A 144,179-nucleotide genomic window follows, 5' to 3' on the forward strand; every position below is an offset into this window, starting at 1 on the left:
AAACAGTCTGTGACCATGTGCAGCAAGACTTGGACAATATTCAAGATCGTGCTGTTAAAGTCTGGTAACATTTATGTAACAGCACAGCACATTTCCACAGTAAAAGGAGGAGTTCATTCAGCACCTCAATCTTGTTTCACAAGAATGTGGGGCAGCCATTCATGCCATCAAAACTACGAGGCAAGAAGAGGGATAGCCCACTCAGTCCCTCCTGCCGGAAGCACAGGAACTCTGGGAGTCTGCTCTCTCCCACATGTAACATACATGGGAACCATTTCACACCCGGAGTCACTTATAAAGGAACAGGAAGAGGTTATTCAGCTTGTCAAGCCACTAACACAGGAACAGGAAGATGTCAGAGATGGTCCAACATCACAAACAAATGGAGCAGGGGCTGTACAGACAGACTGCTCCAAATTGATCCACATGGCTTAATTACTCATGGGACATACGTGTCATTTTAACATGGTTTTCTGGCAGTCGGAATGAAGCCAACAATTATTAGCCATTCTCCAAGTTATCTTCCATCTCCAAGAAGGCAGACCCATGGTCTCCGTGTAGGTCAGAAGCCGTTGGGGAAGAACTAACTGTTTCAGAATGATGGTATTTTCGCTGCTGACAGGGTTGTGTACAAAGTGACATTCAATGCAGTGTCACTCAGTAACTGTGCATTAAAGTGTTCAGAGTTCATTTAGAGTCTGCACCTCTCTGTCAATCGACATGGGGCTCTGCAGATGCATGTAAACTGTCGTGAATCAAACATCCAATGAAAAGTATGACGTTTTCACCCTATTCAGCTGTTTGGGACATAATGTGTTTCTGTCCATACCCATCAAGCTTCAACTTATTCCCTCACAGCGCTTCAGATTAAACAGATAGTTACTGCACTCTCTCCTCGTGGTAACATCATGCCAGTGTTTAGTTTGGTCAAACTCCTTTGCACTGTCTCGGTGACAAAGAGATCATTATTTATAAAGCAGACAAAGTTTTTACACAATGTACCAAATACTCTCTCAACAAAACACGATCAGTGGGAAAGATATTCTAACTTTTGACTTCAATCATTTTGCATGAAGAGCCACATATCTTTTATTTCCTGCCCCTGTATGAATTCTGTCAGTGACTTATGACCAAGGACACCCAGGTTATTTTCAACAAAAGCACTCGCCAACCTCTCGACCATTTAATAAACATAAATGTACATAATGATATTTGTTGTTCACACCTGAATCATTTTTATACCTTGTGAACAGCTATTGCCCAAACACTGATCCTGCTGCCGCCCATCAATCCTTCAGTCCAGTGAAAAACAGTATTCTTCTCGTATCTCCATTATCCAATTTTTAATCCATGTGGTATATATTCCACCCCTACCTACCTATGGATTTGAATATTCCCCATTCACCTGTATTCAAACATGTCAAGTGTCTTCCAAAAATACAAATACTCCACTCCCATTGGTTCTCAACTATCGATGTCACAACGGACAATGTCCACAAACGGGTTTATCAAAGATCATTTCCCTTTCCTGAATCTAGGCCGAATGTACCAAATTATAGCATTATTCTCCAAGTTTCCAGTTGTCACGTTTCTTATAAAACGTTCCAACATTTCTTCTCACAGCTGACATCAAGTGATTTAGTTTTCTGATTTCCCTCTCCATCCTGTTTAAATATGTAAGTTTACAATACTTGTTTTCCAGTCTGTAGCATCCATTCCAGAATATAACTAGCTTTGAAGAATAATCAGTAATTCTTTCATTAGCTCTGTTCTCATCTGAATAACTCTGGGATGTAGCTCATCAGATGCAGCAACTTATGAAACTTCAATTCAATTAGATTTTCAATAAGATACCCTTCATTAATTCTGATTTCCTGCTGTTACCCACCATCTTTGCATCATCTGCAAACGGAGCCAGAATGCCTTCTGTCCCGCCATTCAGATCATTAACCTATAAAGTGAAATGTTGTGTTCCCAACACTGACTCTTGTAGAACACTGCTAGTCACCCTCTGCCGTCCTGAGAGGGACAATTTTATCCTCACTCTGCATCCTGCCAGAGAGCCAACCTTTTATCCATGCTAGTACCTGGCCTCTGACACCATGTTTGCTTATCTTATTCTGCAGCCTCCTGTGCGGTACCATATTGGAGGCTTTATGGAAGTTCAGATAGGTCGCTCTCTCTGGTCCAACCCATCATTACCTCCTCAAAGAATTCTTATTATCTTGAGAACAATGTAGGTTATTGAAATTGGGAGCAATCAGAAAGCCAGTGTCATTCCTGAGCAGCAATAAGAGGAGACTGCATTGAAAGAGTACAAGTGAAATGCCACTTCACCTGGAAAGTGTGTTTAGAGCCTCGGGCAGTGAGGAGGGAAGAGGTAAATGGGCAAATGTTGCAGCTTCTGCATTAACGTGGGAAGGTGCCATGGGGGTGTAGGGAAGTGTTCGGTGTGATGGAGGGTGCCACAGAAGGAATGGTCCCTATGAAATACTGACAGTGGACGGGAGGGGAAGATGTGTTTGATGGTACTGTCCTGGTGGAGGTGGTGGAAGTGGCGGAGGTAGATTCTGTGAATGTGGATTCCAGTGAAGTTGGAAGAGAGGGCAAGGGGAGATCTATCATTGTTCTGGGAAGGAGGGGACGGAGTGAGGGCAGAAATGAAGGAGACGGGACAGTCGCAGTTGAAGGCTCAGTCCATCAGAGTGAGGGGATTTCTCGTTTGAGAGAAAAGGTTGACATGTAGGAAGCTTCCTTCTGGAATGTGACATATTCAAACAGAAATCACAGAGCCAGAAAAACTGGAAGAATGGAGTCACTCTCAGTTGATCACGTGTTCAACCACAAACGTAGGTTCCCCCTGAATGACTGAATAGAGCCTAGGATTTCAAATGCAGATTTATTTCATATATCTGCTCAAATACGGAGTCATAGGTGAAGGTCAGCAGATGTGTGGGGGAGACGTTGAAGCAGGTCCTGCTTAGTAATGCTCAGCAATGATTGACTCTGATCAAAAAGAAGATGATATGAAGATGTGAAGATGAAACCTCCATGATGCACAAAGGCTGCGAAGGAAACTAATCAAACACAAACTAAAGAATTCATATTGGCGAGCACTAGCGTCGGCCACAATTGGGAAGTTTACTTTTTGACCCAGAAGCAGATTGTATAAAACAAAATACAAAGAAAAACTTGTGAGAAAATTTGTAGCTCGGGTGCTCATTGTTGTGGTTCTGTTCGCCGAGCTGGGAATTTGTGTTGCCGACGTTTTGTCCCCTGTCTGGGTGACATTCTCACTGCTTGGGAGCCTCCTATGAAGCGCTTCTGTGTTCTTTCGGCATTTGTAGTGGTTTGAATCTGCCGCTTCCGTTTGTCAGTTCCAGCTATCCGTTGCAGTGGTCGGTATATTGGTCCAGGTCGATGTGCTTATTGATTGAATCTGTGGATGAGTACCATGCCTCTCGGAATTCGCTGGCTGTTCTCTGTTTGGCTTGTCCTATAATAATAGTGTTGTCCCAGTCGAACGCATGTTGCTTGTCATCTGCGTGTGTTCCAAAACTGATATCCCAAAATTGGCAAGAAAAATGGAAAAATAAAATCTGACCGCAAGAGTTTTCCCATATCAAACAAAAAACTTTCATGATGTGTGTGTGACCCTTGGAAGAAAGGCAGGAAAGTATATGTGGGACAGTGGAGATTTGGTTTCTTGCAACAGCAGATAATTTAAAACAGTATTTTACATCGTTACTCACAGGCGAAGGCATGAAGAGTTTCAATATTATAGTCAGATGAAAGATGCCCACCAAAATTGTAGTCAGATGAAAGTTTTGCACTGTCTCTAACAAAACGAGAAACGCTTTTCTCAAATAGAAAAGACCAAGGATAAACAGCTCATCAGCAATTATTAGCTTGTTTCCATCGAAGTCGTTACAGAGTGACTGGTGGCACTGTATGAAATATACATAACTCTCGGGATTGCAGGAGTGTTCCAGTGAAACTGGCGACACTCCAATGTGGCGCCTGACTTCAAGAAGAGAGTGAGTCTTCAAGTGTTTAGGTGCTCACTTTCTCTGAATATGGAGCATATTTGAGAGACTTCATGGACTCATGATGCACTTTCGTCCTGAGTGATTTGAAAAAGTAAAACTCTACTCCTTCATCTGATGCGTTACATACTGTGGGAATGATGATTTTGCCAAAGTAGAATTATTTTGAAAATTATCTGGAACATGGTACAAACGACATTATCCAGAGAATTCTAGAAACAGCACTCATATGAACATTTTATAATCATGTGGGGATATTACGTAGGTGAGAGAGAGAGAGAGAGAGAGAAGGTGCTGCATTCCAATGGTGAGAGTGATGGAGCCTTATTATAGGTAAGGCGCTAACAGATATACAGTGAATGTGAGAAAGTAGAGTGCGCAATGGGCGGCATGGTGGCACAGTGGTTACGACTACTGCCTCGCAGCCCGAGAGTCCCGGGTTCAATTCCCGACTCAGGCGACTGACTGTGTGGAGTTTGCGCATTCTCCCCGTGTCTGTGTCTGTTCCTGCCGGGTTCTCTGAAGATGTGCTTGTCAGGTGAATTGGCCATGCTAAATTGCCCAAAGCGCTAGGTGTAGTGGAATGGTTCTGGGTGGGTTGGTCTTTGGAGGGTGGTCTGGACTTGTTGGCCGAAGGGCCTGTTTCCACACTGTAAGCAATCTGATATGGTGACCCTTATTCTAACAGAGCGGGGAAGATATTGATGCGTTTCCTGTATTGCTGGACATTTCTTCAGACCGCAGATACGGTGGTGAGCTCAGACCATGTTTGGTGAAGTGACCCCTCCAGGGAAGACAATGGTACCCCTCTGTACGAGCCCATTCACCAGGACCTCCGTGCCCCTGTCGATAAACCGTGGTGGATTCGCCTTAGATAAACTTGCAGGTTGAGTCAGTAGTTCAGAAGGCAGATACAATGTTGTCATTCATCTCGAGAAGAGTAGGATATAAAGTGGAAATCACCCATAACAATAACCCTGCTACTTTTGCATTTTTCCAGAATCTGCCCGCCCATGAGATCTTCAATCTCTCTACTGCTATTAGGTGGTCTGTAGAAAACCCCCAAATGCGGTGACTGTTCCCTTGCTGTTCCTAACTTTCACCTATACGAACTCAGTAGACAAACCTTCCTCAACAACCTTCATTTCTGTAGCTGTGATGCCCTCTCTGATTAGCAATGCCACACCCCCTCCTCATTTTCCACCCGCCCTGTTCTTTTTTAGATTAGATTAGATTAGATTACTTACAGTGTGGAAACAGGCCCTTCGGGCCCACAGGTCCACACCAACCCTTCATAGAGGAGGGGCACAAATGAATGTTTTGGCGGTTTGCTCGTGTTATTCTGGCGGGTTTAAACTAGTTTGGCGGGCGGGGGATCGGAATAAGACCAAATTTGTGCCCCTACATTTACACTTTCATCTAACACTACAGGCAATTTAGCATGGCCAATTCACCTAATCTGCACATCTTTGGATTAAGGGAGGAAACCAGAGCACCCAGAGGAAACCCACGGGGAAAAAATTGCAAACTGCACAGAGACAGTTCCCTGACGTGGGAATTGAACCTGGGTCTCTGGCGCTGTGAGGTAACAGTACTAATTATTGTGCCACCGTGCCTTCCGAAACGCGTTAAAACGTTCTAAACCCTGGAACATCAATCAACCATCCCTGCCCCTGTGAAACCTACGTCTCCGTTATGGCCACGACATCGTAGCCCTAAGTACTGATCCATGCTCTAAGTTCATCACTCTTATTTCGGACATTCCTTGCATTAAAGCAGACGCACTTTAACTGATCCTTTGTTTCATCGCGTGAGAAACCTTCCTGATAGATTCAATATATCCTGTCACTGTCCTGTCTGCAACTAACCCCTTCTCAAACATGTGGTCTTTTTCCTACCCCCCGCCCGCCAAACGAGTTTCAACCCGCCAGAATAACACGAGCAAACCTCTCAAACATTCATTTGTGCCCGTCCAGTTCAGGTGCAACCCGTCCTTCATGTACAGGTCCCAACTTACCCAGAAGTTATCCCGATGCTCTGGGAATCTGAAGCCCTCACTCCTGCACCAGCCTCGCAGCCACGTGTAAACCTTCATTCGCTGACTGTTCCTCATCTCACGAGCTCGTGGCACTGGTAGCAAACCTGAGATCACTACTCTACTCATCCTGCTCTTCAGCTTCCAAACTAACTCTCTGTAGTCACTTTTCAGATCCTCCGCCCTTGTCCTGGCTATATCGTTGGTGCCAAATGATTTGGTTTTCACAGCCATCTGTGGTAAGGAATTCCACAATTTCATCACTCTCTGGCTAAAGACGTTTCATCTTATCTCCGTTCTAATGGGGTTTCCCTTTTCTCTAAGCCTGTGTCCTCCTGCTAGTGCAAACGTCCTCCCAATTTTGTCTGTATCCAGGTCATTCAGTATTCTGTAAGTTTCAATTGGATCCCCCCTCACCCTTCTCATCTCCATCGATTATAAACCCAGAGTTCTCCAACGTTCCTCATTTGTTAAGCTTTTCATTTCTGCTGATACTTCTCTTGAAACACACCAAGGCTAACATATCCTTCCCGAGGTATGAGGCATAAAATACTGGAAATGTGGTCTGACCAGAACCTTAGAAAGCCTCAGACTCCCCACCATTATATCCTACTCCTCTCAAGATGAATGACAACATTTTATCTGCCAACTTAACTACTGATTCAACCTGCAAGTTTATCTAAGGCGAATCCTGCGCTTGGAATCCCAGGTCACTTTGTTATACAGATTTCTGAACTTTTTTCCCATTTAGTAAATAGTCCATGCCTGTATTCTTCATACCAAAGTGCATGACCTCACACTCTCCCACATCGTATTCCATCTGCTACTCCTTTTCCCACTCTCCTAAACTGTCGAAATCTTTCTGCAGGCTCCCTGCCTCCTCAATATTACATGCCCCTCCACCTATCTTTGCTTCATCTGCAAACGGAGCCAGAATGCCTTCTGCCCCGCCACTCAGATCATTAACCTATAAAGTGAAATGCTGTTGTCCCAACGCTGACTCTTGTGGAACACTGCTAATCACCGGCTGCCATCCTGAGAGGGACAATTTTATCCTCACTCTGCATCTTGTCAGAGAGCCAACCTTTTATCCATGGTTGTACCTGGCCTCAGACACCATGGGTCCTTATCTTTCTCGGACAAAGGGCCCTGAAGAAGGGCTCATTCCCGAAACGTCGTTTCTCCTGCTCCGTAGATGCTGCCTGACCTGCTGTGCTTTTCCAGCAACACATTTTCAGCTCCTTATCTTTCTCTGCAGCCTCCTGTGCGGTTCCATATCAGAGGCCTCCCGGAAGGTCAGATAGATAACTTTCTCTGGTCCAACCCGTCGTTACCTCCTCAAAGAATTCTCATTATCCTTGGAGCAAGGTAAGTTATTGAAATCGGGAGCAATCGGAAAGAAAGGGCCATTGCTACAGACAAAGTGGAGATGTTCCGCAAAGCAGTTTCTGTTTGGCTCACTAATGTAAAGGAGATTGCATTGTGAGCAGCAATGACAGGAGACTGGATTAAAAGAGTACAAGTGAAATGCTACTTCACCTGGAAGGTGTGTTTAGGGCCTTGGACAGTGAGGAGGGAAGAGATGAATGGACAAATGTTGAAGCATCTGCATTTACATGGGAAGGTGCCATGGGGGTGGTGGGAAGTGTTCGGGGTAACATAGGGTGCCGCAGAAGGAGTGGTCGCTGTGAAATGCTGACAGTGGATGGGAGGGGAAGATTTGTTTGATGGCGCTGTCCTGTTGGAGGTGGTTGAAGTGGCGGAGGATGATTCTGTGAATGCAGATTCTAGTGCAGGAGGAAGTGAGGACAAGGGGAAATCTATCATTGTTCTGGGAAGGAGGGGACGGAGTGAGGGCAGAGGTGAGGGAGATAGGACAGACACAGATGAAAGCTCAGTCCATCAGATTTAGGGGAATTTTCCTTTGATAGAAAAGGATGAATGAAGGAGGCTTCCCAAAGGAATGCGGAATCATCTTACAGAAATGACAGAGCCATGGAAAATGGGAGAATGGAGTCACCCTCAGCTGATCAAGTGTTCAGCCACATACGTAGGCTCTTCCTAAATTATTGAAAAGAGCCAGGCATTTCAAATGCAGATTAATGTCATATATCTGGGCAAACACGGAATGTGAAAATAGACACAGGTAAAGGTCAGCAGATGTGTTGTCGGGGAGTGGGGCTATATGTAAGCAGGTCTGCATAGTAAAGCTCAGTAAAGGCTGTGAAGGATACTAATCAATCACAAACTAAAGAATTCAGATTGGTGAGCTCTAGCGTCGGCCACATTTGGGAAGTTTACTTTTGGAACCAGAAGCAGATTGTACAAAACAAATTACAAAGGAAACTATTGCAAAACTGGCAAGAAATATGAAAAGAAACTAACGGCAAGAGTTTTTCCATATCGAATAAAAAAATTTCATAATATGTGTGTGACCCTTGGAAGAAAGGCAGGAAAGAATATGTGGGACACCTGGAGGATGTGACTGGGGAACTGGTTTCAGGGAACAGGCTGAGAATTTAAAACAGTATTTTACATTGTTCCTCAGAGGGGAAGACACAAAGAGTTTCAATATTATAAACAAAATTGTAGTCAGATGAAAGTTTTGCACTGTCTCTAACAAAACGAACAAGGCTTTTCTCAAACAGGAAAGTCTAAGGGTAAACAGCTCATCAGCAATTCATAGCTTGTTTTAATAGAAGTGGTTGCTGAGTGACTGGTGGCACTGTGTTAAGTATTCTATAACGCCCAGGATTACAGGATTGTTCCAGTGAAACTGGAGAAACGCCAATGTGGCGCCTGTCTTCAAGAAGAGAGTGAGTCTTCAAGTGTTTAGGTGCTCCCTTTGTCTGAATAGTGGAGCATATTTGAGAGGCTTAACGGCCTCATGATGCGCTTTCATCCTGAGTTATTTTCAAAAAAGTAAAACTCTGCTCCTTCCTCTGATGCGTTGCATACTGGGGGATGAACATTTTGCTAAAGTTGAAGTATATTGAAAATTATCTGGAACATTTTATAAACGACATCATCCAGAGAATTTTAGAAACTGCATTCATAAGAACATTTTATAACCATGTGGCGATATTGCGTCGGTGAGAGAGAGAGAGAAAGTGCTGCATTGCAGTGGTGAGAGTGATGGAGTCTTATTCTGGGGAAGGCGCTAACAGATATACAGTGAGCGTGAGAGAGTAGAGAGAATACAGTGACCCTTATCCTGACAGAGCGGAGAAGGTTATTGATGCTTTTCCTGCATTGCTGGACTTTTCGTCGGACCCCAGATACTGCACTGAGCTGGGGTGTGTGCTCAGACCATGCTCAGTGGGAAGAGAATGGTCCCCCTCTGTACTAGACTATTCACCAGGACCTCCGTGCCCCTGTCGACAAGCTGTGGTGTAATTTCCCCTTATCTGCCATGCTCGGGTAAACTGTGCAACACAGCTCCAAACTGAGAAAGGCTCAACCGTGTACCCGTTGGCCATTTAATGACGGCAGCAGTTCCAGGGATCACTGAATATCCAGGGGCATCCGGGAGATGGTCTGTACCTCCAGCCATGATGGGTGGGAGAATCGGGATGGTATTGAATGAGAGGGGCACCATGGGGTCGATAGTTAATGAGGTGAGTTCGATAAGATAACACCAGAAAACTAGCTCTGCCTCGTGCAGACATTCCTTCTGCCACATTCAATGAAAATGGCACTCAGACAAATTATTGTCAGATTCAGCCAATTGAATCGAAGACTCTGCTGATCCTACTCCCAGTTACAAAGCTGAGGACAAATGCTTATCCAAAACTCTCCATCATCTTAACTTACACCAATATCCTGCTCACCCATCATTCCTGGAAACAATGGCCTATATTGCAAGATGCTATCAAAATGTTTTCATTTCACAATTTTTAAACCTACCATCAGATCCTTCTTTGAAATTCTCTCTCAATCTCCCCCTCGCTTTTAAACAAACTCCTCCCATTTGTTGGTATTTAATCTGATTTCCTCGCCATCTCTCTCGGGAAGTGAGTTTCACACCCAAAGCACTCCTGTGCCATGCCACAATGGAGATATGGAGCTATTAATGGACGGGAGCTGCACATCCTGTCACTTCCAGCATGAGCTGCAAGTTTCCCCCTGCTTGGCAGTGGTCTAACACAGTGGTACACAGCAATGCAATGATTGATGTACACAGCTGTGTATGCTGGGAAGGTAACTGCTTCAGATGAATAGATAACGGGCGGCACGGTGACACATTGGACAGCACTGCTGCCTCACAGCGCCAGAGACCCGGGTTCCACTCCCGCCTCAGGCGACTCTCTGTATGGAGTTTGCATATTCTCCCCGTGGCTGCGTGGGTTTCCTCCGGATGCTCCGGTTTCCTCCCACAATCCAAAAATGTGCAGGTTAGGTGAATTGGCCGTAGTGTTCAGTGAAGGGGTAAACGTAGGCGTATGGGTCTGAGTGGTATACGCTTCGGCGGGTCGGTGTGGGCTTGTTGGGCCGAAGGGCCTGTTTCCACACTGTAAGTAATCTAATCTAATAAATTCACTGCTATTCACAGCTCCCAATGCTGCACAGATATCCAGTCCGTGTGTATAGAACAATGCCTTTGTGTGTTCTGCACAGCGCCCTGTGCTGAACAGATCATCTAGTACAAGTTTTTCGATCAGTGCACTGTTGGACACAAAAGTAGTGAACTGTTGAGCTCTAAACAGTGTTTGATCCTGGACGGATTGCTGAGCAGTACACTAGCCTGGTCTACGCAGTGATTCATGCTGAGCAGGTATCTCATCTGGGCTTATATGTGTCCGGGCTGGATCTGAGAGGTGGATTGAGTATCCGATATAATTCCTGACATGATTATCACTCCTCCAGCTCGGCCCATTCTGCTGGTAAATGTGAGGTGCTGTGTTTGAGATAGAATTTACTTGGTCAAAATATTCGACATTAAGCAAAACACAATTTCTTCGAACACTGTTGATAAAATACAACAAAAGGAAGAGGAACTTGCAATAACTTAATTCTGTTGGAAACCTTAGCAGAATAATAGTTTATTTAACTACTGCACAGTAACTGCTCCAATATGGTATCATCCAATAAGCACACACGTCAAAAAATGCAGGAAACAGATTGTTTCACATGCAGTTCTCTAATCCAGGAGGAAAGAACATCATAAGACAGTTCCGAGAGAAATCACAGAGGGAGTATGTAGAACCAGGGAGAGATTTCCTGCCTTCCAATCCTGCAGAGACTCCAGCAATAACTACCGAAATGTAAAACTAGGAATCCTGGTTCTGTGAGAGGTTGACCATCACTCCACAGGACCAGTCTGCGGCTGCAAGAACACAAGGAATGGACTGTATCTGCATAGTCTATGGCTCTGTCTGTAGGTGTCTCTCAAAAATGCCTAAACCCACCTAAGCCGTTTAATGCTGGACAGACAAAAGTCAAAGTTAAACATAAATAAATAAAACGAAAAGATGCAGCAAGCCTGGTGATCAGACACAGACGGCCTCGGGAGCCCAGCAATTCCTATACTGCCAAAACACAGCAGAATAATCGAGCTTGTGAAGAGAAATAATTATGTCTCTCCCTCACCTCTATGTTTACAATTGAAGATGTGCCATTAGCCCAATAATCAGCGAATCAAAATCCCACCCACACCAAGTATTATTGCGATATATTAGAGTTGCCGTGAAATGGGTTAACTGGAGCTATTTGTTCAGTGACTGTGATTAATATCAGTCTTCCTGGACCTAACTGGGTCACTGGAGGATTTCCTTCTTCCATAATTAGGGACATCTTTCAACTTGTTTCGCCATCGTATTCGGCGCAGAGTCAACCTCAACAAGATTGGGATCAGCAGCTCCAGAGAAAGAGAGAGAAATCAGAATCTGAGAACATTCGATTGTTCCAATAATGGATCAGAATCTGAGAACATTAGACTGGAATCTTCCAACAATGGATCAGAATCTGAGAACGTTAGACTAGAATATTCCAACAATGGACAGCAGTTTATCTGCGGGTTTTTACTGGCTTTCTCAGAATTGGGCATGGTTACAGTTGCGGATACGAGCCGTACTGATGATTATTCAAGCTGGGTACTATCCCATCCTCGCTATTATTGGTGTTTCTGGTAAGTCTATTTCTGTCAATTCTATAATTGAGGCAGCATGTTATTACTATTCTGGTTGATTATATTTAACAAATACATAAACTTTCAGTCACAAATGCCACTTCCTTCTCATGCATTTCAAAACTACTTACTCATAAACATCTGAGAATGAATAAGACTGTTCGGACCCTTGAGTCCCTTTTTACTGTGAACTGTTTTATGCCTCCATATTCTCTCTGTCATCAAACCTGCTGACACACACCTTCATAATATCCCCAATCTCCAGCTTTGCCTGAGTTCTGTTGCTGACTTCTCCATCATCTACCCCTTCATTAACGACAGATTTTATGGCTCCAGTTCTCTTCTGACCTCTCTTCCAGTTACAAATAGTTTGACCACAAACTTGTTCTTGTCTCGACAGTTACTTCACTACAGGGACCCTGAAACAGAATAATAATGTCACTGACTGTGTAATTCAGAGGCACAGATTATGACTCTAAATGCATTGTCTGAAATCCTACAATAGTCTATGACTAAATTTAAATTCCAATATCAAAAATTGGAATGAAACCTAATTTCACTCATGGCAACCACAAACCATCACGATTTCTTTCTTATTGTATTAATAAACTTTGGTAAAGAAACCTAATATTTTTGCCCTGTCTGAGCCAAGTGTCACCTCAGACCCACAACAATATGGTTGCTCCATATTGCCTTGACAAATGGCCACGTGTTCAAGGGCAGTTTGGATGGACAACAAATGCTGCTCTTGCCAGTAATGCTGGCATCCCGCGAAACAACAGCATTAAAGGTGAAATAACCAAGCAAATGTGTATGCTGTGATCTGAAATAAAATTCTCCACCGTCTGAACGAATGTTGGAGAATCTTAGCAGGTATGGCAGTCTGTCGGAAGAAACACAAATAACGTTTCGAGTTCAGTGAACCCATCAAAACTGAATGCAACTGAGAAATTATATTATTATATCAGGGATGGATGGAAGGGTGAGCGGGAGGTTTGTGTTGAGTGGATGTTGTCCAGCAAGAGAGAGAGAAATTGAGAGAGAGAGAGAGAGAGAGAGACAGACAGAGAAAGGAAAAGCAAGCAAAAGGCTTGCTAATGATGGACTGAAAGGAAAAAAGAATGGGAAGTTATTCTAACAATTCCCCTTTTCACATATTCCTGAATATCATATTTATTACGGGATGTCCCTGCTTACCGTGAGTTATGTTCCCTCTATCTCTCGTCCCTGAGTGTGGTGATCAACTCCATCAGCAATACTTATAGTCGCTGAGATATAGAGAAACGTAATGTCCCATTGTCAACTGCTTCTTTGGAGAGAAGAACTGTTACTGTGCGACTGTGTAGAGATGTAAGAGCTTTCTCAGCCAGGAAGAGAAACTGAGGAGACCGAGGTATTTTCAACACTGAATGGATGCACTATGGGTGTGGGGAATTGACTTGCTGCTGTCATCTAGAAAGTCAGTGGAGGTTCTGTGGATGGTGTTCTCAGGATTGTGATGTCATCGACTGGGTTCATTCAGGGAGCCCCGAGGGTCTGGGAACCACACTCTGAATACTGCATTTAGATGTGTCTGGGTCCATGGTAAACAAATGGAGCTGTGTAAACAGGGAGGAGCGAGGCACTGTACCTTCCTCTCTGGTATTTCCAGGAACATTTGACTCAGCTGCACCAATTCAGGTGTAAAGTGTAAAACAAGCTTGTCTCAAATTAGAGGTGGTCACTGAGCTGTACCCCCTCCTTCAGTATGACCTGTAGTCACACACCAGGGACAAAACTGTGCTGACACTCATGATGAATTAAACTGGATTGATTCCGGAACTTTGCAGTCTGCAGTGGGTAATATATCCACTATCTCTGAAGTGCAGTCCTTCAATGTATTCACGAGCTGACTGAAACCATCTGCTTGCTGAGAAGAATGCATCGGTTCCATCTCCACAGAGGAAGGTACAGAAACTAATTTCCAGAAATATTAGGGAACAGAGTGATTCGTAAAAATGGGAAACTGCAGGAAATCAGAATTAATGAAGAGTAATATATTGAAAATCTAATTGAATTGAAGTTTCATAAGGTACTGCATCTGATGGGCTACATCCCAGAGTGATTGAGATGAGAACAGAGCTAGTGAAAGAATTACTGATTATTCTTCAAAGCTAGTTAGATTCTGGAAAGGATGCTGCAGCTATTGTAAACCTAAATATTTAAAACAGGATGGAGGGGGAAAACAGAAAACTAAATAGCTTGATGTCAGCTGTGCGAAAAAATATTGGAACCTTTTATAAGGAACGTGACAACTAGATACTTGGAGAATAATGATATGATTTGGTATATTCGGCCTAGATTCAGGAAAGGGAAATGATCTTTGATAAACCTGTTTGTGAAGATGGTCCCTTGTAACATCGACAGTTGAGAACCAATGGGAGTGGAATATTTGTATTTTTCAAAGACGCTTGACACGTTTGAATACAGGTAAATGTGGAATGTTAGAGTCTATGGGTAGGTAGGGGTGGAATATATACCACATGGATTAAAATTTATTTAATGGAGATACGAGAAGACTAGTTTTTTTTCTGTGGACTGAAGGATTGATGGTGGCAGCAGGATCAGTGTTTGGGCAATAGCTGTTCACAAGGTATAAAAATGATTCAGATGTGAACAACAAATATCATCATGTACATTTATATTTATTAAATTGTAGAGAGGTTGGCGAGTGCAGTTGTTGAAAAGGACTTGGATGTCCTTGGTCATAAGTCACTGACAGAATTCCTACAGGGGGCAGGAAGTAAATGATATGTGGCTCTTCATACGAAATGATTGAAGTACAAAAGTTAGAATATCTTTCCCATTGATCGTGTTTTGTTGAGAGAGTATTTGATGCATTGTGTAAAGGTTTGGTCTGCTTTATAATCAATCATCTCTTTGTCTCTGAGAGAATGCAAAGTAGATTGACCAGACTAAGCATTGGCATGATGTTACCATGAGGAGAGAGTGCAGTAACTATGTGCTTAATCTGTATCGCTGTGAGAGAATAAGAAGTTGAAGCTTGATGGGTATGGACAGAAACTCATTATGTCCCAAACAGCTGAATGGGGTGAAAATGTCATACTTTTCATTGGATGTTTGATTCACGACATTTTACATGTATCTGCAGAGCCCCCATGTTGATTGACAGCGAGATGCAGGCTCTGAATGAACTCTGTACACTTGAATGCACAGTTACTGAGTGATACTGCATTGAATGTCACTTTGTACACAATCCTGTCAGCAGCCAAAATACCTTCATTCTGAAACAGTTATTTCCCAACGGCCTCTGACCTCCACGGAGACCATGGGACTGCGTTCTTGGAGATGGAAGATAACTTGGAGAATGGCTAAAAAATGTTGGCTTCATTCCGACTGCCAGAAACCCATGTTAAAGTAACACATATGTACCATGATTAATTAAGCCATGTGGATCAATCTGGAGCAGTCTGTCTGTGCAGCCCCTGCTCCATTTGTTTGTGATGCTGGAGCATCTCTGACATTTTCCTGTTCCTGCGTTAGTGGCTTGACAAGCTGAATAACCACTTGCTGTTCCTTTGTAAGTGACCCCGGGTGTGAAATGGTTATTTCTGATCCCATGCACGTGACATGTGGGAGAGAGCAGACTCCCAAGTTCCTGTGCGACAGGCAGGAGGGATTGAATGATCTATCCTTCTTCTTGCCCAGTAGTTTTGATGGGATGAATGGCTTCCCCACATTCTTGTGAAACCAGATTGAGGTGCTGAATGTGCTCCTCGTTTTACTGTGGAAATGTACTGTGCTGTTACATAAATGTTACCCAGACTTTAACAGCACGATCTTGAATGTTGTCCAAGTCTTGCTGCACATGGTCACAGACTGTTTCAAGATCTGAAGAGGGACAACTTGTTCTGAAAATGTTGTGAACGTCAGTGAATGTCTCCTGTTCTGCTGGCACAGTGACTCAGTAACCAACACTGCTGCCTCACAGGATCGATTCCAGCCTTGGGCAACAGTCTATGTGGAGTTTGCACATTCCCCACTTGTCTGCATGCGTTTCCTCCGAGTGCTCCGGTTTCCTCCCATAGTCTGAAGATGTGCAAGCCAGGTGAATTGGCCATGCTAAATTGTCCATTCTGTTAGGTACATTAGTCAGAGGGAAATGTGTCTTGGTGCGTTACTCTTCGGAGGGTCGGTGTGGGCTGGTTGGGCCGAAGGGCCTGTTTCCACACTGTAGGGAATCTAATCTGCTCAGTGTGGACTCAATGGGCTGAATAGCCTCCTTCCACACTGTAGGGACTCTATGATGACAAACTGGAGATGCTTGGGCTGAGGAAGCCACGCTAAGGATCTCCTGCAGATGTGTCCCACGGCTGAGATGATTGATGCCTACCAAATAATAATCATCTTCCCCTGTGTCGTGAATGACTCCAAAAAGTGTAGACGTCATAATTAATTCTACTTAATGTGATTTTGTTCAGGCTCCTTGATGTCATCCTCAGTCAAATACTGCCTTGAGTTCAGGGCCAGTCTCTCTTACCTGAGCCCCAGCGTTACCTCTTTTGTTCATATCAATAGGTCATGGTGCAGAAGCAGAGAAGGATTTCTTCAAACCGAGGGTAGTGAATATCAGGAATTCTCTTACACAGAGAGTTAGGAGAGCTATATCACTGAGAGGGACCAGTGGTGTCCCGCAGTGATCAGTCCTGGGACCTCTGCTCTTTGTCACTTTTATAAATGACTTGGATATGGGTGTTGAAGAGTGGGCTAGTAAGTCTGCCGATGACACAAAGGTGGTTGCAGTGGTACAGAACATGGAGGGCTATTGTAGGTTGCAACGGGACATTGACAGGATGCAGAGCTGGTTTGAGAATTGGCAAATGGAGTTCAAACGGAAGTGATTCACCTTGCAAGCTTGAATGTGAATGTAGAATACATGGTTAAAGGCAGGATTCTTGTCAGTGTGGACGAACAGAGGGATATTGGGATCCATGTCCAAAGATCACACAAAGTTGCTACCCAAGTTGATCGGGTTGTTAGGAAGGCGAATGGTATGTTGACTATCAGTTGCAGGGGGATTGAGTTTAAGAGCCAAGGGGTTATGCTGCAGCTCAATAGAGCCCTACTCAGACCGCACAGGGAATATTGTGTTCAGTTCTGGTCTCCTCATGATAGGAAGGATAAGGAAGATTTAGAGAGGGTAAAGAGGAGATTAACTAGGATGCTGCCGGATTGGAGGGCAGGTGCTTTCAAGAAACCGTCAGGGAGAGAGGTTTTTTTCTCACTGGAGGAAAACATAGATGTGAGTTGACTTGATAGAGGTGTAGAAGATGATGAGAGCCATAGAGAGAGTGAATAGCCAGAAACATTTTCCCATGGCAGAAATGTCTATCACGAGGTGGCATAATTTTAAGGTAATTGGAGGAAGGTTTAGGGGAGATATCAGAGGTAGGTTCTTTACACAGAGAGTGATGGGTGTGTGGAATGCACTGCCAGCGGTGGTAGTAGAGTCAAATACGTGAGGGAAACTTAAGAGACTCTTGGATAGGCACATGGAACAAAGTGAACGGAAGCATGTAGGTTAGTCTGATCTTAGAGTAGGATAAACGGCACAACGTCAAGGGCTGAAGGTCCTAACTGCGTACATTCATGTAGAACTCTGCGCTCAAAAACTGCATGAATTCATGTAAAACTCCATTATGTCACTTTTTTAGATTACAATCAATCTAAACATCATTGTATAGACAGAGAACACAGGGAACCAACACCTTCAACATATTGTCTCGCTATCACCATTATTAACAGCTAACCTGAGAATACAACTTAAAAAAAAAGTTTTGTGACTTACATGCGAAAGAAGTGAAACTATTATGATAGTCTAACAGATGAAAGGCTTAACAGACAATCAATTCTTCAATGTTTAACTTCAGTTACATTACACTGTAAATTTATGCTATAAATTCTGTGTTAGGATCGATCCCTCCACTATCACCTGATGAAGGATTGAAGCTCCGATAGCTGGTGTGTTTCCAATTAAACCTGTTGGACTATAACCTGGTGTTGTGTGATTTTTAACTTAGTACACCCCAGTCCAACACTGACATCTCCAAATCAGTCCTGTTCTTTGTTCTGTGTTCTATGGAAGTGCTCAAGAAGACTTGGACATTGAGGAAGATTTGAAACTTGGAGCAGGTCAGCCTTGATCTTAGTGAAGGGCAAGGCAGGCTTGGAATGGGAATGACCTGTCCCTGTTTCTGATGTTCTCCCATTCTGTTATTGGAAAGTTAGTGTGTTTTATTTTCCTGGAAGGTCTTTTTATGGAATGTTGCAATTAGGAAGACCCGCGGATTGTGTGAGCCTTCGCTGGGTGAGATTAGGGGGCTGTATTCACAGTGAATCTGGGTCTACAACATGATCAACAAATGAGGCACAAGATACAGAGAGGGGGAGCTCTGTAAAGAGAGACGAGCGACCTCTTTCATATCCAGCCTGGGTCTTCCAATTATATTTTCCAAATCTCCCAAACCATGTGGTACAGTCTTGAGGGACTGTTTCTGTGCACCATGCTATAACAGTAAGTGGACTCCGACTGCGCCGGTCTAGCAGGCTGGAGGGGTTGAATGGAACACAGAAACATGGTACTGAGGAGAATGCGTGGGTCATTAGAGAATTTGAGCCTTCTCCACCAGGCATTAAGATTGTGGCTGATCAGATTATGGTCTCAGCCTCACTTTCCTGTCTGTGTCCCATTATCTTTAACTCAGTTCTCGGTGAAATCTTTAATTCAGCTGTGAATACTTGTAATCAGAGAGGCACCACAAACTTCCGGGGAATAGAGTTCCCATTCGAATGGCCTTTTTAGAATTCTTCCTCAGCCTGCTGTGAGAATAAGAGAGTCATGCAGAGTGGAAACATATCCTTTTTGTCCAATTTATGCATGCCAATCAGACATCTTAATCTGATCTCGTCCCACTGGCCCAGATCCCTCTGATCCATTACTATTTATATACCTATCCAGTTCCATTTTAAACGTGTAATTGTACCCGCTTTCACCACTTCCTCTGACAGTCCACCCACCCGCCTCTGTATGAAAACGTTTCCCCTCAGGTCCCTTCTAAGTCTTTGCCCTGTGACCTTCCCCCAATGCCATCTAGCTCTGAACGCCACTACACTGGGAAAAAGATCTTGCCCATTCAGACTATCCATGCCCCTCAGGACTTTTCAAAACCTCTATCATGTCACCATTTAGCCTCTGACAGTCCAGGGGAAAAAGCCTCAACCTGTTCATCATCTCCCTGTAGCTCAAACCCTCAGGTTCCAGAAAATCTTGTAAATCTTTTCTGAAGTCTTTCAAGCTTAACAACATCCATCCTTTAGCAGAGTCAACTGACATGTTCGCAGTATTCTTAAAGTGGCCTCACCTACGTCCTGTGCAAGCGCAACACGCTATCCCAACTCTTGTACTCAATGTTATGACCGATTAAGGCAAGCATGCCAACCATGTTCCTCACCACTCTCCCGACCTAACTCCACTTTCTTGGAACTATGAACCTTCGCCCGTAAGTCTCTTTGTTCAGCAATATTTCCCAGGGCACTACCCCGCTTTAACTTACAAAAATGCAAAACCTCACAAATATATAATTAAACTCCATCTTCCAGTCATTAGCTCATTGATGGCCAAGGATCCTGTTATATTCTGAGATAATCTTCTTCACTGTCCACTGCACCAATTTGGTGATGTTATCTGTGAACTTACTAACCATGCCTCCGATAATCACATCAAAGTTGTTGATATCCGTGATAAAAAGTAGTGAGCTCAGTACTGATTCTTTCAGCACACCGCTGGCCACAGGTCTTCAGTCTGGAAAACAATCCCTTACCTTCAATCCCATTTTGTATCCAGTTGGCTAGCTTTTCCTCGATTACATATAACCAAATTTTAGTAGTCTATCTACGATAACATACCGTATTGAATGCCTTGCTGAAGTCTGTGTAAACAATGTACACCAAAGTGTCTGCTTCAATCTTCTTTTTCATCTCTTCATAATACTCAATCACATTAATTAGACATGATTTCCATCACACAAATCCATATTGACTGTCCCTAATCAGTCATTGTCTTTCTAAATAGATGTAAATCCTATCCCTCAGAATCCCCTCCAACAAACTCCTCGACACTGACGTTGGCTGATTGAGTCGATAATTCTATGTGTTTTTTTTTGGCTTACAGCTCCCTTTTCTAGCCCCACTCTCCACTGGCCACAAAAAATAATTATAACTCGGTTGGTGAAATGGCCAATGATATAGTTCTCAGAGTGTGTCAGGTTCAGTGTTTGCAACACGTCTGGCAGATTTCTTTATTCTGCTAAAAAAAACATGCCTATGACCAAAACAAAGTTGCTCAAACTGTGTTGGAAAGAGGAATGACGAGAAGATATTGCAATTATGTACATTGATATTTCTCTTTGAAAAATATTGAGAAACACACATACACACACAAACACACACGTATCGTCGATAACAAACTGAAAAGAAAAATATCTGCAAAGTTAACTTGAAAGAACATTGTCCAAATATAATTCGAACTCATGACCAAAGATAAAATGAGAGTTTGACCCAAATGCTGTTCTCTTTGTAGAGTCATCAAGTTTTAGAGCATGGAGAGAGGCAGAGAGGCCCCTTGGCCCAAACCCGAGGATGCTGACCCAATTATTCATCCACACTGACCTCATTTCCCTGCACTTGGCCCATAGCATTCTCGTCCTTTCCTGTCCATGTACCTGCCCAAATGCCGTTTAAATATCGTTAATATAAATGCTTCAACCACTTCCGTTGGCAGCTCATTTCCTTTGTGTACCGTTCCATGTGTAAAACAGTTTCCATCAGTTTCCCTTTTATTCATTCCCCTCTCACCTTAAACCGATGCCCTCCCCTCCTCCAATCCCCAACTCTAGGAACAAAAGGCTAGATCCATTCACCCTATCCATGTAAACTTCTATAAGATCCCTCTCAGTCTTCTATTCTCGAAAGAAAAAAGTCCTCGCTTGTCCAATCTCTCCAAATATATTTTTCAAGATATATTTGGAAAATACTGTTGAGTTCTGGCAACAATTTTGTAAATTCCATCTGCATACATTCCAAATTAAAAGCATCCTTCCGATCGCAATGTGATTAAAACTGAACACACCACTACAAGTGCAGCCTCACCAACTTCCTGTATAACTGCAACATACCTTCCCAACTGCTCTCCTCCATGTCCTGACCGATGCTTGCTAGTGTGGCAAAAGCCTTCTTCACTACCATGTCTAACTATGACCCCACTTTCATAGAACGGTGGACCTAAACTCCATGGTCCCTCTGCTCAACTACACTCCTTAAGGTCCTACCAATCACCATGAAACTCCTACCTTGATCTAACGTTGCCAAAATATTCCTCGGCCCACTTCGCCAGTTTGATCAAAGCCCTTCTGCAATTTTTGATATACTTCCTGTCTGTCCGCGCCACCACTATTTTAGTATCATCTTCAAGTTTCCTAATCATGCCTTGTACATTTGCAAGAATAGCATTGTTACAGATAACAAACAGCAATGTGCGCAGCACTGACCCCTGAGACACTTCATGTGTCACAGACCTCCAGTCCGAGAGCATCCTTCCACTTGTACCCGTTGCTTACTACCATGAAGCCAATTGTGTGTCCAATTCGCCAGTTCCCTCTGGATTCCGTGCGATTCTAACCTTCCAGACCAGCCTATCAATGGTAACCTTGTCAAAGGCCTTTCTGAAAACTATCCAGACAACGTCTACCGCCCTACCCTCATCAACTTTCCTGGTCATTTCTTCAATGAACTCAAGGCATGATCTCCCACTCAAGAAGCCATGCAATATTTCCAGTCTAAAAACAACTATTAATAATAATTATTAAAATTAATAATAACAAACTAATAAATAATAATAATATGACATTTTCAATGGATACTAAATTCTCCATGGTATGTGATATTGGAACGTGCATCATGGGTGAAGGGCAGAATAGATTTTGTCCCTGTGTCATTGAACTGTTTTGAAAAAAGCAAGGATGGCATGGTGGTTCAGTGGCTAGTATTGCTGCCTCATAGTGCCATGGATCCGGATTTGGTTCCAGCTTTGGGTGACTCTCTGTGTGGAGTTTGCACATTCTCACTGTGTTTGTGTGGGTTCCTCTGGGTGCTCCATTTTCCTTCTACAATCCATAGATGTATAGGTCAGGTGAATTGGCCATGCTAAGTTACCTATAGTGTTATGTGCGTTCGTCAGGGGTAAATATAGGTGTGGTCTTGTTGGGCCAAATAACCTGTTTCCATACTGAAGGGAATCTGTCAAAAAAACTATTTCTAAACAAACTTATCTTTCCAAATGCATGTATATCTCATCCCTCAGAGACCTCTCAAGTAAATTACCTACCACAGATGTTAGGTTTCCAAGTCGATAGAGCCCAGATTTTTCTTTGCTTCCCTTCTTGAATAATGGCACAACATTTGCTAATCTCCAATATTCTGGAACCTAAACTGTAGCTATCGATGTTGCAAAAATATCAACTAGGGTCCCCGTATTTCTTCTGTAGCCTCTTGCAGTGTTCTTGAATGCATCTATTTAGGACCAAGAGATTTATCCACCTTCATACATTCTAATGCATCCAACGCGGCTTCTCCTGTGATATTGACTCAACCCAAGATAACACTACGACCTTTGTTCACCTCCCAAGACTTCATGTATTTCTCGACGGTAAAGGCGGAGGAGAAATATTCATTGAGAAGCTCACACATCTCCTATGGTTCTTGTCATGAATATCCACTTTGGACCTTGTGGGGTCATATTCTCATTTAGTTATTCCTTTTACTTTTATATACTTAAATAACCTTTTTGGATTCACCATAATCTTCTCAGCCAAAGCTATCTCGTGCCCCCTTTTCGCCGTCCTGATTTCCATCTTCATTAAATTACTGTATCCCTTGTATACCTCCAGGATTCCCTCGATCCCAGCTGCCTGGACCTGAGCCACGCCTCCTCTTTGTTGGTCAAAGCCTCAATCTCTTCTGACACTCATGCTTCCCTCTTCCTGCCAACCTTGCCTTTTACCCTCACAGGAACATATAGACCATGAACTCTAGACGTTTCACCTTTAAAAGCCTCCCACTTGCAGGAGATCCCTTTGCCTGTTAACAAACTCTTCCAACCAACCCCTACAAGCTCCTGTCTAATTCCATCAAAATTCGCCTTGTCCCAATTTAGAACTTGAACATGTGGACCTGTTTTGTACTTTTTCAAAACTATTTTAAAATTAATACAACTATGGTCACTGGTCCCAGAGTGCTCCCCCATTGTCACCTCAGTCACCTGTCCTGCCCTAGTTCTGAGAGTAGGTCAAGTTTTGACCGTTCCCGAGTTGCACCCTTTACATATTGCTTGAGGAAACTTTTCTGAACACACTTAATAGATGCACCCCGTCTCAGTCCTTAATTCTATGTCATTCCCAGTCTATGTTAGAAAAATTAAAATCTCCTACTATGGCAATCCCATTGGCCCTCAAGTCTCCCCAATGCTCTACATATTTTTGTTCCGCTAATTCCTCGTTTACTATTTGGGGGCCTATGGAACACAAATACTATCACCATTCCCTTCTTATTTCTAAGCTCCGCCAACAAATCCTCACTGGGTGTTCCTTCAGTTATTTAATCTCTGATCACTGCTGTGATACTCGCCTTAATCAAAAATGAAACTCCCCCTCCCCTCCTTCCACCATCTCTGTCCCGCATAAAGCATCTGTACCCTGGTACATTAAGTTGCCAATCCTGTCCCTCCCTTAGCCATGTTTCTCTCATGGCTCTAATATCCCAGTCCCATGTGCATATCACGCCCTGGGTTCATCGGTCTTATCTGTCACCCATCTTGCATTCAAACAAATGCAATTTAATCCAACAGGCATTCCTTGCTCCCTGTCGCGTTCCAACCTGACCTGTCTCTTCACTTTACTGTTTCTGAATACTTTATCTCCTTCCAGCGTCGCACTTGCCTCCCTGCTGTTGAGGATCCCACCCCTCCCAAACCCCAGCCAATCGAGTTGAAATCCGCCCTTGCAGCACTAGCAAACCTGCCGGCCAGGATATTGGTCCACTTCCAGTTCAGGTACAACCTGCCCTTCCTGGACAGGTCACCTATGCCCCACAAAAGATCCCAGTGATCCAAAAATCTCTGCCCCCGCACCAATTCTTTAGCCACACATTCATCCGCCATATCCTCCTGTTCTTACCCTCACTAACACGGAGCCCTGAAAGTAAACCAGCTATTACCTACTGTCGTGGTCCAGTCGTCTACCCTTTTTCCTTGTTCTATGTAATCACTCTGCAGGACCTCATCACTATTTCTACATGTGTCATTTCTACTAATGTGCACAAAGACGTCTAGCTGCTCCCCCATCTGTTCTGCTGCCGCTCTGAGACATCCTGGACCCTGGCACGGAAGAGGCTATACACCATCCTGGATTCCCATTTGCAGCCACAGAATCTTTTGCCTGTTCCCCACACTATCGAGTCTGAATAATTACTTCTGAAGTTATTTTGCGAGCACAACCTTCTGACAATGGGATTTCTTCCTAAAGCAGTTGAATTTGGTTGAATTGCTTTGCTTCAGGCAGCGGGGAGATTCTAATGAATCCTCATCAGGAATCCTCCATGACTGGGAAAGACGACTAGGCTTTTAATTTCACTCCAACACATTGCTGTGTTGAGCGACAGGGAAACAGAAAGGGAGCAATAGACTGTTCGTTCACCGACAGACTACGTTTTTCCATCTGTAAGTTAAATCAGTAACATTATCAGACCCCAAACTGGACCATGTAAGCATTCCCTGAACATTGTCCGAACTCTTTGACTCCATTCTCGATTCCAGCATTATTGCTGTTGTCATACACAGAATCAATTCATTAATATTAAATGACACTACTTGTTTTGAAGATGTGCTAGTATGTGCCTGCATAATGTAAAAAATAAGCGTTTCGTTTCTTCACAATATCTGTGCTAAGATGAGTATGTTTTATTTTTAAACAAATACAGAAATTCCTGGAAAAGTTCGGACTATATATGACAGCATATATGAAGAGAAATCAGAGTTCAATTTTTCGGTCCAATGACCTTTTCTTTGAACCTGTCGAATTCTTAAATTACTTCCCCAGTTTTATTCTCCCACACAAGAAGAAATATCTATCCATATTCACCAAATACACTCTTCTCAAGATCTTATATGGTCAATAAAACATCTATCATTCTCAAGGCTGAACTGTTAATTCTTCATAACGGAATGCCTTCATCCCAAGAACGAGTAAAGACCAATATCTTTGAAACGTTTCTAAACCTTTTTCTTTCAGTTTAGGCAACTATAACTACACATATTGCATCAGATGTGATCTCACCAATGCCTTGCACTGATGCAAAAAACATGGCTTAGACAATATCCAACACCCCTTGTATGAAACAGAATCATTCCATTTCCCTTCCAAATCACTTGCAACATCTTCAGAGTAATTTGACGTGATTAATATACGAAAACACACAAATCCCTCTGTACCACTGAGTTCTGCATTCTCCCTGCATTTAGATAATTTTCTGCTGCTTTGTCTTTTCCACGAAACCAAAAGTTCCCATCACCTACTTGCACTGATTTTATTTGCTGAAGGTTTGCTCACAGCCGTCTTCTGACTGTATGCCATTGTAGATGCGCTGGTCTCCCCCTCGCTGTATCCCATTGCAGACGCGCTGCCGTTCCCCTGTCTGTATCCCATTGTAAACTCTCTGCCGCCCACTCTCTGTATCCCATTACAGATGCTCAGCCCTCCCCCTGTCTGTATCCCATTGCAAACGCTTTGCCCTCCCCTGTCTGTCTCCCATTGCAGACGCTCTGCCCTCCCCTGTCTGCATCCCATTACAGACGCTGTGCCCTCCAATGTCTGTGTTGCATTGCAGACGCTCTGCCCTCCCCTGTCTGTCTCCCATTGCAGACGGTCTGCCGACCCCCAGTCTGTATCCCATTGCAGATGCTCTGCCCTCCCCTGTCTGTCTCCCATGCAGACAGTCTGCCCTCACCTGTCTGTTTCCTATTGCAGACGCTCTGCCCTCCAATGTCTATACCCAATTGCAGACCCTCTGCCCTCCCCTGTCTGTATCAAATTGCAGACGCTCAGCCCTCCCCTGTCTGTCTCCCATTGGAGACGCTCTGCCCTCCTCTGTCTGCATCCCATTGGAGACACTCTGCCCTCTCCCTGTATGCATCCCATTGCAGACTCCCTTCCCTCTCCCTCTCTGTATTTCATTGCATGCGCTCTGCTCCTACTGTCTGTTTCCAATTTCAGATGCTCTGCCCTCCCCGTCTGTATTTCTTTGCAGACGCTCTGCCCTCCCCTGTCTGCATGTCATTTCAGATATTTTGCCTCACCCCTGTCTGTAACCCATTGCAGACACTCTGCCAGCCCCCTGTCTCTACCCCATTGCAGACGCTCTGCCCTCCCTGGGTCTGCATCCCATTGTCGATGCTCTGACCCTCCCCGTCTGTATCTCATTGCAGACGCTCTGTCCTCCCGCTGTCTGATTCGCATTTCAGACGCTCTGTCTGCATTTAACATCTTATTGAATGACTATCCTGGTGCATGAGCAAACTGAGCTCCATCCCCTTCATCCAATTTATTTGTATGGATTGTAATTTATAATGACCTCACATAGATCCATGAAGGATTCTACTAGTTACAGCTTTCCAAACACAAAATGAGTAGAGATCTCTACTCTGTATTTCCTGACAGCTACCCAGGGTGCCCCTGCTCCTGCATAACAGCCTGGGATGGTTATATGGCGTCCTCCTATGCTGTGTAATTTACTGAAATGACTTGAATACTTCATTCTATTCTTATCTAACTTCATGGATGGGCATTATGGCCTTCTCTTGCTGCGTAGTCACGATGCTAACTAGCTGAAGGGAATCATTCTTTCCCTCTGTAACAGTCTCGATGGTGAATTGACATAACAACGTGTGAGGTAGGAGCAGCAGTTGACCATTCAGACCCTCCAGCCTGTTGCTTAACTTAGAAGCATCATGGCTGGTCTGACTGTAGCTGACCACCCCCTTTCCTGTCTGCTCCCAATAAACATTCCCTCCCCTGTCCATCAAAGGACAGTCAAGGTCAGCCTTGAATATCCTCAATGACCCAGACGTCACTGTCCCCGGGGGATGAGAATGCCATATTCATTTTAAACCGTGTTAACCTCACAGCAAGTCACCTCCTCTTTTCAGAAACAAGGGCACAACAATTAGGAACAAGCATATACCATTCAGCCCCTCAAACATATCCCACATGCCCATTGACTGTTCAGCCAAGTATTTATTAAACATAGCTTCCACTGCACCCTTGGAAAATAATCATGACACCTTTAGGCCACAGAGCATAGGAAATTGGAATTAGGCCATTTGGCCCATCAGGTCTACTTTGCAGTTTGATCCTGTCTGGTGTGTTTCTCAACACAATTTCCCCGCCTTCTCACTGTAACTCTTGATCGTGTTTTTAATCAAACTTTTGTCTTAAAGACATGGTTGCATCGGTGTCTCTGTATGTGTGTGTAATTGCGTGTGTGTTTCTGTGTGTATCTGTTTAATGGCCGGAGACAGGGTGGTGGTGGATCATTGTTTTTTGAACTGGAAGCCTGTGGGCAGCGATGATCCAGAGGCAAAATTGTTGGGTCCATTTTGGTTTGTCATTTATATAAATGATTTAGATGAGAGTTATAGAAGGCATATTTCGCAAATTTGTGGATGACATCGAGTTTGGGTGTACAGTGGACAGTGTTTGTATGATGAAGAACGACGGAAGATTACAAAGAGACCTTCATTAATTAAATCAATGATTCATGGAAATGTACAACAGAAAACAGACCCTTCAACTTGTTCATGCCATCCGATTATTCTAAATTAATCCACGCCCATTTGCCAGCATTTTGGCCCATATCCCACTAATCATAAAGCCACCCAATTGCCTTTTAAATGCTGTAATTCTTCCAGCCCCGACCAGTTCCTCTGGAAGCTTATTCCACAGAAGCACCACTCTCTGCAGGAAAAAATGTTGATGTTCATTGTCTTTCAAATATTTTTCTTCCCACCTAAAAACTATGCTTTCTAGTTTTAGACTCTCCTCCCTTAGAACAGAGAACATAGAAGAATACAACGCAGTACAGGCCCTTTGGCCCTCGATGTTGCGCCGATCCAAGCCCACGTAACCGACACGAGCCCACTATCCTCCATATGCCTATCCAATGCCCGCTTAAATGCCCATAATGAGGGAGAGTCCACCACTGTTACTGGCAGGGCATTCCATGAACTCACGATTCGCTGTGTAAAGAACCTAACCCTAACATCTGTCCTATACCTACACCCACCCCCCCCCTTTATTTAAAGCTATGCCCCCTTGTAATAGCTGACTCCATACGTGGAAAAAGATTCTCACTGTCGACCCTATCTAAACCCCTAATCATCTTGTACACCTCAATCAAGTCACCCCTAAACCTTCTTTTCTCCAATGAAAACAACCCAAGTGCCTCGGCCTTTCCTCATACGATCTTCTTACCATACCAGGCAACATCCTGGTAAACCTCCTCTGCACCCGTTCCAGTGCCTCCACATCCATCCGATAGTATGGCGACCAAAACTGTACACAATACTTCAGATGTGGCCGCACCAGAGTCTTATACAACTGCAACATGACCTCAGGACTCTGGAACTCAATTCCTCTACCAAGAAAAGCCAGTACGCCATATGCCTTCTTCACCGCACTATTTAGCTGGGTGGCAACTTTCAAAGATCTGTGTACATGGACACCAAGATCCCTCTGCTCATCCACACTACCAAGTATCCAACCATTAGCCCAGTACCCCATCTTTTTGTTACTCTTACCAAAGTGAATCACCTCACACTTAGCTACATTGAACTCCATTTGCCACCTTTCTGCCCAGTTCTGCAGCTTATCTATATCCCGCTGTAATCTGCCACATCCTTCCTCATTTTCTACAACTCCTCCGACTTTCGTATCATCCGCAAACTTGCTCACCCAACCTTCTAACCCCTCCTCCAGGTCATTCATAAAAATGACAAACAGCAATGGTCCCAAAACAGATCCTTGCGTAACACCGCTAGTGACGGCACTTCAAGATGAACCTTTGCCATCAACTACTACCCTCTGTCTTCTTCCAGCCAGCCAACTCCTAATCCAAACCTCCAACTCACCCTCAATGCCATACCTCCGTATTTTTTGCAGTAGTCTACCATGGGGAACCTTATCAAACGCCTTACTAAAATCCATATACCCCACATCTACCGCTTTCCCCTCGTCCACCTCCTAAGTCACCTTCTCATGAAATTCAGTATTGTTTGTGAGGCACGAAATGCCCTTCACAAAACCATGCTGACTATCCTTGATCACATTATTCCTATCCAGATGTTCATAAATCCGATCCCTTACAATTCTCTCTCAGACTTTGCCCACAACAGAAGTGAGACTAACTGGCCTATAGTTACTAGGGTTATCCCTACTCCCCTTCTTGAACAAGGGAACCACATTTGCTAGCCTCCAATCTTCTGGCACTACTCCTGTAGACAACGAGGACATAAAAATCAAGGCCAATGGCTCTGCAATCTCCTCCCTTGCTTCCCAGAGAATCCTAGGATAAATGCCATCAGGCCCAGGGGACTTATCTATTTTCACCCTTTCCAGAATTTCCAACACCTCTTCCCTACATACCTCAAAGCCATCCATTCTACATAATTGTGACTCAGTATTCACATCGACAACAATGTCCTGTTCCTGATTGAATACTGACGAAAAGTATTCATTCAGTGTCTCCCCAATCTCTTCAGCCTCCACACGCAACTTCCCACTACTATCCTTGACTGGACCTATTTCTACCCTAGTCACTCTTTTATTCCTGACATACCTATAGAAAGCCTTAGGGTTTTGCATAATCCTACCAACTAAGGGCCTTTCATGTCCACTCCTTGCTGCTCTTAGCTCTCTCTTCAGGTCCTTCCTGGCTACCTTATAACTCTCAATCGCCCCAATTGAACCTTCACGCCTCATCTTTACATAGGCCGCCCTCTTCCATTTAACAAGGGATTCCAATTCCTTATTAAACCACGGCTCCCTCACACGACCCTTCCCTCCCTGCCTGACAGGTACATACTTATCAAGGACACTCAATAGTTGCTCCTTGAACAAGCTCCACATATCAATTTCGCCCTTGCCTTGAAGCTCACTTTTCCAAGCCACACATCCTAAGTCATGCCTCACCGCATCATAATTTCCCTGCCCCCAGCTATAACTCTTGCCCTGTAGTGCACACTGATCCCTCTCCATCACTAGAGTAAAAGTCACCGAATTGTGGTCACTGTCCCCAAAGTGCTCACCTACCTCTAATTGTAACACCTGGCCTGGTTCGTTACTCAGAACCAAATCCAGTATGGTCTCACCTCTTGTTGGCCTATCTACATATTGTGTCAGGAAACCCTCCTGCACACATTGGACAAACACTGACCCATCTAACGAACTTGAGCTATAGCTTTCCCAATCAATATCAGGAAAGTTAAAGTCCCCCATAACAACCACCCTATTACTTTCACTCTTCTCTTGAATCATCCTCGCAATCCTTTCTTCTACGTTTCTAGGACTATTAGGAAGCCTGTAAAAAAACTCCTAACAGGGTGAGCTCACCTTTCCTATTCCTAACCTCAGCCCAAACTACCTCAGATGGCGAGTCTTCATCCATTGTCCTTTCCACAGCTGTAATGCCATCTTTGACAAGCAATGCCACACCTCCCCCTCTTTTACCTCCACCACTGACCCTACTAAAACATTTAAACCCTGGGACCTGCACAGCCAATCCTGTCCCTGTTCTACCCATGTCTCCGTAATAACCACAACATCGAAGTCCCAGGTACCAACCCATGCTGCAAGTTCACCTACTTTATTTCGTATACTTCTTGCATTGAAGTATACACACTTCAAGCCACTTTCCTGTTTAAAATTGAAATTGATGCCATGTTCCTAACCTCTCAACACTCCAGGTCCTGCACCCTAAAGCTACAGTCTGGGTTCCCATGCCCCTGCCGAGTTAGTTTAATCGCCCCCCCCGCCCCCCCAAGAGCACGAGCAAACCTCCCACCAAGGATACAGGTGCCCCTCAGGTTCAGGTGCAGACCATCCTGTTTATAGAGGTCCCACCTTCCCCAGAAAGAACCCCAGTTTTCCAAATACCGGAATCCCTCCCTCCTGCACCATCCCTGTAGCCACGCATTTAACTGTTCTCTCTCCCTATTCCTCGACTCTCTATCACGTGGCACGGGTAACAAACCAGAGACAACAACTCTGTTCGTTCTAACTTTGAGCTTCCAACCTAGCTCCCTGAAAGCCTGCCTAACATCCTCAGCCCTCCTCCTACCTATGTCATTTGTGCCAATGTGGACCACGGCTTCGGGCTGCTCCCCCTCCCTCTTAAGGACCCGGAAAACACGACCAGAGACATCACGTACCCTTGCATCAGGGAGGCAACATACCAAACGTGAGTCTCTCTCGTTCCCACAAAACCGCCTATCTGTGCCCCGAACTATCGAGTCCCCAATTACTATTGCTCTGCTCTTCTCCACCCTTCCCTTCTCAGTAACGGGGACAGGCTCCATGCCAGAGGCCTGAGCCCCGTTACTTACCCCTGGTAAGTCGACTCCCCCACAAGTATCCAAAACGGTATACTTGTTCTTGAGGGGAACGGCCGCAGGGGGTCCCTGCACTGGCTGCTTCCTCCTAGTCCCCCTCACTGTCACCCATCTATCTGCCATCTTTGGAGTGACTACTTCCCTAAAGCTCCGATCTATGACCCCCTCTGCCTCCCGAATGATCCTAAGTTCATCCAACTCCAGCTCCAGTTCCCTAACACGGTCTTGGAGGAGCTGGAGTTGGGTGCACTTCCTGCAAGTGTAATCAGCAGGGACGTCCATGGCATCCCTCACCTCAAACCTTGGGGCGAAGGAACTTTGACCACTCACCCTATCCATTCCCTTCACAATTTTATAAACTGCTAGAAAGTGTAAATGTGACTCCAATCAAGACCCATTAATATGGTTCTAAATTCTCAAATTCAGCAGTCGTACCTCTTCCTTCTCTTTCGAGGCACGAATCCAAAAAAGTTTAATCAACTTGTTCAGATATATTATGAAACAGCTCTTTGGAATTTGAAATTAGAATTTATGGCACAGTGATAGGATCACTACTATCATTCAGCATTAGCCCCTAAAGCTGATACATGATGCTCCTGTGTGTTTGTTCTTCAGCTTGTTGTAACATGCTGTGATACACCTCCACAGGACATGAATACAGACCACCTTCTCCAGAGATAGGGGCACTACCACACTTTCATGGACAGGAATCGAATTCAAAGTTCCGACTCAGAAACGTGCGCACCACCCACTACACAAGGCCTAAACCATGGCCAGGTTTTGGATCTTTTTTTAAGTACATGGATTTATTAAGTTCTGGTTCAGAACACCAAATTATACAGGGGACATTTCTCATTGAAATAGAGTACAAGTTATGAGCCTCAACTATAGGATGTTGAGTGCATTCGCTGTGCCATTGAGATAAACTATGAACATATTTAATTGCTTGGCTAAGATTTCCGGTTTAAATGACTGTTATCAGTAATCTACCATATCAGGGAAAGAAATCCTGCAAACACACTCTGCACTATGAAGGCTCTCACGTAGATATCAATACTGAACACCAGAGACGAGGAAAGAGCACAATTCTGGGCCCAAAACACCGGTCACTATTTCAAATCTCTAACATGTGACTTTCCTCTACCTAAAATCATGAAGTCATACAAGATAACTGTTCACGATCCAGCGTCTCCTTACCCACTCCTCCCTTTGCCTGCGCAAGGCAAACAAAGCTCTGCATCTTATGGAAAGTCAAGGCTGTTATTTGTGGACCTAATGGTAAGGGGAGTGCGTTTTCATCCGAAGGGGGAATGTAGAGGTGGTAGTGATATCACTTACTTGGCTGATGTGTCGCAGATGGAGTTTAACTTGGATACATGCGAGAGGTATTGCATTTTGATAAAACAAACAAGGGGAGGGTTTGTACCATTAATGCTGGGCTTTGGTAGTTATGTAGAAAAGAGGGACTCGGGGCTCAGGTATAATTCTTTGAAGGTTTTGCTGCAGGGTGTTTTAGGTTACTTAATTGCTCAGAACTTTGAGATTATAAGTTAAGAAGTCATGCTGAGGTTGTGCAGGACATTGATGAATCATTTTCTGTTGTACTGTGTGCAATTCTAGTCGTTATGTTATACGAGGGATATTATGATGCTGGAGAGGGTTGGGAAGAGATTTACCAGGTTGTTACCATGAACACTTCATCTTCTGCCTCTGGAGCCTACAAACACAAGGCATTAACATTGAATTGACCAGTTTCCAAACCACCCTCACCCACCTAGATCACAAATCCAACTCCAACTCAGATCCGCTCTCTCGGCCTTCATTCTCATATCACCTATCTTTCCCCAGCCTCACCTCGCCACTCATTTTCCCTCAGCCCTCTTCCCCCTCCCCAGTCATGAAGAAGGGTCATGACTGAAAAGTTGACTCTCTTGCTCCTCGGTTGTTGGCTGACCAGCCGTGCCTTTTCCATCAGCACACCTTATCTAAACTGAATTCTCCAGCATCTGCAGCCCCACTGTCTCTTAGGTACAATTCTCTGTTAACATAATGCCGTTGTCTGTTGTAAACGCACATAGGCTACGGCGCATTTTCTTTAAGACCATGGATGATAGATGTTCTCTCAATGTTTTATTGATTTTGTAATGCCTGAGCAGCAGGTACAGGACGTATGCTTCCATTTGTAAACAGGGAAGCATATTCATGTATCGGTAAATCTCCAGTATTACTCCCATATCCAAGGCAGATTGAATTGAATTGACCTCCAAGCCCCAACATTCGTTCCCTCAGTCACCTTCACATATCCCTCTCAGAATGTGAAAAATATTAATCGTTATTTTGAATTTTAATAAAATAGTATTGAATTGAAACGGGTTAACTGGAACTATTAGCTCAGCGAATGTTATTGATGTCAGTCTCCGTGGATCCTAAATGTGTCATGGGAGGATTTGCCTCTTCTATTAATTAAGGATTCGGTTCAATGAATTGTCCCATAGTATGAGCAGGAGCTCACCGACAGCACTAACAGGAATCAGCTCCTCCAGAGAGAGGGGGAGGATAGATTATAATCTGAGAACATTAGACTGGAATGTTCCAACAATGGATCAGAATCCGAGAACATTAGACTGGAATGTTCCAACAATAGATGAGAATCTGAGGAAATTAGAGTGGAATGTTCCAACAATGGACAGGAGTTTATCCTACGGACTTTACTGGATTTCCCAGCCTGGAATATCATTAACTTGGTGGATCTATAATTTTCTGCTGGTTATTCAAGGTGGTTACTATCCCATCCTCGCTATAGTTGGTGTTCCTGGTAAGTTATTCTATCTGTTCATTAAGCCAGGTTAAACTGAATTGCTGCCGATATTATTTAAAATTCAGAAAGGTGGACGTCAACATTTTCAATTCCAATGAAATATTTCATTCCTCACAAATTGTATCGAGCAAATTACTCATGGAAAATTGCTCACTGATATGCGAGGAGAACCAGACTGTTCTCAAAATCCATAATCCTTCTCGCCCTACATAGATGTACATTTCCATACCCTCCCCACTCACGAAACCTGTCCAATACCACCATCATAATATCCCCGTCTCCTCCTCCGCTTCAGTGCATCTTCTGAATAAACCATCAATTGTGCCTTTGTTAAATCTGAACACACGTTATCAAGTCCCTTCTGACCACATGTTAATGACAGTATAATTGCGCTTGAGTATGTTGAACTTGTTCACTGCACAGAATCCGTCAAAGAGGCAGGCACTGCATGCTGCTTAAGTCATTGCACATAATCTAGAGGCACAGAATAATAATCTGTTGATATCTCATGAAGGAAATTAATGTAATTGAAATGAAACTATCAATATTTGTGAGAAAAAGCCCATCTGCGTGCATCATGTCCTTCAAAGAAATCAATGGGTTATCCTTCCCCAGTCAGGTGTGTGCAAACTCACAGCAATGTGTTTTACTCTTTACTGTCCTGTGGAACAGCTGAACCACTCACTCAGTTCAATATCCACATAACATGCTGACCTTGTCAGGGCTGCACACACCCCGTGAGAGAAGAACAAAGGTAAAGTTAGCTCCATTCCGGTTCCTTTTCGCCTTTTTCCTACACTTCATTTCCATTCAGGTAGGTGACCATTCCCTATTTCAAGTAAAATCTTTCTCACTGAGTCTATCCCCAAGAGTGATGTTCATCTCCACGGGCGCCTCTCATGCTGGCTTTGCTGATGCTGACATACAAATGTAAGAACTTTTAAATTCCACATCAGTGGCAGTGCACAGAGACGAATGGGTTTTACGTCATAATAAAGAAATGGAGACCGGAAAGTGAGGGAAAGGAATTATTATGATCATCGCTGATATTGTTGTTGAGGCAGTATTTAGGATACTATGGATAGATTTTCTCTCCTTTAAAAGGAATGATCTCATTGAAACAGAGACAGTATAAAGAGATTTCACCATAGTAATCACTGGGCTGATGGTAAAAGAGGAGTAAGTGAAGGTTAATCTGTAGCACTGTCAGAAAATAAGAGGTCATTGCATTGAAACTTGATGGTGATGGACAATCACTCGTTATGTTCTACACAGACACTGAGAAGCTGATACATTCCATGGCTTGTATTTTTTTTTAACTTTAGTCGGGATGCATGATTTTGGATATTTAAGTGCCTCTGAGGATAAAATTTTCAATCATATCCTGCCTTGATATCCAGCTCAATCCCTCAAACCTGAGCAGATCAGTTAACCCGATCTGTTAATGTTAATAGGATGGTATCTGTCTGGACAGTGTTTTCCTCGCATCGAGGGTAGTGAATGTCAGCAATTCTCAGATCCAGAAAGTTAGGGGAGTTGGATCACTGCAAGTATTTAACGAGGCGATAGATGGATGTTTGACCTGTCAGAGAGCTGAGGGGGTGTGAAGAATTGGCCATTAAAATGGAATGAATGCTAACAGTCGGCCAGACATGATCGCATACAATGGCGTGGGCATCCGAATTACCTACTCCTGTTTCTTACGTTCTCGTATTGTCTTTGGAATGTGAATGGTTGCAATTTTCATGGGAGTGCTGTTATTGAATGTTGAGGACAGTGAGATACATGCATCCTGTGAGCCATCTCCGGGAATGATATGGGCCAGATATTCACAGTGAATCTGGGTCTACAACATGACCAACAAATGAAATCCCAGTTGCAGTGAGAAGACACTCTTTAAAGAGATGGGAGGCTTCTTTCGTAACCAGCCTGGATCTGTCATCACATTTTTCAACCCACAACAAACCACGCAGTGTTAATGACTGAATGGTATCCTGTGTTACTGCGGACCAGGTATATGGAGCAAGTGGTCTCTATCTGCTCTTGTTCAGGTGGTTGGAAGGACTGAATGGAACATAGGAACAGGGACCCGAGGAGCAGGAGTGGGTCATTAGACACGTTGTCATTGCTCGGCCAGACAGTAAGATCATGGCTGATCTGAGTGTGGTCTCCGCAGCACTTTTCTGTCTGTCCACAATTTCCCTCCATTCACATGTCTATCAGATGTTGAATAAACTCAAATTTGAATAAATACTAGGAAACTGCGCAAAGTCAAAGTGCACAGGCAGCACTATTCTGGAAGGCACCAGGGATTTGTCTATCAGTCTTGTTCCTCTCCAATTAATTCTGCTGCAGTTTATCATTTTTGATTTGTTCATGGAATGTGGCTGTTGTTAATAGGCCAACATTTATGGACCATGTGTAATTACGCTGGAAGTGGTGGTGCTGAGCTGCCATCTTGGGATGAAACTTCGGGGGAAGAGAATTCCCATTTGAACAGCCCCGTGAGAATTTCTCATTCCTGCTCCGATCACTGTTGGAGGGTCACTGTTTCCTTTCCAGCCCCACTTATCCACTGGTTACAACAGGTTTGAAGTGTAATCTAGGTCATTTTCCCGAAAAATCTGAGACGCAGAGTCACACACGTTCAGACGCACACACAAATGCACATGTCTTAAAATGATAAAGAATAAGGAAAGGTTTCCAGAGTTGCATAGTAGTTGAACTCATATCAAATGGAAAAGTGATAATGTGTCCCAACTGCTATGCTGTCTCCGATATTATTCTACTCAAACCAACTGCAGATATGAGACTTCTTCCTGGAACACTTCGATTTGGCAGAATTTCCTTTTCTTCGAGCAGTGGAGCGATTTCCATTAATCCTCAACAGGAATCCTCCATATTTGGTAAAGATGACTCAGGGATTTTTTACTCTCGCACTTTGCTGTCAGTAGGGTCAAAGTGATAGAGAGGAGGCAATCGGCTGCGGCTTACGACCATAAGATCATCGGACATAGGAACAGAAATTAGGTCATTCAGCCCATCGAGTCTGATCCATCATTCAATTATGCCTGACAAGTTTCTCAACCACATTCTCCTGCTTTCTCCCTGTAACCTATCTATCTCTGTCTTAAATATACTCAATGACCTATCCTCCACTGCCCTCTGTGAAAATGTATTCCATAGATTCTCCATTCTCTGTCTGAAGACGTTTCTCCTTATCTGCATTCTAAAAGGTTTTCCCTTTACTTTAAGGCTGTGTCCTTGGGTCTTAGAGTCTCCTACCAATGGAAGTCTTCTCAACATCCACACTGTCCAGGCCATTCAGTATTCTGTACGCTTCAATTAGATCCCCCTCATCCTTCTGAACTCCATCAAGAACAGACACAGAGTTCTCAAACGTTCTCATATGTTAAGCTTTTCATTCCTGGGACTATTCTCGTGAACCTCCTCTGAACCCATTCCAAGGCCAGCACATTCTTCCTGAGATATGGGGCTCAGGACAGCGCACAATACTCCAAATGTGGTCTGACAAGAGCCTTTTTGAGCTTCAGGAGTACGTCCCTGCTTTAACATTCAAATCCTTTCAAAATAAATGCGGTCATTGCATTTCCCTTGTTAACTAATGACTAAACCTGCAAGTTTACGTTGAGAGAACCCTGGAGTAGAACTCCCAAGTGTCTTTGCACTCCAGAAATCTGAATTTACTCCCCATTTAGAAAGTAGTCCATGTTTGTATTCTTTCTACCAAAGTGCATGTTCCCACAATTTCCCACTTTGTACTGCATTTACCACTTCTTTGCCCAATATCCTAATCTGTCCAAATCCTTCTCGAGCCGACCTGTCCCTACACCTATAATTGTATCATCTTCAAATGTAGCCATAATGTCTTCAGTTCCTTCATCTGGATTGTTAATGTATCAAGTGAAAACTTGTGATCCCAACACTGAGCCATAGGGAACACCACTTGACACCTTCTGTCAACCTGAGAAGGACCCTTTCATCGACACTCTGCTTCCTGCCAGACAGCCAAACTTCTATCCATGTTAGCACCTTGCCGCGAACACAATGGGCCCTTGCCTTACACAGTAGCCTCCTGTCAACACATTGTCAAAGACTTTCTGGTTGTCCAGGTGGATGATATTCATTGGCTTTCCTTGTTCAAAGCTGCTCTTTACGTCCTCAAGATTTTCTAGCTGATTTTCCAGGCATGACATCCCCTTAATGAAAACATGCTAACTTTGTCCTACTTTACCATCCACCTCCAAGTATTAAAAAATCTCATCCTTCACAATGGACTCCAGGATCTTACACACAGCCAAGTTTAGATTAGTCAGTCTGTAAGTTTCAGTATTTTGTTTAACTCTTTTTTAAACAGGGGTATCACGTTAGCGATTTTCCAGTCCTCTGGGAATCTCCCTGATTGGCGCGACTCCTGAAAGATCACTACCAATGCCATCACTGTGTCATCAGCTATCTGCCTTATAACTCTGGATTGGAGTCCATCTGGTCCAGGTGATTTAATTACCGTCAGGCCATTCAGTTTTTCCCAGCACTTTCTCCTTGGTGATGGCCGCCAACATCTCTGTCCACTCACGTTTTTTTCAATTTTTGGGATATTACACGTGTCTTCCACCGTGAAGACTGACGCGAAGTCATTATTCAGCTCCTCGGCCATTTGCTTGTTCCACCCTACTATCTCTCTAGAGTCAGTTTCTAGTGATCAAATGCCCAGTTTTGCCTCTCGTTTGCATGTTATGTATTGAAACAAGCTCTTACAATCTTTCTTTACAAGATTGGCTTACTTACACTCATATTTAATTTTCTAACTCCTTATTTATTTTTTCGTTGCTCTCTGTTGGTCTTTGCAAGTGCTACAACATGGCGGCGAACCCCTCTATTAATTAAAGTGAACACCCAGGAAAGCTCTCCTCACCTCGTAATCTATTAGAATATGAGTGACAGAGAACTCCCACATTTCACTATTTAAAGAAAATAATGTCAATTTATTTTAACTCTAAAAGTGAACATTACACAACAAGTATTCACAAATCTAATCCCCACCACAACTGCTGATTATCTCACTCCAAGTAAATAACGTAATGCTGTTTCAATAAGACACTTATGAAGATTACATCAGCTTAATTTCAAAATCACACAGCCACAGTCATCCTCTGTGATCTCACTCGTCAGGCTGTTGAATTCCCTGGGTCATCATATTTCTGTTTACTGTGAAGATCTTTCATATGAACAGATATCTTTGATAAAGAGTATTTCCTAATGTCTTGCAGAGCAAGATGGTTGATCCATAGGCTTCTCTCTCTCCAACTTTCAAAATGTCCGCATTTTTAAATCACCTTAGTGGTTCGATGTTAGCAAAACTATAAATTCAAACTCAATTTGCTTTCAGTGACAGAGAGTGAAGGAAAAAGAGTGTTGCATGCAATAGAGAGTGGTAGAGCAAGAGCCTCGTTCGGGTGTAGGTGCTTTAACAGATATGGCAAAAGTGAGGACTGTAGATGCTGGAAACAAGATTTCCATCAGAGTGGTGCTGGAAAAGCACAGCAGGTCTGGCAGCATTCGAGGAGCAGGAAAATCGACTTTTCAGGCAAAAGGCCTTCATCAGGAATATAACAGATATACAGTGAGTGTGAGGGCGTAAACAGAATATGGAGACACTTGCCTGGCAGAGCAGGGAAGGTTATTGATGCTGATCCTGGATTGATAGGCATTTCGTCGGATCATCTCAGCATCGGGGTGAGCTTCCCCAATGTCTTGTTCACGTCTGTCACTAAAAACACCACAGACCACATCCCTCAGCTTCTTCAGAATCACTTTGTGTCGATCTTGTAAACAACAAGGAGGAACACACATTGGTGCATGTAAATTGTTGTGCAAATTTTGAGCATCCTGTGCTCTGGAAATGAGATATGCAAATATTGTCGATGTTAAAGTAATACTGGATGATCTAAAATTGCATCTAAACTGCGTTAACTAAATGATTGCTAATGCTGTGAAAAGTAAATTTCATAAATTTATATGGGGTAGGTTGAAGAGTATGTTGTAAATCAAACGAGAGAGCAGGTAATTTCCAGCGTGGTGTTGTCAAGTCACAAAGGCTAATTAATACTCTTGTTCTTAAGCAGCTTTTGAGGAATCGTTACATTAATATGTTGCATTTTACACGGCGTCTGCATGCAATATACAATTTTTGAACATTAGACTCAAATATCATGGAAGCCCAGAAACGAGAGTGTCAAGTGAATTGAAAAAATGGAATATGACAATTAGTGCGAGCTAAATAACGGTTATTATTGATAGAAATACTGCAACGTCTGAAAAATACGTACAGATCTCTACGTTACAAACATCAAAGAAAGGGAAGTTGACTCAATGATAGTTAATGTAAGAAATTAAAGATTGCATTAAATTAAAGAAAGCAGTTTCAGGAGAATTCCATCTGAGAGATGTACTTTTCCGAAAATAAGGAAGGAGAAAATGATAAGGAATTCAAAAAGAACATGAATACAAACAAACAGGAAACACACAAATTGCTTACATCTACGAGCCATATACTAAAGAAAACAAAAGCAAGGTCAAATGTGGAAATTTGTAAGGTATAGGAGAATTTATTGTGGGGGAAAAGCAAAAGGGCACAGAAACTAACCACTTACTTCACATCTGTCTTCATGGAGAAAGCTCCAGGAAACCTTCGACGTATAGCAAGTGGTCATATTGGACTTGTGGAACGAAAGACATAAAGTCAATGCATATCAGCAACAAGGTAGTACTTGGAAGTCGAGCTAGGTTGATCATTGCTAAGTCTGATGGGCCAGATGTATTTCATATCAAAATGTCAGAAATAAACAGCATATTAATTGAACTGTCGGTGACTGTGTTTTATTTTCTTGTAGATCCTGCAAAGGCTATAAGCCATTGTAGATAACTGGAAGGTAGTAAACATGACCCAACTATATATGCAGGCAAGAAGAGATAATGCAGAGGACTGCAAACCAATTAATTTGACATCTGTAGGGAAACAGTTCGAATCTACTATATAAGATGTGATATTGGGCATTTAGAAATGAACAACAACATTGCAGAGAATCACTATTTATTACTGACAGAGAAATCATACCCGACAAACTTCGAAATTGTTTGAAGTTGTTTCTTGCAGCATAGACAATGGACAACCAGTGGAAGTGGTGCATTTGGATTTTCAGAAGTCTTCCTGTAAGAACTCACATAGTGAGTTCGTAAATACAATTACCGTGAATAGTACTTGGAAGAATACATGTAATTGTAAAGTTAAAGTTAGGTTGGCTTCGTTTAAGGGAATCTGAATATTGATGTAGAGACATCAATAAGCTCTTGCAAAGAGTGTTTGGTGAGAGTACACTTGGACAATTGAGTACAGTGTTGGTGACTATTCGAAGAAAGAGTATACCTGTCACAGAGGATGTGCAATGGACATTCTTCAGATTATTCCCTCAGATGATAAAATTTTCTGATCGGGGACTTGTCTTGTGACCTCCTCAGTTTCAAAGAACGAGAGGCGATCACAAGGAAATTTAGAAAATCGACGAAACATGTGACAAGGTGGAAACAAACAGAATGCTTCTCTGGCTGTCTACTCGACATTTAAGGGAAATAATGGGAGCAAAAGGGACAGGCCATTTAAGACCCAAATAAGGAGGAAATTCTTTACTCATTTGGGATTGACGCTTGCAGGGCCATGGAAACCTGCTGAAAGGGCAAGATTAGGGAGAATCTCCAGATATTCTACAGGCATGTCATCTGAAACAGAATAACCAGGGAAAAGGTAGGACCTATTAGTCACTTGCCAAGTGGCATCCGAACTGAACTTCATGGTAGAAGGCAGTTTGTGTGCCTGGAGTCCAGTGTGCCCTGGTGTACCGCAGAGATCAGTGCTGTATCCCTTATTATTTGTGGTATTCAAAAGTGATGTGAATGTGAAGTGGGTAGTGGGAGTGTGATAAGCAAGTCTGTGTTGCAAACAAAGATTGACAGGGTGGATGGCAATAAGGAGGAAGGCCTTATATTACAGGAAGATGCAGGTGGATTGGTCAGATGAAAATGATCAATGGCAGATGGAATGTTACCCTGATAAATATGAGGTGATGCACTTTGGAAGATGGAACCAGATAAGGGAGGATTCAATGAATGGCTGCACACCAGAAAGTTCAGAGGGTATTTCTCCACACATCATAGAACATAGAACACTACAGCACAGAACAGGCCCTTCGGCCCACGAAGTTGTGCCGAACATTTGTCCTAGCTTCAGCACCAATCCGTATACCTATCCAATTGCCGCTTAAAGGTCACCAAAGATTCTGACTCTACCACTCCAACAGGCAGCGCATTCCATGCCCCCACCACTCTCTGGGTAAAGAACCCACCCCTGACATCTCCCCTATACCTTCCACCCTTCACCTTAAATTTATGTTCCCTTGTAACACTCTGTTGCACCCGGGGAAAAACTTTCTGACTGTATACTCTATCTATTCCTCTGATCTTCTTATAAACCTCTACCAAGTCACCTCTCATCCTTCGCCGTTCCAACGAGAAAAGGCCTAGCACTCTCAACCTATCCTCGTATGACCTATTCTCCATTCCAGGCAACATCCTGGTAAATCTTCTCTGCACCCTCTCCAAAGCTTCCACATCTTTCCTAAAGTGAGGCATACCAGTACTCCAAATGTGGCCTAACAAAAGTCCTGTACAGTTGCTACATCACTTCACGACTCTTGAATTCAATCCCTCTGCTAATGAACGCTAATACACAATAGGCCTTCTTACAAGCTCTATCCACCTGAGTGGCAACTTTCAAAGATCTATGAACATGGACCCCAAGATCCCTCTGTTCCTCCACCTCACTAAGAACCCTACCGTTAACCCTGTATTCCGCATTCTTATTTGTATTTGCTAAATGGACAACCTCACACTTGGCAGGCTTGAACTCCATCTGCCACTCCTCAGTCCAGCTCTGCATCATATCTAAGTCTCTTTGCAGCCGACAACAGCCCTCCTCACTATCCACAAATTCCACCAATCTTTGTATCATCTGCAAATTTACTGACCCACCCTTCGACTCCCTCATCCAAGTCATTAATAAAAATTACAAACAGCAGAGGTCCCAGAACTGATCCCTGCGGAACTCCACTTGTAATTGGCTCCAGGCTGAATATTTGCCATCTACCACCACTCTGACTTCGACCGGTTAGCCAGTTTTCTATCCAATTGGCCAAATTTCCTTCTATCCCATGCCTCCTGACTTTCCGCATAAGCCTACCATGGGGAACTTTATCAAATGCCTTACTAAAATCCATGTATACTACATCCACTGCGCTACCCTCATCCACATGCTTGGTCACCTCCTCAAAGAATTCAATAAGACTTGTAAGGCAAGACTTACCATTCACAAATCCATGCTGGCTGTCCCTGAACAAGCAGTGTCTTTCCAGATACTCATAAATCCTATCCCTCAGTACCCTTTCCATTACTTTGCCTACCACCGAAGTAAGACTAACTGGCCTGTAATTCCCGGGGTTATCCCTATTCCCTTTTTTGAACAGGGGCACAACATTCGCCACTGTCCAGTCCCCTGGTACCACCCCCGTTGACAGTGAAGACGAAAAGATCATTGCCAACGGTACTGCAATTTCATCTCTTGCTTCCCACATAATCCTCGGATATATCCCGTCAGGCCCGGGGGACTTGTCTATCCTCAAGTTGTTCAAAATGTCCAACACATCTTCCATTCTAACAAGTATCTCCTGTAGCTTACCAGTCCGTTTCACACTCTCCTCTTCAACAATACAGTCCCTCTCTTTCGTAAATACTGAAGAAAAGTACTCATTCAAGACCTCTCCTATCTCTTCTGACTCAATACACAGTCTCCCACTACTGTCCTTGATCGGACCTACCCTCGTTCTCGTCATTCTCATGTTTCTCACATACGCATAAAATGCCTTTGGGTTATCCTTGATCCTATCCGCCAAAGATTTTTCAAGAACCTCTTAGCTCTCCTAATCCCTTTCTTCAGGTCCCTTCTGGCTATCCTGTATCCCTCCCCTGCTCTGTCTCAACCCTGTTTCCTCAACCTTATGTAAGCCTCCTTCTTCATCTTTAGATTAGATTAGATTAGATTAGATTAGATTAGATTAGATTACATTACAGTGTGGAAACAGGCCCTTCGGCCCAACAAGTCCACACCGACCCGCCGAAGCGCAACTCATCCATACCCCTACATTTACCCCTTGCCTAACACTACGGGCAATTTAGCATGGCCAATTCACCTGACCTGCACATCTTTGGACTGTGGGAGTAAACCGGAGCACCCGGAGGAAACCCACGCAGACACGGGGAGAACGTGCAAACTTTTCACAGTCAGTTGCCTGAGGCGGGAATTGAACCTGGGTCTCAGGCGCTGTGAGGCAGCAGTGCTAACCATTGTGCCACCATGCCGCCCACTGTGCCACCATGCCGCCCACTGTGCCACCATGCCGCCCACAAGACATTCAACCTCCCTCCTCAACCAAGGTTCCCTCACACGTCCATTTCTTTCCTGCCTGACAGATACATACATATCAAGGACACGTCGTATCTGTTCCTTGAAAAAGTTCCACATTTCCACGACATCCTTCCCTGACAGCCTATGCTCCCAACTAATGCTCCTCAGATCCTGTCTTACCCTTCCTTCAATTGTAAAACCTACCCTGTTGCACGCACCTATCTCTCTCCATAACCAAGGTGAAAGTCACAGAATTGTGGTCACCATCACCAAAATGTTCACCCACTAACAAGCCCATCACTTGTCCCGGTTCATTACCGAGTACCAAATCCAATATGGCCTCCCCTCTGGTCGGACAATCGACATACTGAGTTAGAAAAGCTTCCTGGACACACTGCGCAAACACCACCCCATCTAACCTTCTTGATCCAAAGAGCTTCCAATCAATATTTGGGAAGTTGAAATCGCCCATGACTACTACCCTGTGGCTTCTGCTCCTTTCCAAAATCTGTTTCCCAATCTGTTTCTCCATCTCTGCTGCTATTGGGGGGTCTATAGTAAACTTGCAACAAGGTGACTGCACCTTTCCTATTTCTGACTTCAGCCCATACTACCTCCAAAGGCAGATCCCCCTCGAACTGCCTTTCTGCAGCCGTTATACCATTTCTAATTAGCAACGCCACCCCTCCTCGTTTTTTACCACTCTCCCTAATCTTATTGGAACATCTGTAACCAGGAACCTCCAACAATCATTCCTGTCCCTCTTCTATTCACGTTTCCGTGATGGCCACAACATCGTAGTCCCAGGTACCGATCCATGCCTTAAGTTCACCCACCTTATTTCTGATATTCCTTGCGTTGAAGTAGACACACTTGAACCCATCTCTGTGCCCGCAAGTATTCCCTGTCTGTCCTACCTTCTTCACAGCCTCCCTACATTCTTGGACATCCTGACAAACAGCTAGCCTACTTGCTGGACTACAAGTCCGGATCCCATCCCCCTGCCAAATTAGTTTAAACCCCCCCGAAGAGTGCTAGCAAACCGAACCCCCAGGATATTGGTGCCCTTCTGGTTCAGGTGCAACCCGTCCGGCTTGTACAGGTCCCACCTTCCCCAGAATGCAGCCCAATTGTCCAAATACCTAAAGACCTCCCTCCTACACCATCCTTGCAGCCACGTGTTCAACTGGACTCTCTCCCCATTCCTTGCCTCACTGTCACGTGGCACCGGCAACAACCCAGAGATGACGACTCTGTCTGTCCTAGCTTTTAGCTTCCAGACTAACTCCCTGAGCTATTGAATGACCTCCCCACCCCTCTTCGCCAACCTCCCCAACCTCCCCAACCTCCCCAACCTCACTTCCGCCAACGTGCACCACGACTTCTGGCTGCACACCCTCCCCCTTACGGATTCTGAAGACACGGTCCGAGACGTCTCGGACCCTGGCACCCGGGAGGCAACAAACCATCCAAGAGTCTCGCCCATGTCCACAGAACGCCTGTCCGTCCCTCGAACTAGAGAGTCTCCTATAACTAGCGCTCTCCTCCTCTCCCCCTTTCCCTTCTGAGTCTCAGAGCCAGACCTCGCGCCACAGACCCGGTCACTGCAGCTTACCCCTGCTACACCAACAGTATCCAAAGCGGTATACGTATTGTTTAGGGGAACGACCACAGGGGACACACCCACTCAAATATCAATCACTTACCTTCCCGACCAGCTCTGCGCTACAACCTCACTTCCGCCCAGCTCGCGCCGCTCTCTGCTGTGAGAAGACCGTTGGCATCGAAGTAAGTTCTTTATATATCAGTCACTTACCTTCCCGACCAGCTCTGCACTCCAACCTCACTTCCGCCCAGCTCGCGCTTCTCTCTGCTCTGAGAAGACCCCAAACGTGACTGGATATGATCATTTATGAGTTAAGCAGGACCGTCGATATAGCCTTTGTTCGTTGACCCACAGATTGTAAGAGGTACATAGCTTTGGTAAAGCCAAATTAAATACTGTGTGCAGTTCTCGTAGCCATATTACAGGAAGGATGAGATTGTATTGGATGAGGTGAAAAGGAGATTCACTGGGATGATACCTGGGATGGGACATATGAGCTGTGTAGAGGGGCTGGATAAACTCGAGTTGTTTCCCTTGGAGCAGAGAATGTTGAGTGGTAAGTAATTCAGGTTTAAGTTTACAAGAGGCATGGACAGGGTGAATAGAAAACAGATGCTCTTTCCAGTCAAAGTGTCGGTTTCCTTACAGTCTGAAACCAGGGAATGGAGAATGGAGAACAGAAAAACATGAATCAACTACTTCACTTCTGTCTTCACAGAAAAAAAACATAAACAAAGCCTTCCCAGCAATAGGAGAAAACCTGAGACTGAGGAGAAATGTATATAGTATGAAATTAGCAAATAAACTAATTTGGGAAAATTACTGGAACTGAAATATATGAGCATAAAAAAAATTCAACACACATTGATGAAATGGGAAACATATTAGAGAAACTGACTGGTAGATTAATTACGGGAAAGCAAAAGAGGAACTAAACTTGGATTATCAGAAAGATTTTTATTAGAGTACCTTTGGCCAAGATCAAGTGTCTGTTCATATCAGGACGGGTGTCGAGTTGCGAGTCATCAGAGCTCGTCGAGATCATCGCTGGATCGCTATTGGACGGTGGAGGATCGTTTGGTTGTGCTGTCCTGCTCTTGGTGGATCTTCATGCTGGCTTCGGCTTAACGCCAATTCAGGGACCAGCCAAGCCAGGAGCTATGGCCTCAGCAGCAGCCCGCAGACCAGGCCAGGGCATTCGCAACGCAGTCAAGGTGACTGTGAAGAAGGTGGAGGATCATACACATGTCGAACGGATGGCATTTGTGAAGAAGACTTTGCTCTGCTGTGGGTTTGAAGCAGCCGTGGGGGGAGGGAACGAGACTGTCACGCACCTTCTGGAATGTACCTACGTAGGAGAAGTCTCAGTGGTGTTTGTCGAGCTTCGTCCCGAGTAGCGCCGTGACACGGGAGCTCTGTGCACTATGGGCTGTTCCTCGGGGCGGACACCGAGACAAACATCAACTGTGCCTGAAGGATCATCAACTCGGTGAAGGACGCTCTCTGGGCGGTCCGAAACCTGTTGATCTTCCAGCTGAAGGAGTTGACCCCGACTGAGTGTTGCAGACTGCCACATTCCAAGGTCCAGGACTACGTGTTGAGGGATGTGCTGAAGCTTGGGGCAGCTGCCGCCAAGGCGCGGTGGGGAAAGACCACCGTGTCACATCTGCCTGCCTAAGAACAACACAGTCATTTGGGCTCTAGTGACGCCTCAGCTAAACATATGGACATATGTTTGATAAATGTACAGACCTGTGTATAAAAATGATAAAACTCTGATAACTGTATGTAAATGTTAACGCATGTATGGCATGACAAACTGTACAGACCATTAAAGTATTTTATGAATAAAGTATATTTTTGAAATTAAAAAAAGATGTGTGCTGCATGTAGGCTTTTCCTGGAGCAGGCTATTTCGATGTGACCTTGAGGAGCGTGAAGCAGTGTGAGCAGCTCCTGAAGGTCTTCAAGGTGAAGGAAGGGGAGCATCTGTTCTCCATCTCGTCAGCGGTTGTGTGTGCGTCCTGCAAAGAGCAGTCATGTTAATGCGACTCAAATGTACAGCCCCCACGTTCCACCAGTTGATGTCCTCACCTTCTTGAGTAGATACATCCAGGTTGAGGCAGAAAGCACTGATGTGGTGGACCCTTTCAGAATCTGGACCAGCAAGCGGCAGGTCAGGGTAACCCTGAGGGTCGATACCATGAGAACATCCTCTACCCCCCCTCCAGCTTTGCAATCGGAGGCTGCAGAGGGTACCTGACATACGGAGTGCAGCCAAAACTGCCAAACCTGCGGGAGGTCAGGCCACATTGTGGCTGACTGTAAGGTCACTATCTGTCAGAACTGTAAGCAGGAAGGTCAGCTTACGAAGGAATGCAAAGTGGCCAAGAACTGTAATTTGTGTAGAGAGGCAAACCACGTGTACAAGGCCCCTGCCCAAGACGAGCGTCTGCCACCTATGCATAGATGGCCAGAGATGGACGGCAAAAGATAAGCAAGGCACCAAAAACCAGCAAGGGAACGATGTCTGGTGACACCCAGAAGGAAGGACAGGCTGGAGCGGAGCAGACAGCAGCCATCAGGCAGGTACAGCAGCTGATCCAAGCTCCAACAGGACAAACGGAGGCAATGGAGGAGGACAGAACCAAGGAGGCAGAGAATCGGATTCCTATAAAAAAAACAGGAGGAGGAAAACGCGCCAGGCCACCAAAACCTCCTAGCAAAGGGGTAAACGGTAGCTGCACGTTTGGATACAGGCAGCTCTTCGCATGGTGAAGATGGGCAGCACGATGGCACAGTGGAGATGCACTGCTGCCTCACAGCGCCAGCGACCAGTGTTCAATTCCCGCCTCAGCGACTCTGTGTGGAATTTGCACATTCTCCCCGTGTCTGCGTGGGTTTCCTCCGGGTGCTCCGGTTTCCTCCCACAATCTAAAAATGTGCAGGTTAGGTGAATTGGCCATGCTAAATTGCCCATTGTGTTAGTTGAAGGGGTAACATGTAGGGGGATGGGTCTGGTTGGGTTGCGCTTCGGCGGGTCGTTGTGGACTTGTTGGGCTGAAGGGCCTGTTTCCACACTGTAAGTAATCTAAGCCAATCAAAGATGGGCTGGGGAGGGTCATCATCAGAAGAAGAGACAGAGCGCTGCAGGGAGAAAGGAGGGCAGAACCTCCCAAACAGGAAACGACGAACTCTGTGAGGTGACTGGTAAAGGCTACCCACCACCAGCTGAAAACTAGGAGGTAGCCACCACCCTACAGCTCCAGGTAACTGGGAGCAGCGACCCTCTTCTGATGTGAGCTGAGGATTAAGGAAACCATTGCCTTCTCATGTCAAAGCCAGATTTGAGGAAGATCCTTTGGTACTCTCCCTGCAATAAACAGTTTTTGCTTGAATTAATGTCCACTCCCTGCCTGTGCCCTGTCTGCCTCCAGAATCTTTGTCCCTAGCTGGGGAATCTCGCTCCTACAATAAGCAAGGAAATACACATCAGAGGGTAAACTAAAAACAGACTGACGTATACAGGCTACACCACAAATGGCATGCAATAGGCAAGATCAACGTGATTAAGATCAGCACTATTTGAAGTCAGCGATTCCATTCCTCAGTTCAATAATGGTTGGAAAGATGCTTTTGTTGAACCGCTGGATTGGGTGTTTAAGCTTCTGTACTGTCTGCCTGATGGAAGAGATTGTAGGTGATCCAGTGTGCGATGGGTCTTTGGTTGCCAGTCTTTCCGCGGCAGCGAGCCATGTAAATGGAGTCAATGGATGGGAGGTTGGCTTCCTTCATGTCATGGGCTGTGCACACAACCTTCTGTCATTTCTCCAAGTGTTCTGGACTGTGCTGTTGCCACACCAGGCCATTATGCACCCAGATGGTTTGCTCTCAGGGATGCATTTGTAGTAATTGGTCAGGATCCTTGTGGGCATGCCAAATGTTCTGAGCTGCGGGAGAACGAAGAGGCATTGTTGTACCATCTCGACTGTCACATCGAACTGGGAAGTCCAAGACAGGATGTCGGTTATCGTAACTCCGAAGAACTTCATGCTGTCCACCATTTCAACTTCAGTTCCATTGATGTAGATGGGGGCATGTTCTCCTCCTTTCTTTCTGCAGTCATTGATCAGTTGGTTAGTTCTGCCGATGTTGAAAGAGAGATTGGTCTCAGTGCAGCACATCGCAAAGTCCTCTATTTCCATTCTTTATTTTGACTTGTCATCATGACATATCTGTCCTACTACGATTGTGTCATCAGTGAACATGTAGATGGCATTCATTCAAAATTTGGCAATACAGTCGTGGGTGTACAGGGAGTATAGTAGGGGGCTGAGGACACATCCTTTGGGATTTCAGTGTTGAATGTTATCATGGAAGAGAAACACTTACCTATTTTCACTGATTGTGTACTGTGGGTCAGAAATCTAAGGATCCAACTTCAGAGGGCGGAGCCAAGACTAAGGTCAGGGAGTTTGGTGATCAGTCTGAAAGGAATAATTGTGTTGAAGGTGAACCTATAGTCAATGAGCAGGAATCTGACGTAGGTATCCTTGTTGTCCAGATGTTCCAGGGATATGGCACACACTCTGGACCCATTCCAGTGGTAGGAAAATTGTAGGGGATCGTGGCAGGCTTGGAGAATGGAACTGATGTAGGCCATGACTAGCCTTTTGAAGCATTTCATGCCGCCCCTCAGTCTCCTGCGCTCTAAAGAGAAATGTCCCAGCTTATCCATCCTCTCCCTATGACTCAGACCCTTGAGACCTGGCAACATCCTTATAAGGTTCCAGTTTAAGACCATCCTTCCCATGGCAAGGTGACCAAAATTGGACAAAATGTTGAACTTGAAATTCTTTAAAACTGTAAGTTTTGCTCTGCTGCCAATGGTTATGCTGCTGTGGTATTATTTTTTTTATTTGTGTTATTCTGAAATCTTATTATTCATTAAATCTTCTGATGGCAATCCCCTCGGGTGAACGTCCTCTTGACTGCGTGAAATTGAATCAATCTATTTTGTTTGGGCAGATATTTTGAGGCCTCTGCGTATCAGAGAACAGGAAGAGATGATGAATGACAGTGCAATGTGTATCCTTTACTGGACCAGCTTGTCTCTCCAGGCACCTAAAACTTTTATTGTGGGTCAGAGTACCTCACAATTGTTACATCACAGAAGGAAGCTATTCTGCCCAATGTAGGCCCATGAACACAGAACATTACAGCTCAGTACCTGCAACATTCTTCAGCACTACCCATATTTCCACCGACCTTACAGTGAACTGTCAATTTACTAACTCATTCTTCCATTCCCTCATTAAGGTCATTTTCAAAAGGACAAACAACAGTCGCCCCAAAGCATATCCTTGCAGTATACCACTAGCCACTGAACTCGAGGATGAACATTCCCCATCAACTACCACCCTCTGTCTTCTTTCAGCTAGCCAATTTCTGATCCAAACCGCTAAATCGCCCTCAATTCCACGTCTCCGTATTTTCTGGGAGAAATTAAGGACTACAGATGTTTGAGATCAGAGTCGAAAGTGTGGTGCTGGAAAAGCACAGCAGGTCAGGCAGCATCCGAGGAGCTCTGAGAAAGTGAAGACTGCAGATGCTGGAGACCAGAACACTGATTCCTGATGAATGGCTTCAAATGAAACATCAACTCTCCTACTCCTTGGACGCTGCCTCATCTGTTCTGCTTTTCCAACACCACACTCTCCATATTTTCTGCAATAGCCTAACACGGGAAATCCTTATATCCCACCTTACCCTCATCCACCTGTTTGGTTACCTTCTCAATGAACTCAGTAAGATTTGTGAAGCATGACATACCCTTCACAAATACTTGTTGGCTATCCCTAATCAAATGATTCCTTTCTGGATGATAATAAATCCTATCTCTTATAATCCTTTCCAGCACTTTACCCTTAACCAAAGTAAGCCTGATATGTAATTACCAGGGTTGTCTCTTCTCCATTTCTTGCACAAAGGGACAACATTTGCTATAGTAAAATCTTCTGGCACTATTCCTGTAGATAATGGCGATGTAAAGATTCGAACCAATTGTAGTGTAACCTCCTCCCTAACTACTCAGAGAATCCTCGGATTCATCCCATCTGGCCAAGGGGACTCATCTATTTTCACAAACTCTAGATTTGCTAACATCTCCACCTTACGAACCTCAATCCCATCTAGTCTAATAACACAACCCCCCGCCACGTTTAGTACCTTCCTTGTTCTTAATGAAGCATCTAAACCCCGGACCCTCCAAAGATCAGTCCTGTCCCTGCTCTATCCATTTCTCCAAAGTGGCCACAACGTTTGTGAAAATATTTTTTGCTCGGGTGCTCATTGTTGTGGTTCTGTTCGCCGAGCTGGGAATTTGTGTTGCAGACGTTTCGTACCCTGCCTAGGTGACATCCTCAATGCTTGTGTGCCTCCTGTGAAGCGCGTCTGTGTTGTTTCCTCCGGCATTTGTAGTGGTTTGTCTCTGGTGCTTCCGGTTGTCAGTTCCAGGTGTCACTGCTGTGGCCGATACCTTGGGTCCAGGTCGATGTGTTTATTGATAAAATCTGTGGATGAGTGCCATGCCTCAAGGAATTCCCTGGCTGTTCTCTGTTTGGCTTGTCTTATAATAGTTGTGTTGTCCCAGTCGAACATCAAGCTGTACAACTGCACAATTGGGAAACAGGGAGTGATTGGAGGGATGCAAAACGAGGGTGAGTTGGAAAGATTAGAAGACAGCATCAGAGGAGATAGACAGGCACAGACAGAAAATGGAAGTATTATTCAGAAATTCTCACGGTCTGCAAGGCCTTTATTTAGTGTCATACCTTGTGAGCACTGTGCAGATACTGACTGTGGTCCCAGAGAATTTATCTTCAATAATATCACAGAGCTGAGTTGCTGAGAGTTAAACAGAGTTCGAAAGGCCAAGTTATTTTCTTTTACAGTGAGAACGTGGTTAAATTTAAACAGACTGGGTGAACAGCAGCAGGAACTGAGAATCCTGCTTGATACTGAGATACTGCGCCAGAGAATCTCAATAAGGTGGATCACTGACAGGGGGGACATCATCATCTCTGTTGTGGGCGAAATAATGATTGAGAAAGATTGTACACCACTTCCGTGGTTTTGTAATACACATTTCAATTTATGTAGCTCAATATCATGAGTGTATCTTATCTCTTAGTACTTTCCACAGTTCAGTATAGACAGAAAATCATTTTGTCCTGTATTTTGTGTTTAATAAACGGATTTTACTCCTCATTCCTCACTTTAAATGTATCTTTGAATCTGTTCTTCATTTGAGTTATAAAGGGTTACATTCCAATACTGATGACTGGGGAATATTATTGCCCCTCCCTCCAGTCTGAACTGCCATGTTCCCCAATTCTCTCTGTTTTCTGTCTCCTCAACAATGCCATAATCACAATGTAATTAAAGTCCAGTAAATGACACTTCATCACAGTTCACTAATATCGATAACACCAATAGCACAGGCCTCATCTGCCTCTCTCCAAAATTGGAATAACAATCTGAATTGCATTTGTCACGTTCAATTCTCTGTGAACATGTCCATGGCATTTGTCTGTTATAACCCCATGTTTCTCAGGCACACATTCCCCACAGGTCATGAACTGTAAAAATTGCCTCAATGTGTATTGAAATTATAATGCTTGGTCAGTAGTTCCAGGATGTAAGTTTCCATTTATAAACAGTGATGCATGTTTACGTACTTACAAACGTATGGCATTTCTCCTACATCCAACGCAGATTGAATCGTTACACTCAATTGATCTACCAGCCTCAAGATTTGTTCCGTCAGTCACCCACACAAATCCCATCCAGAATGCGAAAGTTTTTTTTTATTTAATAAAACAATATTAAATTGAAAGGCGTTGGCTGGAGCTATTTGTTCAGTGACTGGGATCGATTTCAGTCTCCGTGGATCCGAGATGTGTCACTGGAAGGTTTGCCTCTTCTATGAATTAAGGACTCAGTTCAATGTGTGATCCAGTATGGGCGGCAGCATCAATGACTGGACTAACAAGGATCAGTCGTTCGAGAGACGGGGAGGAAAGATCAGAATCTGAGAACATTAGACTGGGATGTTCCATTAATGGATCAGAATCTGAGAACATTAGACTGGAATATTACAATAAAAACAGGAGTTTATCCTGGGGTCTTTACTACCTTTCTCAGCCTTGGAAATCATTAGCATCACGGGTCGAAGATATCCTTTGGATTATTCAAGGTGGTTATTATCCCATCCTCGCTACAGTTGGTGTTCCTGGTAAGTCATTCCATCTGACCATTAAGCTGAGTTGAACTAATTTGCTGTTCACGTTCAAATTTTAGAATTTGGAAGTCATCATTTTCAGACACAGTCAAAATTTTTATTCCTTCCAAATTATAACTAGGAAATTACTATTCACAACTTACTCAACAATATGCGGGGAGAAACCACACTGTTTTTAAACTCAATGATCTTTTTACTCCATTCAGGTTTGCATTTCTACATATTCTCTCCACTCACCAATCCTGCTCAAGACCACTATCAGGAAATTTCAGTCTCCTTCTCAGCCTCAGTGCAACTGCTGAATAATTCATCATTTGTGCCTTTGGTAAATCCAGATATAACCGTTTCAAGTCTCTTCTAAACATGCTTACGTCACAAAATATTTGCACTTGAGATAGTTAATTTGTCCTCTCCACAGAATCTGTCAGATGGACAGACAGTACATGGTGGTCAAGTCATTGACTCATAATTGAGAGGCACAGAATAATAATCTTTTGGTGTCTCATGAAGGAAGTTGATGGAATACAAATGAAATCATCACCACTTGTTTTAAACAAATCCTATCTGTTTACCTCATGTCCTGCAGAGAAGTCGATGGGTCATCCTTCCCTGGTCAGGTCTCTGTGTGACTGCCACACCACTGTGGTGTGTTTTACTCTCTACTGTCCTGTGGAATAGCTGAACTCGCACCTCAGTTCACGATCAGCATAACATACTAGTCTGACCAGGGCTGCACACATCCCGTGAGTGCAGAACAAAAGAAAAGATCGCTCCCTTCCTCTGCCTGATTTCCACGTTCCTGCAAGTCATTTCCATTCAGGTAGGTGACCATTCCCTGTTTCGAATGAATTCTTTCTCATTGAGTCTCCCTCCGAGAGTGATATTCATCTCCATCGGCACCTCTGCTGATGACATTATTGATGCTGACGTACAGATACAAGGAACTTCTAAATTCCACAGCATTCGCAGTGTAGAGAGTAGCAATGGCTTTTTACAGCACAGAAAACAAGCTGAGACAGCTAAGTAAGGGAATAGAATTATTGTGATCAACCCTGAGAGTGTTGATGAGATAGTATTTGGGTTTTTTGTGGACAGACGTTTTCTCCTTTATAAGGAATAATCCTCTTGGCAGAACGAGTGTAAAGGAGTTTCACCAGACGAATTTTTGGGATGATTGTACCATCGGGAGTGCATGAGGATTAATCTGTAACGCTTTGAGGGAATACTTGGTGATTGCATGGAACCTTAAGGGGATGGACAGTCACTCATTATATTCCAAACAGACAGTGATACGATGATAAATGCCGTGGCTTGTTTATTACTAGGTTTACATGATTGTCGATAGTTTAAAAGCCTCTGGGAACGTCCCTCTCACCCCACGCTACTCCTCTTTTCTATTGAGTGAGAGAGGGTCAGTCTTTGACTAACCTTTCCCCACATTATGAACGTCATGTAATCCATACTCCCGACTGGAGGCTCAATACCTTCATGCTAAAACAGGTAACAATTCCCATCGGCTTCTGACCCTCCATGGAGAACACGGATCTGTCTTCAGAGATAGAATGCCTCTTTAAGACTTCATACAAAACATTTGGCTTCCTTCCTCACTACTGGTGAAACACGTTAAAGTGTCATGTGTCCCACAGTCAAAGGAGCCACGAGGAACTTTATGGAGCCGTCTATGAGAGCATTCTCTGCTCCACTGGTTTTTCAGGTTGAAGCATCAATGACACCCTCCTGTTCCTGTATAAGTGTCTTGACGGGCTGAATGGCCTCCTCCTGCTCCCATGGGACAGTATAAAGGATCTGATTTGCCTCTGTCTGTTCCTGTTTAACAGCACAATGCACTGACCAGAGCCCACCTCTTCATGGGGACTAGCCAGCACGATTGAATGGACTGTCCCTCTTCTTGTTTAGTCGTTTCGATGGGCTGAATCGCTTCCACATATCCATGTAACCAGCTTGATGTGCTGAATGAGCTCCTCTATTAACTGTGGAAATGTGCAGTGTCTGGCCGTGCTGTTACATGAATGTTACCGACACTTTAACAGCACAAACCTGACTGCTGTCCAGGTCTTGCTGCACATGGACACAGAGATTGGTTCAGGAGCTGAGAAGGGACAAAATGTTCTGAACATTGTGTGATCCTCAATGATCAGCCTACTTCTAATCTTATGATGGGGGGGGGGGGGGGCGCCAGTGGTGCCAGGGGTGTGAAGGTTTGCTCACTAACTTTCCCTGTCTATATAACAATGCAGGTTCACTACCTCCACTTGATGATATATTGAATGATAGTCTTCGTGTACAAGGTAATTCAGCTTTCATCCATTCAGTCCCTTCAACCAGATATTTGACATAGATTATTGATCATTGATGAGCCCACAGTGATCTCTGAGTCCAAACTAGTTACAGTTTTGTAAATATATGCATTTGTCTCTACTGCAACAGCAACCCTGTTCCTCTGCAGCATTTCAGGCGGGTTGAATAGCCTCCTCCTGGGCTGCGTGATATACTCAACGAGCTGAATTGCTTCTTTCTATGTTCCTGTGTAACTCCTTCGAGGGGCAGAATGGTCTCCTCCCAAATCATTGTAACGATCCTGTGCGGCTGAATGGGGTGGTCCCCTACCCTGTAACAAACTCGAGTGGTGGATTGAGGAAACAGCACTTAGGGTAGGGACAACAGTATATCTCTGTAACAGCATCGAGGGCTGGATTGAAGGAACAACACATTGAATAGGGGTGGCAGATGACCATTCGGCTGCACCATTCAGAATGGTTATGTCTGATCCGATTGTATCTGACTGTTTGACTCCTGTCTGTCCCCCAATAAACATTGACTCTTTTGTCCAGCAAAGATCAGTCGAGCTCAGCTTTGAATATCTTCAATATCCAAGTCTTCATTGCTCCCTGAGGATGAAGACACCACAGGTAGCACAAAATTAAAGGGAAAGGGAGATCCTTATTTCATTATGGGACGAATTATATTAAAACTGTATTAACCTCATATAAACTCACTGCCCCTTTTCGGATATTTGGATACATAAATAGGAATAGACAGAAACCACTCTACCCTCCAACTCTGTCCCACATTACCACTGACTCTTTCCAGTCAAATATGTATCAAACCCAGCATCTGCTGCTGTCTCAGGAAGAGAATTCCTGATAGCATAACACCATACGAGCATTAAAGAAAGGAACAGAATTAGGCCATTTGGCCCATCAAGTCTGACATGCCATTCAATCATTTCTTATATGTTCCTCAACATCACTACCCTACCTTCTCCCGAGAATCCTTGATCTCCTCATAAATCAAAAACTTATTTATTTGTGTCTTAATGACACTAGTGTCTGTGTCTTTGTGTGTGTGTATATATATATATGTGTGTGTGTGTGTGTGTGTGTGTGTCCATGTGCTTGGTATCTGTGTATTTTTGTGACTACGTCTGTCTGTCTGTGTATCAGACTGTGTGTTTCCATCTGTGTTTCTGTCTATTTGTGTGTAACTGTATATGTCTCTGTGTGCCTCTATGTGGGTGTATGCCTATCTCCTTGTATGCATTGTGCATGTTAGTATATTGTGGTGTTTACCAATACTTCTGTGTATTTCAATACCTGCATCTCTGTGCAATGGTATTTCTGTTCTTTTGCGAATGAGAGAGATGAGGTTGTAACTGACAGTGGGTTTAAATTGAGAATTGTTCTTTATTGAATATTGATCCTTACTCAGTTTGTGGGACGTGGATGTTTCAGAATCTCCACACAAGGCCTCCTGGTCCTCTCTAGCTCTTTCCAGGATGCTCCGCACATGTTCAGGATAGGGAGCTGAGGGAACGGATGTCGGGCACTCCACCACCCAGCGTGGCACTTGCCGTCCAATTCCAGGCTGTTTCTCCTGGAATGGGAGAAGAGGAGGGAAGCAATGATGGTGGAAGTGGGTGTCCCTGTTATTAATGCTGGAGAAGGTAAGGGTGAGGTGTCCGGAGGGAGTCTGACCACAGTGTTGTATCCATGCAGTGCTATTAGTATGCGGGGCTACTGTGTCAGTGACAGAAAAAGTGGGGGAGGGAAAGTGCTGAATGCAATTGTGAGAGTGGTCGTGCTTGAGCCTTATTTGGAGATAGAGTGTGAGCCTTGTTCGGGAGTAGGTGTTATAACAGATATACAGTGAGCAGAGAGAATACGATCACTCTTATCGTGACAGAGCGGGGAGGATGTTGATGCTTGTTCTGTATTCTGACCAATTTTTCAGATCATCTAAGCGTCGAGGTGAACCTCCCAAACGCCTTGTTCAAGTCTATCACTAATAACTTCTTAGACCCTGTCCCTCAGATTCCACAAATTCAGTTTGGGTGGATCTTAGAAATATCAAGACGAAGTAAACATTAGTCTGTTTCTATCGAGGCCAAAACTGTCGCACAAATTCTTTGTATCATATGCTCTGGAAATTGGATATGCAAGTATATGCAAGGAGAAACAATGACATAGTGATATTATCGTTGGTATCTTAGCCCAGAGACCCAGGTAATATTCTAAGTACTCGAGTTCGAATCCTGTCATGGCAGATGATGGAATTTGAATTCAATAAGTATCTGGAATCAAGGGTTTATGATGACCATGAATGCATTGTCAGTTGTTGGAAAAACCCATCTGGTTCACTAATGTCCTTTAGGGAAGGAAACTGCTGTCTTTCCCTGGCCTGGCCTGCATTTCACTCCAGACCCAAAGCAACGCTGTTGACTCTTAACTGCCCTCTGCTATGGGCAATAAATGCTGGTTATAAATTGGACCCCCTCATCCTGTGAATGAGTAATAAATAAACGTGGATGCTGCAGTAATACTGGATGGTGTAAAGTTGCATCGAAACTGCGTAAACTAAGTTGTGAAAAATAAATTTCGTAAGTGTATATCAGGTAGTTGGAGAGTATGTTGTGAACCAAACTACAGAGCAGTTTATTCAGATTACTAACCGTGCGCTGAAGCAGCTTTGAGTAATTGTGACGCAATATAGAAATTTTGACCATTATAGTCAAAGAACGAGGAAGCCTGGAGGCTAGAGAGTAAAGTTAGTTCCAGTGAATTGGAAAAGTAAAATGTCATATTCAGTGAGAGACAAGCAATGATTGTTCGAGTCATAGGGTCCCACAGCACAAAGACATCCCCGTCGGCCCAAAGTGGTCCATTCGGAACAAAATGTTCATTCACACTAATCCCATTTCCCTGATATTGCCCGGTATCCTTCCAACCATTTCCTACCCAAGTATTTGTCCAAATGCCTGTTAAATATTGTTAATGTACGCACCTCATCCACTTCCACTGGCAGCTAATTCGATATGCGTACCACTCCGTGTGTAAATAAATTGCTCCTCGGGTTCCCTTTTATTCTTTCTCCTCTGACCTTAAGCTGATGCCCTCTAGTCCGGGATTTCCCAATCCTGGGGAAAAAAGACTGAGTCCATTCACTCTTTTCATGCCTCCCATGATCTTATACACTCTATCAGATCCCCATCAGTCTCATACACCCTAAAGTTAAAGATTTCTAGCTTGTCCAACCTCTCCTTAAAATCCAGACCATAGGGTCCTTGGCAACATCCGTGTAAATTTCTTGTGCACTCTTTCCAGTTTAATAACATCCTTGCGAGAGCAAAGTGAACAAAACTGAACATAATGCTACAAGTATGGCCTCACCACCATCCTGTATAACTGCAACAGAGCTCCCCAACTTCGGTATTCAATGCCCAGACTGATGAAGGACAGTGTGACAAAAGCCTTATTCACTGCTCTATCTATCTCTGAATCAACTTTCAGCAAACCGTGCACCTGAATTCCAGGGACCGTCTGTTCCACTACAACCCTTAAGACCCAACCATTCACCATGAAACCCCGACCTTGAATTGACTTTGCAAAATGCAAGATCTCACATTTATCACATATTCAACTCAATTTGCCATTTATTGGCGCATGTCCCAACTGATCAAGGTCCTGCTGCAATTTCTTATAACTTTCCTCAATATCCACAAGACCATATTATTTAGTGTCATCTACAATCTTACTAATCATGCCTTGTACATTCTAAATAAATCATTATACATAAAACAAGCAGCAATGGTCCCAGTACCGAACACTGAGGCACACCACTAGTGACAGGCCTCCAGTCCGACAAGAATCCTTTCCATTATTTCTCTCTGTTTTCTACAATCAAGACATTTTTTTTATCTAATTTACCATGTTACCACTCCATTCCATGCAATCTACCCTTCCAGAGCAGCGTACCACGTGAACCCTTATTGAAGGACTTATTAAAATCACTTGGACTACGTGTACCACCCTGCCTTCGTCAATGTTGCTGGTCACTTCATCAAAAAAGCTAATAAATTGGTCAGCCATCATCTACCATACACAAAGGCGTCCTGACTGCTTCTAATCACACCCTGCCTTTCCAAATATATGTTTATCTTATCTCTCAGAATCTTCTTAACTACATTATCCACTACAGATGTCCGGTTTACTGGTCTATAGTTCCCAGGTTTTTCTTTGTACCCTTCTTGAATAAGGGTACAGCATTCCCTGTCCTCCAGTTATTTGTGTCCTCACCCATGGCCAGCGATGATGTAAAAAGATCTGCCAGGCCCGCACAATTTCTTCTCTATCCTCTTACAATGTTCTTGGATATATCTGGTTTATACAAATACTGCAAAGTCAGAAACAAAAGTCAATTTCTTTAAGGTAGAAACACCCAAGAGTGAGAAAGTGACTTAATGATGGTTAACATAGCAAATTAAAGATTATATTAATCATAAGAAGCGACTTCAGAGGAAATCCAGACATTGTGGTAACCTGAGAAATGTCAGAAATTTACAATCCAGAAAAGGAGGGACATGAAACTGATAAGGAAATCAAACAGCAAACATGCATGCTTACAAACAGGAACACAAAGACTGCATTAATCTACGATGTATATTTCAATGGAAACAAAATAAAAGCATGGTCAAATGTGGAAATTTGTAATCGGGAGATGAGATTTTATTGTGGAGAACAGGGAAATGGCCGAGAAATTACCAGTTACTTTGCATCTGTCTTCATGGAGGAAGAGCCAGAAAATCACCCAGAAATACTAAGTGATCATATCGGCCTTCTGGAGCTCAAGGCATAAATTCAATTCATATCAGTAACAAGATAGTACTTGAACATGTAGCTGGATTGAGCATTGCTAAGTCTGACGAAATGGATGTCCTTCCAATCAAAATGTCAGAAATATATCACCAATAAAAGTATTAATTGCACTGTCGATGACTGTGTTTTATTTTTCTGTGCATTCCAAACAGGATTGAAAGCTAGTGTAGATAAATGGAAAGTTATAAACGTGACCCAAGCATGGTAGGTAGATGAATGGAATGGATTCGGGCATCTAGACAGTTAAAAAGTGATAGTGTGAAGAAATGCAGACCAATTAACTTGACATCTGTAGAGACACTTTTGGAATCTATGAGACATGATGTGATATTAGATATTTAGAAATTAACAGCAACATTGGAGAGAATCAGTATGCATGTTTGAGAGGAAATCATACTTAATAACTTCGGAATTATGTAAGTGGAAAGTTAAAGTTGTTTTCACCTTCAATTAAAGGAGTCAGAGTATCGATGCAACAAAATGTTGAAGTAGTTTCATAGTGTATTGGTGAAACTGTACCTGGACTGTGTAATTGTCGTTCTCCAGATTCGTCCCTCAGATGGCGAGATTATCTGATGCAGCAACTCGGCTGTTCTAAGGTTTCAAAGAATGATACGTGATCGCAGTGAAATCCTGAACATTCACGAAACATATGACAAGATGGAAATAAACAGGATGTTTCTCTGGCTGTCTACTCCACATTTAAGGCAAAAAATGGCAGGATAAGGGACAGGTCATTTAAGACTGAAATAAGGTGCAAATTCTTCACTCGGAGAGGACTGACTAACACAGTGGCATGGAAATCTGCTGGCAGGCAAGTTTAGGGAGAATCCCCAGGTATTCAATAAGGGCGGCACGGTGGCACAGTGGTTAGCACTGTTGCCTCACAGCGCCAGAGACCCGGGTTCAATTCCCGACTCAGGCGACTGACTGTGTGGAGTTTGCACGTTCTCCCCGTGTCTGCGTGGGTTTCCTCCGGGTGCTCCGGTTTCCTCCCACAGTCCAAAGATGTGCAGGGTCAGGTGAATTAGCCATGCTAAATTGCCCGTAGTGTTAGGTAAGGGGTAAATGTAGGGGTATGGGTGGGTTGCGCTTCGGCGGGTCGGTGTGGACTTGTTGGGCCGAAGGGCCTGTTTCCACATTGTAATGTAATCTAAAAAAAAGTGCGTCAAGTGCAACAGAATAACCAGGGAATAGATAAGAGTCATTAGTGACTTGCCAAGTTGCATCTCAATCAACATTAGTGATAGGAGTCAGAGGGTAGTGGTAGAAGCCTGTTGGTGTGACTGGAGGCCGGTGTCTAATGGTGCACCATAGGGATCAATGTTGTGTCCCTGATTTTTTGTGATTCCCAGATGCCAGTATTGGACTGAGGTGGACAAAGGTAAAAATCACATAACACCAGGTTTATTCCGAGGCACGAGCTTTCAAACCTCACAACTACCTGATGAAGAAACAGCGCTTTGAAAGCTAATGTCTCCGAATAAATCTGTTGGACTATAACCTGGTGTTGATCTTTAATCTTACTATTTGTGGTATTCATAAATGGTGTATCTGTGACTATGGACGAGAGGTGGGGAGAGTGTAATAACTAAGTTTGTGTTTGATACAACGATTGACCGGGTGGTTGATAGTGAGGAGGCAGGTCTTATGTTCCAGGAAGATACAGATGGACAGATCAGTAGCAGATGGAATGCAACCCTGATAAATAATAGGTGATGCACTTTCGAAGAAGGAAGCAGACAGCGGAGTGCTCAGTGAATGCCAGCACACTAGGGAGCTCAGAGGGACCTTCTCCACACATCCCTGAATGTTGACTGGACAGGTTAATACACAAGTTGAGAAAGCAAAGGGTAGCGTAAGCATAGCCTTTATTCATTGATGCACAGATTACAAGTGCTATGCGGAACTTTGTTTAGGCCAAGATGGAATATCGTGTGTAGTTCTGGGAGGCACATTACAGGACGGATGTGATTGCACTGGAGGGGGTTCAGATGAGATTCACCAAGATGTTCCCTGGGATGGAGCATATCAGCTATGGAGGGAGGCTGCATTATCTTGGGTTGTTTAGTTTGGAGCAGAGAAGGCTGAGGAGGATGTGACTCAGAAGGAAACGATTATGAGGTATATGGAGAGGGTGGATAGACAGCAGCTGTTCATTTTAGTCAGAGAGAGAACAAGTGGGAGCACATTCTTAAAGTGAAGTGTTTGAGATTTCGAGAGGACTTGAGGATCGGTTTTTACCGAGAGGGTTTTGGGGTCTGAAATGTACGACCGGAGAGGGAGTTGTCACGGGTAACCTCACAGCTGTTACAAAGTACTTGGACAACCTCCTAACATGTCATCACTTTCCCAGCTGTGGCGCTCGTGGGGCTAATGTAGACCGTGCTGTTTTTCTGAGGGCGCAGAGTCTATGCTTCTGTGAGCGCATGGCTGTGCAAGGTCAATCATTGAAAAGCTTAAGAGAGGAATCGATGGGTTTCAGAACACTTTACACGCTCAAGGGTAATAAGAGTGAACTTGTATCAGCTTCACAAAGTACGTCAATGGCAAAATTAAGGGGACAAAAGTGCAGGTTCTTTACAGTCTGAATCCAGAGAATGGAAAAGGGAGAAGAGGGAAATGGCAGAACTATGCAGCAAATATTTAAGTAATATTCTCACAGAAGGAAACAAAACAAAAGTCAATATTCCTCGCAATACTAGGAAGGTTTAATCTGGTGAGAGAGAAAAGGGAAATAGAATAAAATTAGCAAATAAACGTTATGGAGAAAGTTCTTTAACTGAGAGTAATGGACTGAGAAAAAGGCAACATAGATTTATCAAATGGGGATCATATTTGAGAAACTAGCTTTCAGCAAAACTATGGAGAAGCAATCAATGCAATACGATTAGATTTTCAGAAAGATTTTTGATAAATCTCCAAGCCTACTATGCACATTTGATACGTATGGGACTGGGGCTAACAGAAGGGCATGGTTTTAGAACGGGAGAGCTAACAGGAAGCAGTGAGTAGGAATAAATCAATATTTTATAGCAGATGACTCGGCGATTCAGTGCGTGGGCCCTTGCTATTCCCAATACACACCAAACTTTTGTTCAAGGGAATCAAGTGCAATATTTCCAATCCTGCTGATGGCAATAACCAATGTCGGATTGTGAATGGGTGAGGAGGATGTAAAAATCTCCAAGGTGACTGAGGCAAGTGGAGTGTCTGTGCAAATACGGGGCAATGAAGAACAATGTGGGTAGATGTGACGTTGTGCTCTTTGATGGGAAAAGAGAACGGCAGCCTACCATTTGAAAAAGTTGAATATGTTACTCGAAAAGGGACTTATGCTTCTTTTTGTTTCATTCTTCACCGATCCCCGCCATCCATACAGGGCAGTGAGTTCTGAAGCCCGAAGAAAATACAGGGAATGGCATTGGGACACTTCCTAGTGTACATCGACCCACCAGTTCGGCAGCTGTAACATTGAAAAGGATCTCGATCTCCCTGTACACTAGTCACTGAAAGTAACTTTTTGCAGAAACAGAAAGCAGTGAGGAAGATAAATGGTGTCTTGACCTTCATTTCAGTGGGATTTGAGTCCAGGCGGAAGGGTGTCTTAATGCAGCTGCACACGGCCTTCGTGAGACCCCATCTCGAACATTGTGCTGTATTGCATGCGGTTTTGGTCTCATTACCTAATAAAGGACAAACCTGACATTGAGGGAGAGCAGCGAAGGGTGACTAGACTGATCTCTGGGATGAAAGGCTTGTTGTGGGAGCAGAGTTTGGGGCGACTGGGCCTGTATTCCATGGGCTTTAGGAAAATTAGTGGAGATCTCAGTGAAATATACAAAACTCTGACAGGGCGAGACAGATTAGAAGCAGGGATGATAATTTTGGAGCCATTTCAGAGACCATTGAACAGTTTATCACATGTCTGTGCGTCTGGAGTCACCTTTAGTCCAGACCAGGAAACCACTGGAGATTCACTTTTGAAAGTACATTGGGAAAGCAAACAGCTGTTTACAATCGACATTGGCTTCAGGGTAAGTATTACTGGTACCTGATTTTAAATCTCGATATTATATTAATTGTTTTTAACTTACACCAGCTGCCAGAGCATTAGCCTGGTCTGGATTAGTAATCCAATGACATTTCCACAGCAGCACCATCTCTACATGGGGACCTATCTGAAACCACACTGCGCAGGTTATTTGTTTTGCTGCTTGACAGCTCTGTCAAAAAGAACTCTCACCAATTTGACTGTCGTGATGGGACTGAGGGGGAGGTAATTGGTCAGATTGTAATTATTCTCCGTTTAGGGGACTGGACATAGCTGAGTAATTTTCCACATTTCCAGGGAGATGGAGCTGGAACGAAACAGCTTCCCCAGGGATACGGCTTGCTGTGCAGCACAACTCTTAAGTCCTATTGCAGGAATGGTGTCAGGGCCCACTGCCTTTATCGTATCTATTGTGTTCATCTGTTTCTTCCTGTCAAGTGCAGTGAATCAAATTGATTGAAGGTTGGTATCTGTGATTTTGTGGGCATCATGACAAGGGTGAGATGAATCATTGACTCAACACTTCTGGCTGAGGATGGAGCAGACACCACATCCTAGTCTTTTACACTGATGTGCAGGTCTGTTCCATTATTTAGAATGGGGATGTTTGTGGATCCCCTACCTCCATCATTTGTTTAATCATCCATCACCATTTATGACTGAATGTGGCAGAACTGCGGAGTTTCAAACAGATCTTTTTGTCCAGTGTGGTAGCTTTAATGGGTTAGCATGTGGTTGGGTTCACATGGTTCTGACCCTGACACGTTCACCCACAGTCATTACTGAAACATAGATCGTTTTGATGGTAATGGCAGACTGAGGAGATTATCCCGGGCAAAAAGCTGCAGGTTGTGGTGAAATTCTGTTCTGCTTCTCCTGCTGCTGTGGTCTACAGAACTGCATGAATACGCAGCTTCGCTCTGCAATATCTGAAATGCAGTTCTGCTATCTGTCCCTTCGTTCACATTGAGAACCATTCACCCATCAGCCCTGTACTCAGTGACCTACTCTGGTTTCTGATGTGGTAACACTTTCATTTTAAATTCTCATTCTTCTGAGGGTCTCTCCCCGGGTCATGCTTGCAAACTGACACATTCCGCAAAAGCACTTAACTGATTTTAATTCAATTGCTTAATTCATCTGCAGTTTTCCTTCAGTAATGCCATCTTCTGTGTTTGAGGTGAATACATTTCCCTCTGTTTCTCTCCCTGAACATGATTAAGAGCTCTGTAGTGTCAGTGATGCCAGTCTTATGTAGTTTCAGAGCTAATGAATTCTCTGGATTCCCAATCATCTTCACCACATTGTATGTTTCCTCATTTGGTTTGATGCCTTATCACTCATGGCTGCCTTGTCCTCCCATGAGTATGTTTCAAGTTCTTGGGGTTGCATTTCTGGTATTATCTTCCGAATTATCCACAGACACCTCCCATTGCTGCTCCATGATCTTTCCTGCTCAGCTCCCCTTCCAATTAACTCTAGCCAGCTCCTCCCACATGTCTTTGTTGTTACATTGCTCAATTATAATCACATTACATCAAGAAGAGAGCAATAGATATAAACAGAAAGAAGGAGGTTTGAGAGAAGGGACACGAAGAATAATTGGTGGATTCCTTAACTAGATATAAAGAGAGAACGAGAGAGAGGATATAGATGCGGACATAAGAAAAATGAGAAAACTAGATTATCGAAAGAGGTAGATGTACATCCCTCAATGTTTTGGCAATTCCTGTGTGCTGTGGTCCATGCACAGGACATGTATAACTGATTAATATGTTCAAATGATGGGTCTGATGCCAGAATTTTTGTCTCCAATAATATCACAGACACTAGCTTTGGAAAGAATCCAGCAGGCCAACATATTTAATTCCCTGTAGAAAGGAGATAAACTGAAATGAGTTGGGATACCATAATCAAGATTTATAACGCACATCCTGATAAGAATGAGAGACAAGAGTAAGGAATTCCAGAAAAGGGGGAACGTTGGGAGAAGGGGAACATATCACTTGAGATGAGGATCAAATAATGTCTTAATACTTTATGAATTTTATACATCATGTGCACCATTTTTCGTTAGCTGTGTCTCCGTTGTTCATTCAGATTGTGTTGTATACATGTGAACAATCTTCCTTATCTGAACACACACTGGTTAAACAGTGTATATAAAATCATTTTTCCTCCATTTCAAACTGCCCTGTTGTCGTACTACCAGGATATATGAACACCAACTGGCCAGCAAAAGACATGACCTACTATCACTAGTTTCCATACATACAAAGAAGGCCAGCACTTTGACTGGGAGTACACACACATCCTATGACAGGCGAAACAAAGATACCCACCAAAAGTTCTTAGAGGCATAGCATTCTAACCAGAAGTACATTAACAAGCACATTATTTTGGATTCTATCTACCTTCCCTTGAAAAAAGAACTGGAAATGACATCACCCAACTTAAGACACCAAAACCTATAAATACAGAGGCGGGACATACCACCAGTGTGCCACCAAAGACTCGAACTGCTGATGTTATCTAGTCATGGTGATGAAACATCTGAAAACAAACCTTCAAGCTCAGCGAGCTCACTTACATACTTATAAATTGTTATTTTTATTTTAATAATGGAATTTGGGACTTCTCTGTCACTCATGTTTTAACAGATTACGAGGCGAGGTGAGCTTTTCTCGGTGTCTGGATTTAATTAACAGATGGGTTCGACATCGACATCATAACAGCTTAAGGGTTTGCGTATGGGATTTGAACAGATTTGGGGTACAAAAGGTCACAGCAGATTCCATCAAATGGCTGTTAGTGACATAGATCTTCAAGTAAAACAGGTGAGAATATTCATTTAATTTTGATCCTTTGTGGTTGGTTAGATTAAAAGAAATAACTTTTAACATTACTAAAGAGGTTCTGGGGTTTGAAGATGATTCCCACTTTTGCCAAGTAAGTTTAGCAAGACAGAGGAAGGCCATACTTTTAAAATTAACAAATAGTTTAGAAGTGAAGTGCAGGAAAAGTACAACAGATCAGGCAGCATCCGAAGAGCAGGACAATCGACATATCAGGCATAAATCCATCGTCAGGAATGTGGTGGGGGGACAAGGGGGCTGAAAGATAAATAAGAGGGTAGGGGCTGGGCTGGCGGGAAGGTCACTGGGAAGGTAATGGGAAGTTGTAGGTGGGAGTAATTGTGATATGTCGGTGGGGAGGGTGGAATGGATAGGTGGGAAGATGGACAATTAAGATATTTCAAGAGGGCGGGGACTATTTGAAAGGTTGCATCTGGGATGAAGTTGGGGAAGGGGAGTTTGGAAATTGGTGAAGTCGATGTTGATGCTGTATATTTTGAGGGTTTCAGCTGTCGTACCACCTATCCACTTCACCCTACTCTCCAACCTATCACCATCACCTCCCCAACTACATCTACCTATCGTCTTCCAAGCTACCGTTCATCCAGCTCCATCCCCACCCTCCTATTTATTTCTTAACCCCTTTCCTCGCCCTTGCCCCCACTTTCCTGATGAAGGACTTGTGCCTGAAACGTCAGCTCTCCTGCCTCCCGGATACTGCCTGACCTGCTGTGCTTTTCCAGCCCCACACTTTCCAACTCAGATCTCCTTCATCTGCAGTCCTCACTTTCTCTCAGCCTCTAATAGTAAGAGATGGAAGCATTTTCACTCTTTCTGACATGTTAATCAAGAGTGTGATAATTTGTGGAGTGGGGACAGAAATTAAGCATTCCCTTATGTAACATCAGGTTGGAGTGCCAAATCAAGATTGGGGAAGTAACAGTGAGAGTGAGTAACAAGAGTGTCAGTTCCAAGAATACAGTTTGTTCTTGGGAACGATATAGCAGGATTCAAGTTGGGAGAGGCACCCCTTGTGGTGGAGAAACCAATGGCAGACGAGGGAACTGGGGAGTTAAATGAAAAATACCGAGCAATTTTTCCAGACTGTTTAGTAACAAGATCCCACTGTCATAAGCTACAGCAGGAAGGAAAAACGAAAGAAAAAGACTAAGGAGCGGATGTTCAGTTAACTGACATCCTGTTTGATGTCACGGTTCAGGAAACAAAACCTGAACAGTCAGAGGGTCAGGAAGAGGTGTTTAGTCCTGAAAGGCTAATGGAATTGCAATCATATTCACACAAAGTAAAGGAATCAGAACATATTGTCAAACGTTATTAGTTTATAGACAGAATCCTAAAATTAAAATGGAGACCACGACAGGTTAGTGCAGAAGGGAAATGGGCCGAAGTGCATCAGATTGTGTTACTGGTAGCAGACAGTGTTACGGGTAGCACATGAACTAACTGCAGTCAGTCGACTAGGTGTACGGTAGACTCAGGCTAAGGTACAAAAGCATTTGTTGTGGCCTGGAATGCACAAGAATATGGTTCATTTTTGTTGTACATCATACATGCCAAATGGTAGGTAAGTCACAGGCAGGAATAAATTCAGCACCTTTGTAGCTAATTCCTGTATTCAAAGAACCTTTCACATGGGTTATGGTTAAATGTGTAGCTCCCCTTTCTAAAACAAACGTGGAAACCAATATTTGCAGACCATAATAGATGTGTCTACCAGATTTCTAAAGGCAATTACATTACGGAGTGTTAAGACAAAGAGGCAGGTGAAGGAGTTGGTGGCTTTCTTTACTCGCTGTGGGCTGCCCATAAAGATTTAGCCAGACAAAGGATCTCATTTTACAGCTCAAATGCTTAAGTAATTCATGGATAGCTTCGGCATACAGCACTTCAAATCAAGTGTGTCCCTTTTTGAATCCCAGGGAGCCTTGGAAAGTTAACATCAGACTCCGAAGACCATGTTAACAGCATACTGTCAAGATTGCCTGAATGATTGGGATAAAGGTGTCCCTTTAAATTGTTTAACATTGGAGATGTCCTGAATAAATCTACTCAGTTAACTTCCTTTCAGTTAATATTCGTACATGTTAAGTGTGATGTCCTTTGAATTAATTAAATATAAATTGACAGGACCGAAGTTGGAGATCTCACACTTGGGTTATGTACGTGAAGTAAAGGAGAGGTCAGACTGAGTAGGTGAGTGAGCAAAACAGCACCTGAAGAAGGAAACAGGTGGCAGACAAAAACTCTAAATCGTTGACGATTTCCCGTGGGGATGTCGTATTAATATTGCCACCAGTGGTAGGAAATCCCTTCAAAGCCATGTTTAGTGACCCCTTTGAAATTAAAAAAAAATTGAGTCAGTTAAACTATCTGGTAAAGATACCGGATATGATAAAAATGTTATCATAGAACATAGGACATAGAATAATACAGCACAGAACAGGCCCTTCAGCCCACGATGTTCTGCTGACCATTGATCCTCATGTATGCCCCCTCACATTTCTGTGACAATATGCATGTCCAGCAGTCTCTTAAATGTCCCCAATGTCTTTGTATCGACAACTATTGCTGGCAACGCATTCCATGCTCTCACAACTCTCTGTGTAAAGAACCCGCCTCTGACATCCCCTCTATACTTTCCTCCAACCAGCTTAAAACTATGACCCCTCGTTTTAAACATTTCGGTCCTGTGAACTAGTCTCTGGCTATCGACTCTATCTATGCCACCCATTACCTTGTATACCTCAATTAGGTCACCTCTCCTCCTCCTTTTCTCCAATGAAAAAAGTCCGAGGTCTGTCAAACTCCTTCATAAGATAAGCACTCCAGTCCAGGCGGCATCCTGGTAAATCTCCTCTGAACCTTCTCCAAAGCATCCACATCTTTCCTATAATAGGGCGACCAGAACTGGGTGCAGTATTCCAAGTGCGGTCTAACCAAAGTTTTACAGACCTGCAGCAAGATCTCACGAATCTTAAACTCAATCCCCCTGTTAATGAAAGCCAAAACACCATATGCTTTCTTAACAACTCTGTCCACTTGGCTGGCCATTTCTAAGGGATCCATGTACTTGCATACCAAGATCCCTCTGTTCCTCCACACTGCCAAGAATCCTATCCTTAATCCTATACTCAGCTTTCAAATTCGACCTTCCAAAATGCATCACTACGCATTTATCCAGGTTGAACTCCAGCTGCCACCTCTTAGCCCATCTCTACATCCTGTCAACGTCCCACTGCAGCCTACAACAGCCCTTTATACTGTCAACGACACCTCCAACCTTTGTTGCAAACTTGCTGACCCATCCTTCAGTCCCCTCAGCCAAATCATTAATAAAATTTACAAAACAGTAGAGGCCAAAGGACAGGGCACTGTGGAACACCATTCACCACAGACTTCCAGGCAGAATATTTTCCTTCTACTACCACTCGCTGTCTTCTGTTTGCCAGCTAATTCGGTATCCAGACAGGAAAGTCATCGAGACAGTTATCGAGTATGTCATGTGAATGAATCATGCTCCAGCCACATTTTAGACTCAGGAACGAAGTTGTGGCCAGATAAACAAATTATGCAGCTTATTTATCTCCTATGTTACAGTTGGCACAGCATGTTGAACGTTTACAAGATGCAAACCTGGTAAAAAAAATCTTAAAGAAAACAGAATTCACGGAGTTAGATGTGATGTTCTTGGGACATTACATTGCACATGGAAGGTTGATCCCATGGAAAACAAAGACGAAGGACATTGAGGAATTTCCACGACCATCCTCGAAGAAGGAAGTCCTTTAATTTTTGGAACTGAGTGGATTCTATTATAAGTTTGATCCAAATGTCAGCAGCGTATTGGCACCACTGATGGATGTAGTAAAGAAGAACACAGAATTGTGGTGGACAGAACAATGCAAGGAAGCATTTGAGAATTTTAAAGCAGGATTAATCTCCGCACCAGTTTTAACTGCAGCAAATATTTTGAAATCTCTTGAAAATTGTGTCTGATGCTAGGGATATAGGGGTCGGTAATGTATTGGTACAAAAAGATGACGATGGAATTGAATGGCAAATTGGCTACTTGTCGAAAAAATTGTAATATCCACCAGAGAAAATACAAAATCTCCATTATTGAAAAAGAATGATTTAGTTTCGTACTGGCCTGACAATTATTTAATGTTTGTATGACAAATTGTCGGAGACGGTTGTCGACAACAATGACAATCCCGTTGGCCTTTTTGGGATATTTAAGACCTAAATATGACACCATTTCATTGGAGTCTTATGTCACCGACTTTAAACTTACAAAATGTACATGCCGTGGGCCCGAAAAATGTGATGGCAGTTGTGTTATTGTGGATTTGAAGGAAGCAGTGTAGATAAGATTTGACTTATTCCAGTGTTATATATATGTACAGAATGGTATAACTGAGATTAATACTTTTGTATTTCATAATAATGGGATAAAGAATTAGAGGAAAAGAAATGAAGCCATCTTTTCATTCTGATGGTTAATTTTATTTCTGAATGGGGGAGGTGTTATGAAGCCGAAAGCATATCTGTTCACGTTAAGACAGAACAGGCTTTGCTGAATAGAAAGTAAAGCCACAGGTGCCAGCTAAAGATCAGACTGTTCCAAATGTAACAATTAGCTGGGAAATTGAAATCTGAGTTTTGGTTGCTGTTTTGACAGCAATTCAAATGCAATCAAAGACTTTAAATAATGCTCAGGATATCAGAAGCCAATAGAATTTGAATATTATTGTTTGTACACCTGGAAATCAATCAAATTCTGAGAATTATTGTAGCATGGGGAGTACATAAACCCAGTATTTTGAACACTCGAGGGAGAGTCACTGCCCTCCAACAGCAAAGTAACTGCTGTAGAGCAGGAATGCTAACTGACCACCTCAAACACACTCTATGAAAGATACACATTCATGTAAAACCTACTTGCAGTAAAAGAAATGACCCAGGGAGATCAGCAGCTGGAAGAGTGAACACAGCGGGAAGATAGAGACTGTGTGGTCTTGAGATTGTAATGTTTAATATGTGGGTTGTTGGAACAACATATTTTTACAAAGTTGGAGTCAGATAGTAAGTAGCTAAGACAAGCGAGGCTTAGATTTGATCTTAGTTGTTGTATAGTGTTCACTATTAAAGTTAAGAAACTAATTTGTCAGTTTTTGTTTAAATAGTGGAATGTAGGAGATCTGTGTCGCTCATATTTTAACAGATTACGAGGTGAGGCGAGCTTTTCTGGGTGTTTGGTTTTAAGAAACAGAGGGGTTCGACTCTACCTTATAAATGTCCATCCACGCTAACCACGTTTCCCTGCAGTTGCCACATATCCTCCCAGTCCTTTCCTATCCAAATATTTATCCAAATGCTTTTGAAATGTTGTTAATGTACCCCCCTCAACCACATCTGCTGGCAGTTCATCCACGTACCAGCCCTTTGTGTAAAGAAATGGCCCCTCAGGTTCAATTTTATTCCTTCCCCTTTAACCTTAAACTAATCCCATCTAGTCCTCGATTCTCTAAACCTTGGAAAACACTGACAGCAATCACCCTATCCATACCTCTCATGATCTTATACAGCTCTATAAGGTCCAACCTCAGTCTCGTAGACACTAGGTCTCGTAGGTCCTAGCTTGTCCAACCTCTCCCTATAACTCAGACAATTGGGTCCTGGCAACGTCCTTGTAAATTTCTTCTGCACTCTTTCTAATTTCATAACATCCATCCCTCTACCAAGGTGACAGAAATGAACACAATACTCCAAGTGCGGCCTTACCAAAGTCCTGTGTAACTACAACATTAATTTCCAACTTCTCCACTCAATGTCCTGCCTGATGAAGGCCAGTGTCCCAAATGCCTTTTTCACTGCCCTGTCTACCTGTGACTCCAGTGTCAGGGAACCGTGCACCTGAACGCCAAGGTCTCTCTGCCCATTACACCCCTTAAGGACCTTCCATTCACCATGGAACTCCTACCTTGATGTGAGATTCCAAACTGCAAGACCTCACACATATATATTCAATTCCATTTGCCATTTCTCGGCCCACATGCCCACCTGATTAAGGTTCTACTGAAATTTCTAATAATCTTCCTCACTGATCACGCTACCACATATTTTACTGTCATCTGCAAACTTACTAATGCCTTGTACATTCTCAACCAAATCATGGATAACAAACAGCTATGCACCCAGCCTCCAGTCTGACAAGCATCCTTCCACAAAACCCTCTGCTTCCTACCATCAAGCCAGCTGTGTATCCAATTAGCCAGTCCCCCAGCATTACACGTGCTGTAACCTTCCAATGCAGCCTACCATGTGGAACCTTATGAAAGGCCTTACTGAAATCCATGGAGGCGATGTTTACTTCTCTGCCCTCAACAACCTTCCTGGTCGCTTCATCAAAGAACTCTAACAAATTTGGAAAGCATGATCTCCCACTCACAAGTCTGTGCTGACTGCTCCGAATCAAACCCTGTGTAAGTAATGGGTGCAGTCAATGGTAAGCTGTGCTTCATTGTAAGATGATTCGAGAACATAAGTAAAGCCATCTTCCTGCTTTTGTAGAGCCTTGATGAGAGAGTATTTGGGGCACTCTGTACAGATTTCATCCCCTTTGTAAGGAATGATCTCCTTACCACAGTCACGGGTAATGGTATCATGAGGACAGAGTGAAGAAGCTGAGATTTTAATCTGTAGAGTTGTGAGGGGCGTAGAAATGGTTACGCTGAAGCACGAGGAGTGGCTTATTTCCAAAAAAAAAGACATTGATAAGGTGAGAAGTTCCATACTGTACCAGGATTGATTGGTTTGATTTATTGTCACGCGCATCTCAGTACAGGGAAAAATCTTTATTAATGAGCAGTGGAAGCAAATCATAGTAAGCATGGCCAGGCAGATTATAGGGTGGAAATAGACTTGGACAGAGTAAGGCATACAGATTGCACTGCACTAGACAAGATCAACATGGACAAGATCAACATTATTTGAACATAGAGAATCCATTCATCAGACTAATACGGCTTTTCTAATTCTTTATATGGCCTAATTAATTCTAACCACGTCATTGTGCAATCGGTGTGTGAACCCGTACTGAACGCCATGTTGCTCACAATCCTCAACAGCAGCCACAATACCTTCCATCTGAAAAAGGTAGCCATTCCCACCAGCTTCAGCCCTACATAGATAACACCAGACTATCTACTCAGAGATGGAAGGTGTCTCTTTGAAATTTCACACAAGACATATGGCTTCCCTCCTCACCACTAGAAAACCACGTTAACGTCACACGTGTGTATCATAAGCAACGGAACCATGAGGAACAACGTGGAGCAGTCTGTCTGTGCAGCCTCTGCTCCTCTTGTTCATCATATTAGAGCATCAATTAGGAGACAGTGAGGACGGCCGATGCTGGAGATCAGAGTCGGGAGTGTGGTGCTGGAAAGGCACAGCCGGTCAGGCAGCATCCGAGAAGCAGATGATTCGTCGTTTCAGGCATATATCATTCATCAGAAATCAACATCAATTCCTTCATTCTATCCCTGTGTTAGTATGTTGACGAGGAATGGCCCCCGACTGTTGCTGTGTAAGTGACTCAAGGGACTGAATGGCTTCTTCCTCGGGGTCCGATTGGATAGGGCCAAGGGCTTGATTGAGGTACCCCTGGTTCCTGTTTAACAGCTCGGTATGCTGACTAGTATGACGATGCTGCAGCATTGAGAAGTTATTTTGTCCTGGTTTCTTTTGAGAATGAGATTGAATGATCGTTACCAAGCTGGCTAGTTAAGACCACTTGAGTAAACAGCGATGGAGGCCTTAGGTTTATTTTAATGCAGTCTGAATGGGTGTGGCCAGCTCTCACAGATTAGTATCTCTGGGTTTTGCTTTCTCAGTAACAACAGAAGTTATTGGGGTCTCCACAAAGTTGGAAGCTTCAGTGACTATGTCCTGGCGGCTACTCTCTCTGAATTTTCTCTTGATGCTGGTTTTAATTCCTGGATTGGAGAAATGTTTGTGACAATCTGTGTCTGAATATTCCTTTTTGCCAAAGGCTGTGTTTATGGGAGTTTTCTATATTGGAACAGTTCATTAGTAATAGTTCCTAGATCTATTATTCTGTTAACTTTTCCAATAGAAATACGTTATACTAAATTCCTCTTTCCTTCGTTTCATTTTATCTTCCGTGTTTAAATCAATGGTGTTTTGCTTCACACCGCGTAGCTTGACCATTCACATTTCATCTGGAACAGGCACTTTACATTTCCTTTAAAATAAGAAAACATTAGAGTCTAGGCTACTACCTTGAAATATTTTCGAGGGCCTCTGGTGTGTTCCATCACACTAGACTCCCTCTCTTCCTGAGTAATAGGCTGGAGGCACTGAACAGGTTGTCCTTGTTCTTCTCCAATAGTGTCAATGGGCTGAATGACATCCTCATATTCCTGTGAAACCAGCGTGAGGTGATGAATGAATTCTTATTTTACTGTGGCAATGTGCAGTGTCAGGCAGTACTGTTACATGAGTGTTACGGACAATTTAACATTGAGACAAGTCTCAATGGAGTCTGAATCTTGCTGCTCATGGACACAGGCTGGTTCAGGAGCTGACGGGGAAAAGCATTTTGAACATTGTGGAATCTTGGGTGGGTTAAAATGGAGGGAAGGCGGGATGTTGCTGCATGCAGTAGTGAGTGTGGTGGAACATGAGTCGTGTTCGTGGGTCGGTGATATAACAGATATACAATGAGGGAGCAGAGAGAATACAGTGACCCTTACCCTGACAGAGCGGGGTAGGTTATTGATGCTTGTCCGGTATTGCCGGATATTTCTTCAGACAGCAGATACTGCATTGATCTGGTGGTGAGCTCAGATCATGCTCGGTTGTTCTGGTGCTGTTGGATCTGGGATGAGGATGGGAGAGGGAAGAATTGGAAACTGGTGAAGTTGATGTTGATGCTGTGTGGTTGGAGGATCCCAGCTGTCCGTAAACCTATCCACTTCTCCCTGCCCACTGACCTATCACCATCTCCCCCCACACCTGCATCTACTTATCGCCTTCCAAACTCCGTCTGCCCAGCTCCATTCCCACTCACCTATGTATCTCTCAGAACCTTTTCTACCCATTCCCCAGTTTCCTTATGAAGGGGTTATGCCAAAATGTGCACTCTCCTGCTCCTCGACTGCTGCCTGACCTGCTGTGCTTTTCCAGCGCCACACCTTTCAACTGTGATCTCCAGAGTCTGTAATCCTCACATTCTCTCAGCCTCTAAAAGTAAGTGATAAAAGTATTTGCACTCTTTTGACATGTTACCTGAGAGAGTGATCATTTGTGGAATAGGAACAGACATTTAGTGCTCCCCTGTGTAAGATCAGGTTGGAGATCCAAATCAAGATTGGGGACGTAACAGTGGGCGTGAGTGTCAGACCGTCAGTTTCAGAAATAACGTTTTATTCTTGAAAACCAGTTAGCAGGATCCAAGGTGGAAGTGACACCTTTTTTGGTGGAGAAGTCAAAGGAAGACCAGGAAATTGAAGAGTTAAGAGAGAAATACCCAGGAAATTTTCCAGACTGCGTCATAACAAGATCTCACTGTCATAAGTTACAGCAAGAAGCAAAAAGTAAAGAGAAACACAAAAGAACGGAAGTTTAATTTGCTGGCCCGTTGTTTCGCGTAATAGTGCAGAAAAAAATAAACATGAATTAGCAGAGTGTCAGACAGAGGTGTTTAGTCCTGAAAGGCTAATGGCCTTACAATAGAAATTTACACAAATTGATGCATACTCAGAAAAGGAATCAAAATATATTGTTGAGTGTTAGCAACTTAAAAATAGAATCCGAAATGATAATGGAGACCATGGCAGGTTAGTACAGAGAGGAAATGGGCCAAAGTTGCCTAGATTGTGTTGGCGATCGCATACAGACAGGAAGTGTTACGGGTTTCACATGAACTACCTGCAGGAGGTCACCTGGAAGATTCAGGCTAAGGTACAAAAGCATTTCTACTGGCCCAGAATGCATAGCGACGTGGTTTTGTTTTTGCATTATGTGTCATCCGTGCCGTAAGCCACAGGCAGGACTAAAACCAGAACCTTTGTTGCCAATTCTTGCGTTCAATGGACCTTTCACGCGGGTTATGATTTATTGCGTAGGCTCTCTTTCTAAACTACAAGTGAAACAAATATTTGCTAACCATAATGGATGTGTCTGCCAGATTACCAGAAGCAATTCCATTATGGAGTATTAAGGCAAAAAGGTGGTGGAGGGGTTGGTAGCTTTCTTTACTCAGTACAGGCTACCCAGAGAGTTTCCGTCAGTTCGAGAGAGTCATTTTACCGCTCGGTTGTTTAAGTAAATCATGGATAGCTTAGGCATACAGCACTTCAAATCAAGTGCGTCCCAAACTGAATCGCAGGGAGCCTTGGAAAGTGGGCATCAGACGCTGAAGACCATATTAAAGGTGTACTGTCAGGATTGGCCAAATGATTGGGATAAAGGTGTCCCATTAAATTGTTTGCCATTAGAGATGCCCCCATAAATCTATTCAGTTTACTCCCTTTGAGTTAATATTCGGACATGAAGTGAGAGGTCTTTTGAAATTAATTAAAAAGAAATTAACAGGACCAAAGTCGGATATCTCACACTTGGATTATGTATCTGAGGTGAGGGAGAGATTAAATAGAGTATGTATATTAGTTAGCTAAACAGCACCTAAAGAGGGCAGAGCATTGAATGAAGCAAGTGGCAGGTAAAAACTATGAAATTTGATGTTTTTGTTCTGTGGTAATGCCATCAGCGGTAGGAAATCCCTTCAAAGCCAGGTTTAGTGCCCCCTTCAAAATGGAGAAAAAAGTAGAGTCAGGTAAATTATCTGATAAAGATGCTGGATATAAAAAAATTAACAGGTATGTCATGTGAATACGTTGTAATCTTACTGATATCGAGATAAGGAACTGGTGAAACAGGTGTTATTTCCTGCCCCGCAGAATGAGGAATCAAATACAGATGTCATGAGACTTGATGTGACGCAAAATCCTTTAAATAACAAGGAAGTCGTTGAAGAGTGGGATAGGATAGCGAGCTATCTGCTACAGGAGCAATGAAACAAGTTGACTGTTCATTGCAGCAGTATGAGGACATTTGCAGAACCATGATGGGAGGACTTACGATTTTGTGTTTGGGGTGGAAGTAGGGAACGCTGTGCTGATAAAAACAAACACTCCTGCAGGCTTAAAACTCACAAAGTCACCGAGGCCCAGAAGGAACTGAATGCGATGCTCAAAGAAGATATCATTGAACCAAGTAAGAGCAAGTGGAGTATGCCGATTCTGTTCGTTGCCAACCCTGAGGGGGCTCAGCGGTTCTGTGTGGACTATCAGAAGGTCAACTCTGAAACAAAATCAGACTCCTATCCAATGCCAAGATTCAAAGACGACATACGTAAAGTTTGACAAGCCACAAAGTTAGACTTACTGCATGGTAATTGGCAGGCAACTTTTTCAGAGAAAGTTTGTAACATTAAAAGGGCTACATCAAATCAAAGTGATGCTCTTTGGAATGAATAATGCACCAGCCACATTCCAAAAACTCATGAACCGAGTTGTGGCCAGATTAACGAAGTGCGCAGTTTATCTGTTAGATGCAGTCATCTTTAGCAAGTCATGGAAAGATCACGTGTTACAGTTGGCAGAGCTCATTGAACGATTACAAGAAGGAAAATTGATATTAAACAAAAAGAAAACAGAATTTGTGAAGGCAGATGTGACATTCTTGGGAAATTACAATGGACATGGAAGGTTGACCTCATGGAACACAAAGTCGAAGGGCTTTGAGATATTTCCACAACCATCCTCAATGAAAGAAGAGTTTCGATTTTTTTGGGACTGAGTAGATTCCATTGGAAGTTTGTTCTAAACTTTAGCAGCGTGGTGGAACTGCTGATGGCTTTACTAAAAAAGGATACAACATTTTGGTGTAAAGAACAATTCCCGCAGGCATTTGAGGATTCAAAAGCAGCATTAACTACCGCACCAATTTTAGCTACACCAAATATTTTGAAAATCTTCAAAATTGCGATTGTCGCTAGTGATATAGGAGTTGGAGATGTTTGATGCAGGAACATGAGAATGGAATGGAATTGGTTACCTGAAAAAAAAACAAACACCCACCGGAAAGAAAGTGCTCCACTATTGAAAAAAGATTATTGAGTTTGGTACTGACCTGACAATATTTTATTGTTTATGTGACAAAACTGTTGTCGGAGATGAATGCATAAAAATTACAATTCTTTTGCATTTTTGAAAGATTTAAAGACTAAAATATGAGAATATTTCATTGGAGTCTGATGTTACCATCGTTTAAGTGCCAAAATATACATGTTGTGGGCCGTAAAATAGTGAAAGCAGATGTGTTATCGCAGATTTAAAGGAAAACGTGCAGATAAGATTTGACATATTCAAATGTTACATATGTGTGCAGAATTAATATGAAAGGTGTAAGTTAGATTAACTACTTTTGCATTTCTTAGTTTTGGGATTCAGAATTACAGGAAAAGAAATGAAGGCATCTTTCCATTCTGATGCATCATTTATTTTTACTGCGGCGGGGTGGGGGGGGGGGGGGGTGGAGGTGTTATGCAGCACAAAGCATGTATGGTCACTTTAAGACAGAATGAGTTTTGCTGAATATAATGTACAGCCAGAGCTGCCAGCTAATGCTGAAAACGTGTTGCTGGAAAAGCGCAGCAGGTCAGGCAGCATCCATGGAGCAGTAGAATCGACGTTTCGGGCATGAGCCCTTCTTCTGTTCCTTCGATGCTGCCTGACATGCTGCGCTTTTCCAGCAACACATTTTCAGCTCTGATCTCCAACATCTGCAGTTCTCACTTTCTCCTGCTAGCTAATGGTAAGGCATTTCCAAATGTGACAATTGGCTGGTAAATGGATACTAGAGTTTTGGTTGCTGTTTTGATAACAATTAGTTTAAATAATGCCCAGGATACCAGAAGATAATGGAATTTGAAGATTATTGTTTTGATGTGTGGAAACCAATCAAATTATGAATTTTTTTGTGTAATGGGGAGTATATACACCTGGCACTTTGAACATTAGACAGAGAGGGACTGCTGAAGAGCCGGAGAGGTAATTGGCCATCTAAAACACTCTCTATCAAAGATACATTTTCATGTAAAGCCTAGTCGCAGTTAAAAAAAAGGAAGGTGACCCATGGATATCAGCAGCTGGAAGAGTGAGGACAGCGGAGGAGACAGAGACTGTGTGGTCTTCAGATTAATTGAATGTAATGTTTCATACGTGGGTTATAAAAACAGTGTTTGTTTTCGAGTTAGAGTCAGATAGTCAGCAGTTAAGAAAAAGGGGTCTTGTATTTGTGAATAGTTCATGATCACTATTAAAGTTAAGAAACAAAATTGTTATTTTTCATTCCGACCAGCTTCTGCACTCCATAGAGAATATCATGCTGTCTTCTCGGAGGTGGAAGGTGTCTCCTTGAGATTTCACACAAAGCATTTTGCTTCCCTGCTCACCGCGAGAAAACCACGTTAAAGTCACGGGTGTATCACGAGCAACAGAGCCACGAAGAACAACATGGAGCAGACTGTCTGTATAGCCTCTGCTCCACTTGTTCATCATGCCAGAGCATTAATTAGGAGACAGTAAGGAATGCAGATGCTGGAAATCAGAGTCGGGAGTTTGGTGCTGGAAAAGCACAGCAGGTCAGGCAGCATCCGAGGGGCAGGAGAGTTGATGTTTTGGGCACAGGTTTTTCATCAGGAATCAGCAGTGATTACCTCATTTTGACTCTGTGTAAGAGCATTGAAAGGCTGAATGGTCTCCTCCTGCTGTCCCCATGTCAGTGTCTCAAGGGGCTGAATGGCCAACCCCTGTCCCTGTGTAAGTGACTCAAGGGGCTGAATGGCCAGCCCCTGTCCCTGTGTAAGTGACTCAAGGGGCTGAATGGCCAACCCCTGTCCCTGTGTAAGTGACTCAAGGGACTGAATGGCCTCCTCCTGTCCCTGTGTAAGTGACTCAAGGGGCTGAATGGCCTCCTCCTGTCCCTGTGTAAGTGACTCAAGGGGCTGAATGGCCGCCTCCTGTCCCTGTGTACGTGACTCAAGGAGCTGAATAGCCAACCCCTGTCCCTGTGTAAGTGATTCAAGGGGCTGAATGGCCTCCTCCTGTCCCTGTGTCTCAAGGGGCTGAATGGCCAACCCCTGCCCCTGCGTAAGTGATTCAAGGGGCTGAATGGCCTCCTCCTGTTCCTTTGTAAGTGACTCAAGGGGCTGAATGGCCTCCTCCTGTTCCTTTGTAAGTGACTCAAGGGGCTGAATGGCCAACCCCTGTCCCTGCGTAAGTGACACAAGGGGCTGAATAGCCTCCTCCTGTTCCTGTGTAAGTGACTCAAGGGGCTGAATGGCCTCCTCCTGTCCCTGTGTAAGTGACTCAAGGGGCTGAATGGCTCATTCCTGGTCCGATTGGACAGGGCTAAGGGCCTGATTGGGTTACCCCTGGTTCCTGATTAACAGCTCGATGTACTGACAAGTGTGACGATGCTGCAGCTTTAAGACATTATTTTGTCCTGGTTTCTTTTAATTGAGAGATTGAATGATCGTTACCAAGATGGTTAGTTAAAGCCACTGAGTAAACAGCTAGGGAGGCCTTGCGTTTATTTTAATGCAGCCTGAATGGGTGTGGCCAGCTCTCACAGATGAGGATCTCTGGGTTTTGGTTTCTCAGTAACATCAGAAACTATTGGCGTCTCCAGAGAGTTATAAGCTTCGGTGACTAACTCCTGGCTGTTACTCTCTCTGACCGTTTTTTTTTTTCTCTGGATGCTGTTTTATTTTCCCTCCCGGAGAATTGTATGTGAGAATTTTCTTTTTTGCCAAGTGGTTGTGTTTATGGGATCTGACTATATTGGTACAGTTACTTAGTAATAGGACTGTATCTACTATTCTAATAAGTTTTCAAATCGTGTTGTTATTCTAAATTCCTCTTTCTTTGATAATATTTTCATGATAGTGCTCAAATAAACTGTTTTGCTTAACATCGAATAGTTTCGCCAATCACGCTACTTCTGAACCAGTTGTTTAGAATAACATAATGGTTGGATTTAAAATATCACTTCAAAATATTTTAAGGAGCTCTGACCTGGTCCCTAACACTGGAATCCTTGCTTCCTGTGCAATAGGCAGGAGGGTCTGAATGGGCAATCCCTCTTCTTGTTCAGTACTTTCAATGGGCTGAATGGCTTCCTCATATTCCTGTGAAGTGAGGTTGTGATGCTGAATGAGTTCCTCTGTTCCCTGTGAAATTAAGCAGAATCTCACAGTACTGTTATATGAATGCTACATATACTTTCACAGCACAAGCCTGAATGTTGTCCAGTTCTTGATGCACATGGACACAGACTGCTTCTGGAGCTGACGGGGGTACACATTGTTGGGAACATTGAAAAATCTTCAAGAAACATTCCCACTCCTGATCTTATGCTGGGAGAATGTCATTGATGAAGTAGCTGAAGATGTTTGTGAAGAGTTAGCTAACCTGAGGATCGCCCACAGAGATCTCCCGGGACTGAGACATCCACCACCACAAACACTTACCATTTTCCCGAGATAAACTCCCCACTGGTTGGAGTCAATGTTGATTCCCAAACTAATGCAATTGTATTTAGCTCCTTGACGTCATCCTCAGTCAAGAACTGCCTTAATATCAGGGCCAGTCACTGTTATCTGAATTTTTGTGTTCATATCATATATTCATAGCAACAGGTCATGGTTTAGGAGCAGGGAGTGCTTATTTCAAACATAGGTTATTGAATGTCAGCAATTTGCTTTTCCATTATGTTAGGAGAGCTAGATGACAAAGTTTTTAAAGAAGATTTGACCTGAAAGAGAGTTCAGGGCTATGAAGATTTAAACATTGAAGAGGGTTTCAGAACTACCGCAGATCAGCCATGATCGCAGTGAAGAGCAAGGCAGGCTTGAGGGGGATGGAAGTCCTGCCCCTGTTTATGATGTTCTCACATTCTGTTATTGGAAGGTTGATGGGTGTTATTCTCTTGGAAGGTCGATTATTCAATATTGCAGTCAGCGATGTGGGCCATCTCTTGGTGAGATATAGGGGCTGTATTCACAGTAACTCTGGGTCAACAACATGACCAACAAATGATGCACAGTTTGCAGAGAGGGGAATCTGTGTAAAGAGAGACGAGGGGCCTCTTTTATACCCAGCCTGGGTTTTCCAATTACATTTCTCAAATTACCTCAAACCTTGTATGACAGTACTGAGGGGCTGAATGGTTTCCTCTTTTACTGTGCACCAGTTTACAGCAGTAAGTCGTCTCCAACTGCTCCTGTCTCGCAGGTTTGAGTGGCTGAATGGAACATAGGAACATGGGACTGAGGAGCAGGAGTGGATCATGAGAGACTTTGACCCTTCTCCACTAGGCACTAAGATTGTAGTTGTGGTCTCAACCCCACTTTCTTGTCTGTATTCTATTATCCGTTACACAATTCCCTGTCAAGTGTTTAACTAACTCAGCCTTGAATCAGTGTGAACATAAAGGCATGATAAACTTCCATTGAAGAGAATTCTGACTTAAAAGATCATTTCAGAATTTCTTCTCATCTCTGTTATTGAATAAGAGAGTCATGCAACACAGAAAAAGACCCGTTAGTCCAATGTGTCCACTCAGACCAGATGACCAAATCTGATCTACTCCCATTTGCCAGCATGTGGCCAGTGTCCTTCGTCTTTAAGACACTTTTTAAATGTGCAATTGTACCGCCTTCACTACTTCCACTGACTGCACCTTCTGTACACACATCACTCTCTGCGTGAAACATTTGCCCTAAGGTTCCTTAAAAATTATTCCCCTCTCGCCTTCAACATATGCCCTCTTGTTTTGGACTCCTTATCCTGGGAAACAGACTGTGACTATTCAGACTATTCATGCACACTTTTTTTTAGCTTGAACACATTGCTGTGATGAGAAACTATGAGGCAGAGAGAGTGCAGCATTGGCCACTCTTTCTCGGGGAAAAGACATTTTCTTCCTCTCAGAGTTGAGTAACACAATAATATTATCCTCGCGCAAACTGGACCAAATGAAGTTGCCTTGAACATTGTCTAAACTATGTCTACATCACATTCCCTGCTCCATGTCGGAACATCGTTGCTGCTTTTTCCTTAGCAGAAAATAGTCAAGTTGAAATGTGTTTATATGTACTTGCAACATTTAAAACTGTTTAAGTGTTTATGCATTCAGAGTACCTGTATTAAAATGAAGGCATCTTAATTTTTAACAAATGCAGAAATTGCTGCAAAAACTCAGCAGATCTGTCAGCATCCAGATGCCTTTCAAATGTTGTTATTGGACTAGACTCCACCACTTCCTCTGATAGCTGATTCCTCTACATGACATGGTGCCGCTTAGGCCTGTTCCTGAGTGAATTTATTTTATAACTCTGAAAGTGAACATTTTACATCAATTATTCACAACTCTGAGACCTCCCTTTCTTTTAACTGCTTATTCCCCGACTCCAGGTCTATAACGATATAAACCTTCAATAAGATACTTATTAAAATCACATCAATGTAATTTCAAAACCGCATAGCAGCTGTTGTTTTTGTGTCTTCTTCCGGCTTTGGATCTTCCCGGGTCATCTTCTTTCTGTATACTGCGGATATGTTTCATATGAAAAGGTACCTTTGATAGAGAGTGTTTCCTAATATCTTGGATCTGTGTTGATGGCACTTGCTGTGTCTGCAATTTTCAAAATGCCTACGTTATTAATATCCACAACATCAGATCATCTCATTGGTTCAATTTTCGAAAAACAATAAATTCAAACTTGATTTGGTTTTAGTATCCTGGGGCATAATTTAAACTGATTGGTAAAATTCGAATTGTTGTCCAAAGAGCAACCAACTCAGGGATCTATTTCACAGACAAACGTTACATATTTTCAGTTGTCCTTGACAGTCTGGATCTGCAATCGTCTCGTATCACAGGTGCTTGTAAGTTCTCACTTCAGAACGGCATTCTGTCTCTCTTAAAAGGTCCAGTACACACTTTCAACTTCATAACATTAATACCATGATGTCAATGAAAATAAGCAGAGCCTATCCGGATTTCTCTTGCTTCATGGTTTGTCAATATTTCATTCACTGTGTCTGGTGTGTGTCAGGAGTTTTGTTGGTCTGTTGACGACATCTCATTATTCGACTCCATCCGTAGGAATGTATCAGTATTTCACTTGCCCACACTTGGGCGTGTAGAACGATTTCAGTTGTTTCTTGGGGACTGTGACGCTATGATAATCTCAATGTTTGTAAATGGCATCAAACCTGGAAGAACTGTGATGTCTATGGAGGAGAGTGTGGAACTCTAACAGGACAATCAAGCGTTGGTGCAGTTTTCGGGCAGATGGGGATCAATTCAGAGCAGTGTGAGGTGATGCATTTTGGTAGGAAGGACATTGAAACACAAAATAAAACAGGCTGTACAGTTATAAAGGGGGTGAAGGAGCTTTGCGTGTATATAAGCACAGATTATTGAAGATATCAGGACAGGTGGGGAGAGCAGTAAAGATAACAGGTTAGGTTCAGTGTCTGAGCTGTTTACAGGAGGAGGTGTAGGAGGGAGTCTCCGTGCTCCCTTCCTGGGAGGTGGTGGTGACAATGTGTTGTGATCCCATCCTCCTGCCCAGCGAGACCGTGGGGATTTCACCTGTGCCAGCTCGACACAAAAGGGAGATGGCATCATGGGAACGGCTTCAAAGTTGTGCCAGGGGGAAACGGAACTGCCAGTGGGTTTAAAGTGACCATTGCCCTTCACTGAACATTGTTCCTTACTCGGTCGGTGGGACGTGGATGTTTCAGAATCTCCACACGAGGCGTCCCGGTCCTCTCCGGCTCGTACCATGGTCCTCCCCACATGGCGGGGAAGTGGGCGAAGGATCTGATATCAGGAACTCCACCACCCGGCGTGGCCCTTTCTGTCATATTCTAGGCTGTTTCTCTTGGAAAGGGTGAAAGGGAGGGAGGGAGTGAGTAGGTGGCCCTGCTGTTGGTGCAGGTTTAGGTGGGGATAATGGCAGATGGTGAGGTTTTCAGAGGGAGTCTGTCGACAGTGTTGTATTCATGCAGTGTTATTAATATGGGGGATAAAGTGGACGTGATGACAGAGAGAGAGAGAGAGATACAGATAGAGAGACAGAGAGAGAGACAGAGAGGGGGGGAGAGAGAGAGGGAAGTGGGGGAGGGAGTCAGTCCACAGTTGTACCCATGCAACGTTATTAGTGTGGGGGATGCAGTGGAGGGAAGGAGAGGGTGGCAGGGAGAGGTAGAGAGAGGGAGAGAGAGGGAGAGAGAGTGGAGAGAGAAGGTGTTGCATGCGGCAGTGAGAGAGATGGAGCATAAGCCTTGTTCGGGGGTCGGTGATATAAAAGACATACAGTGAATGTGAGGGAGCAGAGAGAGTACAGTGACCCATATCCTGACAGAGCGGGGAAGGTTATTGGTGCTTGACCTGTATTGCTGGACAATTCTTCAAACCGCAGATACTGCACTGAACTGGATGGTGAGCTCAGTTCATGCTCGGTGTGTCTGGTGGTGTGGCCCCCTCTGGGAAGAGAATGGTCCCCCTCTGCACTAGCCCATCCCCCGGACCTCCATGCCCCTTTCGACAAACCGTGGTGTAATTGCCTCTTGTCTGCGATGCTCGGGGTAAACTGTGCAGAGCAGTTCCAACCTGAGATAGCTCAACCAGGGATCACGGAATATCCAGGGGCATCCGAGCTATTGTAAGTACCTCCAGCCATGATGGGTGGGAGAATCGGGCTGGCATTGAATGAGAGGGACACCATGGGGTGGGTGGATAGTTAATAAGGTGAGTTCAATAAGATAACCTCTGGAAACTAGCTCGTACAGACAATCCCTCTGACACACTCAATGAAAACGTCACTGAGACAAATTCCTGTTCGAATCTGCCAATGAGTCATAGATTCTGTTGAAACCAATTCCAGTTGCAAAGATGCAGAGCAAATGCTCATCTGACCTCACACCAATATCCCTTTTATCCATCTTTCCTGGGAAAACTGGCTCATGTTACAGGATGCTATCGAAGTGTCTACATTTCAGCATTCTGAATCCTGGGAACACATCCTTCCATGACACTGTCTCTCCGTCTCCCTCTCTCTGTCTGTACCCCAAACCCCTCCCATGTGGTGATATTTAAACTGATTCCCCCCGCCATTTCTCTCTGGAAGTGGGTTTCACGCCAACAGCACGCCGTTGTCATGGCACAATGGAGAGATGGAGCTGTAAATGGATGGGAGCTGCACATCCTGTCACTTCCAGCATGGGCTGTACGTTTCCCCACACTGGGCAGTGATCTAACGCAGTGTTACACAGTAATTCACTGGGGGTAGGCTACACAGCTCTACATGCTGAGAGGGTAACTGCTCCTGGTTTACATATCAATGCACTGGAGAGGGATACACAGCCCTACATGGTGTGAGGGTAACTGCTCCTGGTTTACAGATCAATGCACTGGGTGGTGTACGCAGTCCTACATGCTGGGGGAGGGGGGGGGGGGGGTGTAACTGCGCCTGGTTTACAGATGAATGCACTGGTTTGGTGTGCACAGCTCTACATGGTGGGAAGATAGCTGCTCCTGGCTTACAGATCAATGCACTAGGGTGGTGTAGACAGTCTTACATGCTGGGAGGTTAACTGCTCCTGGTTTACAGATTAGATTTTAGATTAGATTACATTACAGTGTGGAAACAGGCCCTTCGGCCCAACAAGTCCACACCGACCCGCCGAATCGCAACCCATCCATACCCCTACATTTACCCCTTACCGAACTCTACGGGCAATTTAGCATGGCCAATTCACCTGACCTGCACATCTTTGGACTGTGGGAGGAAACTGGAGCACCCGGAGGAAACCCACGCAGACACGGGGAGAACGTGCAAACTCCACACAGTCAATCGCCTGAGGCGGGAATTGAACCCGGGTTTCTGGCGCTGTGAGGCAGCAGTGCTAACCACTTTGCCACCATGGCGCCCACATCAATACACGGGTGATCACTGCACAGTTCGCTGTGCTGGTCGGACTATCTTGTTGAGGTTTATAGATAATGCAATGATGTGGTCAATGCAGCTCCCTATGCTGGATTCATATTTGTTTCAGGTTCACACATTAGTGTCCTGCTGTGATCTGCACACCTCCCCGTGCTGGACAGAAACGTAGCCTGTGCACAGTACATTATGATGGTGGGGTGGACAGGGCGGAAAGGTGATGGACAAGTCAAGGAGTTCCCCGGAACGTTCTGTCCCCAACATTCCATAACGGACATTCCCCGGAACGTTCTGTCCCCAACATTCCATAACGGACATTCCCCGGAACGTTGTGTCCCCAACATTTTAAAACTGCCATTCCCCGGAATGGTCTGTCCCCAACATTCTACAACTGACATTCCCCGGAACGTTATGTCCCTGACATTGTTTGTGAACGGCCGGACGTCAGTGAATTGAACAAACGATAAGATCCCTAGGGAAGAGATCCCGTTCCAGGGAAAAGGAGACACTGCTCCGAAGGCCCCTCAGGCAGTTAAAGGGATGAATATGTTTTCACTGCGTTTACATTTCTTCCCCACACAGGATCGACCACAATTTTCACCAAAATACAGAAATTCCCAAACGCCGTTTGTCTTCAAGAAACTGGGAGAGAATCCTTCAGGACAGCAACGTTTCCACCCTCCAAATTAGGAACTGGGAAGGAGTGTCTGCTCTTGAGTGATCGAGTGTGTGGGAATGTTCTAGAAACCATCTGTCCTTATGGATGTGTCTCTGTGTGTTTGGGGAGGGAGGGTTTCTTGTGATTTATGTCACTTTTTTGTCAGTAATTCCGAACTTCCCATTTGTTATTCCAAATCCAATTATTTTAATAGATCCCTGAATAGAGGGACATATTTGAACCTCTCACTGGTTCCCCGATCAAACAGGTCCCTTTGCCTCCAGGCTGATGGATAATGGGTTTGTTTTCCTTCCTCACAGTTAACGTAATGACCATCTACGTCCTGCTTTATAAAGATTGTGGATTGTCTCCATGTGTCAGACGTTACTTGGGGGCCATGGCAGCGGCGGATCTCCTGGTCATTATCCTCGACCTGATCCTGAGACACATTCCCATTGTTTATTGGCAAAGGTTTTATTTCCTGATGTCCTCCGTCCCTGTGTGTAATATCCACGCCATCCTGCTTTATGCAGCCGCTGACTGCTCTGTCTGGTTCACCGTCACTTTCACCTTTGATCGATTTGTGGCCATTTGTTGCCAGAAGCTGAAAAGTAAGTATTGCAGTGAGAAAACGGCGGCTGTGGTTCTGGGAGCAGTGACTGTGCTGAGCTGTTTAAAGGACATTTCCTGGTATTTTATGCTCACGGCTCGATATTGGCTGGAGAACCGCCCCTGGTTCTGTGATGTAACAGACGCTGTTCGTTACTCCAGTGTCTGGGTCACAATCGAGTCCCTCCACCACATTCTAACCCCGTGTATCCCATTTCTCCTGATTCTGCTGCTCAATGTTCTCACCGTCAGACACATTGTAGTGACCAGCAGAGCCCGCAGGAGATTCCGCGCTCACACAAATGGGGACGCTCCGTCTGGCACAGAAATGAGGAACCGAAAAAAATCCATCATTTTACTGTTTGTGATCTCGGCCAATTTCATCCTGTTATGGTCAACGTTCATGCTCTATTCTATATGGAACCGGATGTGGTATATTGTGTATACCTCTCTGTATCTCCATCCCTTTGTGCAGGAATTGGGCTTCATGCTACAGCTCCTCAGTTGCTGCACAAACACCGCGATTTATGCTGTGATCCAGACTAAGTTCAGGCAGCAGCTGAAGATTGTGCTGAAATATCCCTTCACCCAAATCCATCCATCCATCAAATTCCCTCATTAATCAATCAATCCGGGATTTTCTCCTTTCAGTTCAGTGTTTCAGTGATGGAGCAGCCTGTCGCTATGGTAACAGGGTAGCACGGATTTTTCCGGGGGTTACAGGGACACATTTCAATGTTTCTCACAACTCAGGGGCCAGTGAGAAAAGGCACCATCCTTCTGATTGTATCCATCACTTCCATTTGTAAACAATAAAAATGTTCATTAAAGCGTGCCGAGCAGCAGAGTGAACGATGTTGTTGTGTGTCTTTGTGTTGGAGAAGCTGAGCTGGAGAGACACAAACTCAGCCCCAAGTCCTGGTACTCAGGGAAAGGGAGAGCACCACGCCCTGTGCTCAGGAACTGGGATTAACTCCCTCTGCCCCCCAACTCCAACCTGGCCTCCCCATTCCCTCTCCCCTACTTTTTCTCCTGATTTCTCTCCCTCTCTCTTTCTGCACACTCACTCTTTCTCACCACCTCTGAGGGAAAGGGAAGAACCAGGGAGACAGAATGTGTCAGACAGAGAAGGAAGGATGGAGGGGGCAGAGAGATTCAGGCAAAGAGAAACAGAGTGTGGTGGGGCGGGAGAGAGAGAGAGACATAGAGGGAAAGGGATCGAGAGTGATTGAAGGTGGAGAGAAAGATGAGCAAGGGAGAGATAGGGTGAGGGCGAGAGGGACAGGAGGAGATGAGGGGCGAGAGAGAGATGGAGGGAGGAAATGTGACAGAACGGGAGCGAGCGCGAGCACGCAAGAAAGAGCGCGCGAGAGCGCGCGCGAGAGAGAAAGACCAAGAGAGAGAGGGGCCAGGTGAGAGAGAAAGGGGGGGGGGGAGATAGGGGTCGAGAGAGAGAGAGATTGAAGGGGTAAGACGGAGACACTGGGTGAGAGATGGAGGCAAGAGAGAGGGTCCAAGAGTGGAATAAAACAGAGAGGGTCGAAAGTGGGAGAGAGAGAGAAAGGGGATCGAGAGAGAGAGGGTGGAGAGAGAGAAAGGGTCGAGAAAGAGAGGGGGTGCGAGAGAGAGAGGGATGACAGTTAGTGGGGTGGCGAGAGAGAGGGAGAAAGAGAGAGAGAGAGAGAGAGATGAATGGCGAGAGAGAGAGGGAGCAAGAGAGAGGGCGGTGCTAAGAGAGAGGAGGTGAGGCAGAGAAGTTTTTCAAGAGAGAGGGAGGTGAGAGAGTGAGAGGAGTGTGTGAGGGAGATGGGAGCAAGAGAGAGAAGGGGTGAGAGAAAGGAGGCAAGAGTGAGAGAGGGGCGAGAGACAGAGCGTGACGGCAAGAAAGAGTATGAGAGCAAGAGAGAGAAGGAGGGGCAAGGAGGGGGAAAGAAAGAGTGTGCAAGCGATGGAGGGGATGAGAGTGAGAGAGCGGGGGCGAGAGAGACAGAAGGGACAAGAGAAAGTAAGAGAGAAAGAGCAAGAGAGAGAGGGATCGCGAGCGAGCAGGTGAGAGATAGAGAGATGGAGCGAGAGACGGGTGTTGAGAGAACAAGAGGGGGCGTGAGACTTGAGAGAAGAGACAGAATGTGGGAGAGGGAGAGACAGAGAGAAGGAGAGGTGACGAGAGAGAGAAAGAGAAGGAATGGAGGTGAGCAAGAGAGTGGAGAAGAAAGAGAGAGGGAGGGACGTGTGAGAACGTGAGAAAGAGAGAGGGAGGAGAGATAACGGGGGCGATAGAGAATAGAGAGAAAGAGTGAGAGACCGAGAGAGCGGGAGGCCGGGAGAAAGGTGGGTCAAGACCGGGGGGTGGGGCGAGAGAGAGAGAGAGAGAGAAAGGGCGAGAAAGAAAGAGAGAGAGCGATCCCCCAGCCTGACCCTCACCATCTCGACACACCTTCCCCAGCCTGGCCCATCACGGCCATGCACACACCGCCCCAGCCTAACCCTCACTGCCGTCCACACACCACCCCCAGCATGACCCATACCACCATCCACACACCGCGACCAGCCTGACACACCCCGCCGTCCAGCAAATTTTGTATCCAAATCGCTAGATCTCCTTGTGTTCTCTGGTGTTGAACTTGCTAACCAATCTGTTATGTGGACCCTTGCTGAACGTCTTTCTGAAGTCCAAGTTATTGATTTCCATGCACAAAGCCATGCTGACTATCCCTAATCATTCTTGTCTTTCCAATTACATGTAAATCCTGCTCCTTATGATCCCTTCCAACAACTTGCCTGCTACTGACTTCAGGCTCACCGGTCTATAGTTCCCTGGCTTTTCCTTTCCACCGTTCTCAAGTAATGGCACCCATCTTCCAGCACCTCACCTGCGGCTATGGATGATACAAATATCTCAACGAGGGGACCAGCAATCACTTCCCTAGCTACCCACAAAGTACTGTGGATACACCTAATCAGCTTCCAGGGATTTATCCGCCTTTATGCATTTTAAGCCATCCAGTACCCCCTCCTCTGTAATATGAACACTTGTCACGTTATCACTATTTATTTCTCCAAAGTGTCTAGCTTCCATATCCTCTTTTAGTAAAAACTGATGTGAAATACTTGCAGAATCTCTCTCACCTCCTGCTGTTCCAGAGACATCTTGTTGAACGTTGAGATTCGCTATTGTCTGCCTGGTTACTCTTTTGTCCTTAGCATATATGTAGAATCTCTGTATTCCACTTGAAATTTTTTCCCAAAGCTATCTCATGTGCCCTTTTGGTCTTTCTTGTTTCCCGCGAGTATACTCCTACTACCCTCGCAATCCAAGAACGATTCACTCAAACCCAGCTGTCTGTATCTGCCATATCCTTCCTTAATTTTCTTGACCATACACTCAATTTCTCGGGTCATGCAGCACTCCATACACCTATCAGCCTTGCCCTTAACAGGAACATACTGTCTCTGTACGCTCATTGTTGCAGGCCTATGGAGGCAATGGTAGATGAGGACAGAGAATCAATCATTCTCAGTAAAGAGGGAAAGCTAACAGCCGAAAGGTAGATGGCCCTGATAGAATGTTTCCCAGGGGACGAGAAGAGATGACCGGAGGAAATAGTAAACGTGTTCGGGGTAATTTATTAAAACCTGCTGGTCTCTGGGATGGTTCTGAGAGATTGGAAAGCTGCAAACATAGTTTTAAAACATACCCGTTAGCTTAACTTCTGTCGTGGGGAAAATGCTTGAATCTCTCAAGGGCGTAGTAGCGAGATATCTGGGTAGAAACTGTCCCATTGAGCATCGATTCATGAAAGGCAGGTCGTGTTTAACACATTTACTGGAATTATTTGAGGACATGACGAGCACATTGGATACCTGGATGTGGTGTATCTGGATTTCCAGAAGGTAATCGACAAGGTAATATAAAAACGGCTGTTGCACGGCATTATGGGTAATGTATTAGCATGGATAGAGGATTGGTTAATGAACAAAAAGTAAAGAATGGAGATAAATGGGTGTTTGGATTAATGTTGGCACCACAACTGCTTACAATTCATACAAATGTTTTGGAGTTGAGGACCAAGTATACCGTGTCAGAGTTCACATTTAGCACTAAGATGAGTGGTAGAGCAATATGTGCAGAGACCACTGTGAGTCTGCACAGGGAAACAGATAGGTTAATTGAGTGGGTAAGGGTCTGGCAGATGGAGGACAATGTTGAGAAATGTGAGGTCATCCGTTTTAGCCAGACTAACAGCAAACTGGATGATGAAACGTTTAAAACTTGCAGCATGCTGCTCTACAGATGGAGCTGGCTGTCCTTGTGCATGAATCACAGGAAGTTGGTTTGCAGGTGCAGAAGGTAAATAGGACAGTGAAGGGAATATTGTGCTTCATTGCTGGAGGGATGGTTATGCTGCAGCTGTACAGGGTGCTGATGAGGTCATACCTGGAGTACTGTGTACAGGTTTGGTCTCTTTACTTTAGCAATGATGTATTGGCACTGGAGGGAGTACAGAGGAGGGTCACTAGTTGGAGACTGGAGTTGAGAGGGTTGGTGCATGTGGAGAGATTGAGTAGACTGGGACTATACTCATTGTAATTTAGAAGAATGTGAGGTTGGATAGGAAAAATATGATTATGAAGGGAATAGATAAGATAGAAGCAGGGAGATAATTTCCACTGGGGACAGGTGAAACTAGAGAGTATAGCAACAAAACAAGGGGGGAGCAGATTTAGGACTGGGTTCAGGAGGAGCTTCTTCAGCTAAAGGTTTGTGAATCTGTGGAATTCCTTGCTGAGTGAAGCAGTTGGGCTTTCATCTTGAATGTCTTTAAGTAAAAAGGTGGATTTGTGAACTGGAAAATACTTAAGGGCGATGGTGAGACAGCAGGAAAGTGGAGCTGAGGCCATGAAAAGATCAGCCTTGACCTTATTGAATGGCAGAGCAGGTTTGAACGGCCAGATGGACGACCCCTCTTCCTTACATTTTCACTTCCCAGCCGTCCCTTTACCTGGGAATAGCCTCTCGCAAACAAATTGTGAAAGTTCTTGCCATGTGCCATTAAAATTGGCCTTTGTCCAATTTAGAACATCAACGTTTACATATGGTCTATTCTTTTCTAGAACTATTTTAAAACTAGTAGAATTATCAGGTAATCCAATTGTCCCATCACATCCACACTGACCCTCAGAGCCTCCTACACTCCCCATGTAACATTGCATTTCCCATGGTCAATCTACCCAACCTGCAAATCCCTGAACACTGTGGGCAATTCAGCCTGGGTAATCCAGCCAACCTGCACATCCCTGAACACTATGGGGCAATTCAGCCTGGATAATCCACCCAATCTGCACATCCCTGAACACTATGGACAATTCAGCTCGGATAATCCACCCAACCTGCACATCCCTGAAGACTATGGGCAATTCAGCCTGGGTAATCCAGCCAACCTGCACATCCCTGAACACTGTGGACAATTCAGCCTGGATAATCCACCCAACCTGCACATCCCTGAACACAATGGGAAATTCAGCCTGGATAATCCACCCAACCTGCACATCCCTGAACACAATGGACAATTCAGCCTGGATAATCCACCCAACCTGCACATCCCTGAACACTATGGGCAAATCAGCCTGGATAATCCACCCAAACTGCACATCTTTGGACAATGGGAGGAAACCAGAGCACCGGGACGTACCCCACGCAGAAAACCCCTTCTTCAGGAAGGGCTTATGCCCGAAACATCGATTCTCCTGTTCTCTGGATGCTGCCTGACCTGCTGCGCTTTTCCAGCAACACATTTTCAGCTCCTTACATTCTCCCCCCCATCATATCTTCTGCACATAAACTGACTTTTTTTTCTCGGTAACATCAGTTCTGAGGAAGAGTCACCGGATCTGAAACTTTAACTCTGATTTCTCTTCACAGATGTTGTTTCACGAGCCTCCTGGTTGTTGTTTCTGATTCACAGCATCCGAAGTTCTTTTGGTTTTAATTTACCAAGAGTTTGTAATTCAGGTCGAGCAGCCTCTCTCCCACTCACTGAGGTCTCCTCCCAACCTCCCCCTCCCTCCTCCTTCCCCCTCCCCTCCCCCTTATCAAAATGGCTAGTTCTCCCTGCATTCCATGTTCACTTACCTTGCTAATCAGTCTGCTTTGTCGAATCTTGTTCAGTTCCCATATAGACAACGTCCACAGTCTGTCTTCATCAATCTTCCCATCACTGCTTCAAAAAACTCAACCAAGTTAGAGAGAGAAGATTTCCCATGCATAAAGCCATGTTGACTATCCCAAATCATTCTTTGCCTTTCCAAATACATGTATATCCTGTCCCTCCGAATTCCTTCCAACAACTTGCCTGCCACTGACTTCATACTGACTGTTCTCTTGTTCCCTGGCCTTTCCTTACCACCTTTGTAAATAATGGCACCCGTCTTTCAGTACTTCATCTGTCACAAACGATGACATAAATAACTCAGGGAGGGGCACTGCGATTACTTCCCGAGCTTTCCACAAATTGCTGGAATACACCGGATCAGGACCCAGGGATTTATCCATCTGGATGCGATTTGAGCCATCCAGTACTACCTCCACTGTAACATGGACACTTTTCAGTTATCACTGTTTATTTCTCCAAACTCTCTCGATTCCATATCCTTCTCTAGTAAAAACCGACATGAAATACTAGAATAGTATAGTATCTCTCCCACCTCCTGTTGTTCCATAGACAGCCTTGTTGATCTTTAAGGGGTCCAATTCTCTGTCTAGTTATTCTTTTATTCATGATGTATTTGTAGAATTTCTTTGGATTCTCCTTAAAACATTTCCTGAAGCTGTTTTATGTGCCCTTTCTGCTCTCCTGATTTCCCTCGAGTATACTACTGTACAAATGTGATCCTGTACTCACAATTCATCCGCCTCTGCCATATCTGCTTCCAGGAGAAGCAATTGCACTCCAGGAAATCCCAAAAAATTTTCTTATTTCAAGAACCGCAATTTCCCTCACACTTGATCAACAGTGCCCTCCAACGCATATCTTCCACTTCCAGCACCTCCGCCTTTATATCATCCCTCCCAACTACAATAAGAATATAATTCCCAGGTCCTCACCTGCCAGCCCACTAATCTCAAGATACAGCACATGAATCTCTGCCATTTCCACTACCGACAGTCAGACCCCTCCACCCGGGATATATTCCCTCCCTAGACCTATCTGTGTTTTGCAGAGACCATTTCCTGCCGTGATGCCCTTGTTAGGTCTACGCAGCCCAACAACCAACCATCCCTTTCTGCCAGAGGAGATGTAAAATATGCACTCACACCTCCCCACCTCACCTCTGCCCAATGCCCCAAAGGTTCTTTTCAAACCAGACAGAGATTTTCCTGCACATCCAAACACCTCACTACTGTATCTGTATACCATGGGCAAATTAACCTTGGTAATGCAGTGAATTTGCACATCTTTGGATTGTGGGTGGAAACCAACTGGGAGAATGTTCAAATTCCCCTCAACTCGTCGCCTGAGGCTGGAATCAAACCAACGTCCCTGGAGCTGAGACAGCAGTGCTAACCACTGAGCCACAATACTGTGGGATCTTTGATGTTGATGTACTGCCCGACTGATACCTCAGTCACTCACCCTGCCTCATTTCCCAAGAGAAGAGGCGGTGATGGCCTCCTGATATTATCACTAGCCAGCTAATCCAGAGACCCAGATAACCATCGGGGGACCTGGGTTTGAATCCAGTCACGTCAGATAGTGGAATGTGAATTCAATAAAAATCTGGAATGAGGAATCTAGTGACGACAATGAACCCACTGTCAATTGTTGGAAAAAAAAACACCTGGATCACAAATGCCCTTTAGGGAAGGAATCTGCCATCCTTACCTGGTCTGGCCTACAGGTGACTCCAGACCCACAGAAATGTGGTTGACTGTTACCTGCCCTCTGGGCCCAGCCAGTGACACCCTCATCTTGTGAATGAACAAAGGAAATAAGGTCAAGTCTTGTATACAACCATACTATTCTTACAGAGAACAGTGATCTCCTAGAAAACCTACTTCTCAATTCCCGGCTGTTTATTGGGGAAGGCGGGGGTGGGGGGTGGGCTGGGGGTGGGTGTCGATAGTACAATCCTAATAAGTTGATCATTAATGTCTAATTTCTCAGTTCCCTAGATATACTACCAGGAATACCCTCCTGAAGCCCAGCCATAATGTTATCCCTAATCAAAAACACCATCCCCCTGGTCTGTTGCCCCCTTTCTATCTTTGCTATAGCATCTATACCCTGGAACATTAAGCTGCTAAAGTATCCGTCCCTGAGTGATGCTTCTGTAATTGCTACAACATCCCAGTGCCGTGTTCGAAACCATACCCTGAGCTCATCTGCCTGACCTGTGGGGACGTTTGCCTTGAAGTAAATGCAATGTAATTGCTCAGTCCGACCTCATTCTGTGCCTTACCCTTACCTGTTTTGACTGTTTGACTTCTGAACTGTACCAACCACAGACTTAGCTCTTTTCTCACACTCACTTTGGGTTTACCCCCCACTCTCTCACCGGTTTCATGCCTCCCGAGTAGCACTAGCAAATCTTCCCTTCCAGTGCAGGTACGATCCATCCTTCTTATGTAGATCAATACTACCCAACAAGAGATCTAATGACCCAAAAGGTGAATCCTTCTCCCCGACAACAGATCCTTTGCCGCGCATTTATCTGCTCTATTCTGCGATTCCTACTCTCACTAGCATGTGGCACCGAGAGTAATCCAGATATTACTATCCTCGAGGACCTACTTTTTACCCTCCAGCCTAATTTCCCGTATTCTCTCATCAGGACATCATCCTTGTCTATTTCTATGTCATTGGTACCAATGAACAACGGCGTCCCCTCACAGGGTTATTCTAACCCCTCTCAGAATATTCTGCACCCTCTGCGACATCCTTGACCCTGGCACCAGGGAGGTTTCACCCCATTCTGATGTTTCACTGTCAGCTGCAGAAACTGTAGTCTTTGCCCCTGACGAGAGAGTCCCCTATCACCATTGATCGCGTGGAACTGGATATACCTCACATTACGTTAGAGCCAGTCTCAACAACAGTAACTTGGCTGCAACTGCTACATTCCCCTGAGTGTCTGTGACTCTCTACATTTTCCAAAGCAGTATACTTGTTTGAGAGTGGGATAGACAGAGGAGACTCCTGCATTACCTGTCTCCCTCTCCTATCTTTCCTGGAGGTAACCCATCTACCTGACTCTATCTGCAGTTTTTCTGCCTGAAACTGCCACGGATCACTCTTCCTCGCTCCTGTGAATCCCTCACTGCCTTTAACTGTCGCTCCAACACATCTATGCGATCGATAGGATTTGCAACTAGACTTAGTGCAGACGTCATCATCAGGATCATTGAAATCTTCCCTAATCTCCAACACGTGACAGGAAGGGCACATTAATCAAAGAATGGCTATCTCTGCAACTTAACATTTTACAGACACTGAAAAAGGTACAGTCTTACTGCTCTACAAAATACTGTCCTAGAATAACTTAATACCGAAATGTTATATTTTCAAATATTAATAAAGAGACCGGAAGACATATTAACATGACGCCCTCACCTTACTCACTATTGTAGATTTATGAAAATAAAACAGACAAAGATTTATCTTTTAAGTGATTGAAACCCACTGAGCTGATCCCCAGCTGTGAGACATTCAAAAGTGAGGTGTCTCCAAGGGCAGTTGTGAAATGTCACTGTTTGTTTCTCTTTACTGCCCGCTCCATTTCCAGGGAGGTTTATAACTTGACAGCCAGTCAGCTGGGAGAGTTCACTGCTCCGTGTTATTCACTGGGATTTGCCTTCAGCCTCACAAACCTCCCTGGTGAGTTTTGAGAAGATTGGTAGCTGAAGTTGAGGTTCTGGATGGAGGTTTGCTCGCTGAGCTGGAAGGTTCATGTTCAGACATGTCGTCACCCTACTAGGTAACATCTTGAGTAAGCCTCCGGACAAAGCTGTCTCGGTAATCCCCCTCCAGCCTCAGACATTACATGTCCACGGTATAAGAATTTTTATATAAGTCATTTGTTGTTCATTCATTTTGAGGTTTTAAAATAACCTCTCAAAAACATGATTTCTTTCCCCCAAATAGATTTCTGCCAGCTAGGCTTTTGAAGAAGTCACTCTCGAATGAGTCACAGCTGGGGAACAGTTTAGTGGGTTTCAGTCTCTTAAAAGATAAATCTTTGTCTGGTTTATTTTCAAGAAGTCTTGATGTCTCAGTTCATTTCCTCAACTTATAAGCACAGAAGGACAGCTTTCATTTTTTAACATCACTGTAAGGGGAGTGATCACCGATGAAGTATTGTCACTGGAGTAGTAATCTGGAGACCCAGGTAATGTTCTGGGGACCTGGACTTAAATCCCACCAAGGCAAAGGTTGCAACTGAATTCAATAAAATCTGGAATGAAAACTCTAATGATGGCCATGAAATCATTGTCGATTGCTAGGAAAAATCCATCTGGTTCACTAATGTCCTTTAGGCCAGGAAACTACCATCCTTACCTGGTCTAGCCTATACATGACTCCAGACCCACAGCAATGTGATTGACTCTCACTGCCCTCTGGGTAATTAGGGATGGGCAATGAATGCTGGCCGAGTCAGTGATACCCACATCCTCTGGATGAATACAAACAAGGAAAACTGAAATCGGGGAGGACAGCTTTTTTTTTGAAAAGTTGTGCTGACAGAGGTTTTCAAATAAACAAAAAGGTCACCTTGTTCGATAGCACTATGGACGCTGCAATAGTCAGAGAGAACTTGAGGAACAATGCACAGAGAGATCCCAGGTATATGGCAGAATAAGAAGGTTGTAATAGTAGGGAAGCAAATTTTCCAAACATTGACTGGGACGACTATAGTGTGAAAGATTTAGTTGGTGACGGATTTGTTAAATGAATTCAAGAACATTTTCTTTATCCATATGTAAATGTTCCTATGAGAAGGAGCAAAACCTGCTTTTTTCTCGGTTAATAAGACAGGGCAAGCAACTGAAGTGATAGCGGGGCAACACTTTGAGTGGGACGAAATTGTCGGCTCCTTGTGGAAATATTTGTATAATCAGTAATGACATGTGAGGTATTTGATGACTGGAGAGTGGCTAAAGTTGTACGTTTGTCTGTGAAGGAGAAGCCTGGGAATGACAGGCCTGTGAGTCTGACTTCAGTGATGGGTAAGTTGCTGCAGTTGATTCTGAAGGATAGGATTTACATGTATTTGGAGGGATATGGAATGATTAGTGATAGTCAGCATTGAAACAGTAGGCGAGTGAGTAATCGTGCAGAGTTGTTTTTCAGACAGAAGGCCTGTGACCAGCGGTGTTCCCCAGGGATCAGTGCTGGGTCCACTTTTATTTGCCATTCACATGAATGATTTAGATGAGAAAATGGAACGTTTGGTTTGTAAATTAGTGGGTGACAAGGAAAATGGTGTTAAAGTGGAAAACAACAAAGGTTATGCACGATTCCAAAGAGATCTTGATCAATTGGGTGAATGGCTGAAGAGTGGCAGATGGAGGTTAATCTGAATAAATGCAATATATTACATTTTCATAGAACAAACAAGGGCAGGACTTACACTCATTAAAAGTCAGGCCTTGAGAACTGATATAGAACAAAGACACTGATAGGTTCATGTCTTTGATATTTGTGTCACATGTAAACAGGGTGGTTGAGAAGGTGCTAGCACATTTGCCTTCATTGCTCAGACCTTTGAGTATCGGAGTTGGGACGTTATGTTGAGGCTGTTAAGGATGTTGGGAAGGCCACTTCTGGAATACTGTGCTCAGTTCTGGTTGTGCTGTTATAGGAAGGATATTATTAAATTGGAGCGGGTTCAGAAGAGATTTACCAGGATGGTAATGGTAATGGATGGTTTCAGTTATAAGGAGAGGCTGGGACTTATTTTCACTGGAGTGTAGGAGGTTGAGGCGTGATCTTGTAAGAGGTTGATAAAATCATGAAGCGTCTAGGTAATGTGAATAGCAGGTGCCCTTTCCAGGAGGGGATACAATTCAAGAGTTATCTGCATAATTTTACAGGTGAGTGGAGAAAAGGCTTTAAAAAGACATTAGAGGTTTTTATTTTTTTTGCACTGAGTTGGTTAATGTGTTGAATGACCTTCCAGAGGAGTAGTAGCTATGAATACAATTACAACTGCTGGGGAACACGGTGGCTCTTAGCACCAGGGATTCGGGCACACTTCCAGCCTCCAGCGACTGTCTGTGTGGACCTTTGCACATTCTCTCCGTGTCTTGTCCGTTTCCTCCCACTAGTAAACTGGCCATGCTAAATTGCCCATACTGTTCAGAGATGTGTATGTTGGGTGCATTAGTTTAGATTACTTTACAGTGTGGAAACAGCATTGTCAGAGGATCAGTATGGATGGAGTGCAGCATTGTCAGAGGAACAGTGTGGAGGGAGTGCAGCATTAGATTAGATTAGATTACTTAGATTAGATTAGATTACTTACAGTGTGGAAGCAGGCCCTTCGGCCCAACAAGTCCACACCGACCCGCCGAAGCGCAAACCACCCATACCCCTACATTTACCCCTTACCTAACACTACGGACAATTTAGCATGGCCAATTCACCTGACCTGCACATCTTTGGACTGTGGGAGGAAACCGGAGCACCCGGAGGAAACCCACGCAGACACGGGGAGAATGTGCAAACTCCACACAGTCAGTCGTCTGAGGCGAGAATTGAACCCGGGTCTCTGGCACTGTGAGGCAGCAGTGCTAACCACTGTGCCATCGTGCCACCCACGGTGGGGCAAACTTAGGGGAATGGGTCTGGGTGGATTTGTTGGACAAATGGCCAGTTTCCACACTGTAGGGATTCTACGAGAAAGTCATTTGGACAGGTATCTAATAGGAAATGTTTGGATGCATGTAGACCAAGGGGAGGCAGGTGAGATGAGCTCAGTTTGGAATTATGGTTGACATAGATTGTTTGGATCACAGGGTCTGTTTCCGTGCTATATAACATCACGACTCTAATTCTTGCTATCTCTACATTCCACCCTCTTCACAACTCTCCCTATCCCTGTCACCTTATCCAGCCTCACAACTCTTCCTTATCTCTAATAATTTCCCTCCAGCCTCAGAACCCTCCCTAATACTAATCCAATCCAGTCTCTCAAAGCTCTGCTATGTGTGCATTTCTTTGATTCCAGCCTTCAGAATACCCCATTTTTATTTCTCACTTGATGAAGGTCCTTTCAGATTACTGCACCGAGCTCCAGCGTTTCCTCCTTAACCTCTCCGTCTCACTTTTCTCCCAAACACATTCACAAAATATGTGTATTTATTCTAATATCGCCTTTTCTGACCTGGTTTCAACTGTGGCCTGTCATATCCTAATATTAAGTGTCGAGAAGTTTACAGCACAGAAAAATGGCTCTGAGGTCCATTGAGTCTGTGACAGTAAAGAAAACTACCACTAAACTATCCTAATCCATTTTCCAATACTTGGTCCATTGTCTTGGCATCGCAAGCGTGCACCTAAATATATCTTAAATGCTATTGGGAATTCTGTGTCTCCCGCCCTCACAGAGAGTGAGGTTTAGTGCAATTGTTGCTCGATGACGATATCACCCACAGGAAGACAGAGCAGCTGGTTTGTGCAAACCAGAGATCGCCCACACATTGGGAAGGATGGCAGTATCACTGAGAGGGAGGCACAGGAGATTTACCAGGATGTTTCAAGGAATGGGGGATTTTAATAGCGTGTTTTGGGTATCCTTTTACATTATTCATTGTTATGATATAGCTGTTGCTGATACATACATAATATCGATCTACAATAGATGGACTCTCCTTCCCAACCTCTCCCCTTGCCTGGGCTGTGGTTACACCCAGGTTAAACCACCACCAGACATGAGAGGGCATCCTTTGGTCTTGTAGGACAATGCTGATTTTACCTTTTACACAGTGATGCTACTGTGCCTCGGGGGTGGAGAGAGGGAGTGCTGAAGGTGGTGGATGGGCCACCACTCAACACAGTGCCTTGTGCTTGAGGATGTTCACGTTCTTTAATATTGTTGGGGGATGCACCGATGCAGGCAAGTGGAAACTGTTCCAACACAATCCTGATGTGTACCTTATAGACAGCAAACAGACATTGGAGAATCAGGGGTTTGGAGAAACTGAGATTGTTCTCCTTGTAGCAAAGGAAATTGATGCGAGCTATGACAGAGGGGTTTAACAAACGGTACCCGTGACAATAATAAACCTTACACCCATCAGCTCATTATACAAGGATTACAGGACACATTGAAGCTTTGGGGAGAGCGATTGAAAGAATGGGGTGATTCAAGGGAGAACTTTTATGCAGCAAATGGGATTGAGCTGGAACACAATACTCACACACAATGTGAATATCCAAGTCCTGATGAAGTGAGTAATTCTGTCAGAGTTTGGTGTTACAGTTACTGAGATTACCATCTGAATGCCCACCTTAATGTACAGTAATACAAGTTTATAAATTCCGTCAGTCAGTTCAGGTTAGAAACTCACACTATCCCCTCCTCTTGGCCCAGGATGACTGTACTCATTCTGGATTAGTGGTGCTGGAAGAGCACAGCAGTTCAGGCAGCATCCAAGGAGCTTCGAAATTGACGTTACGGGCAAAAGCCCTTCATCAGGATGAAGAGCTTTTGTCCGAAACGTCGATTTCGAAGCTCCTTCGATGCTGCCTGAACTGCTGTGCTCTTCTAGCACCACTAATCCAGAATCTGGTATCCAGCATCTGCAGTCATTGTTTTTACCTGACTGTACACATTACTCATTGAGGAGGTCAGCAGTCAGTTCAGGGGGAAATCTATGTGGGTTTCTAGGAGTTTCCACCTTGAGACTTCATTTGACTAAACAGGGCAGATCTTTGACACATGGGACAGAATGCTCCAAGAGTCAGTGAGATGTGGAGAACAGGATTCGCTTCCTTTTCTTTCCATCCGTGCTGCAAGTGTGCTTCATCAATAAGATATGGGGAGTGAAAGGCTCATGCAGCTTGATGGGCAAGTTGTCTCCACTCTGACCAACGCGCAACAAACACCCCCCAGTCATCCCATAGAGTATCCCTAAAAGGATAGCAACTGTGCATGCTTCCCACTGCCCAGGACTCCCAGTAAACATTTACAAGAATTGGGGGGTGGGGGGAGGTGTAATCCGTCAGAAGAGGCATAACTGTAATGTTCTAAGAGGATTGTGAAGAGAGAGAGATGCACAGGAGAAGGGGGCAACAAGTTGCCAGATGGAGTATAATTTGGGAAAATGGGCATTTGGTCATTTCGTAGGGGATAATAAAAGATGAGCGCTATTTAAATGGTGGAAACTGTAGAAAGGAAACTGCAGGAAACACAGAAAGCTAGCAGATTCTGGGTCAGTCACGGCACCAAATGTTCTATTTCAGATTCGTCAAGTTTTAGACAACATTAACATGGGTAAGGGGTTTCAATAGCAATGGAGCTGGGGTGAGGGAGAGACAAGCAACGTTTTAGACATTGGAATTCCTGGTGTTTGTGATTGTGTAGATGTCTGATCAGAAGGTCACCTTGGGGTCACATATAACAGCAATATTGTGAAGAGTGTAGTTCTACCTCAGATAGTTCCCAATGGGAGGGAGGGGCTCAGCAGAAAGAGGAAAGGTATTTGTAATAGCAACTGATGGCAACAGATTTAAACATTACAATGTTTCGTTGGAGGAAATGGCAGCAAATCGAGTAGTGTGAGCATGGTTTTAAAACTGAGTAACAGTGGAGTAATGGTGAGGGATGATGGGGAGGGATAGCTGGGCATTGTCAGTGTACATGTGAAACCTATCACAGTGCCTTTGGACAATGTCACCTCCTGGCAGTATGGACGTGAGATACAGGAGGGACCAAGGATAGATCCTTAGATTCCCTGCAGTGTGGAATCAGGTCCTTTGGCCCAACAAGTCCACTCCGACCCTCCGAAGATGAACGCACCCAGACCCATTCCCCTGCATTTACTCCTGATTAATGCATCTCACACTACGGACAATTTAGCATGGCCATTTCACCGAACCTGCACATCTTTGGACTGTGGGAAGAAACCGGAGCACCCGGAGGAAACGCACGCAGACACTGGGAGAATGTGCAAACTCCACACAGTCACCCGAGGCTGGAATCGAACCTGGGTAGCTGGTGCTGTGAGGCAGCGGAGCTTACCACTGAGCCACCGTGCTGGCCAACCTTTGAGGGACACCATATACAAGGATTTCAGAAAGGAAATCTGAGAGGGTATCACAGCTACAGAAGTTACCATTGTCGAGGAGTGTCTGCCTACTGAGTCAGTATGGGTGGAAATTAGGAACAGTAAGGGAGCAGTCACCTCATTAGGGGTTTACTACAGACACCCCAAGAGCAGCAGGGAAATGGAAGAAAGCACAGGTCAGCAGATTTTGGACAAGTGTGAATGCAGTAGGGTTGTTGTAATGGGTGACTTTAACTTTCGAAATATTGATTGGAACCTCCTTCGAGCAGATGGTTTGAAAGGACCTGTTTTCGTAAGGTGTGTTGAGGAGGGTTTCCTAAATCAGTACGTTGACAGGCCGTCAAGGGGAGAGGTCGTTTTGGATTTGGTGCTCGGCAATGAGCCAGGGCAGGCGTCAGATCTTGCGGTGGGAGAGCATTTTGGTGATAGTGACCACAACTGCCTCACATTCTACATCGCTATGGAGAACGACAGAAGCAGGCACAATGTTTAATTGTGGTAAAGGAAACTATGATGCTATCAGACATGAGTTTGGAAGCATGGACTGGGAGCAATTTTTCCATGGAAAGGGCACTATAGATATGTGGAAACTGTTTAAGGAACATTTGTTGCGAGTGATGCATAAATATGTCCCTCTGAGACAGACAAGAAGTGGTAAGATAAAGGAACCTTGGATGACGAGAGCGGAAGATCTTCTCGTCAAAAGAAAGAAGGCAGCTTACGTAAAGCGGAGGAAGCAAAGGTCTTGCTCAGCTCGAGAGGATTACAGTCAGGTGAGGAAGGAGCTCAAAAATGGTCTGAGGAGAGCCAGGAGAGGGTACGAAAAAGGCTTGGCAGGAAGGATGAGGGAGAATTCAAAGGCATTTTACACGTATATGAGGAATAAGGGAATGATCAAAGAAAGAGTAGGGCTGAACATGGATAGCATAGGAAACTTGTGTATAGAGTCTGAGGAGGTAAGGGAAGCTCTAAATGAGTTTTTTTCCTTCTGTCTTCACTGAAGAAAAGGACTTGTAGTGCGTGAAACCATTGAGGAGCAGGTAAGCATGTTGGAACCGATAGAGATTGATGAAGCTTATGTGATGAACATGTTGACAGACATTAATATTGACAAGTCGCTAGGGCCAGACCAGATTTGTCCTCGGCTGCTTTGGGAAGCGAGAAATGTGATTGCTTCGCCACTTGTGAAGATCTTTGCATCCTCGCTCTCCACTGAAGTCGTACCTGAGGACTGGAGGGAGGCAAATGTAATTCCTCTCTTCAAGAAAGGAAATAGGGAAATCACCGGCAATTACAGACCAGTAAGTCTCACGTCTGTCGTCTGCAAGGTGTTAGAAAGGATTCTGAGGGATAGGATTTATGACCATGTGGAAGAGCATGGCTTGATTAAATGCAGTCAGCACGGGTTTATGAGGGACAGGTCATACCTCACAAATCTTACTGATTTCTTTGAGGATGTTACAAGGCAAGTTAATAAGGGTTGAGCGATGGATGTTGTGTATCTGCACTTCAGTCAGTCATTTGATAAGGTTCACCGTGGTAGTCTCGTTCAAAACGTCAGGAGGAATGGGATACAGGGAAGTTTAGCTGTATGGATACAGAATTGGCTGGACGACAGAAGACAGCGAGTGTTAGTGGAAGGAAAGTATTCTGCCGGGAAGTCAGTGGTGAGTGGTTTTCCACAGGGCTCTGTCCTTGGGCCTCAACTCTTCGTTATTTTCATTAATGACTTTGATGATGAGTTTGAAGAATGTTTTCGCAAGTTTGCAGACGTCATAAAGGTTGGAGGTGTCGTTGATAGTGTAGAGGAATGTTGTAGTCTGCAGCGTGACATTTACAGGATGCAAAGATGGGCTGAGAGGTAGCAGATGGAGTTCACACTGGATAAATGTGAAGTGATGCATTTTGGAAGGTCGAACTTGAAAGTTGAGTACAATATTAAAGCCAGGATTCTCGGCGGTGTGGAGGAACAGAGGGATCTTGGTGTGCAGTTACATAGATCCCTTAAAATGGCCACCCAAGTGGACAGATTTGTTAAGAAAGCATATGGTGATTTGGCTTTCATTAACAGGGGGATTGAGTTTAAGAGTCGTGAGATCTTGTTGCAGCTCTATAAAATTTTGGTTAGACCGCACTTGGAATACTGTGTCCAGTTCTGCTCGCCCTATTATAGGAAAGATATGGATGCTTTGGAGAGGGTTCAGAGGAGGTTTACCAGGAGGCCGCCTGGACTGGAGGGCTTATCTAACGAAGAGAGGTTGACTGAGCTCGGACATTTTTCATTGGAAAAAAGAAGAAAGAGAGGTGACCTAATTGACGTGTGCAAGATAATGAGAGGCATAGATACAGTTGATAGCCAGGGCAGAAATTGTTAACACGAGGGATCTTCGTTTTAAGCTGTTGGGCGGAAAGTATTGAGGGGATGTCAGAGGTGGGTTCTTTACGCAAAGATTTGTGAGAGCATGGAATGCGTTGCCAGCAGCAGTTGTGGAAGCGAGATCACAGACATTTGATGGATCTTTCATTAGGTTTACCTCACATGAGGATCATTGGTCGGCACAACATCGTGGGCTGAAGGGCCTTTCCTGTGCTGTACAGTACTATGTTCTATGAAGTGTATCTGTACCTTTCGACCATCTGCACCCTATACTGACAGATAGTGCTCCCTCAATATCTTAGAAACCATCACCTCAGTATGTTTATCCCCAAAGCACCTCGACAGAACATTCATGCCCTCAACACCTCAGAAAACAAACCTGTTGCTCCCTTGGACCGTGTTCATCCCCAAACCCGTTCTCACTGTGATGACCCACAGCCACCCCCAAGATTGGAGCCCAGGGCCCAGAAGATTATTTGAGTTTCTGGATTAATCATAGAATCCCTAAGATGTAGAAGCAGGTCATTCGGCCTATCAGTTTCACACTGACCCTCGGCAAAGAAGCCCACCCCCTCCCCCACTCTATCACTGGATCCCTTCAATTCCTCTGGCTAATCCACCTAGCCTGCACATCTTTGGACAGTGGGAAGGAACTGGAGCACCCAGAGGCTGACAAGGGGAGAATGTGCCAACTCCACACAGACAGTCGCCCGAGGCTGGAATCGAACCCCGGGTGGGGTGAGGCAACACTGAGCCCCCGTGACAATCCCACCATCTCCTCTCCGTTGATAACCGTTTGATGTCTATACCCGGTGAGTATATAACTTGTCTAGCGTTTATTTAAGAAAGATTAGGGACAAGGGCAATGCCTCCACAAGCTCAAGATGCTTGGTCACCCTCGAAAAAATATTTATATCAATATCAAAAAGAGACTTTATTCACAAAAAAACTTTATGTACAAACATAGTCAATAAAGTTCGGTTCTGTACAGTCTTTACAACAAGTCTTGGTCATGGCATATATACTCCCCTTGGTTAATTAACTGAAATGTTAGGTCTGAGCTGTTCCTTCTGATTAAACATCACTAAGTTAAATTGATAAGGTTCTTTGTGAAGTGCCTGTGTTCTGTATCTGTTCTCCCATGTACCCCACCATCCAAATACAATACCTTACACAGCCTTAAACCTGTTTGTTAACTTTCAGCAGAAGCAGCCTCAGGACATTGAACACAGACTGAATTACTCAGTGACGCTCGGATCAGGTCAGATCAAATTCTCAAGCAAACAGATGGCTGGGGATATTCAGTAGCAATGGTGAAGAGAGAGAGGAACAATTCACATTTCAAGTGACCATTCCTCAAAACGGTCTGTTCTGAAGGAACTTTCCCGCAGAAATCACTGGATTAAAAGGTGAATTCTGTCTGTCTCTTTCTCCCTCTCCTTTCAGAGATGCTGCCGGACATGCTTAGCTTCTTCAGCAATCTCTGTATCGATGATTCAGGTCTCTAGCGCGTCCGTACAGATTGATTTTAGTGTTGAATTCTCAATCTTGCTCTGTTCAATGGATTGAATCCCTCTGCTACAAAGGAGGATCAGTTACCACAGCTAACAGGTTCGTGATGCCAACATTGTTGATTCAATCTCTATCATGTCTAAAAATAACCATGAAGCCTCCAGCTACTCAACCTCACCCCTCACCTGAGGTGTGTGACCCACCAGGCCTCTCTCTCTGACAAGACAGCAGCTCTCGTGTCCTCCTGGTCTGTAATAACTTCCCAACTTTAAAATGGCACTCCAGTAAGAGAGCTCTTTACACAGTTCAGGTCAAAATCCTGGAGCTCCCTCCCTAACATCACTGTGGGACACCCAAGGACAGCAGCAGGAGAGTACACCCCACCCCCACCTTCCAGGAAACTATTAGAGGGTGTGGGAATTACATGCAAGCCACATTTGAAAATAAGTTTTATAACAGCGTCACGGTGGATGGTCACTAACTCTGTTTCTTTACCTGTGTTGAAATCAGCGTAATGAAGAAGCTAAGGGTCGGTTGAAAATGACAATGATAGTCTTTCGTAGGTTGGTGTTTACTAGAGTTTGTATCGACAGTATGAATGTTTGAGCACTTATTCAAGGGCATGCAGGTAGTTGCCAAAGAAGTGATGGGGGCTGGTACAATTGCGACATTTAAAAGGCATCAGGATGAGTATGTCAATAGGAAGGGTTTAGAGGGATATCAGCCAAGTGCTGATGAGAATAGCTGCTTGGTATGGACGAGTTGGACAGGAGGGTCCATTTCGAAGCTGTGCACCTCTCTGACTCTGTGCCTCTAAATAGTCTATTGCAGAGAGTTTCAGACAGGGTTTGGTTTGTGTGTCTCTCATGCTTCCTCAGAATCTGCAAACCCTATGTCTCCAAATTTCCACAAGACTCTATGAAATAGAAAAAAAGAGGGTCAGTGCTGAGGGAGTGCTGCACTGTCAGAGGGTCAGTACTGATGGAGTGCTGCACTGTCGGAGGGTCAACACTGAGGGAGTGCTGCACTGTCAGAGGGTCAGTACAGAGGGAATACTGCACTGTCAGAGGGTCAGTACTGAGGGAGTGCTGCAATGTGAGAGGGTCAGTACTGAGGGAGTGCTGCACTGTCAGAGGGATAGTACAGAGAGAGTGCTACACTGTCAGATAGACAATTCGGAGGCACTGCTGGACTTTCACAGGTGCAGGAGGAGGCAGAGGGTCAGTACTGACGGTGTGATACACTGTCAATGGGTCAGTACTGAGGGAGTGCTACACTGTCAATGAGTCATTACTGAGGCAGTGCTGTACTGTCAGAGTGCCAGTTATGATGGAGTGCTGTCCTGTCAGGTTTTGTCCTGAGATTGGGCCACACTGCCGAAGGGTCCGTATAGGGCCATTTCCACACTGTCAGAGAGTCAGTACAGAGGGAGTGCATCATTATTAGAGGACCAGTGTGGAGGGAGGGTAGCATTGTCAGAGGATCAGTATGGAGGGAGTGCATCACTGTCAGAGGATCAGTATGGAGGGAGTGCAGCATTTTCAGAAGAGCAGCGTGAAGGGAGTGCAGCATTGTCAGAGGGTCAGTGTGGAGGGAGTGCAGCATTGTCAGAGGATCAGGGAGTGCAGCATTGTCAGAGGATCAGTGTTGAGGGAGTGCAGCATTGTCAGACGCCCAGTGTGAAGGGAGTGCAGCACTGTCAGAGAGTCAGTTTGGAGGGAGTGCAGCATTGTCAGACTATCAGTGTGGAGGGAGTGCAGCATTGTCACAGGGTCAGTATGTAGAGAGTGCTGCATTGTCAGAGGATCAGCGTGATGGGAGTGCAGCATTGTCAGAGGGACAGTGTGGATGGAGTGCAGCATTGTCAGAGGGTCAGTGTGGAGGGAGTGCAGCATTGTCAGAGGGTCAGTGTGGAGGGAGTGTAGCATTGTCAGAGGATCAGTATAGTGGTGCTGCAGCATTGTCAGAGAGTCAGGACGGGGGATTGCAGCATGATCAGAGGGTCACTGTGGTGGGAGTGCAGCATTGCCAGAGGATCAGTGTGGACGTAGTGCAGCATTGTCAGAGGATCAGTATCGTGAGAGTGCAGCACTGACAGAGGATCAGTGTGGAGGGAGTGCAGCATTGTCAGAGATTCAGGACGGGGGGATTGCAGCATTGTCAGAGGCACAGTGTGGAGGGAGTGCAGCATGGTCAGAGGGTCAGTGTGGAGGGAGTGCAGGATTGTCAGAGGATCAGTGTGGCGGGATTGCAGCATTGTCAGAGGGACAGTGTGGAGGGAGTGCAGGATGGTCAGAGGGTCAGTGTGGAGAGAGTGCAGCATTGTCAGAGGGTCAGTGTGGAGGGAGTGCAGCATTGTCAGAGGGTCAGTGTGGAGGGAGTGCAGCATTGTCAGACTATCAGTGTGGAGGGGATGCCGCATTTTCAGAGGTTCAATATGGAGTGAGTGCAGCATTGTCAGAGAGTCAGTGTGGAGAGACTGCAGCATTGTCAGAGGAACAGTGTGGAGGCAGTGCAGCATTGTCAGAGGGTCAGTGTGGAGGGAGTGCAGTATTGTCAGAGGTTCACTATGGAGTGAGTGCAGCATTGTCAGACAGTCAGTGTGGAGGGAGTGCAGCATTGTCGGAGGATCAGTATGGAGAGAGTGCAGCATTCTCAGAGGAACAGTGTGGAGGGAGTGCAGCATTGTCAGAGGATCAGTATGGAGGGAGTACAGAATTGTCAGAGGGTCAGTGTGGAGGGAGTGCAGCATTGTAAGAGATTCAGGACGGGGCGATTACTGCATTGTCAGAGGATCAGTGTGGAGGGAGGGCAGCATTATCAGAGGGTCAGTGTGGAGGGAGTGCAACATCGTCAGACAGTCAGGACGGAGGGATTGCAGCATTGTAAGAGGGTCAGTGTGGAGGGAGTGCAGCATTGTCAGAGGTTCAGTGTGAAGGGAGTGAAGTATTGTCAGAGGGTCAGTGTGGGGGGAGTGCAGCCTTGTCAGAGTGTCAGTGTGGAGGGAGTGTAGCATTGTCAGAGGGTCAGTGTGGTGGGATTGCAGCATTGTCAGAGGGTCAGTGTGGAGGGAGTGCAGCATTGTCAGAGGATCAGTGTGGAGGGAGAGCAGTATTGTAAGAGGGTAAGTGTGGAGGGAGTGCAGCATTGTCAGAGGGTCAGTGTGGAGGGAGTGCAGCATTGTCAGAGGGTCAGTGTGGAGGGAGTGTAGCATTGTCAGATGGTCAGTGTGGTGGGTGTGCTGAATTGTCAGAGGGTCAGTGTGAAGTGAGTGTGGCATTGTCAGAGGGCCAGTGTGGAGGGAGTGAATCATTGTCAGAGTATCAGAGTGGAGGGAGTGCAGCATTGTCAGAGGATCAGAATGGAGGAAGTGCAGGATTGTCCGAGTGTCAGAGTGGAGGGAGTGCAGCATTGTCAGAGGATCAGTATGGAGGGAGTGCAGCATTTTCAGAGGATCAGTATGGAGGGAGTGCAGCATTGTCTCAGGATCAATGTGGAGGGAGCGCAGCATTGTCATGGAGTCAGGACGGGGGGATTGCAGCATTGTCAGAGAATCAGTGTGGAGGGAGTGCAGCATTGTCAGAGAATCAGTGTGGAAGGTGTGCACTATTGTCAGAGCGTCAGTGTGGAGGCAGTGCAGCATTGTCAGAGAGTCAGTGTGGAGGGAGTGCAGCATTGTCAGAGGGTCAGTGTGGAAGGAGTGTAGCATTGTAAATAGGTCAGTGTGGAGGGAGTGCAGCATTGTCAGATGGTCAGTGTGGAGGGAATGCAGCATTGTCAGAGGGTCAGTGTGGAAGGAGTGTAGCATTGTATATGGGTCAGTGTGGAGGGAGTGCAGCATTGTCAGAGAGTCAAGACGGGAGATTGCAGCACTGTCAGAGGTCAGTGTGGAGGGGGTGCAGCATTGTCAGAGGTTCAGTGTGGTGGGTGTGCTGAATTGTCAGAGGGTCAGTGTGAAGTGAGTGTGGCATTGTCAGGATCAGTGTGGAGGGAGTGAAGCATTGTCAGAGTATCAGTGTGGAGGGAGTGCAGCATTGTCAGAGGATCAGAATGGAGGAAGTGCAGTATTGTCAGAGTGTCAGAGTGGAGGGATTGCAGCTTTGTCAGAGGATCAGTATGGAGGGAGTGCAGCATTTTCAGAGGATCAGTATGGAGGGAGTGCAGCATTGTCTCAGGATCAATGTGGAGGGAGCACAGCATTGTCATGGAGTCAGGACGGGGGGATTGCAGCATTGTCAGAGAATCAGTGTGGAGGGAGTGCAGCATTGTCAGAGGAACAGTGTGGAGGGATTGCAGCATTGTCAGAGGATCAGAATGGAGGGAGTGATGAATTGTCAGAGGGTCAGTGTGGAGGGAGTGCAGCATTGTCAGAGGGTTAGTGTGGAGGGAGTGCAGCATTTTCAGTGAGTCAGGACGGGGGGATTGCAGCATTTTCAGTGTATCAGTGTGGAGGGAGTGCAGCATTGTCAAAGGATCAGTGTGGAGGGAGAGCAGTATTGTCAGTGGGTGAGTGTGGAGAGAGTGCAGCATTGTCAGAAAATCAGTGTGGAGGGAGTGCAACATTGTCAGAGAGTCAGTGTGGAGGGAGTGCAGCATTGTCAGAGGGTCAGTGTGGAAGGAGTGTAGCATTGTATATGGGTCAGTGTGGAGGGAGTGCAGCATTGTCAGAGAGTCAAGACGGGAGATTGCAGCACTGTCAGAGGTCAGTGTGGAGGGGGTGCAGCATTGTCTCAGTATCAGTGTGGAGGGAGTGAAGCATTGTCAGACGGTCAGTGTGGAGGGAGTGCAGCATTGTCAGAGGATCAGTGGGGAGGTATTGCAGCATTATCTGAGAATCAGTGTGGAGGGAGTGCAACATTGTGAGACAGTCAGTGTGGAAGGAGTGTAGCATTGTAAAAGGGTCAGTGTGGAGGGAGTGCAGAATTTTCAGTGGGTCAGTGTGGAGTGAGTGCAGCATTGTCAGAGGGTCAGTGTGGAGGGAATTCAGCATTGTCTCAGTATCAGTGTGGAGGGAGTGCAGCATTGTCAGAGAGTCAAGACGGGGGATTGCAGCATTGTCAGAGATTAAGGACGACGGAATTGCAGCATTGTCAGAGTACAGTGTGCAGGGAGTGCAGCATTGTCTCAGTATCAGTGTGGAGGGAGTGCAACATTGTCAGAGGATCAATGTGGAGGGAGAGCAGTATTGTCAGTGGGTGAGTGTGGAGAGAGTGCAGCATTGTCAGAGAATCAGTGTGGAGGGAGTGCAACATTGTCAGAGAGTCAGTGTGGAGGGAGTGCTGCATTGTCAGAGGGTCAGTGTGGAAGGAGTGTAGCATTGTATATGGGTCAGTGTGGAGGGAGTGCAGCATTGTCAGAGAGTCAAGACGGGAGATTGCAGCACTGTCAGAGGTCAGTGTGGAGGGGGTGCAGCATTGTCAGAGGTTCAGTGTGGTGGGTGTGCTGAATTGTCAGAGGGTCAGTGTGAAGTGAGTGTGGCATTGTCAGAGGATCAGTGTGGAGGGAGTGCAGCATTGTCAGAGGATCAGTATGGAGGGAGTGCAGCATTTTCAGAGGATCAGTATGGAGGGAGTGCAGCATTGTCTCAGGATCAATGTGGAGGGAGCGCAGCATTGTCATGGAGTCAGGACGGGGGGATTGCAGCATTGTCAGAGAATCAGTGTGGAGGGAGTGCAGCATTGTCAGAGAATCAGTATGAAGGGAGTGCAGCATTGTCAGAGGAACAGTGTGGAGGGATTGCAGCATTGTCAGAGGGTCAGTGTGGAAGGAGTGCAGCATTGTATATGGGTCAGTGTGGAGGGAGTGCAGCATTGTCAGAGAGTCAAGACGGGAGATTGCAGCACTGTCAGAGGTCAGTGTGGAGGGCGTGCAGCATTGTCAGAGGGTCAGTGTGGAGGGAATGCAGCATTGTCTCAGTATCAGTGTGGAGGGAGTGCAGCATTGTCAGACGGTCAGTGTGGAGGGAGTGCAGCATTGTCAGAGGATCAGTGGGGAGGTATTGCAGCATTATCAGAGAATCAGAGTGGAGGGAGTGCAACATTGTGAGAGAGTCAGTGTGGAAGGAGTGTAGCATTGTAAAAGGGTCAGTGTGGAGGGAATGCAGCATTTTCAGTGGGTCAGTGTGGAGTGAGTGCAGCATTGTCAGAGGGTCAGTGTGGAGGGAATTCAGCATTGTCTCAGTATCAGTGTGGAGGGAGTGCAGCATTGTCAGAGAGTCAAGACGGGGGATTGCAGCATTGTCAGAGGGTCAGTGTGGAGGGAGTGCAGGATTGTCAGAGGGTCAGTGTGGAGGGAGTGCAGCATTGTCAGAGGGTCAGTGTGGAGGGAGTGCAACATTGTCAGAGGGTCAGTGTGGAGGGAGTGCAGCATTGTCAGAGCATCAGTGTGGAGGCAGTGCAGCATTGTCAGAGGGTAAGTGTGGAGGGAGTGCAACATTGTCAGAGGGTCAGTGTGGAGGGAGTGCAGCATTTTCAGTGAGTCAGGGCGTGGGGATTGCAGCGTTTTCAGTGGATCAGTGTGGAGGGAATGCAGCATTGTCAGAGGATCAGTGTGGAGGGAGAGCAGTATTGTCAGAGGGTGAGTGTGGAGGGAGTACAGCATTGTCAGGGTGTCAGTGTTTAGGGAGTGCAGCACTGTCAGAGGGTCAGTGTGGAAGGAGTGTAGCATTGTCAATGTGTCAGTGTGGAGGGAGTGCAGCATTGTCAGTGGGTCAATGTGGAGTGAGTGCAGCATTGTCAGAGAGTCAAGACGGGAGATTGCAGCACTGTCAGAGGTCAGTGTGAAGTGGGTGCAGCATTGTCAGAGGGTCAGTGTGGAGGGAATGCAGCATTGTCTCAGAATCAGTGTGGAGGGAGTGCAGCATTGTCAGAAGGTCAGTATGGAGGGAGTGCAGCATTGTCTGAGGGTCAGTGTGGACGGAGTGCAGCATTGTCAGAGGATCAGTGGGGAGGTATTGCAGCATTGTGAGAGGGTCAGTGTGGAGGGGGTGCAGCATTGTGAGAGGGTCAGTGTGGTGGGAGTGCAGCACTGTCAGAGGATTAGTGTGAAGGCAGTGGAGCATTGACAGAGGATCAGTGTGGATGGAGTGCAGCCTTGTAAGAGGGAAAGTGTGGAGGGAGTGCAGCATTGTCAGAGTGTCATTGTGGAGGGAGTGCAGCCATGTGAGAAAGTTAGTGTGGAGGGAGTGCAGCCTTGGCAGAGGTTCTGTTTGCAGGGAGTGCAGCATTGTCAGAGGTTCAGTGTGGGGGGAATGCAGCATTGTCAGAGGGTCAGTGTGGAAGGTGTGCATCAACGTCAGAGGGTCAATGAGGAGGGAGTGCAGAATTGTCAGAGGTTCAGTGTGAAGGGAGTGAAGTATTGTCAGAGGGTCAGTGTGGAGGGAGTGCAGCCTAGTCAGAGGGTGAGTGTGGAGGGAGTGCAGCATTGTCAGTAAGTCAGTGTGGAGGGAGTGCAGCATTGAAAAGAGGATCAGTGTGGAGGGAGTTCATCATTTTCAGAGGGTGAGTGTGCAGGGAGTGCAGCATTGTGAGAGGATCAGCGTGAAGGGAGTACAGCATTGTCAGAGGGTCAGTGTGGAGGGAGTGCAGCATTGTCAGTGGATCCGTATAGAGGGGATTGCAGCATTATCTGAGGGTCAGTGAGGTGGGAGTGCAGCATTGTCAGAGGATCAGTGTGGAGGGATTGCAGCATTGTCAGAGTGTCAGTGTGGAGGGAGTGCAGCATTGTCAGAGAGTCAGGACGGGAGATTGCAGCACTGTCAGAGGTCAGTGTAGAGGGGGTGCAGCATTGTCAGAGGGTCAGTGTGGAAGGAGTGTAGCATTGTATATGGGTCAGTGTGGAGGGAGTGCAGCATTATCAGAGGGTCAGTGTGGAGGGAATGCAGCATTGTCTCAGTATCAGTGTAGAGGGAGTGCAGCATTGTCAGACGGTCAGTGTGGAGGGAGTGCAGCATTGTCAGAGGATCAGTGGGGAGGTATTGCAGCATTATCAGAGAATCAGTGTGGAGGGAGTGCAACATTGTCAGAGAGTCAGTGTGGAAGGAGTGTAGCATTGTAAAACGGTCAGTGTGGAGTGAGTGCAGCATTGTCAGAGGGTCAGTGTGGAGGGAATTCAGCATTGTCTCAGTATCAGTGTGGAGTGAGTGCAGCATTGTCAGAGAGTCAAGACTTGGGATTGCTGCATTGTCAGAGATTAAGGACGACGGAATTGCAGCATTCTCAGAGGTACAGTGTGGAGGGAGTGCAGCATTGTCCCAGTATCAGTGTGGAGGGAGTGCAGCATTGTCAGAGAGTCAAGACGGGGGATTGCAGAATTGTCAGAGGGTCAGTGTGGAGGGAGTGCAGGACTGTCAGAGGGTCAGTGTGGACGGAGTGCAGCATTGTCAGAGGGTCAGTGTGGAGGGAGTGCAGCATTGTCAGAGGATCAGTGTGGAGGGGATGCCGCATTGTCAGAGGATCAGTGTGGAGGGAGTGCAGCATTGTCAGAGGATCAGTGTGGAGGCAGTGCAGCATTGTCAGAGGGAAGTGTGGAGGGAGTGCAACATTGTCAGAGGGTCAGTGTGGAGGGAGTGCAGCATTTTCAGTGAGTCAGGGCGTGGGGATTGCAGCTCTTTCAGTGGATCAGTGTGGAGGGGATGCCACATTGTCAGAGGATCAGTGTGGAGGGAGTGCAGCATTGTCAGAGGATCAGTGTGGAGGGAGTGCAGCATTGTCAGAGTCAGTGTGGAGGGAGTGCAGCATTGTCAGAGGGTCAGTGTGGAAGGAGTGTAGCATTGTCAATGTGTCAGTGTGGAGGGTGTGCAGCATTGTCAGTGGGTCAATGTGGAGTGAGTGCAGCATTGTCAGAGAGTCAAGACGGGAGATTGCAGCACTGTTAGAGGTCAGTGTGAAGTGGGTGCAGCATTGTCAGAGGGTCAGTGTGGAGGGAATGCAGCATTGTCTCAGTATCAGTGTGGAGGGAGTGCAGCATTGTCAGACGGTCAGTATGGAGGGAGTGCAGCATTGTCAGAGGATCAGTGGGGAGGTATTGCAGCATTGTCAGAGGATCAGTGTGGAGGGGGTGCAGCATTATGAGAGGGTCAGTGTGGTGGGAGTGCAGCACTGTCAGAGGATTAGTGTGAAGGCAGTGGAGCATTGACAGAGAATCAGTGTGGTTGGAGTGCAGCCTTGTAAGAGGGAAAGTGTGGAGGGAGTGCAGCATTGTCAGAGTGTCATTGTGGAGGGAGTGCAGCCATGTGAGAGTGTTAGTGTGGAGGGAGTGCAGCCTTGGCAGAGGTTCTGTTTGGAGGGAGTGCAGCATTGTCAGAGGTTCAGTGTGGGTAGAATGCAGCATTGTCAGAGGGTCAGTGTGGAGGGTGTGCATCAACGTCAGAGGGTCAATGAGGAGGGAGTGCAGCATTGTCAGAGGTTCAGTGTGAAGGGAGTGAAGTATTGTCAGAGGGTCAGTGTGGAGGGAGTGCAGCCTAGTCAGAGGGTGAGTGTGGAGGGAGTGCAGCATTGTCAGTAGGTCAGTGTGGAGGGAGTGCAGCATTGAAAAGAGGATCAGTGTGGAGGGAGTTCATCATTTTCAGAGGTTGAGTGTGCAGGGAGTGCAGCCTTGTGAGAGGATCAGTGTGGAGCGAGTGCAGCATTGTCAGAGGATCAGCGTGAAGGGAGTACAGCATTGTCAGAGGGTCAGTGTGGAGGGAGTGCAGCATTGACAGTGGATCTGTATAGAGGTGCTGCAGCATTGTCAGAGAGTCAGGACGGGGAATTGCAGCATGATCAGAGGGTCACTGTGGTGGGAGTGCAGCATTGTCAAAGGGTCAGTGTGGAGGGAGTGCAGCATTGTTGAGGATCAGTATGGAGGGACTGCAGCATTGTCACAGGATCAGTATCGAGAGAGTGCAGCATTGACAGAGGATCAGTGTGGAGGGAGTGCTGCATTGTCAGAGGATCAGTGTGGAGGGATTGCAGCATTGTCAGAGTATCAGTATGGACGGAGTGCAGAATTGTCAGAGGGTCAGTGTGGAGGGAGTGAAGTATTGTCAGAGGGTCAGTATGGAGGGAGTGCAGCCTTGTCAGAGGGTCAGTGTGGATGGAGTGCAACATTGTCAGAGGGTCAGTGTGAAGGGAGTGCTGCATTGTCAGAGGATCAGTGTGGAGTGTGTGCAGCATTTTCAGTGTATCAGTGTGAAGTGGATGCAGCATTGTCAGGAGGTCAGTGTGGAGGGAGTGCAGCATTGTCAGAGGTTCAGTGTGGAGGCAGTGCTGCATTGTCAGAGGCTCAGTGTGGAGTGAGTGCAGCATTGTCAGAGAGTTAGTGTAGACAGACTGCAGCATTGTCAGCGGATCAGTATGGAGGGAGTTCAGCATTGTCAGAGGAACAGTGTGGAGGGAGTGCAGCATTGTCAGAGTATCAGTATGGACGGAGTGCAGAATTGTCAGAGGGTCAGTGTGGAGGGAGTGAAGTATTGTCAGAGGGTCAGTATGGAGGGAGTGCAGCCTTGTCAGAGGGTCAGTGTGGATGGAGTGCAACATTGTCAGAGGGTCAGTGTGAAGGGAGTGATGTATTGTCAGAGGGTCAATGTGGAGGGAGTTCAGCCTTGTCAGAGGGTCAGTGTGGAGGAAGTGCAGCATTGTCAGTAGGTCAGTGTGGAGGCAGTGCAGCATTGTCAGAGTGTCAGTGTGGAGGGATTACAGCATAGTCAGAGGGTCAGTGTGGAGGGAGTGCAGCATTGTCAGAGTGTCAGGACGGAGGAATTGCCGCATTGTCCGAGGGTCAGTGTGGAGGGAGTGCAGCATTGTCAGTGTATCAGTGTGGAGGGGATGCCGCATTGTCAGAGGGTCAGTGTGGAGGGAGTGTAGCATTCTCAGAGGCTCAGTGTGGAGGGAATGCAGCATAGTCTCAGTATCAGTGTGGAGGGAGTGCAGCATTGTCAGACGGTCAGTGTAGAGGGAGTGCAGCATTGTCAGTTGATCAGTGGGGAGGTGTTGCAGCATTGTCAGAGGATCAGTGTGGAGGTGGTTCAGCATTGTGAGAGGGTCAGTGTGGTGAGGGTGCAGCACAGTCAGAGGTTTAGTGTGAAGGCAGTGAAGCATTGACAGAGGATCAGTGTGGAGGGAGTGCAGCCATGTGAGAGTGTTAGTGTGGTGGGAGTGCAGCATTGTCAGAGGGTCAGTTTGGAGGGAGTGCAGCATTGTCAGAGGGTCAGTATGGAGGGAGTGCAGCATTGTCAGAGGATCAGTATGGAGTGAGTGCAGCATTTTCAGAGCATCAGTATGGAGGGAGTGCAGCATTGTCTCAGGATCAATGTGGAGGGAGTGCAGTATTGTCATGGAGTCAGGACGGGGGGATTGCAGCATTCTCAGAGCGTCAGTGTGGAGGCAGTGCAGCATTGTCAGAGGGTCAGTGTGGAAGGAGTGTAGCATTGTAAATAGGTCAGTGTGGAGGGAGTGCAGCATTGTCAGATGGTCAGTGTGGAGGGAATGCAGCATTGTCTCAGTATCAGTGTGGAGGGAGTGCAGCATTGTCAGAGAGTCAAGACGGGGTTTTGCAGCATTGTCAGAGAGTCAGTGTGGAGGCAGTGCAGCATTGTCAGAGGGAAAATGTGGAGGGAGTGCAACATTGTCAGTGGGTCAGTGTGGAGGGAGTGCAGCATTTTCAGAGAGTCAGGGCGTGGGGATTGCAGCGTTTTCAGTGGATCAGTGTGGAGGGATTGCAGCATTGTCAGAGGATCAGTGTGGAGGGAGTGCAGCATTGTCAGAGTCAGTGTGGAGGGAGTGCAGCATTGTCAGAGAGTCATGGCGGGAGATTGCAGCACTGTCAGAGGTCAGTGTGGAGGGATTGCAGCATTGTCAGAGGGTCAGTGTGGAGGGAATGCAGCATTGTCTCAGTATCAGTGTGGAGGGAGTGCAGCATTGTCAGACGGTCAGTGTGGAGGGAGTGCAGCATTGTCAGAGGATCAGTGGGGAGGTATTGCAGCATTGTCAGAGGATCAGTGTGGAGGTGGTGCAGCATTGTGAGAGGGTCAGTGTGGTGGGAGTGCAGCACAGTCAGAGGTTTAGTGTGAAGGCGGTGAAGCATTGACAGAGGATCAGTGTGGAGGGAGTGCAGCCTTGTCAGAGGGAAAGAGTGGAGGGGGTGCAGCATTGTCAGAGTGTCATTGTGGAGGGAGTGCAGCCATGTGAGAGTGTTAGTGTAGAGGGAGTGCAGCATTGTCAGAGGATCAGTGTGGGGGGATTGCATCATTGTCAGAGTGTCAGTGTGGAGGGTGTGCATCATCGTCAGAGTGTCAGAGTGGAGGGATTGCAGCATTGTCAGAGGATCAGTATGGAGGGAGTGCAGCATTTTCAGAGCATCAGTGTGGAGGGAGTGCAGCATTGTCTCAGGATCAATGTGGAGGGAGTGCAGCATTGTCATGGAGTCAGGACGGGGGGATTGCAACATTGTCAGAGAGTCAGTGTGGAGGGAGTGCAGCATGTCAGAGGATCAGTATGGAGGGAGTGCAGCATTCTCAGAGGAACAGTGTGGAGCGAGTGCAGAATTGTCAGAGGGTCAGTGTCGAGGGAGTGCAGCATTGTCAGAGGGTCAGTGTGGAAGGAGTGTAGCATTGTAAATGGGTCAGTGTGGAGGGAGTGCAGCATTGTCAGATGGTCAGTGTGGAGGGAATGCAGCATTGTCTCAGTATCAGTGTGGAGGGAGTGCATCATTGTCAGAGAGTCAAGACGGGGTTTAGCAGCATTGTCAGAGAGTCAGTGTGGAGGGAGTGCAGCATTGTCAGAGGATTAGTGTGGAGGCAGTGCAGCATTGTCAGAGGGAAAATGTGGAGGGAGTGCAACATTGTCAGTGGGTCAGTGTGGAGGGAGTGCAGCATTTTCAGAGAATCAGGTCGTGGGGATTGCAGCGTTTTCAGTGGATCAGTGTGGAGGGAGTGCAGCATTGTCAGAGGATCAGTGTGGAGGAAGAGCAGTATTGTCAGAGGGTGAGTGTGGAGAGAGTGCAGCAATGTCAGAGAATCAGTGTGGAGGGAGTGCAGCAATGTCAGAGGATCAGTGTGGAGGGAGGGCAGCATTGTCAGAGGATAAGTGTGGAGAGAGTGCAGCATTGTCAGAGGGTCAGTATGGAAGGAGTGTAGCATTGTCAATGTGTCAGTGTGGAGGGAGTGCAGCATTGTCAGTGGGTCAGTGTGGAGTGAGTGCAGCATTGTCAGAGAGTCAAGACGGGAGATTGCAGCACTGTCAGAGGTCAGTGTGGAGGGATTGCAGCATTGTCAGAGGGTCAGTGTGGAGGGAATGCAGCATTGTCTCAGTATCAGTGTGGAGGGAGTGCAGCATTGTCAGACGGTCAGTGTGGGGGGAGTGCAGCATTGTCAGAGGATCAGTGGGGAGGTATTGCAGCATTGTCAGAGGATCAGTGTGGAGGTGGTGCAGCATTGTGAGAGGGTCAGTGTGGTGGGAGTGCAGCACAGTCAGAGGTTTACTGTGAAGGCAGTGCAGCATTGTCAGAGAATCAGTATGGAGGGAGGGCAGCATTGTCAGAGGGTAAGTGTGGAGAGAGTGCAGCATTGATAGAGAATCAATGTGGAGGGAGTGCACTATTGTCAGAGAGTCAGTGTGGAGGGAGTGCAGCATTGTCAGAGAGTCAGTGTGGAGGGAGTGCAGCATTATCAGTGGGTCAGTGTGGAAGGAGTGTAGCATTGTAAATGGGTCAGTGTGGAGGGAGTGCAGCATTGTCAGATGGTCAGTGTGGAGGGAATGCAGCATTGTCTCAGTATCAGTGTGGAGGGAGTGCAGCATTGTCAGAGAGTCAAGACGGGGTTTTGCAGCATTGTCAGAGAGTCAGTGTGGAGGGAGTGCAGCATTGTCAGAGGGAAAATGTGGAGGGAGTGCAACATTGTCAGTGGGTCAGTGTGGAGGGAGTGCAGCATTTTCAGAGAGTCAGGGCGTGGGGATTGCAGCGTTTTCAGTGGATCAGTGTGGAGGGAGTGCAGCATTGTCAGAGGATCAGTGTGGAGGAAGAGCAGTATTGTCAGAGGGTGAGTGTGGAGAGAGTGCAGCAATGTCAGAGAATCAGTGTGGAGGGAGTGCAGCAATGTCAGAGGATCAGTGTGGAGGGAGGGCAGCATTGTCAGAGGATAAGTGTGGAGAGAGTGCAGCATTGTCAGAGGGTCAGTGTGGAAGGAGTGTAGCATTGTCAATGTGTCAGTGTGGAGGGAGTGCAGCATTGTCAGTGGGTCAGTGTGGAGTGAGTGCAGCATTGTCAGAGAGTCAAGACGGGAGATTGCAGCACTGTCAGAGGTCAGTGTGGAGGGATTGCAGCATTGTCCGAGGGTCAGTGTGGAGGGAATGCAGCATTGTCTCAGTATCAGTGTGGAGGGAGTGCAGCATTGTCAGACGGTCAGTGTGGGGGGAGTGAAGCATTGTCAGAGGATCAGTGGGGAGGTATTGCAGCATTGTCAGAGGATCAGTGTGGAGGTGGTGCAGCATTGTGAGAGGGTCAGTGTGGTGGGAGTGCAGCACAGTCAGAGGTTTACTGTGAAGGCAGTGAAGCATTGACAGAGGATCAGTGTGGAGGGAGTGCAGCCTTGTCAGTGGGCAAGTGTGGAGGGGGTGCAGCATTGTCAGAGTGTCATTGGGGACGGATAGCAGCCATGTGAGAGTGTTAGTGTGGAGGGAGTGCAGAATTGTCAGAGGGTCAGTTTGGAGGGAGTGCAGCATTATCAGAGGATCAGTGTGGGGGGGATTGCATCATTGTCAGAGGGTCAGTGTGGAGGGTGTGCATCATCGTCAGAGGGTCAATGTGGAGGGAGTGCAGCATTGTCAGATGATTAGTGTGAAGGTAGTGAAGTATTGTCAGAGGGTCAGTGTGGAGGGAGTGCAGCCTTGTCAGAGGGTCAGTGTGGAGGGAGTGCAGCATTGTCAGTAGGTCAGTGTGAAGGGAGTGCAGCATTGTCAGAGGATCCGTAAAGAGGGGCTGCAGCATTGTCAGATAGTCAGGACGGGGGATTGCAGCATTATCAGAGGGTCAGTGTGGTGGGCGTGCAGCATTGTCAGAGGATCAGTGTGGAGGGAGTGCAGCATTGTCAGAAAATCAGTGTGGTGGGAGTGCAGCATTGTCACAGGGTCAGTATGTAGAGAGTGCTGCATTGTCAGAGGATCAGTGTCGAGGGAGTGCAGCATTGTCAGAGGATCAGCGTGATGGGAGTGCAGCATTGTCAGAGGGTCAGTGTGAATGAAGTGCAGCATTGTCAGAGGATCAGCGTGATGGGAGTGCAGCATTGTCAGAGGGTCAGTGTGAATGGAGTGTAGCATTGTCAGAGGGTCAGTGTGGAGGGAGTGCAGCATTGTCAGAGGATCAGTATAGGGGTGCTGCAGCATTGTCAGAGTGTCAGGACGGGGGATTGCAGCATGATCAGAGGGTCACTGTGGTGGGCGTGCAGCATTGTCAGAGGGTCAGTGTGGAGGGAGTGCATCATTGTCAGAGGATCAGTATGGAGGGACTGCAGCATTGTCACAGGATCAGTATCGAGACAGTGCAGCATTGACAGAAGATCAGTGTGGAGGGAGTGCAGCATTGTCAGAGATTCAGGACGGGCGGATTGCAGCATTGTCAGAGGGGCAGTGTGGAGGGAGTGCGGCATGGTCAGAGGGTCAGTGTGGTGGGAGTGCTGCATTGTCAGAGGATCAGTGTGGAGGGAGTGCAGCATTGTCAGAGAGTCAGGACGGGGGGATTGCAGCATTGTCAGAGGGTAAGTGTGGAGGGAGTGCAGCATTGTCAGAGGGTCAGTGTGGAGTGTGTGCAGCATTGTCAGTGTATCAGCGTGGAGGGGATGCAGCATTGTCAGAGGGTCAGTGTGGAGGGAGTGCAGCATTGTCAGAGGTTCGGTCTGGAGGCAGTGCAGCATTGTCAGAGGTTCAATATGGAGTGAGTGCAGCATTGTCAGAGAGTCAGTGTGGAGAGACTGCAGCATTGTCAGAGGATCAGTATGGAGGGAGTTCAGTATTGTTAGAGGAACAGTGTGGAGGGACTGCAGCATTGTCAGAGGATCAGTATGGAGGGAGTGCAGAATTGTCAGAGGGTCAGTGTGGAGGGAGTGAAGTATTGTCAGAGGGTCAGTATGGAGGGAGTGCAGCCTTGTCAGAGGGTCAGTGTGGAGGGAGTGTAGAATTGTTAGAGGGTCAGTGTGGAGGGAGTGCAACATTGTCAGAGAATCGGTGTGAAGGAATTGCAGTTTTGTCAGTGGGTCAGTGTGGAGGGAGTGCAGCATTGTCAGAGAGTAAAGAAGAGAGTTTGCAGCACTGTCAGAGGTCAGTGTGGTGGGAGTGCAGCATTGTCAGTGGGTCAGTGTGGAGGGAGTGCAGCATTGTCAGAGAGTCAATATGGAGTGAGTGCAGCATTGTCAGAGAGTCAGTGTGGATGGAGTACAGCATTGTCAGAGGATCAGTATGGAGGGAGTGCAGAATTGTCAGAGGGTCAGTGTGGAGAGAGTGCAGCATTGTAAGACAATCAGGACGGGGCGATTGCAGTATTGTCAGAGAGTCAGTGTGGAGGGAGTGCAGCATTGTCGGAGGATCAGTGCGGAGGGAGGGCAGCATTGTCAGAGGGTCAGTGTGGAGGGAGTGCAACATCGTCAGACAGTCAGGACGGGGGATTGCAGCATTGTGAGGGGATCAGTGTGGAGTGAGTGCAGCATTTTCAGTGAGTCAGGGCGTCGGGATTGCAGCATTTTCAGTCGATCAGTGTGGAGGGAGTGCAGCATTGTCAGAGGATCAGTGTGGAGGGCGAGCAGTATTGTCAGAGGGTGAGTGTGGAGAGAGTGCAGCATTGTCAGAGGGTCAGAGTGGAGGGAGTGCAGAATTGTCAGAGGGTCAGTGTGGAGGGAGTGCAGCATTGTCAGAGGGTCAGTGTGGAAGGAGTGGAGCATTGTCAATGTATCAGTGTGGAGGGAGTGCAGCATTGTCAGTGGGTCAGTGTGGAGTGAGTGCTGCATTGTCAGAGAGTCAAGACGGGAGATTGCAGCACTGTCAGAGGTCAGTGTGGAGGGAGTGAAGCATTGTCAGAGGGTCAGTGTGGAGGGAGTGCAGTATTGTCAGAGCATCAGTGTGGAGGGAGTGCAGCATTGTCAGAGGATCAGAATGGAGGTAGTGCAGCATTGTCAGAGTATCAGAGTGGAGGGATTGCAGCATTGTCAGAGTATCAGTGTGGAGGAAGTGCAGCATTTTCAGAGGATCAGTGTGGAGGGAGTGCAGCATTATCATGGAGTCAGGAGGGGGGATTGCAACATTGTCAGAGAGTCAGTGTGGAGGGAGTGCAGCATTGTCAGAGGATCAATATGGAGGGAGTTAAGCATTGTCAGAGGAACAGTGTGGAGGGAGTTCAGCATTGTCAGAGGATCAGTATGGAGGGAGTGCAGAATTGTCAGAGGGTCAGTTTGGAGGGAGTGCAGCATTGTCAGAGGATCAGTGTGGACGTAGTGCAGCATTGTCAGATCGTCAGTGTGGAGGGTGTGCATCATCGTCAGAGGGTCAATGTGGACGGAGTGCACCATTGTCAGAGGTTCAGTGTGAATTGAGTGAAGTATTGTCAGAGGATCAGTGTGGAGGGAGTGCAGGCTTGAGAGAGGTTCAGTGTGGAGGGAGTGCAGCATTGTCAGTAGGTCAGTGTGGAGGGAGTGTAGCATTGTCAGAGGGTCAGGGTGGTGGGTGTGCTGTATTGTCAAAGGGTTAGTGTGGAGGGTGTGCAGCCTTGTCAGAGTGTGAGTGTGGAGGGAGTGCAGCATTGTCTGAGGGTCAGTGTGGAGGGAGTGCAGCATTGAGAGATTGTCAGTGTGGAGGGAGTGTTGCATTGTCAGAGGGTCAGTCTGGAAGTCAGTACAGCATTGTCAGAGGGTCAGTTTGGAGGGAGTGCAGCATTGTCAGATGATCACTGTGGAGGGAGTGCAGCATTGTCAGTGAGTAAGGATGGGGGATTACAGCATTGTCAGTGGATCAGTGTGGAGGGAGTGCAGCATTGTCAGAGGGTCAGTGTGGGGGGAATGCAGCACTGTCAAAGGGTCAGAATGGAGGGAGTGCAGTATTGTCAGATGGTCAGTGTGGAGGGAGTGCAGCATTGTCAGAGGGTCAGTGTGGTGGGAGTGCAGCATTGTCATGGAGTCAGGACGGTTGGATTGCAGCATTGTCAGAGAGTCAGTATGGAGGGACTGCAGCATTGTCATGGCGTCAGCACGGGGGGAATTCAGCATTGTCAGAGCGTCAGTGTGGAGGGAGTGCAGCACTGTCAGAGGTTCAGTGTGAAGGCAGTGAAACATTGACAGAGGAGCCGTGTGGGAGAGTGCAGCATTGTCAGAGTGTCAGTGTGAAGGGAGTGCAGCCATGTGAGAGTGTGGAAGGAGTATAGCATTGTCAGAGGGTCAGTGTGGAGGGAACGCAGTATTGTCAGAGGAACAGTGTGGAGAGAGTGCAGCATTGCCAGAGAGTCAAAAATGTGAGATTGCAGCATTGTCAGAGGGTCAGTGTGGAGGGAGTGCAGTTTTGTGAGAGGATTAGTGTGGAGGGAGTGCAGCATTGTCAGAGGATCAGTGTGGAGGGAGTGCAGCATTGTCATGGCGTCAGGACGGGGGTGTTGCAGTATTGTCAGAGGGTCAGTGTGGAGGGAGTGCAACATTGTCAGAGGGTCAGTGTGGAGGGAGTGCAGCACTGTCAGAGGTTCAGTGTGAAGGCAGTGAAGCATTGACAGAGGAACAGTGTGGAGAGAATGCAGCATTGCCAGATGGTCAAGAATGTGAGATTGCAGCATTGTCAGAGGGTCAGTGTGGAGGGAGTGCAGTATTGTCAGAGAGTCAGTGTGGAGGGAGTGCAGTTTTGTCAGAGGATCAGTGTGGAGGGAATGCAGCATTGTCAGAGGGTCATTTTGGAAGGAGAGCAGCATTGTTAGAGGGTCAGTGTGGAGGGAGTGCATCATTGTCAGAGGGTCAGTGTGGAGGGAGTGCAGCATTGTCAGAGGTTCAGTGTGGAGGGAGTGCAGCATTTTCAGAGGATCAGTGTGGAGGGAGTGCAGCATTTTCAGTGAGTCAGGGTGGGGGGATTGCAGCATTTTCAGAGGATCAGTGTGGAGGGAGTGCAGCATTGTCAGAGGTTCAGTGTGGAGGGAGTGCAGCATTTTCAGAGGATCAGTGTGGAGGGAGTGCAGCATTGTCAGAGGATTAGTGCGGAGGGAGTGCAGAATTGTCAGAGGATCAGTGTGGAGGGAGTGCAGCATTGTCAGAGGGTCATTGTGGAAGGAGAGCAGCATTGTTAGAGGGTCAGTGTGGAGGGAGAGCAGCATTGTCAGAGGGTCAGTGTGGAGGGAGTGCAGCATTGTCAGAGGATCAGTGTGGAGGGAGTGCAGCATTTTCAGCGAGTCAGGGCGGGGGGATTGGAGCATTTTCAGAGAATCAGTGTGGAGCGAGTGCAGCATTGTCAGAGGATCAGTGTGGAGGGAGTGCAGCATTGTCAGAGGGACAGTGTGGTGGGAGTGCATCATTGTCAGAGGTTCAGAGTAGAGGGAGTGCAGCATTGTCTGAGGGTCAGTGTGGAGGGAGTGCAGCATTGTCAGAGGGTCAGTGTGGAGGTAGTGCAGCATTGTCTGAGGGTCAGTGTGGAGGGAGTGCTGCATTGTCAGAGGGTCAGTTTGGAAGGAGCAGAGCATTGTCAGAGGGTCAGTGTGGAGGGTGTGCAGGATTGTCAGAGGATCAGTGTGGTGGGAGTGCAGCACTGTCACAGATTCAAGACGAGGTATTGCCGCACTGCCAGAGGGTCAGTGCGGAGGGAGTGCAGCATTGTCAGAGGGTCAGTGTGGAGGTAGTGCAGCAGTGTCAGAGGGTCAGTGTGGAGGCAGTGCAGCATTGTCAGAGGAGCAGTACGGTAGGAGTGCAGCATTGTCAGAGGGTCAGTGTGGAGGCAGTGCTGCATTGTCAGAGTGTCAGTGTGGAGGGAGTGCAGCATTGTCAGAGGATCAGTATGGAGGACCTGCAGTATTGTGAGAGGATTAGTTTGGAGGGAGTGCAGCATTGTTAGAGGATCAGTGTGGAGGGAGTGCAGCATTGTCAGAGGGTCATTGTGGAGGGAGTGCAGCATTGCAAGATGGTCAGTATGGAGGGAGTGCAGCATTGTCAGAGGGTCAGTGTGGAGGGAGTGCAGCATTGTCAGAGGATCAGACTGGAGGGAGTGCAGCATTTTCTGTGAGTCAGGGCGGGGGGTTGCAGCATTTTCAGAGGATCAGTGTGGAGGGAGTGCAGCATTGCCAGAGGATCAGTGTGGCGGGAGTGCAGCATTGTCAGAGGGACAGTGTGGATGGAGTGCAGCATTGTCAGAGTTTCAGTGTGGAGGGAGTGCAGCATTGCCTAAGTGTCAGTGTTGAGGGAGTGCAGCATTGTTTGAGGGTAAGTATGGAGGGAGTGCTGCATTGTCAGAGGGTCAGTGTGGAAGGAGAATAGCATTGTCAGAGGGTCAGTGTGGAGGGTGTGCAGAATTGTCAGAGGATCAGTGTGGTGGGAGTGCGGCACTGTCAGAGACTCAAGACGAGGTATTGCAGCACTGTCAGACGGTCAGTGTGGAGGGAGTGCAGCATTGTCAGAGGGTCAGTGTGGAGGGAGTGCAGCATTGTCAGAGGATCAGACTATAGGAAGTGCAGTATTTTCAGTGAGTCAGAGCGGGGGATTGCAGCATTTTCAGAGGATCAGTGTGGAGGGAGTACAGCATTGTCAGAGGGACAGTGTGGAGGGAGTGCAACATTGTCAGAGTTTCATTGTGGAGGGAGTGCAGCATTGTCAGAGGATCAGTGTGGAGGGAGTGCAGCATTGTCAGAGGGTCAGTGTGGAGGGAGTGCAGCATTGTCAGAGGATCAGACTATAGGAAGTGCAGCATTTTCAGTGAGTCAGGGCGGGGGATTGCAGCATTTTCAGAGGATCAGTGTGGAGGGAGTGCAGCATTGTCTGAGGATCAGTGTGGAGGGAGTGCAGCATTGTCCGAGGGACAGTGTGGAGGGAGTGCAACATTGTCAGAGTTTCATTGTGGAGGGAGTGCAGCATTGTCAGAGGATCAGTGTGGAGTGAGTGCAGCATTTTCAGTGAGTCAGGGCGGGGGGATTGCAGCATTTTCGGAGGATCAATGTGGAGGGAGTGCAGCATTATCAGAGGTTCAGTGTGGAGGGAGTGCAGCATTGTCAGAGGAACAGTGTGGAGGGAGTGCAGCATTTTCAGAAGATCAGTGTGGAGGGAGTGCAGCATTTTCAGAGGATCAGTGTGGAGGGATTGCAGCATTGTCAGAGGGACAGTGTGGAGGGAGTGCAGTTTTGTGAGAGGATTAGTGTGGAGGGAGTGCAGCATTGTCAGAGGATCAGTGTGGAGGGAGTGCAGCATTGTCAGAGGGTCATTGTGGAAGGAGAGCAGCATTGTTAGAGGGTCAGTGTGGAGGGAGTGCAGCATTGTCAGAGGGTCAGTGTGGAGGGAGTGCAGCATTGTCAGAGGATCAGTGTGGAGGGAGTGCAGCATTGTGTGAGGGTCAGTGTGGAGGGAGTGCTGCATTGTCAGAGGGTCAGTGTGGAAGGAGCAGAGCATTGTCAGAAGGTCAGTGTGGAGGGTGTGCAGGATTGTCAGAGGATCAGTGTGGTGTGAGTGCAGCACTGTCAGAGATTCAAGACGAGGTATTGCAGCACTGCCAGAGGGTCAGTGTGGAGGGAGTGCAGCATTGTCAGAGGGTCAGTGTGGAGGTAGTGCAGCATTGTCAGAGGATCAGTATGGAGGGTGTGCAGCATTGTCATAGGGTCAGTGTGGGGAGTGCAGCATTGTCAGAGCGTCAGTGTGGTGGGAGTGCAGCATTGTCAGAGGATCAGTATGGAGGGTGTGCAGCATTGTCATAGGGTCAGTGTGGGCAGTGCAGCATTGTCAGAGGGTCAGTGTGGAGGGAGTGTATCATTGTCATAGGGTCAGTGTGGAGGGATTGCAGCATTGTCAGAGGGTCAGTGTTGAGGGAATGCAGCATTGTCAGAGGGTCAGTGTGGGGGGAATGCAACATTGCCAAAGGGTCAGAATGGAGGGAATGCAGAATTGTCAGATGGTCAGTGTGGAGGGAGTGCAGCATTGTCAGAGGGTCAGTGTTGAGGGAATGCAGCATTGTCATGGAGTCAGGACGGGGGTGTTGCAGTATTGTCAGAGGGTCAGTGTGGAGGGAGTGCAACATTGTCAGAGGGTCAGTGTGGAGGGAGTGCAGCACTGTCAGAGGTTCAGTGTGAAGGCAGTGAAGCATTGACAGAGGAACAGTGTGGAGAGAGTGCAGCATTGCCAGATGGTCAAGAATGTGAGATTGCAGCATTGTCAGAGGATCAGTGTGGAGGGAGTGCAGTTTTGTCAGAGGATCAGTGTGGAGGGAATGCAGCATTGTCTGAGGGTCAGTGTGGAGGGAGTGCAGCATTGTCAGAGGGTCAGTGTGGAGGTAGTGCTGCATTGTCAGAGTGTCAGTGTGGAGGGAGTGCAGCATTGTCAGAGGGTCAGTGTGGAGGCAGTGCAGCATTGTCAGAGGAGCAGTACGGAGGGAGTGCAGCATTGTCTGAGGGTCAGTGAGGAAGGAGTGCTGCATTGTCAGAGGGTTAGTGTGGAAGGAGTGCAGCATTGTCTGAGGGTCAGTGTGGAGGGAGGGCTGCATTGTCAGAGGGTCAGTTTGGAAGGAGCAGAGCATTGTCTGAGGGTCAGTGTGGAGGGTGTGCAGGATTGTCAGAGGGTTAGTATGGAGGTAGTGCAGCATTGTCAGAGGATCAGTATGGAGGGTGTGCAGCATTGTCATAGGGTCAGTGTGAGGAGTGCAGCATTGTCAGAGCGTCAGTGTGGAGGGAGTGCAGCATTGTCAGAGGGTCAGTGTGGAGGCAGTGCAGCATTGTCAGAGGAGCAGTACGGAGGGAGTGCAGCATTGTCTGAGGGTCAGTGAGGAAGGAATGCAACATTTTCAGAGGGTCAGTGTGGAGGGATGGCAGAACTGACAGAGGGTCAGTGTGGGGGTATTGAGGCATTGTCAGTGGATCGGTGTGGTGGAAGTGCAGCATTGTCAGATGGTCAGTATGGAGGGAGAGCAGCATTGTCAGATGAACGGTGTGGACTGAGTACAGCATTGTCAGATGGTCAGTATGGTGGGAGTTCAGCATTGTCAAAGGTTTCGTGTGGAGGGAGTGCAGCATTCTCAGAGTGTCAGTGTGGAGGCAGTGTAGCATTGTCAGAGTGTCAGTGTGGTGGGTGTGCTGTATTGTCAGAGGGTCAGTGTGGAGGGAGTGCAGCATTTCCAGTGAGTCAGGGCGGGGGCATTTCAGCATTTACAGTGGGTCAGTGTGGAGGGAGTGTAGCATTGTCGGAGGATCAGTGTGGCGGGACTGCAGCATTGTCAGAGGGGCAGTGTGGAGGGAGTGCAGCATAGTCAGAGGGAAAGTATGGAGGGAGTGCCACATTGTCAGAGGGTCAGTGTGGAAGGAGTATAGCATTGTCAGAGGGTCAGTGTGGAGGGAACGCAGCATTGTCAGAGGATCAGTGTGGAGAGAATGCAGCATTGCTAGAGAGGCAAGAATGTGAGATTGCTGCATTGTCAGAGGGTCAGTGTGGAGGGAGTGCAGCATTGTCAGAGGGTCAGTGTGGAGGGAGTGCAGCATTGTCAGAGGATCAGTGTGGAGGGAGTGCAGCATTGTCAGAGGGTCATTGTGGAAGGAGAGAAGCATTGTTAGAGGGTCAGTGTGGAGAGAGTGCAGCATTGTCCGAGGGTCAGTGTGGAGGGAGTGCAGCATTGTCAGAGGATCAGTGTGGAGGGAGTGCAGCATTTTCAGTGAGTCAGGGCGGGGACATTGCAGCATTTTCAGAGGATCAGTGTGGAGGGCGTGCAGCATTGTCAGAGGATCAGTGTGGAGGGAGTGCAGCATTGTCAGAGGTTCAGTGTACAGGGAGTGCAGCATTGTCTGAGGATCAGTGTGGAGGGAGTGCAGCATTGTCAGAGGGTCAGTGTGGAGGGAGTGCAGCATTGTCTGAGGGTCAGTGTGGAGGGAGTGCTGCATTGTCAGAGGGTCAGTGTGGAAGGAACATAGCATTGTCAGAGGATCAGTGTGGTGGGAGTGCAGCATTGTCAGAGGATCAGTATGGAGGGAGTGCAGCGTTGTCATAGGGTCAGTGTGGGGAGTGCAGCATTGTCAGAGCGTCAGTGTGGAGGGAGTGCAGCATTGTCAGAGGTTCAGTGTACGGGAGTGCAGCATTGTCTGAGGATCAGTGTGGAGGGAGTGCAGCATTGTCAGAGGTTCAGTGTGGAGGGAGTGCAGCATTGTCTAAGCGTCAGTGTGGAGGGAGTGCTGCATTGTCAGAGGGTCAGTGTGGAGGGAGTGCAGCATTGTCAGAGGGACAGTGTGGAGGGAGTGCAGCATTGTCAGAGTTTCAGTGTACAGGGAGTGCAGCATTGTCTGAAGATCAGTGTGGAGGGAGTGCAGCATTGTCAGAGGGTCAGTATGGAGGGAGTTCAGCATTGTCATAGGATCAGTGTGGGGAGTGCAGCATTGTCAGAGCGTCAGTGTGGAGGGAGTGCAGCATTGTCAGAGGTTCAGTGTGGAGTCAGTGCAGCATTCTCAGAGGAGCAGTATGGAGCGAGTGCAGCATTGTCAGATCGTCAGTGTGGGTGAGTGCAGCATTGTCAGACGGTCAGTGTGGAGGGAGTGCAGCATTGTCAGACGATCAGTGGGGAGGTAGTGCAGCATTGTCAGAGGAGCAGTATGGAGCGAGTGCAGCATTGTCAGAGGATCAGTGGGGAGGTATTGCAGCATTGTCAGAGTGTCAGTGTGGAGGGAGTGTAGCATTGTCAGAGGATCAGTATGGAGGAAGTGCATCATTGTCAGAGGATTAGTGTGGAAGGAGTGCAGCATTTCCAGAGGGTCATTGTGGAGGGAGTGCAGCTTTGTCAGAGGGTCAGTGTGGAGGGAGTGCAGCATTGTCAGAGGGTCAGTGTGCAGGAAGTGCAGCTTTGTCAGAGGGTCAGTGTGGAGGGAGTGCAGCATTGTCAAAGGATCAGTGTGGAAGGAGTGCAGCATTGTCAGAGGGTCATTGTGGAGGGAGTGCAGCTTTGTCAGAGGGTCCGTGTAGAGGGAGTGCAGCATTGTCAGATGGTCAGTGTGGAGGGAGTGCAGCATTTTCAGAGGATCAGATTGGAGGGATTGCAGCATTTTCAGTGAGTCAGGGCGGGGATTACAGCATTTTCAGAGGATCAGTGTGGAGGGAGTGCAGCATTGTCAGAGGATCAGTGTGGAGGGAGTGCAGCATTGTCAGAGGGACAGTGTGGAGGGAGTGCAGCATGGTCAGAGGTTCAGTGTGGAGGGAGTGCAGCATTGTCAAAGGGTCAGTGTGGAAGGAGCATAGCATTGTCAGAGGGTCAGTGTGGAGGGTGTGCAGCATTGTCAGAGGGTCAGTGTGGTGGGAGTGCAGCAGTGTCATAGATTCAAGACGTGGTATTGCAGAACTGTCAGTGTGTCAGTGTGGAGGGAGTGCAGCATTGTCAGAGGGTCAGTGTGGAGAAAAGGCAGCATTGTCAGACGATCAGTTTGGACGGTGTGCAGCATTGTCAGAAAGTCAAGACGGGGGGATTGCAGCATTGTCAGAGTGTCAGCGTGGTGCGACTGCAGAATTGTCAGTGTATAAGTGTGCAGGGAGTGCAGCATTGTGACTGGGTCTGTGTGGAGGGAGTGCAGCATTGTCAGAGAGTCAGTATGGAGGGAGTGCAGCATTGTCAGAGAGTCAGTATGGAGGGAGTGCAGCATTGTCAGATGGTCAGTGTGGAGGGAGTGCAGCATTGTCAGAGGATCAGTGTGGAGGGTGTGCAGCATTGTCAGCGGATCTGTGTGCAGGCAGTGCAGCATTGTCAGACGATCAGTATGGAGGGAGTGCAGCATTGTCAGAGGGTCAGTGTGGGGGACGGCAGCATTGTCAGAAGATCAGTGTGAAGGGAGTGCAGCATTGTCAGAAGATCAGTGTGAAGGGAGTGAAGCAATGTCAGAGGATCAGTGTGGAGGGAAAGCAAACTTGTCATAGCGTCAGTGTGGAGGGAGTACAGCATTGTCAGAGGTTCCGTGTGGATGGAGTGCAGCAATGTGAGAGTGTCAGTGTGGAGGGTGTGTAGAATTTTCAGAGTGCCAGTCTGGAGGGAGTGCAGCTCTGTCAGAAGGTCAGTTTTGAGGGAGTGCAGCATTGTCAGAGGTTCAGTATGGAGGGAGTGCAGCATTGTCAGAGAGTCAATATGGAGGGAGTGCAGCATTGTCAGATGGTCAGTGTGGAGGGAGTGCAGCATTGTCAGAGGATCAGTGTGGAGGGTGTGCAGCATTGTCAGCGGATCTGTGTGGAGGCAGTGCAGCATTGTCAGATCATCAGTATGGAGGGAGTGCAGCATTGTCAGAGGGTCAGTGTGGGGGACGGCAGCATTGTCAGAAGATCAGTGTGAAGGGAGTGCAGCATTGTCAGAGGGTCAGTGTGGGGGACGGCAGCATTGTCAGAAGATCAGTGTGAAGGGAGTGCAGCATTGTCAGAAGATCAGTGTGAAGGGAGTGAAGCAATGTCAGAGGATCAGTGTGGAGGGAAAGCAAACTTGTCATAGCGTCAGTATGGAGGGAGTACAGCATTGTCAGAGGTTCCGTGTGGATGGAGTGCAGCAATGTGAGAGTGTCAGTGTGGAGGGTGTGTAGAATTTTCAGAGTGCCAGTCTGGAGGGAGTGCAGCACTGTCAGAAGGTCAGTTTTGAGGGAGTGCAGCATTGTCAGAAGATCAGTGTGGAGGGAGTGCAACATCTTCAGAGGGTCAGTGTGGAGGGAGTGCAGCATTGTCAGTGAGTCAGGACGAAGGATTGCAGCATTGTCAGTGAATCAGTGTGGAGGGAGTGCAGCTTTGTCAGAGGGTCAGTGTGGAGGGTATGCAAAATTGTAAGAGGGTCAGTGTCGAGGGAGTGCATCATTATCAGAGGGTCAGTGAGGAGGGAGTGCAGCATTGTCAGAGAGTCAGGACGGGGGGATTGCATCATTGTCAGAAGATCAGTGTGGACGGAGTGCAGCATTGTTAGAGGGTCAGTGTGGAGGAAGGGCAGCATTGTCAGAGGGTCCGTGTGGAGGAATGCAACATTGTCAAAGAGTCAGTGTGGAGGGATTGCAGCATTGTCAGATGGTCAGTTTGGAGGGAGAGCAGCATTGTCAGAGGATCAGTGTGGAGGATGTGCAGCATTGTCAGAGGGTCAGTGTGGTGGGAGTGCAGGATTGTCAGAGGTTCTGTGTGGAGCGAGTGCAGCATTGTCAGAGGGTCAGTGTGGAGGGAGTGTAGCATTGTCAGAGGGTCAGTGTGGAGGGAGTGCAGCATTGTCAGAGGATTAGTATGGAGGGAGTGCAGCATTGTCAGAGGATCCGTGTGGAGGGAGTGTAGCATTGTCAGAGGGTCAGTATGGGTTGTGTGCTGTATTGTCAAAGGGTCAGTGTGGAAGGAACATCGCATTGTCAGAGGAACAGTGTGGTGGGAGTGCAGCATTGTCAGAGGATCAGTATGGAGGGAGTGCAGCGTTGTCATAGGGTCAGTGTGGGGAGTGCAGCATTGTCAGAGCGTCAGTGTGGAGGGAGTGCAGCATTGTCAGCGGTTCAGTGTACGGGAGTGCAGCATTGTCTGAGGATCAGTGTGGAGGGAGTGCAGCATTGTCAGAGGGTCAGTGTGGAGGGAGTGCAGCATTGTCTAAGCGTCAGTGTGGAGGGAGTGCTGCATTGTCAGAGGGTCAGTGTGGAGGGAGTGCAGCATTGTCAGAGGGACAGTGTGGAGGGAGTGCAGCATTGTCAGAGGTTCAGTGTACAGGGAGTGCAGCATTGTCTGAAGATCAGTGTGGAGGGAGTGCAGCATTGTCAGAGGGTCAGTATGGAGGGAGTTCAGCATTGTCATAGGATCAGTGTGGGGAGTGCAGCATTGTCAGAGCGTCAGTGTGGAGGGAGTGCAGCATTCTCAGAGGAGCAGTTTGGAGCGAGTGCAGCATTGTCAGATCGTCAGTGTGGGTGAGTGCAGCATTGTCAGACGGTCAGTGTGGAGGGAGTGCAGCATTGTCAGACGATCAGTGGGGAGGTAGTGCAGCATTGTCAGAGGAGCAGTATGGAGCGAGTGCAGCATTGTCAGAGGGTCAGTGTGCGTTTTGGAAGCATTGTCAGACGGTCAGTGGGGAGGTATTGCAGCATTGTCAGAGTGTCAGTGTGGAGGGAGTGTAGCATTGTCAGAGGATCAGTATGGAGGAAGTGCATCATTGTCAGAGGATTAGTGTGGAAGGAGTGCAACATTTCCAGAGGGTCATTGTGGAGGGAGTGCAGCTTTGTCAGAGTGTCAGTGTGGAGGGAGTGCAGCATTGTCAGAGGGTCAGTGTGAAGGAAGTGCAGCTTTGTCAGAGGGTCAGTGTGGAGGGAGTGCAGCATTGTCAAAGGATCAGTGTGGAAGGAGTGCAGCATTGTCAGAGGGTCATTGTGGAGGGAGTGCAGCTTTGTCAGAGGGTCCGTGTAGAGGGAGTGCAGCATTGTCAGATGGTCAGTGTGGAGGGAGTGCAGCATTTTCAGAGGATCAGATTGGAGGGATTGCAGCATTTTCAGTGAGTCAGGGCGGGGATTACAGCATTTTCAGAGGATCAGTGTGGAGGGAGTGCAGCATTGTCAGAGGATCAGTGTGGAGGGAGTGCAGCATTGTCAGAGGGACAGTGTGGAGGGAGTGCAGCATGGTCAGAGGTTCAGTGTGGAGGGAGTGAAGCATTGTCAGAGGGTCAGTGTGGAAGGAGCATAGCATTGTCAGAGGGTCAGTGTGGAGGGTGTGCAGCATTGTCAGAGGGTCAGTGTGGTGGGAGTGCAGCATTGTCAGAGGATCAGTGTGGAGGGAGTGCAGCATTCTCAGAGAGTCAGGACCGGGGGATTGCAGCATTATCAGAAGATCAGTTTGGAGGGAGGGCAGCATTTTCAGTGAGTCAGGGCGGGGATTACAGCATTTTCAGAGGATCAGTGTGGAGGGAGTGCAGCATTGTCAGAGGGACAGTGTGGAGGGAGTGCATCATTATCAGAGGGTCAGTGAGGAGGGAGTGCAGCATTGTCAGAGAGTCAGGACGGGGGGATTGCATCATTGTCAGAAGATCAGTGTGGACGGAGTGCAGCATTGTTAGAGGGTCAGTGTGGAGGGAGGGCAGCATTGTCAGAGGGTCCGTGTGGAGGAATGCAACATTGTCAAAGGGTCAGTGTGGAGGGAATGCAGCATTGTCAGTGGATCAGTATGGAGGAAGTGCATCATTGTCAGAGGTACAGTGTGGAGGGAGTGCAGCATGGTCAGAGGGTCATTGTGGAGGGAGTGCAGCTTTGTCAGAGGGTCAGTGTGGAGGGAGTGCAGCATTGTCAGAGGGTCATTGTGGAGGGAGTGCAGCTTTGTCAGAGGGTCCGTGTAGAGGGAGTGCAGCATTGTCAGATGGTCAGTGTGGAGGGAGTGCAGCATTTTCAGAGGATCAGATTGGAGGGATTGCAGCATTTTCAGTGAGTCAGGGCGGGGATTACAGCATTTTCAGAGGATCAGTGTGGAGGGAGTGCAGCATTGTCAGAGGATCAGTGTGGAGGGAGTGCAGCATTGTCAGAGGTACAGTGTGGAGGGAGTGCAGCATGGTCAGAGGTTCAGTGTGGAGGGAGTGCAGCATTGTCAGAGGGTCAGTGTGGAAGGAGCATAGCATTGTCAGATGGTCAGTGTGGAGGGAGTGCAGCATTGTCAGAGGATCAGTGTGGAGGGTGTGCAGCATTGTCAGCGGATCTGTGTGCAGGCAGTGCAGCATTGTCAGACGATCAGTATGGAGGGAGTGCAGCATTGTCAGAGGGTCAGTGTGGGGGACGGCAGCATTGTCAGAAGATCAGTGTGAAGGGAGTGCAGCATTGTCAGAAGATCAGTGTGAAGGGAGTGAAGCAATGTCAGAGGATCAGTGTGGAGGGAAAGCAAACTTGTCATAGCGTCAGTGTGGAGGGAGTACAGCATTGTCAGAGGTTCCGTGTGGATGGAGTGCAGCAATGTGAGAGTGTCAGTGTGGAGGGTGTGTAGAATTTTCAGAGTGCCAGTCTGGAGGGAGTGCAGCACTGTCAGAAGGTCAGTTTTGAGGGAGTGCAGCATTGTCAGAGGTTCAGTATGGAGGGAGTGCAGCATTGTCAGAGAGTCAATATGGAGGGAGTGCAGCATTGTCAGATGGTCAGTGTGGAGGGAGTGCAGCATTGTCAGAGGATCAGTGTGGAGGGTGTGCAGCATTGTCAGCGGATCTGTGTGGAGGCAGTGCAGCATTGTCAGATCATCAGTATGGAGGGAGTGCAGCATTGTCAGAGGGTCAGTGTGGGGGACGGCAGCATTGTCAGAAGATCAGTGTGAAGGGAGTGCAGCATTGTCAGAAGATCAGTGTGAAGGGAGTGAAGCAATGTCAGAGGATCAGTGTGGAGGGAAAGCAAACTTGTCATAGCGTCAGTATGGAGGGAGTACAGCATTGTCAGAGGTTCCGTGTGGATGGAGTGCAGCAATGTGAGAGTGTCAGTGTGGAGGGTGTGTAGAATTTTCAGAGTGCCAGTCTGGAGGGAGTGCAGCACTGTCAGAATGTCAGTTTTGAGGGAGTGCAGCATTGTCAGAAGATCAGTGTGGAGGGAGTGCAACATCTTCAGAGGGTCAGTGTGGAGGGAGTGCAGCATTCTCAGAGAGTCAGGACCGGGGGATTGCAGCATTATCAGAAGATCAGTGTGGAGGGAGGGCAGCATTGTCAGTGAGTCAGGACGAAGGATTGCAGCATTGTCAGTGAATCAGTGTGGAGGGAGTGCAGCTTTGTCAGAAGGTCAGTGTGGAGGGTATGCAAAATTGTCAGAGGGTCAGTGTCGAGGGAGTGCATCATTATCAGAGGGTCAGTGAGGAGGGAGTGCAGCATTGTCAGAGAGTCAGGACGGGGGGATTGCATCATTGTCAGAAGATCAGTGTGGACGGAGTGCAGCATTGTTAGAGGGTCAGTGTGGAGGGAGGGCAGCACTGTCAGAGGGTCCGTGTGGAGGAATGCAACATTGTCAAAGGGTCAGTGTGGAGGGATTGCAGCATTGTCAGTGGATCAGTATGGAGGAAGTGCATCATTGTCAGAGGATTAGTGTGGAAGGAGTGCAGCATTTCCAGAGGGTCATTGTGGAGGGAGTGCAGCTTTGTCAGAGGGTCAGTGTGGAGGGAGTGCAGCATTGTCAGAGGGTCAGTGTGGAGGAAGTGCAGCTTTGTCAGAGGGTCAGTGTGGAGGGAGTGCAGCATTGTCAAAGGATCAGTGTGGAAGGAGTGCAGCATTGTCAGAGGGTCATTGTGGAGGGAGTGCAGCTTTGTCAGAGGGTCCGTGTAGAGGGAGTGCAGCATTGTCAGATGGTCAGTGTGGAGGGAGTGCAACATTTTCAGAGGATCAGATTGGAGGGATTGCAGCATTTTCAGTGAGTCAGGGCGGGGATTTCAGCATTTTCAGAGGATCAGTGTGGAGGGAGTGCAGCATTGTCAGAGGATCAGTGTGGAGGGAGTGCAACATTGTCAGAGGGACAGTGTGGAGGGAGTGCAGCATGGTCAGAGGTTCAGTGTGGAGGGAGTGCAGCATTGTCAGAGGGTCAGTGTGGAAGGAGCATAGCATTGTCAGAGGGTCAGTGTGGAGGGTGTGCAGCATTGTCAGAGGATCAGTGTGGTGGGAGTGCAGCAGTGTCATAGATTCAAGACGTGGTATTGCAGAACTGTCAGTGTGTCAGTGTGGAGGGAGTGCAGCATTGTCAGAGGGTCAGTGTGGAGAAAAGGTAGCATTGTCAGACGATCAGTTTGGAGGGTGTGCAGCATTGTCAGAAAGTCAAGACGGGGGGATTGCAGCATTGTCAGAGTGTCAGCGTGGAGCGACTGCAGAATTGTCAGTGTATAAGTGTGCAGGGAGTGCAGCATTGTGACTGGGTCTGTGTGGAGGGAGTGCAGCATTGTCAGAGGTTCAGTATGGAGGGTGTGCAGCATTGTCAGAGAGTCAGTATGGAGGGAGTGCAGCATTGTCAGATGGTCAGTGTGGAGGGAGTGCAGCATTGTCAGAGGATCAGTGTGGAGGGTGTGCAGCATTGTCAGCGGATCTGTGTGCAGGCAGTGCAGCATTGTCAGACGATCAGTATGGAGGGAGTGCAGCATTGTCAGAGGGTCAGTGTGGGGGACGGCAGCATTGTCAGAAGATCAGTGTGAAGGGAGTGCTGCATTGTCAGAAGATCAGTGTGAAGGGAGT

The 144,179-nt window shown here is 46.1% G+C and overlaps 1 protein-coding gene across 1 annotated transcript; it reads left to right on the plus strand.

Moving 5' to 3' along the window:
- The first annotated feature begins 34,475 nt into the window (after nt 1–34,475).
- On the plus strand, nt 34,476–92,425 carry LOC148139846 (putative G protein-coupled receptor 139). The gene is made up of 2 exons (XM_087980680.1): nt 34,476–34,794; nt 91,432–92,425. Exons 1-2 carry the CDS (start codon nt 34,476–34,478, stop codon nt 92,340–92,342), a joined length of 1,230 nt encoding a protein of 409 aa, XP_087836806.1. The 3' UTR covers nt 92,343–92,425.
- The last annotated feature ends 51,754 nt before the right edge of the window (nt 92,426–144,179 follow it).

Source organism: Chiloscyllium plagiosum, unplaced genomic scaffold (genome assembly GCF_037043375.1).
Source record: "Chiloscyllium plagiosum isolate Xiang-an unplaced genomic scaffold, Cpla_swu_hap1 HiC_scaffold_37, whole genome shotgun sequence".
Classification (NCBI taxonomy): Eukaryota; Metazoa; Chordata; class Chondrichthyes; order Orectolobiformes; family Hemiscylliidae; genus Chiloscyllium; species Chiloscyllium plagiosum.

Bases quoted from the DNA above. Each gene is read 5' to 3' on its own strand.
- LOC148139846 (XM_087980680.1), top strand. From the start codon at position 34,476: ATGAGCAGGAGCTCACCGACAGCACTAACAGGAATCAGCTCCTCCAGA. The intron at 34,795-91,431 runs GTAAGTTATTCT...CCTTCCTCACAG, and splicing joins CGCTATAGTTGGTGTTCCTG to TTAACGTAATGACCATCTAC.